The sequence below is a fragment of the Haematobia irritans genome, chromosome 5 (genome assembly GCF_050003625.1).
Source record: "Haematobia irritans isolate KBUSLIRL chromosome 5, ASM5000362v1, whole genome shotgun sequence".
Taxonomy (NCBI): domain Eukaryota; kingdom Metazoa; phylum Arthropoda; class Insecta; order Diptera; family Muscidae; genus Haematobia; species Haematobia irritans.
This window is the reverse complement of record NC_134401.1, coordinates 120,503,423-120,640,746: the sequence shown is the minus strand read 5'-3', so window position 1 is coordinate 120,640,746 and position 137,324 is coordinate 120,503,423. Positions and strand designations below refer to the sequence as shown.

The window sequence follows — 137,324 nt, the reverse complement described above, 5'->3', positions numbered from 1 at the left end:
TTGTTATATGATGTAGGTCGGATGGCAAAAGTGGTCATATCGGACCACTCAGATTTGGCTTACGGAGCCTCTTGGAAGAGCAAAATTCATCCGATCCGGTTGAAATTTGGTACATGGTGTTAGTATATGGTCTCTAACAATCATGCAAAAACTGGTCCACATCAGGTCCACAATTATATATAGCCCCCATATAAACCGATCCCCAGATTTGGCTTGCGGAGCCTCTAAGAGAAGCAAATTTCATCCGATCCAGCTGAAATTTGGTACATGGTGTTAGTATATGGTATCTAACAACCATGCACAAATTGGTCCAAATCGGTCCACAATTATATATATCCCCCATATAACCGATCCCCAGATTTGACCTCCGGAGCTCTTGGAGGGAAAAATTCATCCGATCCGACTGAAATTTGGTACATGGTATAAGTATATGTATATATATCGGTCCATAATTATATGTAGCCCTCATATAAACCGATCCCCAGATTTGACCTCCGGAGCTCTTGGAGGAGAAAATTCATCCGATCCGGTTGAAATTTGGTGCGTGGTGAAATTTGGTATATTGCGCTAGTATATGGCCGCTAACAACCATGCCAAAATTGGTCCAAATCGGTCTATAGTTATATATAGCCGATTTCCAAAAATAATCTACCAAAATTTTATATCTATAGAAAATTTTGTCAAAATTTTATTACTACAGAAAATTTTGTCAAACTTTTATTTCTATAGAAAATTTTGTCACAATTTTATTACTATAGAAAATTTTGTCAAATTTTTTTTCTATAGAAAACTTTGTCAAAATTTTATTTCTATAGAAAATTTTGTCAAAATTTTATTACTATACAAAATTTTTTAAAATTTTTTTCTATAGAAAACTTTGTCAAAATTTTATTTCTATAGAAAACTTTGTCAAAATTTTATTTCTATAGAAAATTTTGTCAAAATTTTATTTCTATAGAAAATTTTATCAAAATTTTATTTCTATAGAAAATTTTGTCAAAATTTTATCTTTATAGAAAATTTTGCCAACATTTTATTTCTACAAAAAATTTTATAAAAACTTTATTTCTATAGAAAACTTTGTCAAAATTTTATTTCTATAGAAAATTTTGTCAAAATTTTATTACTATACAAAATTTTGTCAAAATTTTATTTCTATAGAAAATTTTCTCCAAAGTTTATTTCTATAGAAAATTTTGTCAAAAGTTTATTTCTATAGAAAATTTTGTCAAAAGTTTATTTTTATAGAAAATTTTGGCAAAATTTTATTTCTATAAATAATTTCATCAAAATTTTATTTATAAATTTTATTTATAAATGTTGTCAAAATTTTATTACTATACAAAATTTTGTCAAAATTTTCTTCTATAGAAAACTTTGTCAAAAGTTTATTTCTATAGAAAATGTCGTCAAAATTTTATTGCTATAGAAAATATTGTCAAAATGTTATTGCTATAGAAAATTTTGTCAAAATTTTATTGCTATAGAAAATTTTGTTAAAATTGTATTGCTATAGAAAATTTTGTCAAAGTTTTATTTCTATTAAAAATTTTATCAAAATTTTATTTTTATAGAAAATTTTGTTAAAATTTTATTTCTAATAAAAATTTTGTCAAAATTTTATTGCTATAGAAAATTTTGTCAACATTTTATTGCTATAGAAAATTTTGTCAAAATTTTATTTCTATAGAAAATTTCGTCAAAATTTTATTGCTATAGAAAATTTTGTCAAAATTTTATTGCTATAGAAAATTTTGTCAAAGTTTTATTTCTATTGAAAATTTTATCAAAATTTTATTTTTATAGAAAATTTTGTTAAAATTTTATTTCTAATAAAAATTTTGTCAAAATTTTATTGCTATAGAAAATTTTGTCAACATTTTATTGCTATAGAAAATTTTGTCAACATTTTATTGCTATAGAAAATTTTGTCAAAATTTTATTTCTATAGAAAATTTTGTCAAAATTTTATTTCTATAGAAAATTTTGTCAAAATTTTATCATAATTTTATTTCTATAGAAAATTTTGTCAAAATTTTATTTCCATAGAAATTTTGTCAAAATTTTATTTCTATTAAAAATTTTATCAAAATTTTATTTCTATAGAAAATTTTGTCAACATTTTATTGCTATAGAAAATTTTGTCAACATTTTATTTCTATAGAAAATTTTTTATTCGGCCTTTCTTTGTTTAATTATAACCCGTGTGGACTTACAATTGAGAAGACGATATTAAGAAGTTTTAAGATACCTTGCCATCGGCAAGTGTTACGGCAACCCAAGTAATTCGATTGTGGATGACAGCATTTAGTGCAAGTTTCTATGCAATCCATGGTGGAGTGTACATAAGATTCGGCCTGGCCGAACTTACGGCCGTACATAGTTGTTCATTATATATTTGGTCAAGAGCAAAAATGTCGCAAAAAAAATTTTAAATCGGTTTAGATTTGTTATAATTTCGCAGTAGTCAAACAGCCCACAAAGCCATCACGCGAAAGTGGCTCGACACTTTGCTATTTTTTAGTGCCAACCTTACTCATCAGACACAAAAGTCATGAAGATAAGAATCTCTTTTTTTAGCTATTCTTGGTTGACTCGGGCTCCGTGCGATGGTGTTGAGACTTGTTGTTTCTATGCAATCCATGGTGGAGGGTACATAAGATTCGGCCTGGCCGAACTTACGGCCGTATATAAGTGTTCATTATATTTTTGGTCAAGAGCAAAAATGTCGAAAAAAAAATAAAATTTTAAAATCGGTTTAGATTTGTTGTAATTTCGCACTAATTATGGCCTTCGAATAGCCCACAAAGCCATCACTCGAAAGTCGCTCGACACTTTGCTATTTTTTAGTGCCAACCTTATTCACCAGGCACAAAAGTCCAACGAATTGAGGTCCGCACATTTTGGTGGCCATTGTGCGGTAGACATGAAGCTAGGAATCTCTTTTTTAGCTATTCTTGGTTGATTCGGGCTCCGTGCGATGGTGTTGAGACTTGTTCAAATGTTCATGGTCTGCGCCCGAAATGTTTGTCTGCGAGGGGCTTCAATACTACCTTTAGGACATTTTCCGGATAATATTCAGCATTTATTTTGACCCCACAGTCGATTAATAAGAGAGGAAACGACAATCGGCCGTTACGGCAGCACACACCATTACTGTGGGAGGCGCTTGAGTTCTGATGGAAGATGTAAACTTTCATCTGACCTCTTGGGCAAGTAAATCCGATCATTTTGTGTGTTCACAAATTTCTCAAAGAAAGGTTTCTCATCGAACAAGTCTCTTGGATTGATATCGGTGATTCTGTCCACTTTTTTCAACAAAAAAAAATTAACAGTCAATGGAATAAATTTGCCAGCTGTCAGACGAGCAGTTTAGAAGTGAATTTTCGGATGACCTCTTTGGCAAGTAACACCGATTATATTGTATGTTCACCAGTTGCTCAAAGAAAGGTTTCTCATCGAACAGGTCTCTTGGATTGATATCCTGTTTTCTGTCCACTTTTTTCAACAAAAAAAATTAACAGTCAATGGAATAAATTTGCCAGCTTTGAGACGAGAAGTTTAGAAGTAGCAACCTAAAGTTGGTTACATTACATATTTGCCACCCTGTATATTGTAGTTTTACCACAAATCATCAAGATATGTTATATTTGGGTAAGTAAAGCCTTTTGTTCTTCGCAAAATTAAACCAAATCGACTGAGGTTTTGAAATGAAAATCATTTAGTGCGACAAAAATAAAAATTTTTCAGTAAAAATCATTTTTTTATGATAAAATTCTGAACTTTTTTTGAGAGATATAAAAAAGTATACCAAAAGAACGTTTGCTATACCCGATTTCCAAAAGTTTTATTTTTTCCATGTAGGTGGAATATTCACACCTTGGATGGTTCGCTAAATACATGGCTGGTGGACAATCCTGTTTGGAATTTCATAGCAAAACATCTTCAGAGAGTGGGAACAAACGAGGAGCGCCGCATAGTGGCGGTGGAGGAACTTCAGCTAGAAGCATTTCTCTTTCTACCACTCTCTTAGGGGCTTAGGTTATGTTAGGTATAGTGGTAGCACAATATTTCAGGCTCACTTAGTCTAGTCATTGTGATACCACAGTTGTAAACTTTTCTCCTATCACTGAGTGCTGCCTGATTCTAAGTTGATCTAAATGACAAGGGACCCCGAGTCCGAACGGCATTCCACATTGCAGTGAAGGTTAGGTGATAGCTCTTAGAGAAGCTTTGAAACACACAGAAATGTCACCAGCATCACTGAGAGTCGAAATTGCGATTTAACCTGCGATCCTGTGTAAGCAAGGCGGGTGGGCGGGTGCTATGCAAACCATCGCACCACGGTGGCTCCTCTTAGAAGCTTATTTGCAGGGTTCGGTAAATATTCTAATGAACATCAGTCGTCTTGCGTTTACTTTGAGTAGCTTTAGCATAGATCTAACTCGCGCCAGTTCTAAAGATTAATTTAAGTATCATAATATTCGTTTTCAAGGAGATGACACGATGAACTGACACAGTGTTTGTTTATTATGATGGCTTCTCGGTTTGCATTTGACTAACGTCCACCATGTTCGATCTGCCGAAACCAAAATACCCCATAAGTCTCTACATCTATGAGTTAAAGTGGGATTGGCTAAAGCTTTTAGGGCTTTAAAATCTTCTTCACATATCTACATATCCGCCACAATGTTAACGTACCTGATATCGTGGGTATCACTATAGACTGGAAAAGGGGATGAGCTGCGATCTCCCGTTTCCGGTAATATAAACACCATATTGATCGTATCTATACCGCTTAAATTAGTATTTTCGCTGTGCATCCTCAATGTATGTACTTCAATTAACGATATTAAAAGTCAACGAAAAAACGCGCCGTTTTTATTATACCGCTATAAGAACGTCTTTTTGCGAATTTAATATAACACATCATGACGCGCTGGTTTGAATCAACTGACATCAGTTGGAGTCCAATCAGCGTTGCCAAGTGTTTTAAATAACATCCCCAAATAGTTGTACAAATAAAATTATAGTGTGAACGTCATACAAATTAAACTACCCCAATAAACACAGAACCAAAGACTATTAAAGAGGAAGATGTGAATTGGGCTTTGATAGTGTGTGTCAGAAACCAGAGATTAGCCCCATACTTGTAGGAAAGGCACTTCGCACTTACTGGTTTGATGCAGACAATTTTTATTTTGCTATTTTCTCAAAAGTTCCCTCAAATTTCTTTGTCGACTGCACTAAATTATTAATTTAATTTTTCATGAAGTGTTTTTGTTCTTTTAAAAGTTAAAAAAATTGCTAAAATAAGTGAATTGGGTTTTGTTACGAATGCAAAATGAAAAGAGAAACCGAAAAAAAGTTGCAACTTCTCATCGAACATGTATGGGGCTAATCTCTGGTTCTTGAGAAAAAAGAATAACAACATGCCCAATTCACATCTTCCTCTTTAATAGTCTTTGCACAGAACCCAAAAAACAAACACAAACATTTGAAAAATGGTAAAATTCAAAGGATTATGGTATTATTCAAATTGAGAAAGAGTTGAGAAAATCGCGTTCTCAACAACAAAAAAACAGTCATTAACATCAACAGTTAAATTCAACGCATTAAGGTCAGTACTATGTTCGCTTTTCGCGTAGAAATTACTTTATTAAAACAGTTCAATATATAGTAGATATATTGATGCGCAGTTTCTTGTTCCTCTAGATTTCGACAGGGCTTTACAGGAATATTGTTACGAATTTGATAATTATAGATATAAGTTTATTTAAATTAGTTTCCGTTAATTTAAAATTTCAAATTGTAACGATAAAATTTCGCTATCACTTGTTGGAATCATCTATTCATTTTCTAGTATTTTCCTGAATTTCTTTTATGTTCTTTTGTTTGCTTACCGAAATGTTAGTTCTTACTCTCTCATAGAATAGCAACCCCTTTGCTTTGTTATTCTGCATTCTCATTTCATCTCATTGTCTATTGTCATTATTGTTGTTGTTGTAGTAATGCGAGCATATATCTATGTGAGTGTGTATGTGTTTGGCAGCCACCAGATGAACAACTTAATGGTCGTAGATCCTTCTAGCATTGTCTAAGAATGTTCTGGCGTTGCCACAATATTAGGGCTGTTTTCTTTTTGCACTGGATAGAACTTTTGTATGGCAATCGTTGCACTGGTGTTCTATCCAGTGCAACTATCAGTGCAAGTCGCACCAGAGTCACCATTATATGCGAATTTTGTAGTTGTCAAAATATGAATTGGCAACTAACTAAAATACTGGGGAGGAACACATCTCAAGTGAATGTCACATACTGAAAAGAAGAAGAAACAAAAGCAAATGTAAATAAACAAAACAGAAGTATTTGTTTAAATTTTGTTTCACTGCAACAAAAACAGGAATATGTATCGAATTATGTAGAAATATCTAGTGGCCCAACTTTAAATGTAGCGTCTCTAACAACTTCCAATAAAGGAACTCTCACGGAAGTGACGATTTCATTTGGACATTTCGTCAAAGGCCTTCTCTGTATTTCGTGAGACTCACAATAATTATGGAGTTCGAAAAAATTTAACCGCGCCTTAAATTTTTACAAAAACACCTTAAATGGCATGAGAATCAGTGAAATGTGTTTTATTTTCCTACAAATCAAAGTTTAAATTGCATGGCTCGGGTGGTGGAAGTTTAGTACGAAGGTCCAAAGAAAAGTCTTAATCCAAGAAATAAAAACAGTTCCTTCAACAATGGTGGGGGTAATATTATGGTCTGGGGGTCGTTTTTTGGACATGTTATGGCTCCGATTTATAGAGTATAGAGGGCACTATGCTTTTGGAAATCTTCAAAAACAGTTTGTCCCATGTAATATTACCATAACAATCACGGGAAATACCGTCTACATGGATTATTCAGTGCGATCATGATCTCCAGCACTCGTATAGTGTGCTAAAACAACTTATTTCTAATGAAAAAGTGTGTGTACTTGTACTCTATGTTTCGAATTCAGGCCAATGTCGTTCCTATGTTTAAAAACAAAATAATGTATTATACCCTTCATTGTGGACCAAATTCATTGATACCATCTCAAGTTTGTTGCGAGCTATATAAAGGTTGATATTCCCATATGCATGAATTTGAATCTGCACCGATTTAGACAAAATTGTATACACTTCAACAAAATCTATGTACTTAATATTTGAATCTAACTTTATGGGACGAAACATAATTTTAGTCAAAAATAAAAAAAATAATAATAATAAGAAAATCTGAAGTCTGGCGGGGCAGACTATAATATACACAACTTTGTATTTAGATCCACATTTTGATAAAATCTCAATCCTTCAATTTTGTTGAGTGCTTTTTATAAAGGTTTATGTTGCTATTTACCTCACTCGATTTGGACAATGTATATTGTAATACTTCTATAAAGAGTGCGACGCAGGGTATACATTTTTAGGCAATTTCGCAAAATTGAATTTATAATCGGTCGAAAGATTTATATTAGAGGTTTTTTAAGAATCAGTGACCATCAGCACGAAATAACATTATATGAAAATTTACTATAGAAATACATTTTCAATAAATATGCTAAATTTTGAGAAAATTTTCTATAGAAATAAAATTTTGACAAATTTTTCTATAGAAAAACAAGTAAGGAAAGTCTATAGTCGGACAGGGCCGACTATATTATACCCTGCACCACTTTGTGATCTACATTTTCGACACCATCTGAATTCCTTCAAATTTTTTGAGTGGTATATGTAAAGATTTATGTTCCCATATACATGCATTTAAATCTGAACCGACAATATATTTAAGACCAAAATTCTATTGACTTAAAATTTATGTCGGCTAATGCCCTGGGGTGGAACACAATGTTAGTAAAAAACAAGTAAGTAAAGTCTAAAGTCGGGCTGGGCCGACTATATTATACCCTTCACCACTATGTATACCAACATTTGTGTTACCACCTTAACTACTTCAAATTTGCTGGGAGCTATGCAAAGGTTTGCATTTCCAGATACAAATACTTATAATGAAGAGAATATTTGTACAAAAACACTAGAATTAAAATCGGCTATCACCATGGGATGAAACACAATGTTAGTAAAAAATATGGGAAATATGAAGCGAGAGAAATTTTAATGCAAGTGTACAAAAGGACATTTATGATTTATCAGGCGATACATATGTATACCAAATATAGGAAAATTTTAGTAATATTTGCAATTTTTGCTACTCACCAGTGGCGATTTTAAAAGGATATTGGTAGATCTCGCCAAGATATGTGGTCAAGTGTGGGTTGTAACATATTATTTGGTCAAGTCGAGCGACTTGGAGCCTTATTTAAAAATCAACTGTTCTGTGGAAATTCTGGCACTACAGGATATGACTAAGATATGAGGAAATCATCACAGAGTTTTGTCTAAAGTGTGGGAATTTTGGTCATATTTGTAATAACTGGAAACACGAATATATGGGGGTTTTATCTAAATCTGAACCAAATCAGATCAAACTTAACACACTTAAATATCTAAAATATTAAAGATTTTAACCAAATTCAACACACATAACGACACCTAAATCTGAATCGATTTCAATCAAATTTACCAAGCATTGCTAGAATGTTAATTCTACTCTCTGTGCAAAACTTCACGAAAATCGGTAGTAAACTTTGGCCTCTGTTGTCATATGAGTCTAAATCGGACGAAAGATATATATCGGTGCTATATCTAAATTTGAACCGATTTCAATCAAATTTTGCACTCGTGACTATATGGCCAAGCGTTATGTTTGAGCAAAATTTCAACCAAATCAGGGTAAAACTCAGGCTGAATCCATATAAGTGCATATCGGACGAAAGATATATATGGAAGCTATATCTAAATCTGAACCGATTTCAATAAAATTTGGCACATTTGACTATACTACCAATTGTACTCCTAGTGCAAAATTTCTACCAAATTTGGGTTAAAATCTGGCTTCTAGGGCCGTATAAGTGGACGAAAGATATATATGGGAGCTATATCTAAATCTGAACCGATTTCTTCCAAAATCAATAGGGTTCTATTCTGACCCAAAACACATACTTGTGCCAAATTTGAAGTCGATTGGGCTTAAATTGCGACCTAGACTTTGATTACAAAAATGTGTTCACGGACAGACGGACATGGCTATATCGACTCAGGAGCCCACCCTAAGCATTTTTGCCAAAGACACCATGTGTCTATCTCGTCTCCTTCTGGGTGTTGCAAACATATGCACTAACTTATAATACCCTGTTCAACAGTGTGGCGCAGGGTATAAAAATTTTATAAATTATTGTTCATTAGGCCGTGAAGTACAAAAATATAACAGCAGACATCTACTGCTGTTTTTAGCAGACCTTTTCTATGAGTATACTGGAAGTCGAGTCTGAATTTGGAAAATAAAGTTGTTAACTCGTTTTAAAGGATTTTAATAGCATATAGAGAACAAAAGCTGAAAAAATGAAAACTTAAAATTCGCTTCCTAGAAAGAAGTACACAAAACCGAAATTTAAAAAAAAATGTGTCTTAAAAATATCCTTACTAGTATTCTCCGCTTCTTTGGCTCGGATTTAAAAAAAAAAGGAAAAAAAGGAAAGGGAAAAAGTAAATTTTTAAAGTAAAGACAAAATCTTTGTAACAGGACATGCCTTTTTTTGAGTGTATACTGCATAATTTTCATAAATAAGGAAATTCGGTTCATCTCCCAAACCTATACCAATGATACCCTTGCTTATGTTTACTAATTCGCATGGGGTGGTTTAGGGTATGATATAGTCGGCCCCGCCCAATACCGATATGGACCAATTTTTGTATGGTTGTTAGAAACCACATACTAACACCACGTACCAAATTTCAACCGGATCGGATGAATTTTGCCCCTCCAAGAGTCTCCGAAGGTCAAATCTGGGGATCGGTTTATATGGGGGCTATACGTAAAGTAATGCGATATGGCCCTTTTCCAATAAGATACGACCTATATCAATAACAACTTCTTGTGCCAAGTTTCAAGTCAATAGCTTGTTTCGAACGGAAGTTGGCGTGATTTCAACAGACGGACCGACCATCATCGGGTCGTATTTTTTCCAAAATGAGGCCGGTCAGGCAGTTACTGTGAATGGTGTTCGCTATCGTAAGATGATAACGAACTTTGTATGGCCCGAATTTGCCCCACAGCTAACGAAACAATGGCTCTTTTGCGCAACAAATTTAATGTCCGTGTTATCTCACGTAATGGCAATGTTAATTGACCGCCAAGATCATGTGATTTGACACTTTGTGGTTATTTGAAAGAAAAGGTGTACGTCGATAAGCCAGCAACAATTCAATAGCTAAAGGACGAGATAATTCGGCACATTAACGGCATAGAACCTCAATTATGCACCAGCGTCATCGAAAATTTGGACCATCGGATGGAGGTGTGCCACCGAGGTCGCGGCGTCTATTTGGCCTATAGTTTGTTCCATACATAATTGAGTAATACGAATATATCATAATAAAATAAAATTACAATAATGTCCTAAATAGTTTGTGTTTTATTCAAAATCAACATCGGCCCTTGAAAATTTAACCACCCTATTCTTTATGGGGTTTTAGAGCAATTTTTCGATCTGTTACAAACGGAATGGCAAACTTAAAAAACCACCATCTTATGGTGGAGGGTATAAAAATAGCATTTGGAATAGTATATAATAATAAAATTGCCTTCTTCATCATTATTTAGAAAATATTCACCAAGACAGTATGATTTTGGTTTGGGTTTTGCGGTAAAATTTAAAATTTTCATGAATTTTTTAGATATTTACGCTTCATTTGTGTATAATTTTTCTATTCTTTAGTTAACCCTCTAATGCCCAATCCCGCCTTTAGGCGGGCTTCAATAAATAAGGAAGCTTTTAGTAAAACACACCTTAACACAATAAAAATGGGTAAAATAAAAAGAAAACAGTTGGAACTGTTCAAGAGGCTTTGCAGCATATACTGAATTTTACCTATAAAATTTTCTTGTTTAGTTTTCTTGCTTTTGTGTCGTTAACATTAAATATTTATTCAGATGGCCAAAAAATTGGGGCATTAGAGGGTTAATTATACAAACATAATCCAAAAATGAATAAAGTTAAGTTAATTTGCTTAAGAAATAATAATTCCGATAACTAAAATAAACCTAATTTTTTTAATGGTTACATTTTCTAAATAAATTTTAAAATAATAAAAACTTTTGTCTTACACTTTTCGACATTTTTTATTTTCACGGCGAAAGCTTAGGGAAACCTTGAAAATAAAAAATGTAAAAACAAGTGTAATGAAACTTAGTTTTTATTGATGGAACCATGAACGCCTAAATGTTTTTTAACATATTTAAAAATTTTGAAAGAAAATCTTCACTCCAGCGCCTCTAAAATGGGATTTCGTGATAAAGACTCCTTGTTCCAACAAGCAAACACCTCAAACACACGGCCTGGGATGTGAAAATATGGCTCCTTCACAACACTAAATATCTCAAAACGCAACCACAAAGCCCAGGTAGCAACCCCATTGAAAACTAGGATCTCATTTGGAACCGTGGATCGGACAAAACCAAATTTCATCTTGGACAGCCCTTAAAAGAAGTGTTACAAGAAGAATGGGGCAAAATCTCTCAAGAAACGTGTCGATGCCAAGACGACTGGAAGCCATTTGCGCTAACAAAGGGTACTATTCCAAATACTAAGTGGACCAAAATAATGTCTCATACAATGTGATTACTGATACGACGAATACTTTTGTGAGCTTTTTTTTTGTAGTTTTTTGATTTAATGATTAAAAATAATACAATAAAATTAATTTCACGATTTTTGTTTACGTTTTGCTGATATGTATATCCATGGAAACATTTTAATAAAACTTTTTCATATAAATGTTAAGCGGTTTGCGATTTCAAGATATTAAAATGAATATTTTTGTGAGTCACTGTATATGTTTTGTTTTTGTTTTTTGTATGACTTGCTTTATGGTCTAAAACAGCAAGAAATCCCTTTCTCAACTAAATATACAAATAAACTTGCGATATTTGTTTGTGGCTGGTGGTGGTGATGTTTTTCTCTGCCTACAATTATTGGTATTTCGTTCCAAAGAAAAACTCATGAACCAAGGTGGCTATTAACCCCAAGACAAAAGGCATCAGCCATGACTTCATTACAATTCCTCGTTCTTTTGCTCAGTATTCCATGTGGGTTCGGATTTTTCTGGAACATTTGTACGCTCTTCAGCAACTAGTTAACCGATTTTGTATTGTTGCATCATTTCACGGGCATATGAACTGTGACCAACTTCTTCGAAATTTTCTGTAGCATCTTTACCAGCTTGTTCGATCAAGACTTCTTCACCACCAGGATGCTCATTGAGAAAAGGGGTCACGTCATACACGTTGTTGTGGATTATGAACCAATTCTTTTCTTTTGTAATATTTTTGGCAACTTCGGCGTGGGTAAATTATTTTACATTTTGCGATGACATGGTGTTTAATTAAATAATTTGTGATATTAAGTTGAATTATATTTCCTGTATATTCTCTCCCTCTTGTGATGGCTGGCCGAAGTCTGTAATTCTACGTTAACTAGGCTTTTGTGATTTTGATGCAATTGGCATATCCATTTCTATACCACACATGCTTGTGGTATTAGCCACTTGTAAATCCACCACTTGAGCAAATTCCCATATTTCCACGCGTTTGGTTGATAAACATGACGCACTGAATCTGTTTCCACGCACGTAGCTGTTGCCAGCAGTCATTTGTTTTTGAAAGGCAAGCAACAAATCCTTTAAAATTAATAATCACTCTTTCGTTTTTGGTACACTTATTTCTATAAATTGATTATTAAATATATACCCCCTATTTTTATTTGTAAACAATAACTTTGATTTTGACATTTGACGACCAAGTGTTGCCAATCAAAATCGAAATTTGAACTGAAATTTGTTTTGCGTTTTATTTTAGCACTGGTTATCAGTGCAAAAAGAAAACAGCCCTATTGTAGTGCTACCAGAATGTTCTCGTATTGCCACACCGTCATATATAAAAGCGCTCGCATGCTGCTAACGAGTCAGTCTTAATTAAAGCGTCAAAACGAATAACTTCAGTGTGAACGAATTGTAAAGTGTGAAGACATAGTAAATAAATTGTAGATTGTCGTTATTTAAAAGAACTGTGTTTTAATTGGCGGGTAATTAAAACCGCCTAAATATAAAAACGTAACAATATGTTTGTTTTCATTTATAATTTTGATTATTGAAGGCAAAGTAATCGCGAAAATAAAGTGGCTTTTGACTCAAAAATCGAACATTGTACCGCCTTTTAGTAATAATTTACCAAATCTAATCTTCAGATTGAAATTCCCTTTCAGTCAGAAGTGGGGTTAGCTTTTGTACAAATTTTAGTTAAAAATATTCGCAAGAATGTTCATTTTTAATTTATCTTACATCGAAAACTGTTTGATAAATTATTGAGTGGCGATGAGTTTGAGGATTACATTTGAAAAATTGTTGCCAAAAGTGAGTAATATGTTTGGTTCTTCCACCAAATCACTAAATTAAAAGTAGAATCAGTAAGGAAAGTCTAAAGCCGGGAGGGGCCGACTATATTATACCCTGCACCACTTTGTAGATCTAAATTTTCGATACCATATCACATCCGTCAAATGTGTTGGGGGCTATATATAAAGGTTTGTCCCAAATACATACATTTAAATATCACTCGATCTGGGCAGAATTTGATAGACTTCTACTCAAAACTTATGTCGGCTAATGCATTTGGGTGGAACACGACGTTAGTAAAAAAACACATATGGAAACATTTAAATCTGAAGCAATTTTAAGGAAACTTCGCAAAAGTTTATTTATGATTTATCGCTCGATATATATGTATTAGAAGTTTAGGAAAATTAGAGTCATTTTTACAACATTTCGACTAAGCAGTGGCGATTTTACAAGGAAAATGTTGGTATTTTGACCATTTTTGTCGAAATCAGAAAAACACATATATGGGAGCTATATTTAAATCTGAACCGATTTCAACCAAATTTGGCACGCATAGCTACAATGCCAATTCTACTCCCTGTGCAAAATTTCTATTACATCGCAGTAAAAGATTGGCCACACTTGACTACATTACTAATTGTACTCCTAGTGCAAAATTTCACCCAAATTGGGGTAAAACTCTAGCTTCTGGGATCGTATTAGTCCATATCGGGCGAAAGATATATATGTGAGATATATTTAAATCTGAACCGATTTCAATAAAATTTGGAACACTTGACTATAGTAGTAATTGTTCTTCTTGTGCAAAATTTTAAGCATATTAGGGTAAAACTCTGGCTTCTGGGGCCATAGAAGTCCATATCGGGCGAAATATATATATGGGAGCTAAATCTGAACCGATGTCTTCCAAAATCAATAGGGTTCTATTCTGAGCCAAAACACATACTTGTGCCCAATTTGAAGTCGATTGGACTAAAACTGCGACCTAGACTTTGATTACAAAAATGTTTTCACGGACAGACGAGCATGGCTATATCGACTCAGGAGCCCACCCTGAGCATTTTTGCCAAAGACACCATGTTTCTATCTCGTCTCCTTCTGGGTGTCGCAAACATATGCACTAACTGATAATACCCTGTTCCACAGTGTGGCTTGAAAAGTGAACGTAGTACCTACTTTAATGCGTTGAGTTGAGGGTAATATCTGTGTGTTGTTAAGAACCCGATTTTCTCAACTAATTCTAAATTTCAATATTACCCGAATTTTCTGAAGAAATGTTTGAATAAGCGTTGAATGTTACCATTTTTCAAACGTTTTGGGTTTATTGGTATACGAGCGGCACTTGCTTTGAACCATTGTTTGCGTTGGCACCACTGCTAACAGCTGACGTTTATTGACATGTCAGAACATTGTTGTTGCTCGTTTGTTTACTGTGTGTTATTTTGCATTTCGACTTCGTCATCAATTGATTAGTGTGCAAGCGGACCCACAAGATCTTCAAACAAACAAAACATTCCATAATTTTAACAAATATGTGCTAAAATATTATTAAGAGCCCGATATAAGTTCCCTTGCATTTCTTTAGTTTGTCTATAATTTTATTTTGTCCTCTACGTTACGAGAAATATGGTTTTTTGCTGTGATTGTTTTCGAAGCAATGGTTATCAGCAAATAAACAACAATGGGGCCAATCAAGGTAATATTGAGATAGTTTTTGTATTTATGAATATATATATAAAAGAAAATCTTTGTTTCAATTAAAATAGGACCCCGTTTTGGTGTACGTCATGTGCAGTGCATTTTGGCCTTTTGTGGATTGGCCGTTGCATATTCCATGCGAGTTAATCTTTCCGTAGCAATTGTTGCTATGACTGATCGAAATGCCACTAATCCAAATTTTGAGGTAAGTGTGAGAACGTATGTATATGTTGGAGCTCTCCACGGGACTATCAAATTTTCCATATGCCAGCCATATGGATATTAAGGCAAATATAGATTACTGATTAACATTGAAAACAAAGACAATTGTTATGCAAACGAAATGAAACAGACTATTGGAATAAGAGCGGATATATTTTTTGCTTATCATAGTCTTGCGGTGTTTTTATATATTGGTAGATGGGTATTAGTAATACATATCAATCGCTTATTCATAGTGAAGCGTATAAACTGCAAATCCAGTCCCTACCACATATTCTATATTTGCAATAAAAGTGGAGGTTTATTTGTAATTTTGTCTGTTTGTACAAATTGTTTTGGCTCAATAGTTTTAATATTGTCTCTTAATTCTGCTTATTGTAATGAAACTTAATGATTTGCTACATTATCCTCTGAGGTAGGGGCGTAATTTTGCCCTAATGATTATTTATGTATAAATCATTATACTTTAAAATAATTTTCCGAAAAGTATTGTCTTACAGTACGATTTTGGAAATCTTAAGAAAACTATGGATGAGTCGCGGTCATTAAAAAACCTTAACAGTATAAAAATCCCTACTTCATGACGTCTCGTCAAAACGTTAGGTAAATGTTCAGCACAGGGATAACACAACCAAATTTTATTTGTGAGAACAAATTTTAGTAATCCTGAATAACCAAATCAACTAAAGCCGCAAAAAATCATTATCTTTCCCTCAAATGCCAAAAGCCAATGTCTTGGGAATATTGTATTTTTGTTGCGAAGAACCAAAACAATTTCCACAAATTTACAAAAAAAAAAAACAGACAGGTTGTCGAACAAAACGCCAAGAACTTTAGAAATCTTGGGTGTAAATATCCAGTTTCTGCTTCTCTTCCTTTTTTAGTCCAACATGCAAAATGATCGCTTCGACTTTGAGGCAGAAACTTGCAGATTTTTATACACACAACAAAAATATTTTTTGACTTCAAACACAAAATTTATTGAACCAATTAATTTTTAATTGAAATGTCTTCAATCGCAGAAATGATGGTATCAATCACCAAATTCAATTAAAAAATTAATTGTTCCAATTAAAAAAATTAATTGATACAATTAATTTTTGTGATTGATTTTTGTTTCAATTAAATAATTTGTTGAACCAAGCAAAATTTTTAATTATATATTTTTTAAATTCAATTAAAATTTTAATTGCAAAAATTTTGGTGTCATTTTTTTATGTGTAGGGACGTTGTTCATACTAAAGTAATTCTTTGACTTTAAATTGCACATTTGATCATTTGCAATCGTGAACTAAAGTACGGAAAAGTGGTTGTGCTCCTGTCCGGTTGAAAACATTGCTGATGTTCCGCAATATGGTACATCAAAATACCTTACAGAATCTTTGCTACAGATGAAGAGGAGTAGTTGGCTGTATGTCTAGTGGATTTTGAATTTTTTACTCCCCCCAAAATAAGAAGACGACAACAGCCCTTTAGAGCGATTGTTAGACCCTTTTTCTAATTGAGAAATTTTGGGTTGATAATGGAGGTGTGCATGTGACACGAAATTGTCGTGACTCACGAAAATGTTCGTGCCTCACGCGTGAGTCGTGAGTCATGATCATGGCAACAGCGTGAGTGTGCGTGATTATAACGGAAATATTATCTTCGTGAGTGTGTGTGAGTAAAGATTTACGCTCACGAAAATAATCCCTCTCACCAACATAAAACGCTTAAGAGTTAAATTCATTTACAATTTTAGTGACGATTTTAATAATGCTCATGTTTTCAGACACGTCGCTAAGGTAAATTACTCAACAGAACAATTTGTGAGTCACGACATTTTTCGTGAGTTACGGTATTTTTCGTGAGTCACAACATTTTCGTGCATGAGTGTGCGTGAGTCCTACCAAACAATATCGTGCGTGAGTGTGCGTAAGTAAGATTTTTCCTTCGTGAGTGTGCGTGAGCGTGAGTAAACTATTACTCACGTGCACACCTCCAGTTGATAAGAATTTAGGGTCCTAAAGAATTTGCCTCCGTATCTCGTATAATTTATCACCCAACGGTAGTGCCTATATGGGAAAGTGTTTCCATGGTTCGACGGATAAGAGCGAGTACTGGACTTGTCTCATCGTGGGATTCACTTAGAGAGATCGGTCCGTACGGTATATCCTTGGTCCAAACTTTGCCTGTAATTATGTAGTTTGGACAGGTTCGACGGAGTACTGGACTTGTCACATCGTTTGATTCACTTAAAGAGATCGGTCCGTACGGTATATCCTTGGTCCAAACTTTGCCTGTAATTATGTAGTTTGGACACGTATTATAATCCGATTAGATCGAAACTTGTAGTTGGATTGGAAATCACGAATGACCTCTTTTTGCTGTATTACTATAGAGGTGTACGATTGTTGGTTGGAAAGCTTGTGGCATCTCAGTTATCGTCACGAAGCCAAAGGTTACAATTATCTACCGACAACAAACTACCACAATATGCTCGGGATCACATTCGACAGTATTTTTAGGTCGTCTGCATACACCACTACCTATTGTCATAAGATCTGCGGTATTGGAATACGGTCATCAAATCTCTTGGCGGAAGCACTTGGGGTGCGAATAATGAAACAATGTCATGACACGCGTTAATCACGTGAGTCGTGAACAAAATCTGAAGCAAATATCGTGAATGTGCGTGAATGGGAAACAATATGCCGTGGGTGAGCGTACGTGAGAAATAAAATCGGTTCGTGAATGTGCGTGAAGAAAATTTCTGCAAAATCACGCTCACGAAAAAAAATCAAGATTTAATTCTGACTTATATACATAGAATGAAGCCGACCCATTTTTGTCGGCGGCGGCTGACACTAAATTTTTGCTTCCGGCGGCGGCGGCTTGACGGCTGAACCGATATAAATATGTTTTTTTTCCGGCGGCGGACAATTTTTTAACTTCAAATCAATTTGAAGTTATTAGAATGGTAATGAGATTAGTTGTACAACCAATCTCACAATCAAATTTACATTTCCTTCCAATTTTGTCAGGTACATTTTTTCAAAACACTTTAAAATAGATTGATTGTGGGTGAAAGGCTCAAAATTTTGGCAAACATTACGACAATTATTAATACATTTTTCCGATTTAAACCGACATTTTTGATTAATTGGCGGCTAAATATGAGTCGAGATGATTATGAGATGAGATGACATATTCGGTGGCGGTGTCGACTGGCAAAAAATGGTCGGTGGCGCGACTCGGCAGCTTGATTCTCTGCTCGTATGTAAACTAAAATTTATTTAACTGTCGAACTATACTCTATTCATGAATTTTGTGACCTTTGCTTATTCTCGGTTGGAAAATGTCGTAGTCTCGTGAATTTGTCGTGAATTACGTGAATTGTCGTGAATCGTGCGAGAGAGTGAGTCTTTAAAAGTAGTTTGTGCGTGGGTACTGATTTTCATTTCGTGAATGTGTGTGAGGTCGAGTGGCTACCACACGTATCGTGCGTGCAAAATATTTATGCTTCGTGAATCTGCGTGAGTGTGAGTGAAAATTCATCGGCAATCAAGGGCTATTAGACCACTCTGGACACATGCCATCATAGTCTCAGAGCAAAGTTCCTTGGTCTGGACACAAGCTGATGTATGAATAGCAAAATTCAAAAGTAAATAATAACACAAAAAATTGTTACAACAACAACGAATTTCCATGTTCGTTTTAATTTCCATTTTGTTGGTAACATAGCCTCATGGAGATTTTTCGCATGTGGTTGGCAGATCTCTTAATGCTTTCAATGCCCTCGCAATAGGTATGCTGATGAGAATCCGCGATTGGTGTATTTTCATGGTTAAATTCCAGTTGGATTTAGATCCTTCGTTCAGAGGTGGTGAAATCGGATTTTGAAGGAAGCCATCTTCAAGGAAATAATGGGTTGACAGTCAAACCACGAGAAGTGGTTCAGGGTGCATAAGCTGCAGACTCGCTTAGCAGTGTATCAAGAACAAATGGACGATCGGACCGACGAACATGTAGAACAGTCGAATAAGCGTATACTGATACTAAGATGAATTGCGAGAAGGGTCCAACCCGCCTTGCATACACATGGTCGTGGGTTCAAACTCAGTTTCGACCAAACACAAAGTTTTTCAGCGTTGTATGATATCCTCTCAGTAAAGCTGGTGATATTTCTGAATGTTTCAAAGTTTCTCTTAATGGTGAAACGTCATTGTCATTGTGCTAAACATTGAATCGGGCAGCACTCAGTGATAAGATAGAAGTTCACCACTGTGCTAGCACAATGGACTGAACAGTCTAAGTGAGCCTTAGGACTGCCTCTAGATATAGATTATTAATTTTATAAACTTTCCACAAAATGGTGTTGGCTATACAAATTTATGTCTAAGTTATATATGTAGATTAATTAATATGAGTGGTTGTTATATTTCTTCCTTTGCTTAGGAATTCAATTGGGATGAAGGCGTAAAATCCTACCTCTTAAGTAGTTTCTTTTGGGGCTATGTGGTAACACAAGTTCCTGGCGGTTACTTATCACATAAATATGGTGCTAAATACACATTTTTCTTCGGCATACTGTTCTGCTCAATGTTGGCGCTACTTACTCCATTTGCAGCCAAAATAGGCGACTGGCCATTGCTGTTGGCCTTACGTTCCGTACAAGGACTTTGTCAGGGTATGATATTTCCCTCAACGCATACATTTCTAGCTAAATGGGCACCAGCGGAAGAACGTGGCCGTTTGGTGAGCTATTGTTATTCAGGATCACAGTTTGGCACTGTGGTTATGTTATCAATAAGTGGTTACATAGCATCCTCCTGGATGGGTTGGCCCAGTATATTTTATGTTTCCGGTTTAGCTGGTATGATATGGTGCTTAGTTTGGTATTATTATAGCGCCAGTGCACCAGCAGATCATCCTTCAATAACTGCCCAGGAAAGAAGATACATTGAAACTTCAGGTCATGGAAGAAGACCTTCGGATGCGGGTCGTGTGGAGCCTGGACAATTGAAAACTCCATGGCTACGGATACTATCATCGTTACCATTTTGGACATTGCTGATTGTTCATTGTGCTAATAATTGGGGCTTTTGGACCTTGTTAACGGAAATACCAACATTTTTGAAAAATATTCTAGGCTTGGATATACGTCACAATGGCCCATTGTCGGCTTTACCCTATTTGGCCATGACCCTATTGTCTTATGGATTTATCTTCATTGCTGATATAATGAATCGTACCAGTGTTATGCCTTTGGCTTTCTCAAGGAAACTTTTCAATACCCTTGGCATGTGGATACCAATGACAGCTTTAATAGGATTGGGCTATATAACAACAGGAGAGAGTACAGTGTTGGCCATAGCTTTGTTAACCATTGCTGTGGGATCAAATGCAGCCACATATTTGGGTTTTCAAGTGAATCACATCGATTTATCACCAAATTTTGCAGGAACTTTAATGGGCATAACCAATTGTGCAGCCAATGTCATGAGTATTATAGCCCCCCTAACAGTAGGTTTTATTGTAACCGATGAGGTAAGTTTTTTTAGAGGTATATATGGGCCAATACAAAGTAATGAATATTTTTTTTTTTTATTTTTTTTTTGTTTCAGACAAATCCTTTGCAATGGCGTATTGTATTCTATATAACTGCAGCTTTTTATTTCTTTGGCAATTTACTGTTTCTCATTTTCGGTCGTACTTCTCCAAGAGCCTGGAATTTTGCTCAGCCTGCTTATCGTTCAAATTCTACACCTGCTGATGTAGAGGCTTCTGAAACGGATCCTTTACAACCTAGTTCAACTTAAATACGTTTACTGCTTCGTTTTTGCATTTTTTAAGTTGATAATCAAAATGTGATCTTAATTGTGTGTTACTGTAGACTTACAGATATGTAAATATTATCAATTACATAAATACATACCATATATATGTAACTATTTTGCTCTCTACGTCCCTACTTAAAGCATAATACAATGACCTGTCTGCTTATACATAAATTTATCATATATATCTTGTATTTGAGTTTAAGATATTTATTTATTTATGTATATAAATGTTGAAATCTTTGTGATTTAACCGTCTATCTCGAAAAGTGTGAATTATATTTTTTTTTTGCAGATAACAATAAATCTAGAAAATATTAAGATTTTACAAAAATAAACTTATAGATGTATACGATTTATGCCCGTTTTTTATAATTAAGATTTTTGATATATTTTTAAACTGCCCAACTGACTGTTACGAAGATATTGCTTGAACTGGTGCCGTGTGCCCGGCTTCCAATTCCCTTATCACTGGCATAGCCGATCAGGTTATTATTTAATTGCCAGTCTTTTCAAATACGAAACGTATGGTCTTGGCTCTTTCAGATGGTGCACTCCTGGATGTGACATGGTGTGGATGGTTTTCCCCTCTGCACTTTATCAGGTGATGGTGGGTGAGAGAGCTAAGGGTTACGGTGTTGCCTCATTGAGCGCATTTTGGACTCATGCTGCAGATATTGTTCCGATGTCTTGGAGTGACATCCAGTGGAAATCCGCAGTGCAGTATTCTACATTGTTTGAAGATTTCTCCAATGGGTCTTGTTTATACGGGGGCCACGTAATCGGAAAGGGGACAACAAATCGACTCAAAAGTCTTTTGAATCGTCTCTTTATACTTCCCCCATGTGCTACTAGCCTGCAGGATCTTATTTCTACTGGCAATGTTTTTCTTATGCTGAAGATGCTGTTCCGATATCTTGGAGTGCCATCCATGGGCAATCCGCAGCGCAGTATTCTGCATCGCTTGAAAATTTCTCGCTTCTATTGTGAGTTCAAACTGGGGCTACGTAATAGATAAGATAAGATAACAGGTTGGCTGATAAGTCCCCGGTCTAACAAAGAAAAACAATTTCTTTTTGTCAAAATTCGTTTTTATTCAACATAGTTCCCTTCAAGATACAACGATTATAACAACCTTCCAATTTTTCGATACCATTTTGGTAGTACTCCTTCGGTAGGCTTCAGTTTCGGCGATCACCTCTTCATTGCAGCCAAATTTTTTCCTTCGAGCATCCTTTTGAGGTCTGAGAACAAGAAAAAGTCGCTGGGGGCCAGATCTGGAGAATACGGTGGATGGGGAAGCAATTCGAGGCCCAATTCATGAATTTTTGCCATCGTTCTCAATGACTTGTGGCACGGTGCGTTGCCTTGGTGGAACAACACTTTTTTCTTCTTCATATGGGGCCGTTTTGCCGCGATTTCGACCTTCAAACGCTCCAATAACACCATATAATAGTCACTGTTGATGGTTTTTCTCTTCTCAAGATACTCGATAAAAAATATTCCATGCGCACCCCAAAAAAAAACAGAGGCCATTACTTTGCCAACGGACTTTTGAGTCTTTCCACGCTTCGGAGACGGTTCACCGGTCGCTGTACACTCAGCCGACTGTCGATTGGACTCAGGAGTGTAGTGATGGAGCCATGTTTCATCCATTGTCACATATCGACGGAAAAACTCGGGTGTATTACGAGTTAACAGCTGCAAACACCGCTCAGAATCATCAACACGTTGTTGTTTTTGGTCAAATGTGAGTTCGAGCGGCACCCATTTTGCACAGAGCTTCCGCATATCAAAATATTGATGAATGATATGACCAACACGTTCCTTTGATATCTTTAAGGCCTCTGCTATCTCGATCAACTTCATTTTACGGTCATTCAAAATCATTTTGGGGTTTTTTTTTATGTTTTCGTCGGTAACCACCTCTTTCGGGCGTCTACTGCGTTCACCGTCCTCCGTGCTCATTTCACTACGCTTGAATTTTGCATATCAATCAATTATTGTTGATTTACCTGGGGCAGAGTCCGGAAACTCATTATCAAGCCAAGTTTTTGCTTCCACCGTACTTTTTCCCTTCAGAAAACAGTATTTTATCAAAACCCGAAATTCCTTTTTTCCATTTTTTTCACAATAACAAAAGTTGCTTCACAAAAGACGCTCTATCTCACAAACTAATTGACTTACAGACGTCTAATTTGACACGAATCATTTGAAGGTCATTCAAAATCATTTTGGGGATTTTTTTGATGTTTTCGTCGGTAACCACCTCTTTCGGGCGTCCACTGCGTTCACCGTCCTCCGTGCTCATTTACTACGCTTGAATTTTGCATATCAATCAATTATTGTTGATTTACCTGGGGCAGAGTCCGGAGAGTCATTATCAAGCCAAGTTTTTGCTTCCACCGTATTTTTTCCCTTCAGAAAACAGTATTTTATCAAAACACGAAATTCCTATTTTTCCATTTTTTTCACAATAACAAAAGTTGCTTCACAAAAGACGTTCTATCTCACAAACTAATTGACTTGCAGACGTCAAATTTGACACGAACCATTTGAAGGTTGGTACTATATAAAAATAATATGCATTTAATACTAGCGACGCCATCTATGTGTCAGACCGGGGACTTATCAGCCAAACATTTATATTGAGATATCTCTCAAGGCAGCCTTCCGTCGTCATCGCTGACGACGTTGTGATGGTTTTCCACAACGCTGCACTGGTATGAAGATATTGCCTGAACCAGTGCCATGCGCACGGCCTACAATGCCTCCAAACGGGGGCCACGTAATCGGTAAGAGGCAACAAATCGACTCAAAAGTCTTTTGAATCGTCTCTTTATCTTTCCCTCATGTGCTACTAGCCAATGCCTGCAGGATCTTTTTATACCCTCCACCATAGGATGGGGGTATATTAACTTTGTCATTCCGTTTGCAACACATCGAAATATTGCTCTAAGACCCCATAAAGTATATATATTCTGGGTCGTGGTGAAATTCTGAGTCGATCTAAGCATGTCCGTCCGTCCGTCCGTCTGTCCGTCTGTCCGGCTGTCCGTCCGTCTGTGGAAATCACGCTAACTTCCGAACGAAACTAGCTATCGACTTGAAACTTGGCACAAGTAGTTGTTATTGATGTAGGTCGGATGGTATTGAAAATGGGCCATATCGGCCCACGTTTACGTATAGCCCCCATATAAACCGATCCCCAAATTGCGGAGCCTTCCGGAGCAGCAAAATTCATCCGATCCGGTTGAAATTTGGTACGTGGTCTAAGTATACGGTCTCTAACAACCATGCAAAAATTGGTCCATATCGGTCCATAATTATATATAGCCCCCATATAAACGGATCCCCAGATTTGACCTCCGGAGCCTCTTGGAGGAGCAAAAGTCATCCGATGCGGTTGAAATTTGGTACATTTCGTTAGTATATGGCCTCTAACAGCCATGTAAAAATTGTCAAATTTTATTACTATAGAAAGTTTTGTCAAAATTTCATTTCTATAGAAAGTTTTGTAAAAAGTTTATTTCTATAGCAATGTTTGCCAACATTTTATTTCCATAGAAAATTTTGTCAAAATTTTATTTCTATAGAAAATTTTGTAAAAAATTTATTTCTGTAGAAAATTTTGTCAACATTTTATTTCTATAGAACATTTTGTCAACATTTTATTTCTATAGAAAATTTTGTCAACATTTTATTTCTATAGAAAATTTTGTCAAAATTTTATTGCTATAGAAAATTTTGTCAACATTTTACTTCCATAGAAAATTTTGTCAACATTTTATTTCTATAGAAAATTTTGTCAAGTTTTTATTTCTATAGAAAATTTTGTCAAAATTTTATTTCTATAGAAAATTTTGTCAAACTGAATTATATACGTATTTAATCGGCCTTTTTTTTTGTTATGGACTAACTTACAATTTAGAAGACAGTGTTAAAAAGTTTTACGATACCTTGCCATCGGCAAGTGTTATCGCAACCCAAGTAATTCGATTGTGGATGACAGCCTTTAGTAGAAGTTCCTACGCAATCCATGGTGGAGGGTACATAAGATTCGGCCTGGCCGAACTTACGGCCGTATATACTTGTTTTTACTCGTAATGTTTTACTCATGCTGCCCATCCTAAACGTTTGACTGTTTGGTGCCACTAGCCAATGCCTGTCAGGTGGTCTTCCACAACGCTGCACTGGTATGAAGTTATTACCTGAACCAGTGCATCGACTTGTTAAGGAAATTAGGATCGATCACCTCTATCTAGTGCCCGGGCTCTCACGATACAAGGGAGGGCCTCTAGATTAGACTAGATTACTAGGCAGGTCTAAACAGAATTCATAAACAAAATATAGGCAAATCATTGATAGAGTCCATGGTTGATTCTTGGGTGCAGATCACCGCCAATAGATTCAGAGGAAGCGGATTTTTTCAACCATATCAGGGTACACTCATAGATAAAAGTCTCTAAAATTAGTAATCGTTGCGTGCTATAATTTTTTTGTAATTTGAGGTCTAGAGCACAACAATTCATTAGATTCTGAAATTCTATCCAAAGTATTTAAAGACCAAAAATATTTTATGTACATTTCTACACTCAAAAACAGTTTGTATAACAATTTTGCTTAAACAGCAGCCTTTGTCTGCTGAAAAAGTGAAGCCAGTATATGTTGTTGTTTCAACAGACTTCCTTTGATTGAAATAGCAAACTTTTTTTCTGCTTAAATAGCAAAAAAATTACGCTGAATTAGCAAACGTGTTTAATAATTTTTTTACTACAAATATGGTAAAAATATTGCAGTCTCAGAATCCGGAATTTCATCGAAAAATCATCTTGGCTAAAGAGGCTAATTTCCACATCAGTTCCTGCGTCAATAAACAAAATTGTAGCATCTGACGCGCGGAAAACCCATGAGTTATTATTGAATAGCCTCCCCATCTTAAAGGTGTAACTCTTTGGTGAGGTTTATGATCTCGTGGGGTCACTGTATCTTACCTTTTCAATTATGAGATGAGGTGAGATCAACAGTTCGAAATTTTTGTCTGCTGAAAATTAGCAGTCAGTGTTTGCTATTAATAGCAGTCTCCATGAGTCTAGTAAAGCTGCAATTGTCTGCACAGCATGGCATTTTCTAGAAACTTTTCTACTGAAAATCATTTAAATCAACACAAAAACAAACAAGAAAAAAACATCATATTTTTACTTAATTATTTCTAATTTTTATTTAAAATAATTTTTTTTATTGATATTTATTTGTTTTATCGTACACATTATTAATTACTTTTGTATTTAGTTTTCATTTATATATGTAGGGTATATTTTACAAAACTTAACAATTACATAATACTAAACTTAAAAAAAAAAGAGTTTCAACAATTTCTAATTTGTTCCTTTTCGTCAAATTCGTTGATGTTAAATTCCAATATAGGATTGGGGAAATAATAAAAATAATATTCATAGATGCTAGAAAGGCATATGAAACAAGAAAACAAAAAAATACTAAATTAAATTAAAATAATTAATTTAATAAAAATCGTTCTTTACGTTTTTGTTGTTGTTATAATTTAAAGCTAAATAATTACAAATTATAGAAAAAGTTTTTGTTTTTTGTTTTTGAGGGGAAGGCGGGGATATGGGAGAAATAAATAGATATTTTAATAATGAGTATGTTTATGACTTTCTTTAAAGAAGAATAAGAGAAACAATGACACTTTTCATTATCCAAATTCATATTGAAAATGGTATAGATGGAAGAACAAGAAGAGATAGGGAGATTCTATGGTGAAGGTAATAGAAAGAGATTAGAAAATAGAAGAAATTGTTATGACCAAATTAGATTTTGTGTTTTACATTTTATAAACAATTTTAAAGTTCGATCCCTGACAAATAGAAACCCATATGAATATCTATCGAATTTTGAAGCTCATAAGTGCATGGAGTTTTTCTATGAATCAGCAATTTCAATTGTTCGATTTTTATACTTAGTTGCCGATTAACACCGTGTTTGTAATTTTTTCTAGAGGTTCAAATCCGAGACAATGATTTCTTATAGATATCAATTATTTCAAGTGTGTGATTTTAATACTAAGTTGCCGATAACACCGTGTTTGTAAATTTTTTACTAGAGGTTCAAATCCGGCTTTGGTGAAAATTCACACTGCATGGCAATAACCTATTTTTTCATGTGTTTCTTTATGCGAAAAAATTGGAGTCGATAACATCGTCCTAACGAAAATTTGGATGGCAAAAGTGCCAATGCATTTCTTATGAGGGCTTCGATAGGGCGAATTTTCGTTAAGCAATTGTAATAGACTCTTTGAACTCACACATGTTTTTTTGTTCAACTTATAGAGGATTTTTTATAAATCATCGAAATGTGTGTCCTTTTCATTTCCATAAATAAAGAAAAAAAAACTATTCCAAATGAGTTCCCCAAAAGTTGTACAATAAAATATTTGTGTCAAAATGTGTGACCTTAATTTTTGCTACCCCAAGGAAATGTATGTGCGAAATTGCGAAAATTCCATGAAAATGTACTTATATATTCGATAGCGAAAAATCCATGAGGCGTCTATCTGGATTGTTTACATTTTGGAAACAACAAAGACTGTGTTATCGGCATGTGGACAAATTTTCCGGAAGAGGTATATAGATACTAGGACAACGTTACTCAATTCTTTGTTGGGCGAAGTGTTGTCGATTGTTTTATTTTTTCTCATAAAAAAGTTGGACGTTATTATCGACTAGTTAAATTTTTGCTCCACAAGAAATGCATTGAGATATAGTGTTATTGGCATTCAAAGGAAGTTTCGGTTGGAGGTACGTTAATTTGCGTTGCAAGCCAATAAGACAAGTTTTCATGTTGTTCTTGTGGGGGAAAGCGTTAACAATCGATAACAACGTCCTCATGAAAACTTTGTTGCTAAAAATGAAAAAAATTCATTTGCTGGCGATGCTATCCTTCTGCAAATGAAATCTTCGTTATAAGTCCGGTATGCATGCCTTGGAAAAATTCTTGTTGTATGCCAGAAAGTTAGTTTTGTCAAAAGACTAGATGACGAAACTGTATTATCGGTATGCAGAAGGAATATTCGCAAATTATATATAGAACTGTATACAAATTATATAAACACTCGGTAATGCCTTATATTGAAGCTATATAGAAGGTTTTCTTGCACATTTTTATGGAAGAAAATGCAAATAATCGATAGCATCTTCCTAACTGAAATGTCAGCATCAAAAACGCCAATGAATTCCTTATAGGTATTAGAAATTTCGTAAGAGCTGCATACTGCGCTAATGGGGAAAAGCCAAACAATCGGTAACACCGTACAGTAAAGTCACTATCTAATGCCCTATAAAGACTATCAGTTATTCCGGGCGGAATGTCGATGTTTGTAAAGCATCTTACAGTGTGTCAGATGGATACGATTTGTCGGCGATGACTAAATAATCGGTAAATGTGTTATCGACCCCATAAACATGCAGCAGTATCGATTATACCTTCGGACTTAACTTATATTATGCACAATATATGGGTTATGTTCGACACGAGCACTGTCGTCCGGAATAACTGATAGTCTGTAAAGCGCATAACTTTTCGTTAGAAATCCTAAATTTTAACCACACTACAATATATGTTTGACAACACAATCGATACTACAGTTATTTTTTATATAATGGATATTGAATATATCGATTTTTGAATTTATCGAAAAATTATCTTTAGAATAGGACACTCTCTTCAGACATATTAAACATATAAAATTGTAATATAAACGGTCGATTAAAATTGAGTTATATCGATAAATGACCAATAAAAAACCATAAAGTTATCGATATTGATCACAACAACAAATCGATTATGTTACACAAAATACAAGGATTACAATTACTTATCCAATTATCAAATTTTAGAAGTAAATTTAAAGAAGTTTTGAAAGCTACGTTATAAAATAATAAATTAATAGAAGTCGAAATGTGCAGTTTATAGAAAATTAGAAAGTGACAGATTTCGTTTTTGGTAGAGAAGATAAAAATAATAGTGATAATTGTAGAACTTCCTAGTTATCCTAATAACAAATTAATTTAATTTATGATTGGCTGGTAAATCATCCGATTTTATACAACGCCCCCTATAACAGATTTCTGTTTCGGGTGTTTGCTCTGGCATATCTTTTGCTGGCGCTGATGTTGCATAAACCACATGCTTCATAAGCTCTCGATGGAAAGCTTTTTTATCCTCCACCGACATGGGTTCGGTAAAATCAGGCTGTGGAGCAAATGTCGTCGTCTCAAATTTGGGTCGTTTTATATGTGTATATTCCTGGCGACGTTTACCCACAGCTGCCAATGCAGCTGTTACCGCTGTATCATCGCTTTCCTCAATTGAGAAAAGCTCATGAAGTTGTTTCTTAACTTCAGAGAAAAGGCTAGGTTGAATTTCTAGATCTTCTTCCATGGCGGTGTCACTATCCATTCGCCTGGTGGCATTTTCCTCTTCCGCATTCGTATCCATTAAATTGTGTTCTGTGGTACTTTCAGTCATATCATAGTCATCGGTCACCACCGTGCTCATGGGCGTGGTGGGAGCATATGTTGTGCTGAAGGTGGCCTCTTCAGGTCTGTATGTTGTTATACCATATTCCTCCATGGATCCCAAAGGCATGGGTGTTGTGGATCCTGATGTATACATGGCATTTATTTCAGCCGCTGTTGTCATGGGTGTGGTAGTTTTCCAATCTTTCATTAAATCCACAGTAGTTTGGGCTTTTTCCTTACTATTCAGAGAATTGAATATTTGAGAACCCAGACTTTGGGATTCGGCAGTTTCAAAACTTTCCCCATTGTTTTGACCACTAACAATGCGAGTTTTCTTCCATTTACCACGACGATTTAGACGATTGGCTATGGTGGATTTTTGGGACTCAAAAATAGTGCCATCTGATGAAGCTTCTGTGGTCATGTCTACTGGTTTTTCCTCAGGTGCCTTTCCCATGACTTCTTCCAGAAGTTCTGCAAAGGATTTCTCAGGTCTGCAATGAGAATATATTAGCAAAGACATTGTAAATATTATGGAGCCTTAAGACTTACTTCAAATTAGGTTCCTTCATTTGAGGTTTCGAGGCTGCACTACCAGTTGAGGGTGCTAAATTGGCCGACACTCGCACTTCATAGTTATCCTCTCCCTCACCATTGGGTCCAGCTGTTACAATTTCCGGTTCTTCTTCGAATTTGTGTTTATTAATCAAGGGATTCTTGGGATTAACTGGCTTGAAATTATTGGTGGGTCCAAATTTCACCGCTGGCGACCATTGTGACTCTTGGCCCTCTAATTGGAATTTTTGCTTATAACGACGTCTGGGTGTCTTTTTGACCCAAGCAAAAAAGAAGGAGCCATTTTTAGTCGACGGTTATTTGTCAAACGTATTACTTACCTCATTATCATAGAGATCCTGATTGAAACGATTCAATTTGCGATAGTTTTGTTTGGGCTCTTCTGTGGGCTCATTATCTTCTTCAGGGGCTGCAGTTGAAGAGGCTGGATGATATGGACGACGGGTGCGACTACGAACCTTTATCACTTTGCGGGGTGGTAAACGATTGCGGATCTATGAAGGATAAAGGTCTGTAAAAAAATTCCTTTTTCCCGCATGTCTTTAACTTACCGAAGGTCTATCTTCTGCCGCAGGTGTTGTTGTTGTGGGAGCCTCTGTGGTTGTGGTCCTAATTCTTGGATAATTTCTTCTCGCAAATGGTGACCGCCTTGTGGTAATCACCACTGGGGCTTCTGTGGTTGTTGTCGTACTCGTGGTGGTTGTCGTCGTTGTCGTTGTGGGTTCTGGAGTCGTTGTTGTTGGTGGTGGAGCTGGTGTGGAACTAGGATAGGCTGTGTATACCGGATTTATTTCATTCCTCACTGGTTCTGTGGGATTCAAATCTTCTTGATTGGGGAAGTAACCGGGACCATAGTTATCCTTATATTGATTATATTGTTGAGCTATTTGCATGGGTTCCAATAGGCCAGCTGGGAAAACTTGTTCATTGTCTATATTGTTACTGGGAGTTACCGTGTAAACTTGTTGTGTTTCGGAGGTGGGAGCCTCTGTAGTCGTGAAGTCGTATGAACTAGGTCTAGCTGTGGGACTACTGGCAATACGGGTTCCACCACTAGGTCTGAAGACGGGATAGTTTTGTTTCAATACATCACGTTGATAGTCCAAATCCTCGGTTTGTTCCACTACCTTGGAAGATCCATTGTACTTCTTCTTGGGTTTTAGTCTCAGAGTCTGTCTCTCTTCGGAAGTAGGTTTATAACGAATGCGATTGGGATTACGTATTAAGGGATTGCGAGATGCTGAAGGTCTCTTTGTGGTGCTGGTTGAGACATCTGTGCCCTCGAGATTAGTGGTAATTTGCGAAGCTATGGAGTTGCGAGTACCAAATGGTCGCCTGACTCGAGTGGCTGGTCGTCTGGTAAATGTTTCCCCATCATTGTTATCCGCCGACTCCGTTAAACTGGCTTTAGTGGGTTTTCGTACACGGTTCAAGGGTCTTCGCGAAGGCCTTGTAGAGGATTCTTGTTCATAGATGGGTGTCACAGTGGTTTGTTCTACTTCTGTATTTTGTTGTTCCTTCATATCCTTCAGATTATTTACCAATCCCGGAAGATGAGGAGTCAATGATGGCAATTCCGAAGGCAATTGGTAAGGATTTGGATCATATTCCACTGGACTGTCGGTGATTTCATTTTGAACATAAGAAGGACGATGATTTGCGGGCAAATTGTTATTGTTTACCGATTGCTGTTGTTTAGGAGGCAAAGTATTGGGATACTCTTCTTCGTCTGGTACAGGACCCACAGTAGGAGTATAGAAGGTAATACGCGGCTTTACTGTTGTCGTCTTTGGTGAGACTTCATATTCAAAATTGACCGGAGTATATTGAACTTGATCGTAATTGGAATTGGATTGACTCACAATCTTGGGCCGATTGCGTATGGCATCTTGCTGGCGATAGTATTGTTTCATGCGATATTCTTCCTCCGCTGTGGTAGTGTGCAATGGTGGTCGAGTGGTCAAGCGGGGTTTCTCCTCCTCAGGCTGGGGTTGTGGAGTTTGATTGACATCATGATACAAATGACCACTGGATCCGGGGAATTCCACTTGAGCCTGGGTATTGTAAGCATAATAGGTTTGAGGTGGTGGTGTTGTAGAGGTAGTTGAAGTAGTGGTGCTGGTCGAGGAGCTGGTACTGGTCGATGAAGTGCTGCTAGGTTTGGTGGCTATTTTGTAGTATTCATCAGGAGTTATTTGATTGGGTATGGGATTGAATTGGGCATAAGGATTGCTCAATTGTTGATTACCAAAGAGAGGTTGTTCCACTTTTGAGGTCTGAGGCCGCTTCTTCTTGGGACGATCTTTTTGGGGTGTTATCTGAGGTGAGGACACTTCCTGAATTACATCTTGGTCCAAGTAATAGCTGTACTTATTGCCACGGTTTGAGTTACCCTTAACACGTTGTGATGTGCGTGGACGTTGTGTGGTGGTTTGAACTTCTTGATAATTCGGATGGAAGAGAAGAGGCGCCTGAGTCGAGGTACGAGGACGCTGTGTGGTCAATGGAATATCTTGCAGTTGTGGCTGATAGTAAACATTCGACTGTTGCGTAGACGGTGCACGTTGTTTGGCCAAATTCACAACTATTGAACCCACATGAGGTTCAGGCAGGAGAATTTTATTAAATCCACCAGGAGTACGATAACTCAAAGGAGCCACAAAGTAAGGAATATCACTGATATCCTGTCCACCACTTTGCAATTGCGACAAGTAGGGTAAATCGAATTTCGTATAACCATTGGGCGTTGGCATACCAGCGGGACCCACAAATATGTCAGGGGTATTTTGATTGGGAGCATCTATGACAGCTATGTTCTTTGCCGAGGCCAAGGCATCTACAACATCGGTTTGTGACGGTCTCGCTGAGGCCCGATATAAGAACATGGCCAATGCCGGTTGATGGGCTTTTGGTTTGGGCTTTGGAGCTGCAGTTGTGAATTGAGGACTAGCAAAGTTTTGGAAGATATTGGAGGGTTTCAAAGATGTGGTTTGTGGTTTAATTGTAGTACTGGGATATAGATTTGCTGCCTGCTGGCCTCCTGGAGCAACGGGATCGGGAGTATAGAATTGATTAATTTGATAGGGATTTACGGTGGGTAAGTTTCCATTGAATTTAGGAGGTTGCTCGAATAAATTTTGAGTTTGTGGTTGCTGCTGTTGTTGAGTTTGGGGCGAGGGGAAATTGTAGACATCATTATAGGGAACATAAAGAAACTGGGCATCTTGACCAGGTGCAGCGGCAGATGGGTCCGCAGCCAAATTACTGAAAGGCGTACGCAGTGAGAAAGCCGAGTCGCTTGGAGGATTTGTTGGGAAAACTTGAGGAGTAACAGCCTGTAAAGGAGATGGTGTAGGCGTTGACAGCGGCTTATTATCCTTAAAGAAATTCTTCAGTGATATGGGATCTTCTATGACATTCTGTTGGGTAAATGGTTTCTGTTGCAGGGCCTGAGTGAAAGGTTTTTGTGGTATAGGATGGAATTCTGGAGGGAAAGCGGGTTGTTGATTAAACAATGGTGAACTGAAGAGAGTTGCTTGGCCTCCATTTCCAAAGGCATGAGAAATTTGATAGCCAGTATTCACTCCCGAAGAAGCCAATGGGGCTGGACGGGAATTTTGTTGATTGAAAGGCATTTCAAATTTAAAGAAAGATTGTGAAGTGGGATCTTGATTTCTCAATGGTCCATTGGATTGTCTCAGCGATTGAGTTTGTGGAGCATTACCAAAACTCTGGAATTGAAATGGAAAGTCAAAAGGTGCTGGTTTTGGTGATTGTGGCGAATTAAATCCACTCTTTCCTAAATCAGAAAATTTCGCACTGGGTGGAAATGACTGCGAGTAGGTAAGAACACGACCATTGCCGGAACGATCTTTGGTAGTACTATCTGCAGATTGAGCCAATGGAACCCAATCGAAACTGTCCGATACCCCGGGATCGGTAGGCTCCAATTGCCTTGACCATTTGTCCAGCGATGAGGAATATTGAGCTGAGGCCAGCAGCCATATGCAGGCGGTGGTAGAAACAAATAGCAGGTGTCTCGTCATTGTAAAGCCTGAAAGGAGATGGAATGAAAAAAAAAAAAGAATCTGCGATTAGATCATTAATTCCAGATTATATAAAATATTTTCTTCTACTTGAATGATATGTTCTCGATTCACGTTTCCCAGCTATATGGTATAGAGGATTTGATCAGAGATATATGCATTGGAATTGTTATGATTTGAATTTATTATAGCATACCGGTTTTAAAATGAATGTTAATGGAGTTCATGGTAGACACAAGAAAAAAACACAAATCGTGAAAGTAAATTATTAGTCTTTTGCTAACTATAATTGGTTTCTCTTTATTGCTACATAAGATCAAGTTAATGTAATTGCAATCTTTATAATCAATCCAATCGATTGTCTGGAGTAAGTGTTCGTACAGCTAAAATGCCAATTGGCTTAACTTATATAAAGTCATATTGGAATTTACATATACGATTTATAAATTTTGCTTATAGCTTTTGGCATATAAGCTTTTCTTCATTTTATCCTACCAGTGTCTTTGAAAGATCATGTAATCCAATCAAGTGTCTATGGTTGGAAATTTTCATACGAAGACTAGAGACAAAGTGCACGAAACAGTTCAAGGCTAAATTGGACATGGATGATATTTGTTGTTCCTATAGAAATGAAATTTTTAGAAAATTTCCTATAGAAATAAAATTTTGTGAAAATTTCCTATAGAAATGCAATTTTGTGAAAATTTTCTTTAGAAATGAAAATTGGGTATTTTTATTTCTATATTTTCTATAGAAATAAAATTTGACAAAATTTCCTATAAAAATAAAATTTGGACAAAATTTCCTATTGAAATGAAATTTTGCAAAAATTTCCTACAGAAATAAAATTTTGACAAAACTTCCTATAAACATGAAATTTTGACAAAACTTCCTATAGAAATGCAATTTTTATGAAAATGGAATTTTGACAAAATTTTCTATTAGAAAATGAAATTTTGACAAAATTTCCTTTAGAAATGAAATTTAGATAAAATTTCCTATAGAAATGAAATTTAGACAAAATTTCCTATAGAAATGAAATTTAGACAATATTTCCTATAGAAAAGAAGTTTTGACAAAATTTCCTAAATAAAAGAAATTCTGACAAAATTTTCTATAGCACTGAAATTTTGACAAAATTTCCTTTAGAAATGAAATTTAGATAAAATTTCCTATAGAAATGAAATTTAGACAAAATTTCCTATAGAAATGAAATTTAGACAATATTTCCTATAGAAAAGAAGTTTTGACAAAATTTCCTAAATAAAAGAAATTCTGACAAAATTTTCTATAGCACTGAAATTTTGACAAAATTTCCTTTAGAAATGAAATTTAGATAAAATTTCCTATAGAAATGAAATTTAGACAAAATTTCCTATAGAAATGAAATTTAGACAATATTTCCTATAGAAAAGAAGTTTTGACAAAATTTCCTAAATAAAAGAAATTTTGACAAAATTTTCTAAAGATTTCATTAATTTTGACAAAATTTCCTATAGAAATGAAATTTTGACAAAATTTCCTATGAAATGAAATTTTGTGAAAATTTGCTATAGAAACGAAATTTCGACAAAATTTCCTATAAAAATGAAAGTTTGACAAAATTCGTTATAAGAATGAGATTTTGACAATATTTCCTATAGAAATGAAATTTTGGCAAAATTTCTTATAGAAATGAAATTTTGACAAAATTTACTATAGAAATGAAATTTTGACAATATTTCCTATAGAAATGAAATTTTGGCAAAATTTCTTATAGAAATTAAATTTTGACAAAATTTTCTATAGAAATGAAAATTTGACAAAATTGAATAGGAATGAAATTTTGACAAAACTTCCTATAGAAATGAAATTTTGTGAAAATTTGCTATAAAAATGAAAGTTTGACAAAATTCCCTATAGAAACGAAAGTTTGACAAAATTCCCTATAGAAACGAAATTTTGACAAAATTTCCTACAGAAATGAAATTTTGACAAAATTTTCTAAAGAAATGAAAATTTGTGAAAATTTCCTACAGAAATTAAATTTTGACAAAAATTCCTAAAAAAATTAAAGTTATACAAAATTTCCTACAGAAATGAAATTTTGTGAAAATTTTGATAAAATTCCCTATAGGAATGACATTTACACAATATATCCTATAGAAATGAAATTTTGGCAAAATTTTGACAAAATTTCCTATCGAAATGAAAATTTGACAAAATGGAATAGGAATGAAATTTTGACAAAATTTCCTATAGAAATGAAATTTTGACAAAATTTCCTATAAAATGTAATTTTGTGAAAATTTGCTATAGAAACGAAATTTCGACAAAATTTCCTATAAAAATGAAATTTTGACAAAATTTACTATAGAAATGAAATTTTGACAATATTTCCTATAGAAATGAAATTTTGACAAAATTTCCTATAGAAATGAAATTTTGACAAAATTTCCTATAACATGTAATTTTGTGAAAATTTGCTATAGAAACGAAATTTTGACAAAATTTCCTATAAAAATGAAAGTTTGAAAAAATTCCCTATAGGAATGAAATTTTGACAATGTTTCCTATAGAAATGAAGTTTCGGCAAAATTTCTTATAGAAATGAAATTTTGACAAAATTTCCTATAAAATGTAATTTTGTGAAAATTTGCTATAGAAACGAAATTTTGACAAAATTTCCTATAAAAATGAAAGTTTGACAAAATTCCCTATAGGAATGAAATTTTGACAATATTTCCTATAGAAATGAAGTTTCGGCAAAATTTCCTATAGAAATGAAATTTTGACAAAATTTCCTATAGAAATGAAATTTTGACAAAATTTCCTATAGAAATGAAATTTTGACAAAATTTCCTATAGAAACGAAATTTTGTAAAAATTTCCTACAGAAATGAAATTTTGACAAAATTTACTATAGAAATGAAATTTTGACAATATTTCCTATAGAAATGAAATTTTGACAAAATTTCCTATAGAAATGAAATTTTGACAAAATTTCCTATAAAATGTAATTTTGTGAAAATTTGCTATAGAAACGAAATTTTGACAAAATTTCCTATAAAAATTAAAGTTTGACAAAATTCCCTATAGGAATGAAATTTTGACAATATTTCCTATAGAAATGAAGTTTCGGCAAAATTTCTTATAGAAATGAAATTTTGACAAAATTTCCTATAGAAATGAAATTTTGACAAAATTTCCTATAGAAATGAAATTTTGACAAAATTTCCTATAGAAATGAAATTTTGACAAAATTTCCTATAGAAACGAAATTTTGTAAAAATTTCCTACAGAAATGAAATTTTGACAAAATTTACTATAGAAATGAAATTTTGACAATATTTCCTATAGAAATGAAATTTTGACAAAATTTCCTATAGAAATGAAATTTTGACAAAATTTCCTATAAAATGTAATTTTGTGAAAATTTGCTATAGAAACGAAATTTTGACAAAATTTCCTATAGAAATGACAGTTTGACAAAATTTCTTATAGAAATGAAATTATGACAATATTTCCTATAGAAATGAAATTTTGACAATATTTCCTATAGAAATGAAATTTTGACAAAATTTTCTATAGAAATGAAAATTTGTGAAAATTTCCTACAGAAATGAAATTTTGACAAAAATTACAAAAAAATGAAATTTAGACAAAATTGCCTATAGAAATGAAATTTTGTGAAAATTTCCTATAGAAATGAAATTTGGCAAAATTTCCTATAGAAACGAAATTTTGTAAAAATTTTCTTTAGAAATGAAATTTTGAAGTTTCCATTTTACATAAATAACCTGCGTTGAGCCTTTTTATGAACTCTCCAATTTCTTCGTAGCCAGTTTCATTGTGAAGCAACGAAGTAGGATACCTCCAGTGCTTTTTAGTGATTATTTTTAAACATTTGTTCTGGATAATTTGCAGCTTCTTCAAGTGGGTTTTGGCAGCTTTAAACCAAACCGGGCAAGCATACGTTAAGATAGGTCTAATAATGCTTTTGAATAGCAGATTCTTGTTTCTGTGATCAAGAAGAGATTTTTTACAAAGTAGTGGCCAAAGAGCCTTAAGCGTTTTCAAGGACTTATTTCGAATATTTTCGATGTGTTTTCCATATGTTAGATTTTTGTCAATTGTAACCCCTAGGTACTTGACATCATCCGTAATTTCTATAGTTTCATCTCCCAGTTTGAGTCGACGATGTGGTTTTCTTTTAGGAGATTTGTTGTAGGGAAAAATGATCGCCTGTGTTTTGCTTGGATTCATTTTAATCCTCCATTTTGCAAAATACTTATTACAAATTGTTAAACCTTTCTCCATTTTCTTCATCAGTGCCTTAGTTACTTTGCTAGATGTTATGAGAGCTGTGTCATCTGCATAATATGCTACCTTCATAAATGACGGCGGGCGGAAATCAGATGTATATATTGCATAGAGCAAGGGAGAGAGAACTGATCCTTGAGGTAAGCCAGTGGAAAGGAATTTTTCCCCAGAGATAAAATTATTGACAGCAACAATAAATGATCTTTTATCAAGGAAATCTAATATAGTTTTGCTAAGGTATTTAGGCACATTTCCTTGTATTAATTTGTAAATAAGTCCTTTGTGCCACACTGTATCGAAAGCTTTCTCTACATCAAGTAGTACTAGCCCTGTAGAACGTTTATTGCGCCTGTTTTTGTTGATAATATTTTCGATTCTGTAAATTTGGTGCACACTACTGTGGCCGCTTCTAAAACCAAACTGCTCATTACATATAATTGAGTTTTCTTCGGCAAACGAGGAAAGCCTAAAATGAATCGCTGTTTCATATAGTTAGAAGTTAGAAAAACTTATCAAGATTTTGTTTCTATAGAAAATTTTGTAAACATTTTATTTTTATAGAAAATTTTGTTAAAATTTTATTTCTATGGAAAATTTTGTCAACATTTTATTTCTATGGAAAATTTTGTCAAAATTTTATTTCTATGGAAAATTTTGTCAAAATCGTATTTCTATAGAAAATTTTGTCAAAATTTTATTTCTATAGAAAAATTTTGTCAAAATCTTATTTCTATAGAAAATGTTGTCAAAATCTTATTTCTATAGAAAATGTTGTCAAATTTTTATATCTATAGAAAATATTGTCAACATTTTATTTCTATGCAACATTTTGTCAAAATTTTATTTCTATGGAAAATTTTGTCAAAATTTTATTTCTATAGAAAATTTTGTCCAGATTGTATTTCTATAGAAAAATTTGTCCAGATTTTGTTTCTATAGAAAATTTTGTCAAAATCTTATTTCTATAGAAAATTTTGTCAAAATTTTATTTCTATTGAAAATTTTGTCAAAATTTTATATCTATTGAAAATTTTGTCAAAATTTTATTTCTATAGAAAATTTTGTCAAAATTTTATTTCTATAGAAAATTTTGTCAAAATTTTATTTCTATAAAAAATTTTGTCAAAATTTTATTTCTATTGAAAATTTTATCAAAATTTTATTTCTATAGAAAATTTTGTCAACATTTAATTTCTATGGAACATTTTGTCAAAATTTTATTTCTATGGAAAATTTTGTCAAAATTTTATTTCTATAGAAAATTTTGTCAACATTTTATTTCTATAGAAAAATTTGTCCAGATGGTATTTCTATAGAAAAATTTGTCCAGATTTTGTTTCTATAGAAAATTTTGTCAAAATCTTATTTCTATAGAAAATTTTGTCAAAATTTTATTTCTATAGAAAATTTTGTCAAAATTTTATTGCTATAGAAAATTTTGTCAAAATTTTATTTCTATAGAAATTTTTGTCAAAATTTTATTTCTATAGAAAATTTTGTCAAAATTTTATTTCTATAGAAAAATTTGTCAAAATTTTATTTCTATAGAAAATGTTGTTAACATTTTATTTCTATAGAAAATTTTGTCAAAATTTTATTTCTATAGAAAAATTTGTCAATATTTTATTTCTATAGAAAATTTTGTAAATTTTTTTTTCTATACAAAATTTTGTCAAAAATTTAATTCTGTAGAAAAATTTGTCAAAATCTTATTTCTATAGAACATTTTGTCAAAATCTTATTTCTATAGAAAATTTTGTCAAAATTTTATTTCTATAGAAAATTTTGTCAAAATTTTATTTCTATAGAAAATTTTATCAAAATTTTATTTCTATAGAAAATTTTGTCAACATTTAATTTCTATGGAACATTTTGTCAAAATTTTATTTCTATGGAAAATTTTGTCAAAATTTTATTTCTATAGAAAATTTTGTCAACATTTTATTTCTATAGAAAACTTTGTCGAAATGTTATTTCTATAGAAAATGTTGTCAACATTTTATTTCTATAGAAAACTTTGTCAAAATTTTATTTCTATAGAAAATGTTGTCAACATTTTATTTCTATAGAAAATGTCAAATTTTTATTTCTATAGAAAATTTTGTCAAAATTTTATTTCTATAGAAAACTTTGTAAATATTTTATTTCTATAGAAAATGTTGTCAACATTTTATTTCTATAGACAATTTTGTAAAAAATTTTATTTCTATAGAAAATTTTGTCAATATTTTATTTCTATAGAAAACTTTGTCAAAATTTTATTTCTATAGAAAATTTTATCAAAATTTTATTTCTATAGAAAATTTTGTCAAAATTTTATTTCTATAGAAAATGTTGTCAACATTTTATTTCTATAGAAAATTTTGTCAAAATTTTATTTCTATAGAAAATGTTGTCAACATTTTATTTCTTAGACAATTTTGTCAAAATTTTATTTCTATAGAAAATTTTGTCAATATTTTATTTCTATAGAAAATTTTGTAAATTTTTTTTACAAAATTTTGTCTAAAATTAATTCTGTAGAAAAATGTGTCAAAATCTTATTTCTATAGAAAATTTTGTCAAAATTTTTTTTTATAGAAAATTTTGTCCAGATTGCATTTCTATAGAAAAATTTGTCAAAATTTTATTTCTATAGAAAACTTTGTCGAAATGTTATTTCTATAGAAAATGTTGTCAACATTTTATTTCTATAGAAAACTTTGTCAAAATTTTATTTCTATAGAATATGTTGTCAACATTTTATTTCTATAGAAAATTTTGTCAAAATTTTATTTCCATAGAAAGTTTTGTCAAAATTTTATTTCTTTTTTTTTTTTTTTTTTTTTTTTATTATTGCCTTTATTTGCAATCTATTTACATACAGAAATAATTAGCAAATATAATAAATAATGAGTATCTTAAAAATAGTTAACAGAGAAGTTAAGATCCAGTGAACTTAACAAAGTAAATAAATTTCATTTTGGACTTATTTATTCATGTGATTATTTGATTATTTTATCTTAAGTAGGGAAGGTCTAAAATATGCTTTCGTTTTAATCTCTTAACTTCATTGGTATCGTCTAAAAGAGTAATGGCCAGTACGTTAGAGTGGTGACTTAATCGATTGAGATATTTTGTACTAATCTTAACAATTTCATCCTTTATTTTTGGTATATTGAGATCTTTATGTATACAGTTATTTTTTACAAACCAAGGAGCGTTTGACAACAATCTTAAGGTTTTTGACTGATATCGCTGTAAAATTTCTATGTTTGAGTTACTAGAAGTTCCCCACAGCTCTATCCCATAAGACCAAACAGGTTTTAGAACAGTTTTATATAATAGGACTTTATTATATAAGCTTAATTGTGAGTTTGGTCCAAGTAGCCAAAACATCCTTTTAGTCTTTATGTCAACTTCTTTTCTCTTCTTTAAAATATGTTCTTTCCAATTAAGTTTTTTGTCCATATGAAGACCGAGATATTTTACACTATTCGACTTAGGAATAGGGACTCCATTAAGTGTTATTGGCTTATGCAATTCATGTCTTAAGGTAAATGTTACATTGGTAGATTTTTCTGGATTCACTTTTATGTTCCACTTTGCAAACCAAATCTGCAGATTGTTTAACTGTCGCTGAACTGCTCTAGCTGCTACGAATTCATTAGAACTTGATGACAATACAGCGGTGTCATCCGCATAGGTGGCCAAAGTAATATCCTTATTTACGGGCATATCAGAAGTGAAAATATTATACAGAATAGGAGCCATTACACTACCCTGGGGTACACCTGATCCAATTCTTCCTATCTCTGATTGATCATCATTTACAGATACAAAAAACGATCTATTACTTAAGTATGATTTAATAAGTAAGTAATATGGCGTTGGAACAATATTTTTTACTTTAAATAATAACCCTTCGTGCCAGACCCGATCAAATGCTTGTTTGATATCTAAAAACACAGCTGAACAGAACAGTTTTCTTTCGAGAGAATCACGTATAACATTAACAATTCTGTGACATTGCTCCGGAGTACTATGTTTGTTCCTAAATCCAAACTGATGTTCGGGAATTATATTTCTCTTGTCAAGTATTGGGATCAGTCTCTTTAGAAAAAGCTTCTCGAATATTTTTGAGAGAATGGATAACAAGCTTATAGGTCGGTAAGAACTTAACAGATTTTCAGGTTTCCTTGGCTTTAGAACCATAATAATATTGGCATGCTTCCACTGTGAAGGGAAATATGATAATCTTATTATTGAATTAAACAACGTTGTAAGAAAAATGAGTCCTTTTTTGGGCAAACTTTTTAACGCTGTGGCAGATATGTTGTCATACCCAGGTGATTTTTTGTTATTTAACTTCTTTATTTCTTCTCGAACTTCTTGGACTGAAAACGCTTTAATTGGTAAATCCATTTGACAAGGACTATCAATGAAGTCTAGAATCTTATTCATATCGTCATTGGCACAGGTAGTGAATGGTGTGAAAATATCTTCTAGATAGACTTTGTAGGCCTCAGCCACTGTTTTGTCAGATCTGCACCAAGTTCCATCGGCCTTTTTTATTGGCGTTATACGTTTTCGAGGTCTTTTTAAATATTTGGTTGCTTTGTATAAGCTATGTTCATTGGATTTCGAAGGGCTCAAATTTTGTAAGTATTGTCCAATGCCATCATTTTTGGTTTGTTTCATCCTTTTTCTAAGGTATTGAACCGCTCGGTTAAAGTTGGTTTTATCAATAGGGAGCCGCGTCCTTTGCCATCTTTTTCTTAGCCTTCTTTTCTCCTTTACAAGATTTCTTATCTCTTGTGTTAAATAAAAGTTAGATTTTTGTTTTGTTATTTCTCCCGGAGAAGATTGAAACGTGGCTTCGTGAATAAGTTTCACGAGACATTCAACTGCATCATCGATATCAGCACCCGTTTTAAGGGAAATATTAAGGTTAAGATGAGATTCAATCCAAGTTTGAAAGATTTCGATATTTGTTTTGGAAGAAAACGTATTTCTGTTTGTGGCTTTTAAAGATGAGGTGGTCTTGAAGTTTAAAATAATGGGCGTATGATCGGAGCTAAGGTCATCACAGAACCTGATGTCAAGAAGATTTTGAGGTATGCCAAGGAAAACAAAGAAATCTAACAGATCTGGTATCTTTGCCGGATTAGTAGGCCAGTATGTTGGTCTTCCTGTGGATATTACTTTAAAATCATTTTTACTAATACATTCGAATAATTGTTTGCCTTTAGGATTGTTTAGCCTAGATCCCCACCAGATATTCTTTGCATTGAAATCACCTCCAACAATGAACTTATTTCCAAGCTTCTTGAAAAAGTTTTCGTAGGTTGAACTGCTAATATTGAATCGAGGAGGAAAGTAAGCCGAATATATGGAAACGAAGCCGCCGTACTCACAATATATTTTAACCCCCGCAGCTTGAATATGGATCTCAGAGATTTCTTCTAGTATTTCATATTTTATTCTTGATTTAATAAGTATGGCTGCTCCACCATGGGCTCGATCATCAGGGTGATTGGCAGTTATCAGATCAAATCCTTTGACATGAATATACGATTTGCTTGTGAGATGCGATTCAGAAATGAGTAGTATATCTACATTATATATACTTAAAAATACTTCTATTTCATTGATATGATTAGAAATGCCATTAGCATTCCACTCTACAATTATGATGTCGGAATTCATATTTTACTTATTAACACAGACATCATGTTTATGAGGGTATTCGTCATTTCTATCTGTTTTTCCAGCATGGATTCTATTTTACGCAAAAGAGAATTTTCGTTGATTTCTGTACCTCGAAGTGCTTGAGCGTATGACATAGTATTTTGAGGTTCGGCCCTATTTAGTGGAGCAAAGTTAATCTGTGTATTGTTTGGCCTGGATGTTCGTGTTATTCTCTTATTTAATAAGTTCTGATAGAATCTGCAACCTTTGTAACTTGAAGTGTGACTCTCCAAACAATGAACACATTTCGGAGGAACTTCTGGAGACTTGTTACATTCAGTAGTAGGGTGATCTAGACCACATTTGACACATCGAAAGGGTTTCCTGCAGTAGGATTTAGTATGCCCGAATTCCTGACAACGAAAACATTGGACAATGTCGTCGTATTTTATTGGTGCTTCTACTTGAATGATGGCATTGTCAAGCGATTTTAAATTAAATATTTCCTTATTGTTCGGTTTTGGATCCAAATCTACAAAAAACATTGGAAGTGGGACTTTTGTAACTCGGCTCACGACATTACGAACACTTCGCACATCGTGTCCTAGAGATAATAAAAACGCCTTTATATCTGAAGTGTTCGTTGAGTGGTGGAGACCTTTAATCACCACTCTAAATGCACGTTCTGGTTTTAATTGAAAGGTGTGATAGCTTTTTCCCGATTTTTCCAAAAATTTTACTACTGTACGATAGTTCTCAACCGTTTTAATTGAAACTCTAACATGACCGTCTCTAAGACTCTTATAACTAAATTCAGTGGGAGATATTAGCTTATTTAGTCTAGTTACAAGTTTGGAAATATTTTCTACATTAGGTATAAATATTGGAGGGGGTTTCGGCTGACTTTCTTGTGTTGTAGAGTTGTCATCATCGTTTACATTACTAGCAAGAGTAATGAATCGATTTGATGATCCAGGTTGATCATCATGATGTGCTCTCTTTTGTTGATATAATTTTGGGGAGCCACAGTTCTTTCTCTTACCAGGCACTTGCTGCCACTCATCATCATCGTCTTCATTGCTGCTGCTTGCACTTAAGTCGGGTTCTCTCATTGACATTTTTTTTTTATAGGGTTTTGTTTGTGCTTAGAGTGTGCGATCCACAATGGGCATCAATTGCACAAACAACTGATGCACATAAGTTGTAAATAGTCGCTGTAGACTATGATCGTTTGTTGTTTTGATCGAGTCCGTAACAAAAATACTGGTTTATTAACAATTGTTTTTGTTTAGATTCAGTATGCAAAAATAACTATTTGCTCGTATCACCGCACAACACGTCTTACTCTTTTCGTAGTCAGACAACGACTAATTTTATTTCTATAGAAAATTTTGTCGAAATTTTATTTCTATAGAAAATTTTGTCAGAATCTTATTTCTATAGAAAATTTTGTCCAGATTGTATTTCTATAGAAAAATTTGTCCAGATTTTGTTTCTATAGAAAATTTTGTCAAAATCTTATTTCTATAGAAAATTTTGTCAAAATTTTATTTCTATTGAAAATTTTGTCAAAATGTTACTTCTATAGAAAATTTTGTCAACATTTTATTTTTATAGAAAATTTTGTCAAAATTTTATTTCTATAGAAAATTTTGTCAAAATCTTATTTCTATAGAAAATTTTGTGTAAATTTGATTTCTATAGACAATTTTGTCAAAATCTTATTTCTATAGAAAATTTTGTCAAAAATTTATTTCTTTAGACAATTTTGTCAAAATTTTATTTCTTACGGCGACCATAAGTGTCCACTTTTGAGAGTTTTTTTCTGTACAATGTTGAAAATAACTTGTCATTTTTCCAAAATGGTGTAGGATAAACTTCGGAGGTATAAACGTACCTAGCCTGGGTACAGATTGAAAATCCTGATCTGAGGGTTGTCTCAACTTCATTATAATGAGAGTGGTCTCAAAGATATTACTATCCACAGATTTCTTTAATATTTGCTAGATTACATCATAACTTGCTTGAATAAAGATAATCGAGAATCATGTCGTATTTGCATTCTTTTAGTTTTTTTGACACCAATGTAATTTATGATCACTTTTGCTTTCATTTCCATAAAAAAACTCTCAGTGTATTACCTCAATGAATTCGCAGTTTATGACCATATTGACTGTATGCGACGCAATGCAATAACCAAAGGCACATGCAATTCAGTCATTTGTAATTTTTCATTTTGCTTTCAAGTCCAACATCCGTTTTATAATTCAAAGCCATGCAATTTCTGTCTTATATTCGCATATCTTTCTCTTGGCGCATTTGTTTTTACTTTCTTTCCATATCCCTTTTTGAGCTTTTTTTTGGAAGCTCTTTCATTGTTTTGACGGTAACTGAAATTCCGTCCAGGCCATTGAGAGAAAATGAAAGTGGTTGTGTCGTTTTGTAAGAAGTGGCTAAATCTGGGCGTCTTATTTTGGATAGCTGGCTGGCTTGCTTGCTTGATAGTTGCATGACCATGATATCAGATTATTTGGCTTTTAATTTGGTGCATATGCACTACGGTCAAATAACCTCTATGGTGGGTAGGTTTTGTCCAATTTTATGCACTTTTTTTTAGCAGTCGTTGTTGTACATAAACTTGGTAATGGTCAAAGTTGTTTATTTGCTGAACAGATGCTTGGATGAATGGACGGACAGACTATTGCCGTAATAACTGCAAGACATTTATTTTTTGCATTGACCATTGCAATTGCGCAGTCAAGTGCAGTGTTAACCAAGATTTGACAAAACTGAATATAGAAAATGTCTAAGGAAACTGGAAAATTTTTGGGGAAAACATTACAAATCTTATCCGCCTAAGGTCAAAAGCTTGATCTCTAAAGGGGAGGTATATGACTCAATTAATATATGCTACCTTACTAGGTATTTGAAGGAGTATGACTGCTGACAGGAACTGTTACCAATAAAAACGACTGATTCATATGATTAAATTTTGTGAATGTGATCAAAGATTCAGAATCTATGGCTAAAATCGGATGAAAGTCAAGATCAAGCAGCATATCAGACAGGACGCACAAGATTCACAAATACAACATTATTTCTGTCATTGGAGTCCGTTCACCGCTTTTAGCAGGTTAGGTCCAACTAAGATTAGTCTCAACTTTTACCTCTTCGTGGATGATGTGTGACTCAAATTTGATCAACAAACATAGGAAACATTAGGGATACAAAAATCGAAAATCGCTATTTGGACTTTTTTAATAGATTCTTTTTATGTTGAAAACTCACCAAAATTCATGACGTCAAATTCGGTTCAATAAGATTAAATACCGAATTTCCGAAATTTGGGAAATAATAGTCGACTTTTTAAAAAATGTAAAAAATTCCTAGTAATCTCTAACTGAGGTGTTATCCGCATTTGTAACCATTTCACTGATCCGTTTGTCCTGCAAAATTGCGGTTACAACAATTGAATTTTCGACTTTTGATTTTATTTATAATCGCGTAAAATCAACTACTCAAACATTGATGGTGACTAATCGATTAATAGACTGTATATTGGCCAAAACGATAAATAAATTTTTTAAAATTAAAAAATATCTTTTAAAAATTTGGAAAAAGTTTCAAAATTTTATTTCTATGGAAAATTTTGTCAAAATTTTATATCTATGAAAAATTTTGTCAAAATTTTATTTCTGTAGAAAATTTTGTCAAAATTTTATTTCTATAGAACATTTTGTCAAAATTTTATTTCTATGTAACTAATCAAATGTTGATTGTGATTAATCGATTAATAGACTACTTATAGTGACCAAAATCAGTGAATCGATTTTTAAAAAATTAAAAAAATATTCTTTCAAAAAATTGGAAAAAGTCGATTATTGTAATAATTTTTGCTAGTGATCAAAATCAACAAATCATTTTTTTTTTAAATTTTGAAATTGTGTCCAAATTTTATTTTTATAGAAGATTTTGTCAAAATTTTATTTCTGTAGAAAATTTTTTCAAAATTTTATTTCTATAGAAAATTTTATCAAAATTTTAATCCTATAGCAAAATTTTGTCAACATTTTATTTCTATAGGAAATTTTGTCAAAAATTTATTTCTATAGAAAATTTTGTCAAAAATTTTTTTCTATAGAAAATTTTGTCAAATTTTTTTTATAGAAAATTTTGTCAACATTTTATTGCTATAGAAAATGTTGTCAAAATTCTATTTCTATAAAAAATTGCGTCAAAATTTTATTTCTATGGAAAATTTTTTTCAAAATTGGAACTAATCAACTAATCAAACGTTGATTGTGACTAACCGACTAATAGACTATTTATAGTGACCAAAATCTGTAAATCGAATCAAATAGGCATTTTTTTTAATTTTGAAATTGCGTCAACATTTTATTTCTATCGAAAATTTTGTTAACATTTTATTTCTACAGAAAATTTTGTCAAAATTTTATTTCTATAGAAAATTTTGTAAATTTTTTTTATATAAAATTTTGTCAAAATTATATTTCTATGGAATATTTTGTCAAAATTGTATGTTATATCTATAGAAAATTTTGTCAAAATTTTATTTCTATAGAAATTTTTGTCTATAGAAAATTTTTTTCTATAGAAAATTTTTTTCAAAATTTTATTTCTATGGAAAATTTTGTTAAAATTTTATTTCTGTAGACAATTTTGTCAAATTTTTATTTCTATAGAAAATTTTGTAAAAATTTTAATTAATCAACTAATCAAATTTTAATTATGACTACTCGATAGACTATTTATAGTGACTAAAATTGATAAATCGATTTTTAAACAAGTAAGTAAAGTCTAAAGTCGGGCGGGGCCGACTATATTATACCCTTCACCCCTATGTAGGCCAAAATTTGTGTTACCATCTCAACTACTTCAAATTTGCTGGAAGCTATATAAAGAAGACAATTTTTTTACTTCTACAAAATCTCTAGAATTAAAATTTAAATCGGCTAACGCTATCCAGTTAATTGGAGGAAACTTCCATTGAAAATGGGTCTAAAATGTGTAACAGTCTACCATATTTCCCCAACTCTGGTGTACGTATATATGGGAGCTATATATAATCTGAACCGATTTTGACTAAATTTGACATGTATAGTTAGAATAATAATTCTGCTATCTATGCGAAATTTCACGTAAATGGGAGTATAACTTTGGCCCCCCTGGTCATATGAGTGCAAATCGGACGGGAGATATATATGGGAGCCATTTCTAAATCTGAACCGATTTTAACCAAATTTGGCACTCATAAAATATTTGGATGTACGGTATTTCAAGAAAATCGGTTGGTAAACACGCTAACTATGACCAAATCGGGGATAAATATATATGGCAGCTATATCTAAATCTGACCCGATTTTTTCCAAAATCAATAGCGATTGTCTCTGTCCCAAGAAACGGTCCTATGCCAAATTTGAGGACGATCGGACTTAAATTGCGAGCTGTACTTTGTGCACAAAATTACATATACAGACAGACGGACGGACAGACAGACAGACGGATGTCGCTAAATCGACTCAGAATTTAATTCTAAGCCGATTGGTATACTAAAAGATGGGTCTATGACCAATATTTCTTGGCGTTACATACAAATGCACAAACTTATTATACCCTGTACCACAGTAGTGGTGAAGGGTATACAAATTAAAAAAATATTTTTTCAAAAATTTGGAAAAGGTCGATTATTATCGATTTTTAAAGCTATGCTAAGATACCCATTTTAAGCAAAATTTGCATTCGTACACAGAAAAAAATTTCTCAAAATTTTTTCCAATTAAAGTCTAAATTGAGTTTTAAAAAATATTCAATTAAAAATTTAATTGATTCCACAAATTTATTAATTAAAAAAAAATTAATCACAAAAATTGATAGTATCAATTAATTTTTTAATTGGATCGATTAATTTTTTAATTGACTTTCAATTAATTTTTCATTTCAATTAAAAAAATAATTTGATCAATTAATTTCGTGATTGAATCAGAAAAGTTTTTTTGTGTGTATTCTATGGACACGAATACATTTTTTTTTTGTATTTGTTATTGATGTAGGTCTGATGGTGTTTCAAATGGACCATATATGACCACTTTTACGTATAGCCCCCACATAAGCCGACCCCCAGATTTGGCGTGCAGAGCCTTTAATTAATCGATCCCCAGAGTGTACTTGCGGAGGCTATTGGAGGAGAACATTTCATGCGATCTGGTTGAAATTTGATTGCTGGAACTTTATCGAGGAACAAATTTCATCCGATCCCGGTGGAATTTGGCTCTCTAATTACCGTGCGATAACTGGTTCATTTCGGTTCACAATTATCTATAGACTCCTCTGTACAAACCTATCTCTATATGTATCTCTATATATAGTGGAATCACTAGCACTTTGGATTTATCTTAACAAAGAAGAATAATATGGCCATATTGGAACAGTATGTATAATGCAAGGTGTTTGACCCTATTTCTGCTACACCGAAAAAAACATGCCCGGTTCCAAAGATTTTGTCTTTACTTAAAAAAAATTGGTATTGATTCCGAGCCAAAGAAGCGGAGAATACAAGTAAGAATACTTTTAAAACACAATTCTCTTTTAAATTTGGGTTTTGTGTACTTGCTTCTAGGAAGCAAATTTAAATTTTTCGCTTTCTCAGCTTTTTTTTCTTCATATGTCCTTTAAAACGAGGTAACGACAACTTTATTTTCCAAATTAAGACACGACTTCCAGTAAAAATTAAGCTATGTTTCAAGTCAAAAACGTCTTTAAAATAATGTGTTGAAAATATGTCCTATGTAGGAACGATTTTTTTGCTTTGTAGTCAAGATGCAAAAAGACAACAAATTTAAAGACAATTTCATTAAATTTAAAGATTTTTTCTGAATTATTAAAGTCAAGTTGACCTTAGCCCAAACATTTTTTCTTTAATGTTATGATACCCATTTTTAAGTCAAATCACTTAACTATAAGGACAACACGACTTCATTGAAAATTTTATCGACTTTTGGACAAGGAAAAAAATTATATTAGAGAAATGTGTCTTCTATGCTAAGCAAAATTTTGCATTCGTATTTTAAAGACATGAAATCTTTGACCTCACGACAATATTTTTTTCAGTGTAGGTGCATTTCTGCTAGGTACATTTTCATTACAGTTGTAAAAATTCTTGTCCAGTTTTCCACACGATTTCGTAGTATTACTGCAAACGTGTGGTTAAGAGAATTTTTTATTAACTTCAACTTCAGAAATCGAAACCACACACCTAAACTCAGGGGCACCTAAAGAAGTTGTAACAAATTACCCAACACGTACACCAATATTGACATAAGCAAAAAGGCCGTGGACACCATTCTACGCAAAAAACACAATTCAAGGTTAATAGGATTGATTACCCGAAGTGATTGACACAACAAATGCGTGAGGTTGTTAATCAGATTACTCAAAGGAATGTTTACCACCACGATAGAGTGAGTATGACACCAGAGTTTGAAATCATTTCCACCATTATGCGTAAATATTGAAATATTTCAAATCCCGCCAAAATAGTCAACACTCAATGTATTTAATTTGATACTTGATCGAATGATTGACAAGATTATGTAATACGATTTTATTTTTGGACATGGTTGAAGAATAAAGGTATTTCAATATACGTTTGGCAAAACTCAATAAATTTGGAATAGGTGAGAGATTGTGTTGTGGTACTCCATTGAGAGATTGTGTTGTGGTACTCAAAAACGTGTGATACAATTACAATTGTCTGACATTGAATTAAATAAAAAAATTGTAACTGAATATTAAATTGAACGTCAACTTGAAAAATTACAAAAATGTGAAACAATTAATCCAAACCATAACAATAATTCGTTAATGATGTCGAATTGTGATAACTATGGTGTTGCAAATGATGATGAACTTACCATAAACAAAGGAATACAAGTGGTGTGGAACAAACAAAGAGTTCGTTTTTTCTTCTTCTTTTTCAATAATAATCTGCAAAGAAAAAAGAAATATAAAAGACATTAATTAATTGGATATGTTTTTTTGGTGGAGTATATTAAAACGCATATAAAGCAATACCAGATGTCAAACTGTACACTAAAAAAAAATATTTATGTGTTTTCAAAAAAAGTTTACTTGGCTCCAAAGATTTTGAACTTCGTTTAAAGATTTTAGTATTGCTTCTGAGACAAAGATGCGGTTCCTTTAAAATAAAGACATTTTTAGGAATTTATCTGGTTTTAATTCTGCGCTGGAAGAAATATTGTCAAAACTTTTTTTCTATAGAAAATTTTGTCAAACTTTTATTTCTATAGAAAATTTTGTCAAAATTGTATTTCTATAAACAAATTTGCCAAGCTTTTATTTCTATAGGAAATTTTGTCAAAATTTTATTCCTATAGAAAATTTTGTCAAAATTTGCTTTCTATAGAACATATTGTCAAAATTTTATTCTATAGAAAATTTTGTCACAATTTTATTTCTATATAAAATTTTGTCAACATTTTATTTCTGTAGAACATTTTGTCAAAATTTTATTTCTATTTTATTTCTACAAAAAATTTTGTCAACATTTTATTTCTATATAAAATTTTGTAAATATTTTATTTCTATATAAAATTTTATTTCTATATAAAATTTTGTCAACATTTTATTTCTATATAAAATTTTGTCAAAATTTTATTTCTATATAAAATTTTGTCAAAATTTTATTTCTATATAAAATTTTGTCAAAATTTTGTTTCTATAAAAAATTTTGTCAATATTTTATTTCTATAGAAAATTTTGTCAAAATTTTATTTCTACACAAAATTTTGTCAAAATTTTATTTCTATAGAAAATTTTGTCAAAATTTTATTTTTATAAAAAAATTTGTCAAAATTTTATTTCTATAAAAAATTTTGTCAAAATTGGTTTTCTATAGAAAATTTTGTCAAAATTTTATTTCTATAGAAATTTTGTCAAAAATTTATATACACAAAAATTTTTTTCTGATTTTTTAATTGAAATGTCTTCAATCACAGAAATGATAGTATCAATTAAAAAATTAATTGAAGGTCAATTAAAAAAATAAATGATCCAATTAAAAAATTAATTGATACTATTAATTTTTGTGATTGATTTTTGTTTCAATTAAAAAATTTGTTGATTCAATTAAATCTTTGATTGAATATTTTGGAAAACTCAATTAAAATTTTAATTGGAAATGTTTTTCTGTGTATCTACAGAAAATTTTGTCGAAATTTTATTTGTACACAAAATTTTTCAACATTTTATTTCTATAGAAAATTTTGTCAAAATTTTATTTCTATAGAAAATTATGCCAAAATTTTGTTTTTATAGAAAATTTTGTCAACGTGTTATTTCTATAGAAAATTTTGTCCAAATTTTATTTTTATAGAAAATTTGTCGCAATTTTATTTCTATAGAAATTTTCGTCAAAAGTTTATTTCTATAAAAAAATTTGTCAAAATTTTATTTCTGTAGGAAATTTTTTCATAATTGCATTTCTATAGAACATTTTGTCCAAATTTTATTTCTATAGAAATTTTTGTCAAAAGTTTATTTCTATAGAACATTTAGTCAAAATTTTATTTCTATAGAAAATGTTGTCACAATTTTATTTCTATAAAAAAATGTAAAAATTTTATTTCTGTAGGAAATTTTTTCAAAATTGCATTTCTATAGAACATTTTGTCCAAATTTTATTTTTATAGACAATTTTGTCACAATTTTATTTCTATAGAAATTTTTGTCAAAAGTTTATTTCTATTGAACATTTAGTCAAAATTTTATTTCTATAGAAAATTTTGTCACAATTTTATTTCTATAAAAAAATTTTAAAAAATTTATTTCTGTAGGAAATTTTGTCAAAATTTTATTTCTATAGAAAATTTTGTCAACATTTTATTTCTATACAAAATTTTGTCAAAATTTTATTTCTATATAAAAGTTTGTCAAAATTTTATTTCTATATAAAATGTTGTCAAAATTTTATTTCTATATAAAATTTTGTCAAAATTTTATTTCTATATAAAATTTTGTCAAAATTTTATTTCCATAAAAATTTTGTCAATATTTTATTTCTATAGAAAATTTTGTCAAAATTTTATTTCTACACAAAACTTTGTCAAAATTTTCTTTTTATAAAAAATTTTGTCAAAATTTTCTTTAAAAAAAAAAAATTGTGAAAATTTTATTTCTATAGAAAATTTTGTCAAAATTTTATTTTAATAAAAAGTTTTGTTAAAATTTTTTTTCTATAAAAAATTTTACAAAATGTTATTTCTATAGAAAATTTTGTCAAAATTGGTTTTCTATAGAAAATTTTGTCAAAATTTTATTTCTATAGAAAATTATACCAAAATTTTGTGTTTATAGAAAATTTTGTCAACGTGTTATTTCTATAGAAAATTTTGTCCAAATTTTATTTTTATAGAAAATTTTGTCACAATTTTATATTTATGGAAATTTTTGTCAAAAGTTTATTTCTATAGAAAATTTTGTCAAAATTTTATTTCTATAGAAAATTTTGTCAAAATTTTATTTCTGTAAAAATTTTTGTCAAAATTTTAGTTCTATAGAAAATTTTGTCAAAATTTTCCTTCTGTAGAAAATTTTGTCAATATTTTATTTCTATAGAAAATTTTGTCAAAATTTTAGTTCTATAGAAAATTTTGTCAAAAATTTCCAGTTGAATTTTTAATTGAATTTTCCATAATAAATTTTTAATTAAAACCAAAATTAATAGTTTCGATTAATTTTTATTTTATTAATTTATTTTTATTATTTTATTAATTTAATATATTGATACTATCCTTTCTGTGATTGAAGATAATTGAATTAAAAATTAATTGGATCAATTAATTTCGTGATTGAATCCAAAAATAATTTTTTCTATGTGGCAGCACCACGATATTTTTAAAAAGAAAGCAAATTGTAATAGGGTTAAAATAACTCATAAGTCACAAACCCTATGTCTCACATTTTTTTATGAATCTTAAATAACTCGGTCTACGCCGAAAAGGCGTATGAATTTGCATTCTAGGTTCAATAAATCTTATTATCATTTTATGCTTAATATACTATTCTTTTTAAACACTCATCAGATAGTAGGCAAATCGAATCTTTATAAAATAAGTCATAAGACATTTAATCGGTGCAAAATTTCAAGGCTATAGTTTCCACAGTCCAATAAATTTGGTATTTTCTTGGAGCGTACATATAGGTGATCTGGAATATTGAACACAATTACTTAAACTTTTAATTGGCGTTAAGGGTACAATAAAACGACATACGAGAGTCTCAAGTATTAAAAATCAATCGGTGGATTAATGATTTTGATTTTTTCTGATTTTGATTTTTTTGGTATTAAACTATTAAAATTGCATTGACATGAAATTTGTGTGTCTTCTGGTTGTTTATTATTCAAGCAAAATAGGTCATTTATTATAAGATTTGAATAGTTTTATGCACCAAATAAATTGTGCCATTTAAACATTAAAAAACATATTCATGTAATGAAATATTAAAACAATCTATATACCATGAGACAAAATTTTCATAATATTAAGAAAAATTTTCTATCAACTTAAGAAATTTTAAATTAAAAATATTTTATACTAATTGTTGTAAGAATTGTTTTCTTAAATTTTGGCCACTAACCTTTGAAACTTGCGTCCTTTCGTTAAATTCGTATGTCCTTGAAGTAAGACAAATTTTCCAACAACATTTTTGGTTTAAACAAATAATCTTTAAATTGACTGAGATAATATTCCTCTCCAACTAAAAGGTACTTCAATTTTCTATAAAAAATTTTTTGACAAAATTTTCTATAGAAATTAATTTTGACAATATTTTCTATAGAAATAAAATTTTGACAAAATTTTCTATCGAAATAAAATTTTAACAAAATTTTCTATAGATATATAATTTTGATAAAGTTTTCTATAGAAATACAATTTTGACAAAATTTTCTATAGAAATAAAATTTTGACAACATTTTCTATAGAAATAAAATTTTGACAAAATTTTCTATAGAAAAAATTTTGACAAAATTTTCTATAGAAAAATGTTGACAAAATTTTCTATAGAAATAAAATGTTAAAAAAATTTTCTATAGAAATACAATTTTGACAAAATTTTCTATAGATATACAATTGTGATAAGGTTTTCTATAGAAATAAAATTTTGACAAAATTTTGTATAGGAATAAAATATTGACAAAATTTTCTATGGGAGTAAAATTTTGACAACATTTTCTATAGGAATTAAATTTTGACAAAATTTTCTATAGATATACAATGTTGATTAAGTTTTCTATAGAAATACAATTTAAATAAAATTTTGACAAATTTTTCTATGAAAATAACATTTCGGCAAAATTTTCTTAGAAATAAATTTATGACAAAATTTTGTACAAAAATTAAAATTTAACAAAATTTTCTACAGAAATAAAATTGTGACAAAATTTTCTATAGAAAAAAAAATTTGACCAAATTTTCTCTAGAAATAAAATGTTGACAATATTTTCAATAGAAATAAAATTTTGACAAAATTTTCTGTAGAAATAAAATTTTGACAAAATTTTCTATAGAAATAAAATTTTAACAAAATTTTCTATAGACATATAATTTTGATAAAGTTTTCTATAGAAATACAATTTTAACAAAATTTTCTATAGAAATAAAATTTTGACAAGATTTTCTATAGAAATAAAATTTTGACAAAATTATCTATAAAAAAAAAATTTGACAAAATTTTCTATAGAAAAATGTTGACAAAATTTTCTATAGAAAAATGTTGACAAAATTTTCTATAGAAATAAAATGTTGACAAAATTTTCTATAGAAATAAAATTTTGACAAAATTTTCTCTAGAAATAAAATTTTGACAACATTTTATATTGAAATAAAATTTTCTATAAAAATACAATTTGGACACAATTTTTAATAGAAATAAAATTTTGACAAAATTTTGTATAGAAATAAAATTTTAACCAAATTTTCTATAGAAATAAAATTTTGACAAAATTTTCTATAGAAATAAAATTTTGACAAAATTTGCTATAGATATACAATTTTGATAAAGTTTTCGATAGAAATAAAATTTTGACAAAATTTTGTATAGGAATAAAATTTTGACAAAATTTTCTATGGGAATAAAATTTTGACAAAATTTTCTATAGGAATAAAATTTTGACAAAATTTTCTATAGGAATAAAATTTTGACAAAATTTTCTATAGATATAAAGGGTGATTTGTTAAGAGCTTGATAACTTTTTTTTTAAAAAAAACGCATAAAATTTGCAAAATCTCATCGGTTCTTTATTTGAAACGTTAGATTGGTCCATGACATTTACTTTTTGAAGATAATTTCATTTAAATGTTGACCGCGGCTGCGTCTTAGGTGGTCCATTCGGAAAGTCCAATTTTGGGCAACTTTTTCGAGCATTTCGGCCGGAATAGCCCGAATTTCTTCGGAAATGTTGTCTTCCAAAGCTGGAATAGTTGCTGGCTTATTTCTGTAGACTTTAGACTTGACGTAGCCCCACAAAAAATAGTCTAAAGGCGTCAAATCGCATGATCTTGGTGGCCAACTTACCGGTCCATTTCTTGAGATGAATTGTTCTCCGAAGTTTTACCTCAAAATGGCCATAGAATCGCGAGCTGTGTGGCATGTAGCGCCATCTTGTTGAAACCACATGTCAACCAAGTTCAGTTCTTCCATTTTTGGCAACAAAAAGTTTGTTAGCATCGAACGATAGCGATCGCCATTCACCGTAACGTTGCGTCCAACAGCATCTTTGAAAAAATACGGTCCAATGATTCCACCAGCGTACAAACCACACCAAACAGTGCATTTTTCGGGATGCATGGGCAGTTCTTGAACGGCTTCTGGTTGCTCTTCACTCCAAATGCGGCAATTTTGCTTATTTACGTAGCCATTCAACCAGAAATGAGCCTCATCGCTGAACAAAATTTGTCGATAAAAAAGCGGATTTTCTGCCAACTTTTCTAGGGCCCATTCACTGAAAATTCGACGTTGTGGCTCGTTAGTAAGTCTATTCATGATGAAATGTCAAAGCATACTGAGCATCTTTCTCTTTGACACCATGTCTGAAATCCCACGTGATCTGTCAAATACTAATGCATGAAAATCCTAACCTCAAAAGAATCACCCTTTACAATGTTGATAAAGTTTTCTATAGAAATACAATTTAAATAAAATTTTTACAAAATTTTCGATGGAAATAACATTTCGACAAAATTTTCTTAGAAATAAAATTATGACAAAATTTTGTATAAAAATTAAAATTTAACAAAATTTTCTATAGAAATAAAATTTTGACAAAATTTTCTATAGAAATAAAATTTTGACAAAATGTTCTCTAGAAATAAAATTTTGACAACATTTTCTATTGAAATAAAATTTTGATAAAATTTTCTATAAAAATACAATTTTGACACAATTTTCTTTAGAAATAAAATTTTGACAAAATTTTCAATAGAAATAAAATGTTAACAAAATTTTCTATAGAAATAAAATGTTGACAAAATTTTCTATAGAAATAAAATTTTGACAAAATTTTCTGTAGATATACAATTTTGATAAAGTTTTCTATATAAATAAAATTTTGACAAAATTTTGTATAGGAATAAAATTTTGACAAAATTTTCCATAGGAATAAAATTTTGACAAAATTTTTTATAGATATACAATTTTGATAAAGTTTTCTATAGAAATAAAATTTTGACAAAATTTTTTATAGGAATAAAATTTTGACAAAATTTTCTATGGAAATAAAATTTTGACAAAATTTTCTATAGGAATAAAATTTTGACAAAATTTTCTATAGATATACAATGTTGATAAAGTTTTCTATAGAAATACAATTTAAATAAAATTTTGACAAAATTTTCTCTAGAAATAAAATTTTGACAAAATTTTCTTTAGAAATAAAATGTTGGCAAATTTTTCTACAGAAATAAAATTAAAAAAATCTATAGAAATAAAACTGTGATAAAATTTACTATAGAGATACAATTTTGACATTTTCTATAAATTCGATATCTTCAAAAATGTTAATTTTCATGTTGAGTCGTACTATCAAAGTGCATTGTGAGTAAGTTCTCCCCTATTAAAGAAGTGGTAACTTTCCCTTGTCGTTAAAACATTTAATTTGCAAATAATGAAATAAACTTCTAAAATAAAATTAAATCATTTCTTTAGAAGAAAAACATATTTGTTTCATACTAAGTACAAAAATTTGATCAAAATATTATTTTTTTAATTTGGTACATTTTTCTTAAAATTTTGGTGGCCATTATATTTGTCATGAATGGCAATCGTGGGTACTCCAGTTGGTGAACTTCTCTCTTATGAATGAGTGCTGCCCGATACTGTGCTTAGCTCAATGAGGACGTCCTTTTTATAGCCGAGTTCGGCGATTCACTTTGTGGTGAAGCCACTTAGAGAAGCACCAGCATTACTGAAAGCATACCACGGTGCTTCTCCTTTTTTTAGTGGATGGGATGCGATTTTGCTCAAAGTGGAAACTCAATTAGTCGATTTTCAGCTACATGAAAAGTAAAATAAAGAAAATCTAGTGCGATGAAAAAAAGCTATTTTGAATGTTGGAATTGGCTAGTTACGTTAGGCCCAATATTTCAGGCTCGCTTAGACTATTCGGTCCATTGTGATACCACAGTGGTGAACTTCTCTCTTATCACTGAGTGCTGCCCAATTACTTGTTTAGCTCAATGACAAGGGAACTCCTTTTAATAGCCCGAACGGCATTTCACTCTCAAAAATGGCACCAGCATTACTGAGAGGAGATAATCCACCACTGCAAAACGTTTTAGGTTTTTGGTCGGAACTGGGTTTGAACCCATGAACATTTCTAAGAAAGGCGGGTATGCTCACCATTGTCAGCAGAAGTATGTTAGAGAAAATTTTAGTTTAGATGATACATAAAAAAACATCCTTATTGCATGAAATAAAATTCCAAAATATGTGGTTGTTGGGTTTCATACGCTCGTTTCGGGGTTTTATGCCTCTTTGGGTCTTATTCGATTTGTGGAGCCTCATATTCACAAAATTCGTTTTACTATGCGTGCATAAAAGCTTTTCATTTTTGATTTTCATGAAACCATGAAATTATTTATTAATTGGTGTTATTGTATTCTTTGCATTTTCAAAATTTCATTATCAAAGTGACCAATTGTTAATACTACTGCCCTAAATTAAAGATTCATTTATCATTCCTGTGGCTCATGAATTACTCACTTCCATGGCTATTGAAGATAACGATAGGGGCTTAACGTCTAAAGAAACCATTCATTGGGCGCCAAGCATATCAATGGCATTGCGGAGGGTTGTTGCAACGCTTTGTTGCACATTAATTGCGGCTTGAATTTATATCTTGGTCTGTTGTTGGTGGTGGTATGTTGGTTTGATAAGCGTTTGAAACTGATGTGACTTGGGTGTATTATATTGTTTTTTTTTTTTTTTTGTTTGCTTTGTATTTCGTGTTGATGTTGCGAATATGATTTTCTTTCACGTCTCTTAAATATTTTTTTTTGTAGGCAATATAAGTGAGTAGGTGGTGTTAGTTTTCGAGGACTTGGTTATTATCACCATCAGCATCATCTTCATAATCAACGTCATTAGTGTTATCTCTGGCATCATCGTCGGCATGTGAAGGTGTTGCATATGAATTTTAATATACATTTGTTTTAATTTTATTGCAAATTTATTGTTGGTTGTTGTCGCCATGAAGATTTTATAACAATTTGAAAGCATTGTTGTTGTTGTTGAGTCTAATATAAAATTCCATGTAAATGTCTTATTTGCTAATGCCTACATTTATTTTATGGATATGACTTATTTGTGTCAAGCTTCACAAAGTTATGCGATTGTTCTATTCTTCAATTTTTTTCACATTTAAAAAGAATTAAAAAATACAGCCAAATTCGGAACAGATGGAATTATGTAGAACATTTAAAAAACGCAAACATCACAATGTTACACAGAAAAATATATCCAACCAAAATAGGTCCAATTTATGTTAAATTTTAATTCAAATTTAAAATTTAATTGATTCAACAATTCATTTTAATTAAAACAAAAACTTAATTGTATTATTTTTAAAACCCTGCGTCGCACTGTAGAACAGGGTATTATAAGTTAGTCCATATGTTTGCAACAACCAAAAGGAGACGAGATAGACACAAGTTGTCTTTGGCAACAATGCTCAGAGACGCTGACTGGGTCGATCTAAGCATATACGTCCGTCTGTCTGTGAACACTTTTTTGTGATCAAAGTCTAGGCCGCAGTTTTAGTCCACTGGACATGAAATTTGATATAGGTATGTGTCTTGAATCAGAACAGAACGATTTTTGATTTTAGAAGAAATCGGTTAAGACTTAAATATTACTCCCATATATGTCTTTCGCCCGATTTAAACTCATATGACCCCAGAGGCCAAAGTTTTAATCCGATTGAAATTTTGCACAATAAGTAGAATTAAAATTCTGGCTATGCATGCCAATTTTGGTAAACATCAATTGAGAATGTAAATTTGCAGGGTATAATATAGTCGGCGAACTTTAATTAAATATTAATTGGATCAATTAATTTTAATCAATTAATTTAATTCTGGATATAATGGTTCCATAAACGGGATCGTGGGTTCTATTCTTGGCTAAACAAAGAAGTTTTTGAGGCCTCAATAATATGTATAGAAATCATAAAAGATATCCCTTGGGTTGTTATCACTTAGACTATTCAGTCCATTCCCGCAACCAGGGCTGTGGAGCCGGAGTCTGAATCTGAGGATTTTTACTGAAGTCGGAGTCGTAAAGATTTTGCTCGACTCACACTCCGGCTAAACCAAATTTTCACATTTTTGTAACTAAGCAAGTTTTTACGCAAATTAGTTTTCATTGCGTTATTCATTCGATCAATGTACAGCATGATTGTAAATGAAAATCCTAGAATGTTAGACCAGCAGATGGGCTGGATCGATCCATTTTAATGCCCTATATTGGGCATTTATTTGAAATATTTCGAACAATCGATATTATTTTTATTTTAATTTTATATATACATACATATGTGGAATATTGACAGAAAATTTTTTCAAAGTTGTTTTTTACAGAAAATTTTATCAAAATGTTTTTTCTATAAAATGTTTTGTCAAAATTTTATTTCTATAGAAAATGTTATCAATATTTTAGTTATATAAAAAATTTATTCAAAATTTTATTACTTTAGAAATATTTTTTTCTATAGAAAATTTAGTCAAAATTTTATTTCTATAGAAAATTGAGTCAAAATTTTGTTTCTATAGAATATTTTGCAAAATGTTATTTCTATAGAAAATTTTGCAAAATTTTGTTTGTTACACAATTTTTTTTTTAAATTTTATTTCTATTGATAATTTTATTTCTATAAAAATTTACGTCAAAATTTTATTTCTATAGAAAATTTTGCCAAAATTTTATATTAAAAATTTTTTTTATTAGAAAATTTGGTCAAAATTTTATTTCTATAGAAAATTTTGTCTAAATTTTATTTCTATAGAAAATTTAGTCAAAATTTTGTTTCTGTAGAATATTTTGCAGAATTTTATTTACTACACAAAAATTTTTCTAAAATTGTTTTTTTATTGATAATTTTTTCAAAATTTTATTTCTATAAGAAAAAATTGTCAAATTTTATTTCTATAGCAAATTTTCTCAATTTTTTTTCTTACTGATGCTCACTGATACCTACTGCTATAAAAAATGTATTTTATTACTATAGAAATATTTTTTTCTATATAAAATTTAATCAAAATTTTATTTCTATAGAAAATTTAGTCAAACTTTTGTTTTGTTTAGAATATTTTGCAAAATTGTATTTCTATTGAAAATTTTGCAAAATTTTGTTTGCTACACAATTTTTTTTAATTGTATTTCTATTGATAATTTTTTCAAACTTTTATTTCTATAAAAAATTTTGCCAAATTTTATTTCTATAAAAATTTTGCCAAATTTTATTTCTATAAAATTTTTATTCAAAATTTTATTTCTATATATTTGGTCAAAACTTGATTTCTATAGAAAATTTTGCCAAAATTTTATTTCTATAGAAAATTTAGTCAAAATTTTGTTTCTGTAGAAAATTTTCCAAAATTTTATTTCTATGTAAAATTTTGCAAAATTTTATTTACTAGACAAAATTTTTTCCAAAATTGTATTCAGTGAGCATACAATTTTGGAAAAATTGCTGCTAAGTCGAAAACTTGTAGAAATGACTCAAATTTTCAATTTTTTCAATGAATGAATGATAAATGCATTTTTGCGAAATTGTCTAAATAATTATAAATATTTCCCAAATATTGCCCGAGTTTTGTAGAAGTCTGATTTGAGATTTTATCAAAATGTAGATCTAAATACAAAATTGTGCAGAGTATATTATAATCGGCCCGCCCGACTTTAGACTTTCCTTGCATTTTTATTTTTCGTTAAAATTGTGTTACATCCCATAACGTTAGATTTTAAGTACATAGATTTTGTAGAAGTATATACAAATTTGTCTAAATCGATTCAGATTCAAATTCATGCATATGGAAATATAAACCTTTATATAGCTCGCAACAAATTTAAAGGATTTGAGATAGTATCAATAATTTTGGTCCACAAATACATATACTGTTGGTATCTTCTCATATTATGATGGGTATTTATATCATTATTTTATTTATTAAACATTGCCCTAAATTTGAAATATAGAGTTCAATTGGCATCTAATGTGAAATTAAGACCTTTTTTGCACACAGAAATAAATACGATACTTTATATCGATCCACTTACGGTACCCCCACAATAGAACTACAAATTAGTGGTATTAGGTTAGGTTAGGTTATGTGGCAGCCCGATGTATCAAGCTCACTTAGACTATTCAGTCCATTGTGATACCACAGTGGTGAACTTCTCTCTTATCACTGAGTGCTGCCCGATTCCATGTTAAGCTCAATGACAAGGGACCTCCTTTTTATAGCCGAGTCCGAACGGCGTTCCACATTCCAGTGAAACCACTTAGAGAAGCTTTGAAACCCTCAGAAATGTCACCAGCATTACTGAGGTGGGATAATCCACCGCTGAAAAACTTTTTGGTGTTCGGTCATAGCAGGAATCGAACCCACGACCTTGTGTATGCAAGGCGGGCATGCTAACCATTGCACCACGGTGGCTCCCAATTAGTGGTATTAAAATGAGATTTAGTTATATTACCCGGAGTCGACTCCGGAGTCGGAATCGAGCTGATGAAAAATGCTGGAGTTGGAGTCGGAGTCGAGCAAAATTGGCTCGACATCACAGCCCTGCCCGCAACTATGTTATTTTCTCGAAAATTAGGTATCTGATTTCGGCAACCATGTATATGTTAGCCGAGAAAACAAAATTTTTCTCAGTTCTCGTCAAAATGTATGTAAGTGGCCAGTCACATTAACATGGGCTTGTCTTTGGCGGAGTAAATTTACTTTAGGACACGTTGTGGACTCTTTCGAAAGGACATATCCTGGGAAAATTTAATGGTATTACCCCCCATAGACAATTCATCATGAACTAGCCTGGGAAAAATTGCTAGGTGAGTAGTAAAACCCAAACAATATTTTTCAGTGTGTATACAAAGAGTTCACTGCCAGTTTCGTCCCAACATCAAAAACTGTTCGCAGCGATGACCGCTGGTATACAAGATAGAACTGCAACCAATGCACCACCTTCACTTCAACATTGCAAGGTAACCTTGAATCAAGCTGTGAAGTCAATTCAATTTTTGGTAATTTTTATACTTTTTACGATGTTGATTTTATGACACATTGGTAAATTGATTTAAGGTTAAAAAAAAAAACAAACAAGAAAAATATTAGTGAAAGGAGTTTGCAATTTCCTCAATTTGATGGTTAAAGTAATAAACTAAAATAACTTTACGACATGGCTATTAATATTTTTTTTTTAATTTCTTACTAAACAAAACAACATATCCGTTAGCGTTTAAGGAGTTGCTTTTTATGAGTTTTTGTTTGTTTTTTTTTATAACAAATCTATGCAATCTAGTTTCCACAAAAAATCTACAAAAGTGCTGTAGTATATCTTAAACGGTTGGTCATACCAAAAAAAAAATCAGCATAACATGTCAAGTGATCATGAGAGGACCTTTGGAATTTGTCCGCAGTCTATTGCGTTATGAATGGTTTTTACCTCCTAGAGGATAAATTTTATACAAATATTTTTGTTCAATGCCATTTGTGATGTTTGTGGTAATGATTTGAATAGGCTCTGCTGTTAATGTTTAAATATATTTTGAAGTATTTTATTTTAATTTTTCTTAGCTGTTAGGCATTCCAATGATTTATGGTTGTAATAATAAATCATACAATTGCATACTAATTATCGGTATATTGTCAATTTGATGAGAGAGTTTTTTATTTATGTTTAGAGGGGAAATGTTATGTTGAGGAATTTTTAATGGTTGGGTAGTAAACTTTTCCGATTGGCATTTGTATGAAATGTCATTAGTTATGAAACATCCTAAATAAAAACAATTATTATAATATGCAACACCAAAAAAATTCAATTGGCTTTACAAATTGCTTTACCCATATTTTCTAATATATTTAGAAAATATTGGCCTAATACGAAAGATTATGTATCCTAAATATTAGGACAAGCAATTTACACAATATTTAAGACAAATTTGTTTAAAACAAGTATATACAGCACTAAGTTCGGCCGGGCCGAATCTTAAATACCCACCACCATGAACCAAATATTAGGGTTTCCTTTGAAATTTCAGGAGGGCTTGAGGACTTGAGGACACTTCCCGAAGATAAATTTAAAGATTTCACCTATGAGGACTATATCAGATTCTGGATTTATAAGAACCATTTTTGTTTGAGTTTTAGAGGAATCATTAACATCTCTTGTAAGTGTGCAAGAAAATTATAAAATAACGTCTTGATTTGAAATCTTAAATCTGTAGAAGTAAAATCTGGAAATTTTACATTGAGTTTCAAGCAATTTTCATGATCAGTGCGCCTTCTACACCCTCAAGAAGTGAAGTCGGTCTATATGGAGGCATTACCAAATGGACCGATAAAAACTTAATCCGATACACGTTTTTGTGAGCCTAAAATACCAGAATATTTACAATTTCAGGCAAATCAGATAAAAACTACGGTTTCTAGAAACCCAAGGAGTTAAATCGGGAGATCGTTCTTATGGGGGCTATACTAAAATATGGACCGATACTCACCGTTTTCGGCACACCTCTTTATGACCCGAAAATACATCTAGATTTCCAATTTCAGGCAAATAGGATAAAAACTTCGGATTCTAGAAGCCCAAGAAGTAAAATCGGGAAATCGGTCTATATGGGGGCTATACCAAAACATGGACCGATACTCACCATTTTCGGCACACCTCTTTATGGTCCTAAAATACCTCTAGATTTCCAATTTCAGACAAATTGGATAAAAATTAGGGTTTCTATAAGCCCAAGACCCCAAATCGGGAGGTCGTTTTATATGGAGACCATACCAAAACATGGACCGATACTCACAATTTTTGGCACACGTAGTTGTGGTCATAGAATACCTCTAGATTTCCAATTTCAGACAAATTTGATAAAGACTACGGTTTCTATAAGCCCAAGACCCCAAATCGGGAGGTCGTTTTATATGGGGACCATACCAAAACATGGACCTATACTCACAATTTTTGGCACACGTATTTGTGGTCCTACAATACCTCTAGATTTTCAATTTCAGGTAAATTGAATAAAAACTGCGGTTTCTATAAGCCCAAGAAGTAAAATCGGGAGATCGGTCTATATGGGGACTATACCAAAATATCGACCGATACTCACAATTTTAGGCACACGTATTTGTGGTCCTACAATACTTCTAGATTTCCAATTTCAGGTAAATTGAATAAAAACTGCGGTTTCTATAAGCCCAAGAAATAAAATCGGGAGATCGGTCTATATGGGGGCTATACCAAAATATGGACCGATACTCACAATTTTTGGCACACGTATTTGTGGTCCTACAATACCTCTAGATTTCCAATTTCAAGTACATTGAATAAAAACTGCGGTTTCTATAAGCCCAAGAAATAAAATCGGGAGATCGGTTTATATGGGGGCTATACCAAAACATGGACCGATACTCACCATTTTTGACACACCTTTGTATGGTCATAAAATACCTCTAGATTTCAAATCTAGAGGTATTTTATGACCATACAAAGTTTATATGGGGGCTATACCAAAACATGGACCGATACTCACCATTTTTGACACACCTTTGTATGGTCATAAAATACCTCTAGATTTCAAATTTCAGGCAAATTGGATAAAAACTACGATTTCTATAAACCCAAGACCCCAAATCGGGAGGTCGGTTTATATGGATAATATATCAAAACCTGGACCGATATAGCCCATCTTCGAACTTGACCTGTCTGCAGACAGGCGAGTTGATGCAAAATTTCAGCACGATTGCTTCGTTATTGAAGACTGTAGCGTGATTACATCAGACAGACAGACGGACAGACGGACATCGTTATAAAGAGTGATACGGTCAAAATTTGGTCAAGGGAAAACGCGTGTAAATCGGTGAAATCGTTTATTTAAAAAATCAAATTAAATTTCTTTTTCAAGTTCAATTAGTATAAAATTCAGGAAAAATATTCAGTTAGGCTTTCGCTTTTCCAAATCCGAATTGCCGGGCCTCATGCTTGACACCTGCCATCAGATTTTGTACAGCCACCGTGTCCACCTTCTTCCCCCCAGAAAACCAGTTTGCCTTGAACTGCTGCTCGTCCTTAGCAATTTTTTTTGTCTTCTTTAGGTTCCGCTTGACAATAGCCCAGTATTTCTCAATTGGGCGGAGCTCTGGCGTATAGGGAGGGTTCTTGTCCTTGGGAACCACCTGCACGTTGTTGGCGGCTTACCACTCCATGGCCTTTTTACCGTAATGGCAATCCGGCCAAAACAGTACACAACAACCGTGTTTCTTCAGGAAAGGCAGCAGACGTTTATTCAAACACTCTTTCACGTAAATTTCTTGGTTGATAGTCCCGGAAGCTATGAAAATGCTGCTTTTCAAGCCACAGGTACAGATGGCTTGCCAAACCAGATATTTCTTTGCGAACTTTGACAGTTTTATGTGCTTGAAAATATCTGCTACCTTTTGCCGTATAAAACTCCTGTCCCGAAAGCTGCTTGTAGCCGGCTTTGACGTAGGCTTCGTCGTCCATTACCACGCAGTCAAACTTCGTCAGCATCGTCGTGTTCAGCCTCCGGGATCGCGCTTTGGCCGTCGTATTTTGTTTATCATCGCGATTTGGAGTCACTACCTTCTTGTAAGTCGATAGTCCGGCTCGTTTTTTGGCTCGATGCACGGTTTTAGACGATACACCCAGCTTATTTGCGGCATCTCGGAGAGAGAGGTTAGGGTTTCGCTTGAAACTACCGGTAACTCTCTTTGTCGTCTCAGCGGTTTCCGGTTTTCGATTTCCCCCCGATCTAGACTTCCTGGCTGTCGACAAACGTTCCCCAAACAATTTAATTACATTTGTAACGGTTGATTTGGCAACTTTTAGCGATTTTGCCAGCTTTGCGTGCGAGTAGCTCGGATTTTCGCGATGCGCGAGCAAAATTTTGATACGCTGCTCTTCTTGCTTGGACGGCATTTTGACAACTGAAGAGTGGATTCCAAAATTAAATAGGAGCAACATTCTACACACACGCACCTTCAAAATGAGGGGTGTTCAGGTTTTTTAAATGCAAAATTGAAAGAAATACGTCAAGTTTATATTGACCAAATTTTGACCGTATCACCCTTTACTCCTTCGGTTTTGCCCCAAAATAGGCCTCAGTTTCGGCGATCACCTCTTCATTGCAGAAAAGGTCGCTGGGGGCCAGTGGGTGGGGAAGCAATTCGAAGCCCAATTCATGAAGTTTTGGCATCGTTCTCAATGACTTGTGGCACGGTGCGGTGTCTTGGTGGAACAACACTTTTTTCTTCTTCATATGGGGCCGTTTTGCCGCGATTTCGACCTTCAAACGCTCCAATAACGCCATATAATAGTCACTGTTGATGGTTTTTCCCTTCTCAAGATAATCGATAAAAATTGTTCCATGCGCATCCCAAAAAACAGAGGCCATTACATTGCCAGCGGACTTTTGAGTCTTTCCACGCTTCGGAGACGGTCGCTGTCCACTCAACCGGTCGCTGTCCACTCAACCGACTGTTGGTTGGACTCAGGAGTGTCCTTTGATATCTTTAAGACCTCTGCTATCTCGATCAACTTCATTTTACGGTCATTCAAAACCATTTTGTGGATTTTTTTGATGTTTTCGTCGGTAAGCACCTTTTACGGGCGTCCACTGCGTTCACCGTCCTCCGTGCTCATTTCACCACGCTTGAATTTTGCATACCAATCATTTATTGTTGATTTCCCTGGGGCAGAGTCCGGAAACTCATTATCAACCCAAGTTTTTGCTTCCACTGTATTTTTTCCCTTCAGAAAACAGTATTTTATCAAAACACGAAATTCCTTTTTTCCATTTTTTCACAATAACAAAAGTTGCTTCACAAAAGTCGCTCTATCTTACAAACTAATTGACTTACAGACGTCAAATTTTGACACGAATCATTTGAAGGTTGGTACTATATAAAAATAATATGCATTTAATACTAGCGACGCCATCTATGTGTCAGACCGGGGACTTATCAGCCAACCTGTTATAGTATAATTTTACGCTTTAAATAGCATCTACTTTCAGAAAGGCCAATAAGGTGGTAGTACTTGTTGAAATCGTAAAAGATATGACGAAGAGAGTCATGATTAGCATAGTCCCTCTGAAAGTTTTGAATTGCCAATGATGTAAAGTTGCTGGTTGGTCTTATTGGAACATTGAAATACATACGACTTAAAATGAATTCCGAGTTAATTGTACCCTTTAAAATGTTCATAATAAAGGTTAAATTTAACATTTTTCTTCGACTGCTCAATGTAGGTAGTTTAACGAGAGCAAGCCTATCTTTATAAGAGGGGAGATTGTGATAAGTCCGGAGACAAAAGAGAAGAAACTATTTCTGAACTGATTCTATTTTATTCGAATTCTAGCGTACTTCGAACAAGAGAGATATATAATTTTTTGGTATTAAAATGATTAGAAAATTCCTTAGCCCATCTTTTCATAAAACCAAGAGAACTACACGCAAAGAAAAAAAACGTTTGGAAAACGTGTACCGAAAACGTTTTTCTTTTGTTAGAGTTTTTTGAATTGCTTCGAAAATTTTAAACTTTTATCACCAAAAAAATTCGTTTGCTACAAAATTTTTATTTTTCCAATAAAAAAGTTATTTTTGAAACAACAACACAGTTCATTTCGTTTATATCAAACACTGTTCTTTTCTGACTTTAGGTCTTTAATAAGACACATTTTACAGTTCAAAATTTAATATAGTACAATGTAATGTTGAACATTTTTTCGGAATTTTCCGAATATATCTGGAATATATGTAAAAAAAAAACAAAAGCAAAAAAAAAAAACTTTGGTCGAAGCAGGGATCGAACCCACGACCCCTGGCATGAGAGTCGGACGTAGCTACCACTGCTCCACGGTGCCAAACTAAATGTGTGTTTCTGTTAAATAAACTTTGTTTATTCGGTTCGTGGGCGCCGCAAGCTATGCTATATAAATATAACTTATATGGATATTTATCTATTGATGACCATAACAGGTACAAAGCTCAGTGGTTAGTGTGTTGGTTTACAAAGTGCATGGTCCGCGGTTCGATTCTCCGTCCAGGCGAAAGGTAAAATAAAATTAAAAAATTTATAAAATTGTATAATTTCTTCTACATTGTTGGTATTACAGGAAAAGGTGTTAAGAACTAAAAAACCTCGTGGATGTGAGAAAGATGTGAAGGAAAATGCAAAATAATGTTTTTTTTAGTTTGTCTTTATGAAATTATTTTTACATCCTGGAAAAGAATAAACGTTTATCACAAAAAGTATATACTTTTCTTCCAAATACACTTCCTTACAGTGAAAAGCAAATGAGAAACGAACTTTGTTTGTCTAAAATTTCGTTTGGGAGGAAAGAATTATTTTTTTGCGTGCATCTTTTCATAAAACCAAGAGAACTACACGCCTTGTTTATCATCATCAAAATATGTTGCTTAAAGTTCAATCTTACATCCAGCAGTATACCTAGATCAAGAAATTGGTCAACACGCACAAGTTCCTTTTAATGTATATAATAACTTAGATCCAAACGTTTACGTCTATAGAAAGACATATGTTTGCACTTAAGAATGTTTAATTGCATGAGGTTTACATCACACCATTTACTGAAGACATCCAAGTCAGATTGTAACAGAGTCTGTTCCAAAGGACATTAAAATATGAGAATGAGTAATGATTGATGGCAAATCATTTATAAATAAACTAAAAAGAACTGGACCAAGATGAAACTTTGTATTGGATATGAGTATATATGTTTATACCATTAGTTTTTATTTAAGTAGCTGAGGTTAGGTAGCTGATGCAGAGAAACGTAAAGTGTTGCATATTTATATTTATCTTTTAAGTTGTAGAGTTAGACCTATTGCTCTATATATGTAATGAAAATGAAATGAAATGGACCAAGATGACTTCCTTGGGGTACTCCAGAAGTTACATTAATTCGCATAGATATCGTATCTCCTCACTTAACTTTCTGAACACGACCCCTTAAATAAGACTTTATCCATTTAATTAAAGATGGGCAAAAACCAATTTTAGAAAGTTTCATTCATAGAAGGCTATGGTTGACTTTATCAAACGCTTTACTGAAATCTGTGTAAATCACATCTGTCTGTCTTCCCAGTCTAAAACCATCATTAACGAGAGTTGTTAACTCTAGTAAATTAGTAACAGTTGAACGGGATTTTCGAAAACCATATTGATAACATAATTCGATAAAACTGATGAAACTTGATGTGATACACTGTCTGTCAATATTTTTTCGAGAAGTTTAGAGATTGCGCTGAGCATTGCAATGCCTCTATAATTGGACACCACGTGTCTACTATCAGATTTAAACAATGGCATGATAGACGATTCTTTCCATATATTAGGGACATAACCAAGTAATAAAGACTTAATAAAAAGTTTCGTGAGAGGAACTTTGAGAGAGTTTGCATGTTTATTCTTCTTATGGTGAAGGAGAATAAGTTTTTTCATAATATTGTTACATATTTCTGTTCATCATCATACACACAAAATGACTAAGCTAGACATTGATTTAAAATTCCTACTAACTAGCCACTTGATCATTAAAAGTCAAACTGTCAAAAATATTTACTACGAATCTAAAAACCAATGCAAAATACATATGTATGAGTCTTACCATTCACTAATATTGATTTATTTTGGCACGTTTTATTATTGCAAATTAAAAATAAAGCTTTTTCTCCTGAAAACTCAAGTAAAGCCATTGCTATTAAGCTAACATTTGCATTAACCATTGATAATTGACGAGATCTAATGTCTCCAGATGAGTGGATTATTTAAATGCTTATTTAAACGATGCGATATTTATTATCGATTTAATAGAAATTCGTGATTTGCATTTTACTTTGAAGTTGATTTCGTAGTTTATTTTTCTTGTATGGCAGTTGGGGGTTCATTTCTGTACTATGGTTAAGTTCAGTTATTTGAATAACATAAAAATGATGATTATTTGAGCATATTTGATTGAAATCGAAAGTGTCAAACGAAATATATATAATCATCATATGACAGTCATTGTCATTTGAATGGCGGCAGAGATATGGAGATATGTCTGCATATTTTGAAGTGACGTCAAGGGCTACTACGATTGTGTAATATTTTCAAATGGTATTTGTTTTGGTTTGACCATTGGAATTTTAGATTACTTTCACGATCATCACTACCACTACGAAATGTCATAATCGCAAAAAAGTAACAGTAGACATTTGTGTACAGAATAATAAATTAATTAAATTTATTGCCTTGAATTATATGCGTGGGAGATATTTTTGAGGAGTGCCGGTTATTTAATGGCTTATTATTATAAGTTTTTTTGTTTTTCAATTTTACGCACAAATTTTGTTGTAGTATTTTTTTTTATTAGACACAAATATGTCATATTTTTTGATTAGAAATGCCAATTTGATTTATTTAATTTTATGAAGTAATACTTTGAGAAATTCATAACAATAAGAGGATTAACAATCATACCTGCTAGAGTCACTACTTCAAATCCAATCCAAACGGTTAAAACATAAAGTAGTACCTAAAATAGAAAAGAAAATAATAAAAATAAAATAAAAATTTTGAATTTACTTTTCATGTTAGCTTAATATCAAATCAAGTCATTAACGTCCAAATGCATGGCTTTATTTATAATTAATTTGCTTTATTCGATCTTTATGGATATAGGAGATACGAACTTGGGGAATTGAGTCATTGAAAAGAAATCGCAATATACAAGTCTATACATGCTTGACTACCCAGCAAAAAAATTTGGAAGTTCTTCTAAAGGCACAACTTTAAAAGCGCTTCCAAAAATGTTCTACCAAACATGTTCTTTATTTTAACTGCACAGGAAGTTTATTTGAGTTAGTTTTTTATAACTCGCTTTTTCCATACTTTTAATGGGAAATTTATTATTTTTTGTTTCAAATAGGTTAAAAACAGATTAAGGATTAATAAATTGATACAAATTATTTAAATTTTGCCGAAATAAATGTTAAATCCATTCTAGAAAACTTGCGAGTTTTTGAAAATATTTGATGTCAAACGTTCCAGACAAGCATGAGAATGCATTAACAGGTTGGCTGATAAGTCCCCGGTCTAACAAAGAAAAACACATTTTTTTGTCAAAATTCGTTTTTATTATTCAACATAGTTCCCTTCAAGAGCGATATAACGTTTATAACGACCTTCCAATTTTTTGATACCATTTTGGTAGTACTCATTCGGTTTTGCCTCAAAATAGGCCTCAGTTTCGGCGATCACCTCTTCATTGTAGCCAAATTTTTTCCCTGCGAGCATCCTTTTGAAGTCTGAGAACAAGAAAAAGTCGCTGGGGGCCATATCTGGAGAATACGGTGGGTGACGAAGCAATTCGATGAATTTTTGCCATCGTTCTCAATGACTTGTGGCACGGTGCGTTGTCTTGATGGAACAACACTTTTTATATCCACCACCATAGAATGGTGACGGGGGTATAATAAGTTTGTCATTCCGTTTGTAACACATCGAAATATCGATTTCCGACTATATGAAGTATATATATTCTTGATTAGGGAGAAATTCTAAGACGATATAACGATGTCCGTCTGTCCGTCAGTCTGTCTGTCTGTTGTAATCACGCTACAGTCTTCAATAATGAAGCAATGAAGAAATTTTGCACAAACTCGTCTTTTGTCTGCAGGCAGGTCAAGTTCGAAGATGGGCTATATCGGTCCAGGTTTTGATATATTATCCATATAAACCGACCTCCCGATTTGGGGTCTTGGGTTTATAGAAATCGTAGTTTTTATCCAATTTGCCTGAAATTTGAAATCTAGAGGTATTTTATAACCATACAAAGGTGTGCCAAAAATGGTGAGTATCGGTCCATGTTTTGGTATAGCCCCCGTATAGACCTATCTCCAGATTTTACTTCTTGGGCTTATAGAAACCGCAGTTTTTATTCAATTTACCTGAAATTGGAAATCTAGAGGTATTGTAGGACCACAAATACGTGTGGCAAAAATTTGTGAGTATCGGTCCATGTTTTGGTATGCTCCCCATAAAAAACGACCTCCCGATTTGGGGTCTTGGGCTTTTAGAAACCGTACTTTTTATCAAATTTATCTGAAATTGGAAATCTAGAGGTATTTTAGGACCATAAAGAGCTGTGCTGAAAATGGTGAGTATCGGTCCCTATTTTGGTATAGCCCCCATATAGGCCGATTTTACTTCTTCGGCTTTTAGAATCCGAAGTTTTTATCCTATTTGCCTGAAATTGGAAATCTAAAGGTATTTTCATAAAGAGGTGTGCCGAAAACGGTGAGTATCGGTCCATATTTTAGTATAGCCCCCATAAGAACGGTCTCCCGATTTAACTCCTTGGGTTTCTAGAAACCGTAGTTTTTATCTGATTTGCCTGAAATTGTAAATATTCTGGTATTTTATGCTCACAAAAACGTGTATCGGATTAAGTTTTTATCGGTCCATTTGGTAATGTCTCCATATAGACCGACTTCACTTCTTGAGGGCGTAGAAGGCGCACTGATCATGAAAATTGCTTGAAACTCAATGTAAAATTTCCACATTTTACTTCTACAGATTTAAGATTTCAAATCAAGACGTTATTTTATAATTTTCTTGCACACTTACAAGAGATGTTAATGATTCCTCTAAAACTCAAACAAAAATGGTTCCTATAAATCCAGAATCTGATATAGTCCTCATAGGTGAAATCTTTAAATGTATCTTCGGGGAGTGTCCTCAAGTCCTCAAGCCCTCCTGAAACCCTAATATTTGGTTCATGGTGGTTGGTATTTAAGATTCGGCCCGGCCGAAATTACTGCTGTATATACTTTTTTTTTTGTTTTTGTTTTTTTTTTTTTTAATTTCGTCAATTTCTCCTAGCATCCCTCAAATGTACCCGACATACATTTTTTTCGGATTCAATCACGAAATTAATTTTTTTTAATTGGACATAAAAAAATACATGATTAAAAATTAATTGTTTTTATTAGCAACTTTCAATTAATTTTTTAATTGATTCAATTAAAAATTTAATTTATAATTGATAGCTTGAAATAAATTTTTAATTAAAAATATAAAAATTTTCCATCACTTTTTTAACTTAGTTTTCCTGGTTTGATTAAAAAGTTAATTGTTTCAACTAATCTTTTAATAAAAATTAAAAAAATTCAATCATTGACTTAATTAACTTAATTTTTCTATAGTGATTAAAAACTTTATTGTATCGCTTAATTTTTTAATTGAAAAAAATTTCAATTACATTCAAAAAAAAGTTTACTTGGATCCAAAGATTTTGCCCTTCCCTTAAGGATTTTGGTATTGATTCCGAGCCAAAGATGCTGCTTCTTTAAAATAAAGACATCTTTGACGGACCTCCCTGGCTTTAAATCTAGGATAAATAAAATTAAAATTAGATACAGATCTCATTCATCGAATTTTTATCCTCTTTTTGCAATATATTAATAAAGGTATTTATGTACAAACAAATTCCAATTTAAAACTCAAATTATGACAGGTTAAAACAGTTTTCTTAATGTTAAAAAACAACTTTAAACCAAAGATGCATATCCTTAAAATAAATCTTAGTCTATATTTGAAGCGATTTTATCTTAAATTTAAAAATGCAATATGTCAGTTGTGTTAAAGACGATGTCATTAAATTAAAAATGTTTTTCTTTATATTAAGGAAAATTTGCCTTACTGCAAAGAGACGGAAAATTTCAAAATTTGTGTTCTAAATTTAATTAAACAAATTTTTGAAGCAAGGATTATGAACTTTCATTTAATTAAAATGTCATTATTTTAAAGAATTTTGTCCTTAACTTTGGGTAAATTTCGCTTCCAAAAATTTAAGTTGCATAATCTTCCATATTAGGTTAATATTTTTCTCAGTGTACAATCATTTTTTTATACCCTCCACCATACGATAAGGGGGTATATTAACTTTGTCATTCCGTTTGTAACACATCGACATATTGCTCTAAGACCCCATAAAGTTGGGTCGTGGTGAAATTCTGAGTCGATCTAAGCATGTCCGTCCATCCATCCGTCTGTTGAAATCACGCTAACTTCCGAACGAAACAAGCTATCGACATGAAACTTGGCACAAGTTGTTGTTATTGATTTGGGTCGGATGGTATTGCAAATGGGCCATATCGGTCCACTTTAACGTATAGCCCCCATATAAACAGACCCCCAGATTTGTCTTGCGAAGCCTCTAAGAGAAGCATATTTCATCCGATTTGGCTGAAATTTGGTACGTGGTGTTAGTATATGATCTCTAACAACCACGCAAAAATTGGTCTATATCGGTCCATAATTATATATAGCCCCTATATAAACCGATCCTCACATTTGACCTCCGGAGCCTCTTGGAAGAACAAAATTCATCCGATTCGGTTAAAATTTGGTACGTGGTGTTAGTATATGGTCTCTAACAATCATGTAAAAATTGGTCCATATCGGTCCATAATTATATATATCCCCCATATAAACCTATCGCCAGATTTGGCTTGCGGAGCCTCTAAGAGAAACAAATTTCATCCGATCCGGCTGAAATTTGGTACATGGTGTTAGTAAATGGTCTCTAACAACCATGCAAAAATAGGTCCATATCGGTCCATAATTTTATATAGCCCCCATATAAACCGATCCCCAGATTTGGCTTGCGGAGCCTCTAAGAGAAACAAATTTCATCCTATTCCGGCTGAAATATGGTACTTGATGTTAGTAAATGGTCTCTAACAGCCATGCAAAAATGGGTCCATATCGGTCCATAATTTTATATTGCCCTCTTATAAACGGACCCCCAGATTTGGCTTGCGGAGCTTCTAAGAGAAGCATATTTCATCCGATCCGGCTGAAATTTGGTACATGGTGTTAGTATATGGTCTCTAACAATGATGCAAAAATTGGTCCATATGGGTCCATAATTTTATATAGCCCCCATATAAACCGATCCCCAGATTTGAACTCCGGAGCCTTTTGGAGGAGCAAAATTCATCCGGTCCGGCTGAAATTTGGTACATGGTGTTAGTATATGGTCTCTAACAACCATGCAGGAATTGGTCCATATCGGTCCATAATTATATAACCACCATATAAACCGATCCCTAGATTTGACCTCCGGTGCCTTTTGGAGAGGCAAAATTCATCCGATCTTGTTAAAATTTGGTACATGGTATATAACAACCATGCCAAAATTGGGCCATATCGGTCCAAAATATATAAATATATATAGCTCCCATATAAATCGATCCCCAGATTTGGTTTTGGAGACTCTTGGGGCAGCAAATTTCCATATTTAAATTCTGGCTCTCTAAGTACCACGCAAAAGTCCATATCGGTTCGTAGTTATTTGTATCACGTATGGACTAACTTACAATTTAGAAGACGATGTTAAGAAGTTTTAAGATAAATTACCATCGGTAAGTATTACCACAGCCCAAGTAATTCGATTGTGGATGACAGTCTGTCGTAGAAGTTTCTACGCAATCCATGGTGGGGGGTACATAAGATTCGGCCTGGCCCAACTTACGGCTGTATATACTTGTTAATTGGAAATATGTTGGTGATATGTTTTCATTGTGAATATGGCCCACATCAGTTTATGTTTTTTATTTATTTTGAAAAATTTTTAATTTAATATTATTAGCAATTTGCTTTATTTCTTTTTGCTTCGAGGTTCATTAATATTAATATTTAAAATTTCTGTCAAGCTTATAATACCTTTAATATATTATCTCACCTATTCCTTCATTACTGCCTCTGCTTATTGTCAAAATTATGCGAAAACTCGATAAGATATGGAGAAAAATATTACGAAGGAAATTAAGATAATCATGGAAATCTTGTTTTTTTATATTTTCTTTTAACATAGAAATCATATAAAACACAGAAAGAAACATGCTTTTCATATGTAAGACCCCAACTGATTTTCTGGCATTTCTTTTTCGCTTTGATGCTTTTGCCTTAATGGTTGAAAATTTTTTACATATTTTAGACTAGGCAGAAAAAAAATGCATCAAAGTGTGAAGTTGTTAAGCGATGTTAAATTATATTTTATACGAAATACAAGTCGTTTTTTTCTCAGATGGCTGGAAATCATCTGAAATCCAACGAACTTTCATTCATTTACATTAAACGCAGCTTGGGGTTTTTGATAGTCCCTCCCTCCCCTCGAGAAAAAGCGAAAGCGAAAGTTTCGTTTTTACGGCTCATATGACATTCAAAACCTGTAATGTTTGACAAACCAATGTTGCATTCATGTATGCTATCAACTCTGTAGTTTTATGTTTTATTGTCCGTCTGTCTGTCTAAGACATTAGCTAATAATTGTTGTGATCTAAAAAAGAACATAAATCTATTACCACATACTTGAATGTGGCGTCATATGCTATTAAAATTTGTGTGCAGCTTGTATGGAATACATAAAACGGAAGTTCATGTGGTGCTATACAAACTGCAAAACAAGACATAACACATGTATACAAAAAATTTCTTAAAGTAAAAAGAGCATATAATTTTTGACGGTTCAATGGCAGGGCACCATTTTAACTCCCTACACACAAAAAAAAATAATTTTTGTCTTCAATCACTAAATTATTTGATCATATTAATTTTTAATTGAAGTGTCTTCAATCGCAGAAATTATAGCATAAATTACCAAAGTCAATTAAAAAAAAATTAATCCAATTAAAAAATTAATTGTTACAACTAAATTTTGTGATTGATTTTTGTTTCAATTAAAAACATTGTTGAATCAATTAAATGTTTAATTGAATATATTTTAAAACTCAGTTAAAATTTTAATTGGAAAAATGTTAATAATATTTTTTGTCTGTGTATCCGGCGTTCTTAGTTGACAATCAAGCTGATCAGCTCTACATTTGGTATGGGAGTTTTTGGGTACATACACTTTTTTAGAAACACAACCTTAATTATCCAATTTAATTGACATTATGAGACAAGGTAGTGCCTCCATAAGACGAGTCTTTCGATATTTGAATGGGGAAGGAAGGACTTGTTTTAAGACAAAATCCGCTTTCTTATAAAATATTTTCCTTAATAGCAACTATACCCGAATTTAAAACAAGTGATAAATGTATCTACACTGAAAAACATATTTACGTGATATTAAAGATTACGAAACTTAAATTTTAGGATGTGAAATTTACAAAATATTAAGGACAAATTTCTTTAAAATAATGAAATTTTAATTAAAATAAAGTTTATAATCTTTGCTTCAAATATTGTTTTCATTAAATTTATGAAACAAATTTTGTAAATTTGCGTCCCTCCTTAAAAGTCTCATGTCTTTGAACTAAGGCAAATTTTCCTTAAAATAAAGAAACAAATTTTTGATTTAAACAAATTGTCCTTACATTAGCTGAAATATTGAAACTTTAGATTTAAGATGAAAACGCTTCAAATATAGGCTAAGACTTATTTTGAGGATTTAGCGTCTTTGGTTTAAATTTTTTTGGAATTAAGAAAACATTTTCCACTTTGAAGTATGCGTTATAATTTGGATTTTTGAACTGACATTTGTTTGTAACATAAAATTTTGGTGACAGAACCATAAAATTTTGGTAGACTATTTTTGGCCCGAATGGCAACCATGATTATGAACCGATATGAACCAATTTTTGTGTGGACCAATTTTTATATCCACCACCGTAGAATGGTGACGGGGGTATAATAGTTTGTCATTCCGTTTGTAACACATCGAAATATCGATTTCCGACTATATAAAGTATATATATTCTTGATCAGGGAGAAATTCTAAGACGATATAACGATGTCCGTCTGTCTGTCTGTCTGTCTGTTGTAATCACGCTACAGTCTTCAATAGTGAAGCAATCGTGCTGAAATTTTGCACAAACTCGTCTTTTGTCTGCAGGCAGGTCAAGTTAGAAGATGGGCTATATCGGTCAAGGTTTTGATATAGTCCCCATATAAACCGACCTCTCGATTTGGGGTCTTGGGCTTATAGAAATCGTAGTTTTTATCCAATTTGCCTGAAATTTTAAATCTAGAGGTATTTTATGACCACAAATACGTGTGCCAAAAATGGTGAGTATCGGTTCATATTTTGGTATAGCCCCCATATAGACCGATCTCCCGATTTTACTTCTTGGGCTTATAGAAACCGCAGTTTTTATTCAATTTACCTGAAATTGGAAATCTAGAGATATTGTAGGACCACAAATACGTGTGCCAAAAATTGTGAGTATCGGTCCATATTTTGGTATAGCCCCCATATAGACCGATCTCCCGATTTTACTACTTGGGCTTATAGAATTTACCTGAAATTGGATATCGATAGGTACTTTAGAACCGTAAAGAGGCGTGCCAAAAATGGTGAGCATCGGTCCATGTTTTGGTATGGTCCCCATATAAACCGACCTCCCGATTTGGGGTCTTGGGCTTATAGAAACCGTAGTTTTTATCCAATTTGCCTGAAATTGAAAATCTAGAGGTACATGAAGACCATCAAAAGGTGTGCCGAAAATGGTCCCTATCGTTCCATGGTTTGGTATAGCCTCCGTATAGACCCATCTACCGATTTTACATCTTGGGTTTATAGAATCCGTAGTTTATATACAATTTGCCTGAAATTGGAAATGTATAGGCATTTTAGGGCCATAAAGAGGTTTGCCACAAATGGTGAGTATCGGTCCATATTTTGATATAGCCCTCATATAGACCGATATCCCGATTTTACTTCTTAGGCTTCTAGAATCCGGAGTTTTTATCCAATTTGCCTGAAATTGGAAATCTAGAGGTATTTTCGGGCCATAAAGAGGTATATCGGTCCATATTTTAGTATAGCCCCCATAAGAACGATCTCCCGATTTAACTCATTGGGTTTCTAGAAACCGTAGTTTTTATTCGATTTGCTTGAAATTGCAAATATTCTGGTATTTTAGGCTCACAAAACCGTGTATCGGATTAAGTTTTTATCGGTCCTTTTGGTAATGCCTCCATATAGACCGACTTCACTTCTTGAGGGTATAGAAGGCGCACTGATCATGAAAATTGCTTGAAACTCAATGTAAAATTTCCAGATTTTACTTCTCGGATGAAAATCTACAGATTTAAGATTTCAAATCAAGACGTTATTTTATAATTTTCTTGCACACTTACAAGAGATGTTAATGATTCCTCTAAAACTCAAACAAAAATGGTTCTTATAAATCCAGAATCTGATATAGTCCTCATAGGTGAAATTTTTAAATTTATCTTCGGGAAGTGTCCTCAAGTCCTCAAGCCCTCCTGAAATTTCAAAGGAAACCCTAATATTTGGTTCATGGTGGTGGGTATTTAAGATTCGGCCCGGCCGAACTTACTGCTGTATATACTTGTTTTGTGTATTTTTGGAATGGTTGTTAGCGGCCATATACTAAAACCATGTTCCAAATTTCAACCGGATCGGATGCATTTTGCTCCTCGAAGAGGCTCCGGAGGTCAAATCTTGGGAACGGTTTATATGGGGGCTATATATAATTATGGACCGATATGGACCAATTTTTGTATGGTGGTTAGATACCATATTTTCCTTCTCCAAGAGGTTCCGGAGATCAAATCTGGGGATCGATTTATATGGGGGCTATATATAATTATGGACCGATGTGAACCAATTTTTGCATGGTTGTTAGAGACCATATACCAACACCATGTACCGAATTTCAGCCAGATCGGATGAAATATGCTTCTCTTAGAGGCTCCGCAAGCCAAATCTGGGGGTCCGTTTATATGGGGGCTACGTAAAAGTCAACCGATATGGCCCATGTGCAATTCTATCCGACCTACATCAATAACAACTATTTGTGCCAGGTTTCAAGTCAATAGCTTGTTTCGTTCGGAAGTTAGCGTGACGGACGGACATGCTTAGATCGACTCAGAATTTCACCACGACCCAGAATATATATACTTTATGGGGTCTTAGAGCAATATTTCGATGTGTTACAAACGGAATGACAAAGTTAATATACCCCCTATCCTATGGTGGTGGGTATAAAAAATCGAAAGGCACTTTTCTAAAATGGTTTTTCATTTTGTCTTAGGCTAAGTACGTATCAGACCAACATAATTTCTTAACTTGGTTGATAAAAGTAAATACTTCTATGTGTTAAAAAGTATATGATGAAATTAGTATTCATTTTTCCTATAATTTATATTCTGTGGAAATTACTTATAAAAAGTTGATCTTTTTCCTTCAAATTAAAAATTTCTTAGCAATTTGTATGCTTGTGTAAACAGCGTGAAGCACCTAACACCATAAGGAATACCTACTTGGCATGCGTAACGTCGTGATTAGCTCGATGGTGTGAATGTTATTTAATTCTTTTTTTTGGTATTTGGTACGTGGGGAAAAGTTGTGGTGGCGTTTCGATTTATGTACGTCTTCTATACCAGAGAACACCCAAATGTCTTAAGAGGTTTCATGTAAGAAATATGTAAATTTGATTTGATTATTTTTTGTGTGTGTTTTTATTTGCTACTAGTTAGAGATATATTTTATGGATTTTTATTTTTTTTGTTTGTTTGTTTGAATATTAAATTTCATTTTGCAAATTAGCTACTTGCTAATAAATTGTCAATATTGCATAAGGTTAATCAAATATCTCAACCAAGTCAAAAAGACAAAATCATGCAAAAAATAAAAAAATTGCAAAATTAAGAAAGTTTTATGTATCCGCTATTAAAGTGAAAAATAAAATAAAATTCCTAAGGCATTTAGCCACTCATTGTTGTTGTTCCGTGTTTCATTCCCTATTATATTTATTGTTTCATAATAAATTCATTAGTTTATAATGTTTACCATTGCATAATAATAATAGTTTTTAATAATTCTTTTGCCATTTAATAATTCTTTTGCCATTGCAATACATCATGCAACTTTGTTATTGTATGGTGATCGCAGTCATAGCGAACGCCATGCATTGGGCTAATCCCAAACAAAAGACTTAAGGCACAAACTTTTTTCTTTTTATTTGTACTCCATTAAATGGCCTTCTGACTCAGTCATCAGCGGCCCAAGTAAACCAACCACAATTATAATCTAAGTCATAACAAACCACCTGAAGAGTTGTTTGTTGCATTTTTTTCCATCTCATTGGATGACTATGGTACATGGAATAAATGAATGAGGAATGAATGGAATACTCATGCCTTGAGACAAATAGTTTTATTTGACGATAATTTTTTTTTTCAAAAATTATTTGCTACTTCAATAAAAGGTAATGACAGCTTGGTTAAGAGAGAAAAAAACAATGAAGTCATGCAAAAACAGAACTATTAAATTACTAATAAAATATTTTATATTCTACGTCAGTGTAGGGGGCCTGCAATTAGCGAAACTTTTATGGAAAAATATGCGAATAATTGGGACTAGACATAGATTGTTAATACCGTACATTTGTTTAGCCAATGTGGGTTAATTGTGAGAAATTCTATGAATTATATTAGGCAACTTGAGCTGAAAAATGTATTAAAATATTTTTCATGGTTCAAGTTTTGTTTAGTGGAAAAATATTTTGAGACTTGTCAACTGATTGCATAGAATGTGTCACATTCTAATTGACTTTAAAAACACATTACATTGGCAAGATTCTGTTTTTTAAAGTGTTTTATTATATTGTGGAGGTGTTATAAATTTGCCATCCCAGTTGAAACATTTGTAGTCTTGGGGGATATATGAATCTCTTTATATTTTTGTAGCCTTGAATACTTGAATACTTGTGCTTACAATAGTTGTTATTGTTTACATCTTAAATTTCTTGTCTAAGCCTAGAAGATAATCGGATAAGGACTCCATCTATCAGAGAACTTATTAGATTGTTCATCAATATAATTCATATTAGGCCTAGACTATAAATGAATCGGAGAATAATATCATGGATTTTTATGAAATTTTGCTCCTATAACTGATTGACCTAGAATCATACCCTCAGCCGATTTATACCTAGGCTTTCATGATAATAGTAAAAAGGATGAGAGAAACATTCATCCATGACCGCATTCCCCAGGCAGTTTTCACCGCGAAAAGGTGGTTCTGTAGGCTTAGGACCGCAGAACTGGCAACAGAGAGTACACTGAAAAAATATTGTCGTGAGGTCAAAGATTTCGTGTTTTTAAAATACGAATGCATATTTTGGTTAGCATAGTTTAATATGAAGTTTTTTCCTTGTCCAAAAGTCGATAAACTTTTCCATGAGGTCGTATTGTCCTTATAATTAAGTGATTTCACTTAAAAATGAGTATCATAACATAAAAGAAAAAATGTTTGACTTTAATAATTCAGAAAAATTCTTTAAATTTAACGAATTGTCCTTAAGTTTGTTTTTTTTTGCATCTGGACTACAAAGTAAAAAATCGTTCAAATATAGGGCATGTTTTTCAACACTTTATTTTAAAAAAGCTGAAAAAGCGAAAAATTTAAATTCGCTTCCTAGAAGCAAGTACACAAAACCCAATTTTAAAAGAGAATTGTGTCTTAAAAGTATCCTTACTTGTATTCTCCGCTTCTTTGGCTCGGAATCAATACCAAAATTTTTAATGTAAAGACAAAATCTTTGGAACCGGGAATGCTTTTTGTCAGTGTGGATGGGAGCAAATAGTTTGTAAGTCATATAAAACAACCATAAATAATGAGCTTACCCCGGTATGATCAATTTTGTACAAATAATGCAGAAATTTACCTGAAAATAAAAAAATACAAAATTCGAAGTTAAAATTTGTATTGAACATTCTTATATAAATATGAAATTTGCAATATACCAGTCGATTTTTTTTGAAATATTGGTCTTTATTGTAATAAAATTTCATTGTACCCATGCGACTTTGTTGGTCTTTTTGTGGAAACACGTTACATTGCAAACGAGATAATACACTGACAAAACAGTGAAAGCACAAGGAAGAAAAATTTTGGTTAATTTTAGAAAATTTATTTTTGGATTCTTTTAGATTAATTCTAAATTGGGCTTTTAAGGTCTCTAAATATGCAAATAAAAAGACTTTACTTCATATTTTTATCGTTGGTAATTTCAAACTTCTTCTGGCAACGATAGAAATAACAAAAAAAGGCGATAGAAATAACAAAAGAAAATTTAAATTATTTAAAAAAAATTAACTAAATAGTATTAAAAACGCTGACATCACGCCGATATCGCAAACATAGGTGAATATTTTTCCCAAAATTCAAGAAAACTTATTAGACATAATTAATTTTTTCACTTGTGAAAGAAAATTTTATAGTTTGAAGGAAAAACATTGGAGTTCAAGATTGCAAGAATGTCTTTAGTGCTATACGAAGTTCAAGATGGGTGCATTTGTAGTAAAATTTACAAATATAAGGAAATAATGAACTAGATTGTGAGAAGTACGAATTTAGTATGCTTCATTTGTGTATAATTATTTCCCCGTTTTTTAGTGTACTGAACTAACGTACGCAAAAAATTATTAGAATAAGGGAAACTTTCTCAAAACATAATTCATTAACTAAAATAAAGTTAAATTGGCTTTAGTGAAATGGAGGGTTCACTTTTTTTTTAAGTGTATATTGGGTTATTTACAAAAAGTAATTTTTATCTCAGTGGGACATAGGTCAATGCAATCATGGCTTTTGGAAATATTTTCTGGTTTGCAACCTATCTAGATATTTTAATCTTTAACAGGTTGGCTGATAAGTACCCGGTCTGACACATAGATGGTTAAATGCATATTATTTTTATATAGTACGAACCTTCAAATGATTCGTGTCAAAATTTTACGTCTGTAAGTCAATTAATTTGTGAGATAGAGCGTCTTTTGTGAAGCAACTTTTGTTATTGTGAAAAAAATGGAAAAAAGGAATTTCGTGTTTTGATAAAATACTGTTTTCTGAAGGGAAAAAATACGGTGGAAGCCAAAACTTGGCTTGATAATGAGTTTCCGGACTCTGCCCCAGAGAAATCAACAATAATTGATTGGTATGCAAAATTCAAGCGTGGTGAAATGAGCACGGAGGACGGTGAACGCAGTGGACGCCCGAAAGAGGTGGTTACAGACGAAAACATGAAAAAAATCCACAAAATGATTTTGAATGACCGTAAAATGAAGTTGATCGAGATAGCAGAGGCCTTAAAGCTATCAAAGGAACGTGTTGGTCATATCATTCATCAATATTTGGATATGCGGAAGCTCTGTGCAAAATGGGTACCGCGCGAGCTCACATTTGACCAAAAACAACGTGTTGATGATTCTGAGCGGTGTTTGCAGCTGTTAACTCGTAATACACCCGAGTTTTTCCGTAGATATGTGACAATGGATGAAACATGGATCCATCACTACTCTCATGAGTTCAATCGACAGTCGGCCGAGTGGACAGCGACCGGTGAACCGTCTCCGAAGCGTGGAAAGACTCAAAAGTCCCTTCTGTTTTTTGGGATGCGCATGGAATAATTTTTATCGATTATCTTGAGAAGGGAAAAACCATCAACAGTGACTATTATATGGTGTTATTGGAGCGTTTGCATGTCGAAATCGCGGGAAAATGGCCCTATATGAAGAAGAAAAAGTATTGTTCCACCAAGGCAACGCACCGTGCCACAAGTCATTGAGAACCATGGCAAAAATTCATGAATTGGGCTTCGAATTGCTTCCCCACCCACCGTATTCTCCAGATCTGGCCCCCAGCGACTTTTTCTTGTTCTCAGACCTCAAAAGGATGCTAGCAGGGAAAAAATTTGGCTGCAATGAAGAGGTGATCGCCGAAACTGAGGCCTATTTTGAGGCAAAACCGAAGGAGTACTACCAAAATTGTATCAAAAAATTGGAAGGTCGTTATAATCGTTGTAGCGCTCTTGAAGGGAACTATGTTGAATAATAAAAACGAATTTTTACAAAAAAATGTGTTTTTCTTTGTTATCAGCCAACCTGTTATACCCCCAACCTATGGTGGAGGGTATAAAAAGTGCCACCGTGGACGGTAAGGGTGCGGAAAACAGGATAATAGAAGCAGAAATTGTATGAGCTGAATCAAAAATTTATAATACAGCTGGAAATTGAGAAGGCAACATCCCTTGGATCAGAAACTCTGTTGTTAAAATTAAAAATAATTTCCTTGATGGCAGGAATCGGCTCGGTTAAGGAAATAGATCGAATTAAAGTTTTTACACAAAACATTAAGGGGATTAAATAATTCATAGTTATGTCTGCAAAATTCAGTCTTTAAGAATACAAAGTTCCTAGTTATACGATTTGGAACACTGTAGCAAATTCTCGATGTCAAGTAGTGTGAATCAGTATCTCCATTAATAAGATTAGTTAGAAACACAATACCGTCCATAAACCGTCTACATTGAAGAGATGGAAGATCAATTAACATAAGACGACTAGAATATCGAGGCAAATCGTATAAATTATTCCAGCCAAGCTAGTCAATTGACAAAAAAAGTGATCTTTCACAATAAAAACGTAACAACTCACACCTCCGACCTGGTCATGGTCACATTTCTGGTATGTTTCAGAGGGGAGACCATGTTGAAATATAATTCAACACTTTTCTGAATTAAGTGCTTTTTCATATAATCTGGCATTACGAGACAACGTCTTCAGTAAAATTTCTTGTATGCAATTTTTGGTTGAGGGAATTTAAGATTTTGTCCCGGTTGTAAAATACTATAAGTTTTGTTTGCTTGATTCTAAGAAACAAATTTTAATTTAGTCGTTTTTTTCAGCTGTTTTCTTCATGTGCTATTAAAGCCCTTTACAAACGTGTCAACGACAATTTAAATTTCCAAATGCATACTCCACTAAAAGTATAAATTATTTAAGTAAAAAACATATTTAAAATAAAGTATTGCATAACATATCCTAGTTTTGAAGGATATTTTGCTTTGTACTCAAACAGCCATTTCATTAATTTTGAAGTATTTTTCAGAATTATTAAAACCATGTGGACCTTAGGCAAACAAAATTTTCTTTCATGTGAAGACACCCAAATTTAATATGAAACACTTAACTTTAAAGACGACTTCCTTAAAAACTTAATGACTTTTGGATAAAGGCAAGACTTTAAATCAGAGAAATGCGTCTTCTATGCTCAGCAAAATTCGCATTCGTATTTTAAGGACATGGAATCTTTGGCCCCAGACAATATTTTTTTCAGTGTGTATAAAGAGTGATTTTTTGAAGCCACATAATTTCTGTACCCGTAATACAACTTCGAGAATATTTTAGGTTACTGAACTATCATTTTACATTTTGTGATATTGTTCCACCTAAACAAATCTCCCACTTTACATTCAATATAATACCACAAAAATATGTCTAGGTTTAAAGAGGCCTTAAAATGCAATTACATCCTACAATAAATTTTCTTTTGCTTGCGGTATACATTAAATATATGTATGTATTTAATATTAATTCTAGCCACAAATGACCTTAGATCAATTGTTGTTATGTTTTTCGATATTTTCAATAACAAATAATGCATTCCTTACAACTAAAAACAAAATAATAAAAAAACTAAAATGAAACAAAAAATATGAACACTACGACATGATACCTTAGCAAAAGACTTTAGGAAAATATATACGACTTGGTTCTGTGGTGGTTATTGTGGTACTCGTAGCTGCAGTTTGTGTTTTGCGAATCAATTTATAACAATCATGATCTCACTTTGTTGTTAGAGAAAGAAAAAAAAAAAAACAAAAACAAAACACAAATATCTAGACCACTGGAATCGGCTTCAAGTACTCCGAACACCAACAACGATTGCACCATACAACCCACACAGCAGGTCTATGGTGGCTAGAGATATATATCCATACATCTACCCATCCATTTATTTGTCCGCTAGTCTAACTTAGTGTCTCATGAATTCTTTTTGGTTTAAAGCAAAGTGAGCTAGAAACAACACCTCATGTCTGGAGGTATCGAGAGGTCTTATATTTAGCCATACTACTAGCATTTGCGCATGCAACTAATCTATTTAGCTTTGATTCGGACCTAGTAAATATCATAAATGTTGATTTCAGGTTGTGTTGAATAAATTGTTTGTGTTTGTTTTGCTTCAAGAAAAGAAGAAATCCGACAGCTGCATTTTGGATCTTTAATATTTTTTCTTCTATTACACATGGATGTTGAACATTTTTATGAGTCATTTTTAGTATTGAATAGTTTTGTCGCGTACTGGTTTTGTGTTTATTTCTTTGTATGATTTTTCAAGACTCTTGATTGTTGGTTACAAATAAAATGCTTGAGGTTAATCTTACGAGTTAATAGCAATTTAATATGATCATAGAATTTTCTATGTGGTTTATGAATAATTTTCCCACACTATGTCTTTGGATTACTTAGAGGCAGTGGATGTGGTGATGCCGGCTCCCCTTGGTTACAGAAATGTTGTTTTTGTTTGTATGAAATTCATTGATTTCTTGTTATAGAGTCAATGTTATAATTGTTTATGAATCCATTTACTATTTAGAGTATGACTTGAATATTAGGAATTCGCCGGAAATCCCTTGTTGGTCAATACAGCTGAGAAGGATGTTTTCATGTGGTAAAATCGAAAGACTTAAGTCACGAACTTGTATTTATTTACCAAACAAGTACAGTAAACTATAGCTCACTGATTTTAAGATTGACATAACTTAAAGTGGTTAAATTGCTGAGCATTGGTAGATTGTTGTTGCGACGACAATATTTTGTCATTATCAAAGATGGAATATTTACTTGAAGTTCGACCTACTGGCTACTAACTGGAAATGTGCAATTTCCTTAATTCATTTTACAAGGAAATTTGTTTTCAAATAAATTACACCGAACACCAAAAAGTGGATTATCCCACCTCAGTAATGCTGGTGACATTTCTGATGGTTTCAACGCTTCCCTAAGTGGTTTCACTGCAATGTGGAACGCCGATCGGAATCGGCTATAAAAAGAAGGTCCCTTCTCATTGAGCTTAACATGGAATCGGGCAGCACTCAGTGATAAAAGGGAAGTTCACCAATGTGGTATCACAATGGACTGAATAGTCTAAGTGAGCCTGATACATCGCGCTGCCACCTAACCTAACCTATATGGGTGGGAGCTATATCTAAATCTGAACCGATTTCCGATTGGTACGGACAGTCAGAATGTTAATTCTACTTGCTGTGCAAAATTTCAAGTAAGTCGGAGTAAAAGATTTGCCACTGTGGTCATATGAGTGTAAATGGGACGAAAGATATGTATGGGAGCTAAATCTAAATCTGAACCTATTTCAATCAAATTTGACACAGTAGACTATAGTACTGATTGTTCTTCTTGTGAAAAATTTCAAGCAAATTAGGGTAAAACTGTGGCTTCTGGGGCCATATAAAGGGTGATACGGTCAAAATTTGGTCAATATAAACTTGACGTATTTCTCATTTTGAAGGTGTGTGTGTGTGTAGAATGTTGCTCCTATTTTGATTTTGGAATTCACTCTTCAGTTGTCAAAATGCCGTCCAAGCAAGAAGAGCAGCGTATCAAAATTTTGCTCGCGCAACGCGAAAATCCGAGCTACTCGCACACAAAGCTGGCAAAATCGCTAAAAGTTGCCAAATCAACCGTTACAAATGTATTTAAAGTGTTTGGGGAACGTTTGTCGACAGCCAGGAAGTCTGGATCGGGGGGAAATCGAAAACCGGAAGCCGCTGAGACGACAAAGAGAGTTGCCGGTAGTTTCAAGCGAAACCCTAACCTCTCTCTCCGAGATGCCGCAAATAAGCTGGGTGTATCGTTAGGAGCATATAGCTTCAGATTACTGGCGGATCTGGAAAACGTTAACTTAAGCAGTCTGCTACTGTTTTTGGAACAATCTGGTTGGTTCAACAAAGAAAAATAATCAAGAAGGTTCAGCGGTTAAAACTAGAAGTGCCCATATGTAATAGGTACTTTTAGTTAATGTGGTATCACAATGGACTGAATAGTCTAAGTGAGCCTGAATCTTAATCGGGCTGCCACCTTAACCTAACCATCGTCTACAACCGTGCATCGAGCCGGACTATCGACTTACAAGAAGGCAGTGACTCCAAATCGCGATGATAAACAAAATACGACGGCCAAAGCGCGATCCCGGAGGCTGTACACGACGATGGTGACGAAGTTTGACTGCGTGGTAATGGACGACGAAACCCACGTCAAAGCCGACTACAAGCAGCTTCCGGGACAGGAGTTTTATACGGCAAAAGGAAGGGGAAAGGTAGCAGATATTTTCAAGCACATAAAACTGTCAAAGTTCGCAAAGAAATATCTGGTTTGGCAAGCCATCTGTACCTGTGGCTTGAAAAGTAGCATTTTTATAGCTTCCGGGACTGTCAACCAAGAAATTTACGTGAAGGAGTGTTTGAATAAACGTCTGCTGCCTTTCCTGAAGAAACACGGTTGTTCCGCACTGTTTTGGCCAGATTTGGCATCTTGCCATTACGGTAAAAAGGGCGAGCAGCAGTTCAAGGCAAACTGGCTTTCTGCGGCGAAGAAGGTGGACAAGGTGGCTGTACAAAATCTGATGGCAGGTGTCAAGGGTGAGGCCCGGCAATTCGGATTTGGAAAAGCGAAAGCCTAACTGAATATTTTTCCTGAATATTATACTAATTGAATTTGAAAAAGAAATTTAATTTGATTTTTTAAATAAACGATTTCACCGATTTACACGCGTTTTCCCTTGACCAAATTTTGACCGTATCACCCTTTAAGTGCTAATCGGGCGAAAGATATATATGGGAGCTATATCAAAATCTTAACCGATTTCTTCGAAAATCAGTAGGGTTCTATTCTACACAAAACACATACTTGTGCCAAATTTGAAGGCGATTAGACTAAAACTGCGACCTAGACTTTGATCACAAGAATGTGTTCACAGACAGACGGACATGGCTATATCGACTCAAGGAGCCCACCCTGAGCATTTTTGCCAAAGACACCATGTGTCTATCTCCTCTCCTTCTGGTTGTTGTAAACATGTGCACTAACTTATAATACCCTGTTCCACAGTGTGGCGCAGGGTATAATTATTAGATTAAAGGAAACTCTCTCCAAACATAATAACTCCAAGAACTAAAATAAAGTTAAATAAAATTAATTTTATTGATCCTAGATTCAAAGCCAGTTAGGTCGCTAAAAAAATAATTTATTTTAAAGAAGCTGCATCTTTGGCTCGGAAGCAATACCTAAATCCTTAAGGGAAGGTCAAAATCTTTGTATCCAAGTAAATTTTTTTGAGTGTGGAGTCATATTTAAGCGAAAATAGAACTGTCGGCAATATATTTTTTTTATCACTCCATTGTGGGTTCTTCTTTAAGTTAACTTTCTCGTACAATTTCACCTTTCATTAGAGCTTAAGATTTAAAAAATAAATCAACGCAATGTTAAACCAGATTCAATGCAATAAATTATTTTATGCAAATAAAGTTGAATGAACTTCACATATGTAATAAATTGAGATAGACTAGCGTTGATTACGTTGTCTACGCAAATTCATTTCAAAAAACTTGCATACATGGTAAATGACTTCTGGAAAAGCAAAACATTTTGAAAAGTTTACATATGAAATATTTTGCTGAGTATTTTTCCTTTCATCAACATCATTAAAATAGCTTCGCGGCGTACTAGTTTTTGTTTTCTTTCAAAGCTTTAATGATAGTCTTTGACACCGCATTGAAATGCGGTTATGTTCATCTTTTACTCTGAAACATTAAATATACAATGATTTAATTATATGTGCAATAAATCATAATTTCAAGGTTATGTTTATGTATGTACAAATGGGAGCTTGACTCAGAGTTGGCATCAGACATCCAGGTAATAACCCTTTAGGTTTTGCCATTTCAATAATTCCATAATTATGCGAATATAATAATTAGTAGATACATTTGCTAAAGAAATGTTACAATTTATTACATCAAAATGTTACAATTCGTTTTGGGATTTTTTTTGGAATTAAATGTCGACAAATAATGTTATGTCGTTTGCTAACATTCTCGTAAATAGTCAGTATCGAAATTTTGACTCCAACTTTTGTGGGTAAGCGGGTGTGCGAGATTGGGCAGATTTTTTCTAATATCAAATAAAAAAAACTTTGAAGGATCAAAAATTTGTTTAAAAAATTTCAACATGGTTCGATTTCTGATTCATGTGCCTCAACTCACAGAGTATAAAGTGACAAAAATCCACATTTTTGTATAGAATGGTCAAAAAGAAAAATACTGGTTTTCATATGTTTCGGTGTAAAAAATATTATTTTTAGGTTCAAGCACATAATGTTCATAAACTAATATAACATGTTTGCGAAATATATGTTAATATGTTATGTTTGGGATATAATATAATTTTTTTTTTTTTGAATATAATATGTGTGGATGCAACACACATATCAATTTAGAGTATGCTGCAAGTAAAAAATGGGGTTAACCAATTGGTGCCTTAAATATATATACACACAACAAAAATTTCATTAAAAGTTAAAAGGTGAAACATAATTTGTTTGAACAATACAAACAATATTTTGGTTGAAACAATCCTGAAAATACATATGCTTGAAGCAGAATGTGATTGGAAGTATATGTTATAGAAGCGATTTTTTTTTTGAGGGTGTAGGCAATTTAAGCAATGCAGTCCATCATATCCCGCACCAAATTTTGGGATGGGAAAGCTGTCCGTACAATGGATACCGTTTTTGCTTACCCCAGACAACAATCGTAACAGCATGTGAGTCTTTTTAAGCGAAATCCGCAAGAGTTTCAAAGTGGTTGCACTCACGGTTGGTTCTACCAAAAATGGTAGATTTTTTACTGTTTGGTAGATTCGTAGAATTCTTTATGTTTTGGTAGATTTTGCAAAATATTCCACTCCAACTAAGAGATAATTCTCAAATTTTTATAGAAGTGATTTTTTTATAGAAATAACATTTAGAGAAAATTTTGTATAGAAAAAAAATTGACATAATTTTTTATAGAAATAAAATTTAAAAAATATTTTGTACAGAAATAAAATTTTAAGAAAATTCTCTATAGAAATTAAATTTTGACAAAATTTGCTATAGAAATAAAATGTTGACAAAATTTTCTATAGAAATAAAATTTTGACAAAATTTTCTATAGAAATAAAATTCTGACAAAATTTTCCACGGAAATAAGAAATTACAAAATTTTCTATAGAAAAAAAAATTAGACAATATTTTCCATAGAAATAAAAAAAGTACAAAATTTTTTATAGAAATAAAAAATAGACAAAATTTTCTCTAGAAATAAAAAATAGACAAAATTTTCTCTAGAAATAAAATTTTGACAAAATTTTCTATACAAATAATTTTTTATAGAATTAAAATTTAGACAATATTTTCCATAGAAATAAAATTTTGACAAAATTTTCCATGGAAATAAAACATAATTTTTTATAGAAATAAAATTTAAAAAATATTTTGTACAGAAATAAAATTTTAAGAAAATTCTCTATAGAAATTAAATTTTGACGAATTTTGCTATAGAAATAAAATGTTGACAAAATTTTCTATAGAAATAAAATGTTGACAAAATTTTCTATAGAAATACAACATTGACAAAATTTTCTCTAGAAATAAAATTTTGACAAAATTTTCTATAGAAACAAAATTTTAGTAAAATTTTCTATAGAAAAACATTTTTGACAAAATTCACTTTCAATTTTAAGGAAATTTACTATAGGACTAAAATTTTTACAACATTTTCTATGGAAAATTATTTTTATAGAAAATTTTGTCAAAATTTTATTTCTAGAGAACATTTTGTCTAATTTTTATTTCTATAAAAAATGTTGTAATTTTTTTATTTCTATGGAAAATATTATCTAATTTTTATTTCTATATAAAATTTTATAATTTCTTATTTCCATGGAAAATATGGCCGCTAACAACCATACCAAAATTGGTCCATATCGGTCTATAGGTATATACAGCCGATCCCCAATCACACAAAAATTGGTCCATATCGGTTCATAATCATGGTTGCCACTCGAGCCAAAAATAATCTATCAAAATTTTATTTCTATAGAAAATTTTGTCAAAATTTTATTTCTATAGAAAATTCTGTCCGAATTTTATTTCCATAGAAAATTTTGTCAAAATTTTAGTCCTATAGTAAATTTCCTCAAAATTGAAAGTGAATTTTGTCAAAATTGTTTTTCTATAGAAAATTTTACTAAAATTTTGTTTCTATAGAAAATTTTGTCAAAATTTTATTTCTAGAAAAAATTTTATCAATGTTGTATTTCTGTAGAAAATTTTGTCTAATTTTTTTTGTATAGAAAACTTTTTCATTTTTTATTTCTATGGAAAATATTGTCTAAATTTTATTTCTATAGAAAATTTCCTCAAACGTATATTTCTTTATTTTATTTCTATAGAAAATTTTGTCAATAAAAATGTCCATAGAAAATTTTATTTCTATGGAAAATATTGTCTAAATTTTAATTCTATAGAAAATTATTTCTATAGAAAATGTTGTCGAAATTTTATTTCTAGAGAAAATTTTGTCTAATTTTTATTTCTATAAAAAATTTTGTTATTTTTTATTTCTATGGAAGGTTAGGTTAGGTTAGGTGGCAGCCCGATGTATCAGGCACACTTCGACTATTCAGTCCATTGTTATACCACATTGGTGAACTTCTCTCTTATCACTGAGTGCTGCCCGATTCCATGTTAAGCTCAATGACAAGGGACATCCTTTTTTTATAGCCGAACGGCGTTCCACATTGCAGTGAAACCACTTAGAGAAGCTTTGAAACCCTCAGAAATGTCACCAGCATTACTGAGGTGGGATAATCCACCGGTCAAAAACTTTTTGGTGTTCGGTCGAAGCAGGAATCGAACCCACGACCTTGTGTATGCAAGGCGGGCATGCTAACCATTGCACCACGGTGGCTCTATAGAAATATTTCTATAGAAAATTTTGTAATTTCTTATTTCCATTCAAAATGTTTCGGTAGATTTTGCAAAATATTCCATTCCAACTGAGAGATAACTTTCAAATTTTTATAGAAAAGATTTTTTTATAGAAATAACATTTAGAGGAAATTTTGTATAAAAAAAATTGACATAATTTTTTATAGAAATAAAATTTAAAAAATATTTTGTACAGAAATAAAATTTTAAGAAAATTCTCTATAGAAATTAAATTTTGACAAAATTTGCTATAGAAATAAAAATTTGACAAAATTTATATGGAAATAACATTTTGACAAAATTTTCAATAGAAATAAATTGTTGACAAAATTTTCTATAGAAATAAAATTTAGACAATATTTTCCATAGAAATAAAAAATTATAATATTTTTTATAGAAATAAAAAGTGATAAAATTTTTCTATAGAAATAAAATATTGACAAAATTTTCTCTAGAAATAAAATTTTGACAAAATTTTCTATAGATACAAAATTTCAATAAAATTTTCTATAGAAATATATTTTTGACAAAATCCACTAAAGAAATACAATGTGGATAAAATTTACTATAGAAAAAAAATTTTTTTTGGCAAAATTTACTATAAAAATAACATTTTAACAATATTTTCTATGGAAATAAAGTTTTGGCAAAATTTTCCATAGAAATAAAAAATTTTACAAATTTTTCTATTGAAAAAAAAAAAAATACTAATTTGTCTATAGAAATAAAAATTTTAAAAATTTTTCTATAGAAATGAAATTTTGACAAAATTTTCTGTAGAAATAAAATTTTGACAATATTTTCTATGAAAATAACGTTTTGGCAAAATTTTCCATAGAAAAAAAAATTTTACAAATTTTTCTATTGAAAAAAAATACAAATTTGTCTATAGAAATACAAATTTTACAAATTTTTCTATAGAAGTGAAATTTTGACAAAATTTTCTGTAGAAATAAAATTTTGACAAAATTTTCTATGGAAATAAAATTTTTACAAAACTTTCTTTAGAAATAAAATTTTGACAAAATTTCCTATAGAAATAAAATTTTGACAAAATTTCCTATAGAAATAAAATTTTGACAAAATTTTCATAAAATTTTCTATAGAAATAAAACTTTGACAAAATTTCCGTATAAATAAAATGTGGACAAAATTTTCTATAGAAATAAAATTTTGACAAAATTTCCTATAGAAATAAAATTTTTACAAAAGTTTCATATAGATATAAAATGTTGATAAAATTTTCTATAGAAATAAAATTTTGACAATAATTTCTAGAAAAATAAAAGTTTAAAAAAGTTCCTATAGAAATAAAATTTTTGACAAAAGTTTTTATAGAAATTAAATTTTTACAAATTTTTTCTTTAGAAATAAAATTTTGACAAAATTTCCTGCTCATTCGATATTAAAATCGTAAAAGCGTGTGAGGCTTTTTAAAAGAAATCCAGGGAAGTTTAGAAATAAAATTTTTAGAAATAAAATTTTTCTCTACACTGAAAAAACAGTGAACCCACCAGGAAGAAAACTTTCGGTTAATTTTAGAAAATTTTGAATATTTATAGAAAATTTTAACTAAACAGTATTACAAACGTTTGCATCGCGCCGAGGTCATAAAAATAAGTAAATATTTTTCGACAAATTCAAGAAAATTTATTAGACATAACTAAGATTTTTCACTTGTTAAAGAAAATTTTGTAGTTTGAAGGAAAAACTTGGATTTCAAAATTGCAAGAATGTCTTTAGTTACATACGAAGTTCATGATGGATGCATTTTTGGTAAAATTTACAAATTTAAAGAATTTCTGAACTATTTTGTGGAAGGCACGAATTTAGTTAATCTTTATGCTTCATTTGAGTATATTTTTTTCCTCGGTTTTAGTTAATTTAACTAACGTACACAAAAAATGATTAGAGTAAAGGAAACTTTCTCCAAACATAATAATTGCATGAACTAAAATAAAGTTAAATTGGCTTTAGTGAAATAGAGAGTTCACTTTTTTTTGAGTGTAGAAATAAAATTTTGACATAATTTTCTATAGATACAAAATTTCAATAAAATTTTCTATTGAAATACATTTTTGACAAAATTCACTAAAGAAATTCAATTTTGACAAAATTTACTATAGAAAAAATTTTTTTGACAAAATTTACTATAAAAATAAAATTTTAACGATATTTTCTATGGAAATAAAGTTTTGATAAAATTTTCTATAGAAATAAAAATTTTACAAATTTTTCTATAGAAATAAAAATTTTACAAATTTTTCTATAGAAGTGAAATTTTGACAAAATTTTCTGTAGAAGTAAAATTTTAACAAAATTTTCTATGGAAATAAAATTTTGACAAAATTTTCATACAATTTTCTATAGAAATAAAACTTTGACAAAATTTCCCGTATAAATAAAATGTGGACAAAATTTTCTATAGAAATAAAATTTTGACAAAATTTCCTATAGAAATAAAATTTTGACAAAATTTTCTTAAAATTTTCTATAGAAATAAAACTTTGACAAAATTTCTCATATAAATAAAATTTGGACAAAATTTTCTATGGAAATAAAATATTGACAAAATTTTCTATAGAAATAAAATTTTTACAAAATTTTCATATAGATATAAAATGTTGATAAAATTTTCTATAGAAATAAAATTTTGACAAAAATTTCTATAAAAATAAAAGTTTGACAAAAGTTCCTATAAAAATAAAATTTTTGACAAAAGTTTTTATAGAAATTAAATTTTTACAAATTTTTTCCCTAGAAATAAAATTTTGACAACATTTCCTGCTCATTCAATATTAAAATCGTAAAAGCGTGTGTGGCTTTTTAAAAGAAATCCAGGGAAGTTTAGAAATAAAATTTTTAGAAGTAAAATTTTCCTCTAGAAATAAAATTTTGACAAAATTTTCTATTGAAATACATTTTTGACAAAATTCACTAAAGAAATACAATTTTGACAAAATTTACTATAGAAAGAAAAATTGGCAAAATTTACTATAAAAATAAAATTTTAACGATATTTTCTATGGAAATAAAGTTTTGACAAAATTTTTTATAGAAATAAAAATGTTACAAATTTTTCTATAGAAATAAAAATTTTACAAATTTTTCTATAGAAGTGAAATTGTGACAAAATTTTCTTTAGAAATAAAATTTTGACAAAATTTCCTATAGAAATAGTATTTTGACAAAATTTCCTATAGAAATGAAATTTTGACAAAATTTTCTATAGAAATAAAACTTTGACAAAATTTCCCGTATAAATAAAATGTGGTCAAAATTTTCTATAGAAATAAAATTTTGACAAAATTTCCTATAGAAATAAAATTTTGACAAAATTTTCTTAAAATTTTCTATAGAAATAAAACTTTGACAAAATTTCTCATATAAATAAAATTTGGACAAAATTTTCTATGGAAATAAAATATTGACAAAATTTTCTATAGAAATAAAATTTTTACAAAATTTTCATATAGATATAAAATGTTGATAAAATTTTCTATAGAAATACAATTTTGACTAAAATTTCTATAAAAATAAAAGTTTGACAAAAGTTCCTATAGAAATAAAATTTTTGACAAAAGTTTTTATAGAAATTAAATTTATACAAATTTTTTCTCCAGAAATAAAATTTTAACAAAATTTTCTGCTCATTCGATATTAAAATCGTAAAAGCGTGTGAGACTTTTTAAAAGAAATCCGGGGAAGTTTAGAAATAAAATTTTGACAAAACTTTCATATAAAAAAAAATTAATAAAATTTTCTCTAGAAATAAAATTTTGACAAAATTTTCTTTAGAAATAAAAATTTGACGAATTTTTCTATAGAAATAAAATTTTAACAATATTTTCTATGGAAATAAAATTTTGACAAAATTTTTTATAAAAATAAAAATTTGGCAAAAGTTCCTATAGAAATAAAATTTTTGACAAAGGTTTTTTTTAGAAATTAAATTTTAACAAAATTTTTCTCCTTTTCTCAATTTTGACAAAATTTTCTGCTCATTCCATATGAAAAACGTAACAGTGTGTGAGGCCTTTTAAAAGAAATCCGGGGGAGTTTATGAGTTGTTTCGTGAAAGTCGACGGTGGTTATTTGCGTTAAATTCTAACGTCACACATTAGTGTCAAAATCGAAATGGTATTAGTTGAAGCTTCTTTTGGAATACCTCATCCATCTACAAAATATTTGGTATTGCATAGGCTAGATAATACAACAACACAATTCCTTTTTGCTGGTATTTTCCATCTCTTTTAAAACTTTGGATATTCATTCCTTCAATTCGTTTTCATCACACATCATTATGCATCCCCATAAAATTGGGCAATTTCCACTTATTCGTTTTTTTCCACTTCATTTAGTTTTGAATAATGATTTAGCCTATTTTTGTCTGGCATTCCCGCACCCTCTAACACTCACTTCAGTTTGGAAAATCATTGAACTGCCAAAGCATAATTTACATAGCCTATGTCCATGTACTCACATAGTCGGGTATGTATTTGGTAAAGGGAGTCAAAAAGACCAATTATTGAGGTTTGTGTGAAATGTTCGCTACTGCTGTTTACTTTTTTTCTTCTTAAAAAGTTTTTACATTGAATTGATGAAAATGGTTTTTCTTTTGGAATATTTTCGTAACATGGCTTGCTTAGGGGATTCACATATTTTCAGTAAATGTTTCAACATGTTTTTGTTTATTTGTAAATTATTGCTTGGTAAGTGCAAATTTATATCTGCAGATTATGTTTGTTTTTGTGTGGTAGCTATTAAGTCAATTCCATTAAATTGGGAGCCATGCTTTGACCCGAAATAGCCCTGAAGAAAGATGTGTGAAGTAACCATTTTAATGTGGATTGATAGTTGAATTAATAGTTTATCAAACATACATTCATCAATGCAGGGAGTGTTTGTAATATTTATGATGGAATTAAAAACAAATATATTTTTTGTAATACTTAAATGCTTTCGAAATATATTGTACTTAGCACTCATGCCATTAACCAATATTGAATGATGTGTATTGGGGATTGCAAGCAAAATTTTCTTATATTCTTCTTTTTTAAATTTAGAAAAAGTACATTAATGCTCACATTTGGATTGGAGAGTTTTTCTAAAAAAGGAGGCAAATTTGGATGCATTGAATTTAATTTTTCGTTGCTCATTATAAGCCAATTATTCAACTATGACAAACACCAAATGATGATTTTGGTTCACTTCAAAAACCATCTTAAGCAAATTTTTGCTTGCTCGCCTCGATGGAAGGTGGAGACGCGATCATAGAATCGAATTTTGGATACTTAAAATTTTTTGAAATACTATTGTCAAAATTTCCTATCGAAATGAAATTTGGAGAAAATTTCCTATCGAAATAAAATTTGGAGAAAATTTCCTATTGAAATTAAATTTGGAGAAAATTTCCTATAGAAATGAAATTTGGAGAAAATTTCCTATAGAAATAAAATTTTGTAAACATTTCTATAGAAATGAAATTTTGAGAACATTTCATATAGAAGCGAAATTTTGAACAAATTTCCTATAGAAATGAAATTTTGACATATGTTTTTTAGAAATGAAATTTTGATAAGATTTCCTATAGAAATAAAATTCTACAAAAACGAGATTTTGACAAAATTTCCATAGAAAGGAAGAAGTTTTGAAAATTATCCTGTAGAAATGAAATTTTTAGAAATTCTTATAGAAACGAGATTTTGTGAAAATTTTCTATAGAAACGAGATTTTGAGAACATTTCTATGAAATGAAATTTTGAAAAAATTTTTTATAGAAATGAAATTTTGAGAAAATTTTTTATAGAAATGAAATTTTAAGAAAATTGTCTATATTAAAATAAATTTTGAGTAATTTTCCTACAGAAACGAGATTTTGAGAAAATTTCCTATAGAAATGAAATTTTGAGAAAATATCCTATAGAAATGAAATTGTGACAAAAATTCTTATGGAAATGAAATTTTAAGAAAATATCCCATAGAAATGAAATTTTGACAAAATTTCCTATAAAAATTAAATTTTGACAAAATTTCCTATAGAAAGGAAGAAGTTTTGAAAAATATCCTGTAGATATGAAATTTTGAGAAAATTTTCTGTAGAAACGAGACTTTGAGAAAAATTTCTATGGTATGAAATTTTGAGAAAATTTTTTATAGAAATGAAATTTTGAGAAAATTGCCTATAAAAATTAAATTTTCCTACAGAAACCAGATGTTGAGAAAATTTCCGATAGAAATTTTGAGAAAATTTCCTATAGAAATCAAATTTCTCAAAGTTTCATTGCCTATAGAAATGAAATTTTAAGAAAATTTCCTAGAGAAATGAAATTTTGACAAAATGTTTTTTTAGAAATGAAGTTTTAAGAAAATTTCCTATAGAAATAAAATTCTACAAAAATGGAATTTTTACAAAATTTCCATAGAAAGGAAGAATTTTTGAAAATTATCCTGTAGAAATGAAATTCTTTGAAAATTTCTTATAGAAACGAGATTTTGAGAAAATTTTCTATAGAAACGAGATTTTGAGAAAATTTTCTATGAAATGAAATTTTGAGAAATTTTTTTATAGAAATCAAATTTTGAGAAAATTTTTATAGAAATGAAATTTTGAGAAAATTGTCTATATTAAAATAAACTTTGAGAAATTTTCCTACAGAAACGAGATTTTGAGAAAATTTCCGATAGACATTTTGAGAAAATTTCCTATAGAAATGAAATTTTGAGAAAATTTCATTTTGACAAAAATTCCTATAGAAATGAAATTGTAACAAAATTTCCTATAGAAATGAAATTGTGACAAAAATTCCTATAGAAATGAAATTTTAAGAAAATTTCCTATAGAAATGAAATTTTAAGAAAATATCCGATAGAAATGAAGTTTTGACAAAATTTCCTATAGAAATGAAGTTTTGACAAAATTTCCTATAGAAATGAAATTATGACAAAATTTCCTATAAAAATGAAATTTTGACAACATTTTCTATAAAAATGAAATTTTGACAAAATTTCCTATAAAAATGAAATTTTGACAAAATTTCCTATAGAAAGGAAATTTTGAGAAAATACCCTATAAAAATTAAATTTTGACAAAATTTCCTACAGAAATGAAATGTTGACAAAATTTCCTATAAAAGTGAAATTTAGACAAAATTTTGACAAAATTCGCTTTAGAAATGAAATTTATTTCGCTATTCGGAGAAAAATGTCTTCTGTTTCCAACGTAATTGGCCATATAATTAATAATGAAGAGCTATATCTGGCAATTTACGCTTCAAGGACCTCATCATTTTCACTAAATTTTGTATAATTAAATCTCAAATGTGCAGTGCTATGTATAGTTGAAAAGCGCCGCCAGACTATAAAATGCATTAACCATTCACATGTTGTAGATGGAAAATGCTTCTTTGCAATAAATCTTGGCTCCCAAATGAGACAATTTTGCTTGTCGACATAGACACTGTGGTGGAAATGGACCTTTTTAGTTAAGATGATTTTTCAATATTCAAAATTTGCAACATTTTTATGGAGAATTTTTTATGATTCCAATGTGTATAATTCCTCTTGTATAGGGTGATTCAAAGTACCATCTTTTGTTGGAACCTCATTTATATTGCTAATGTATACACTGAAAAAAATATTCTCGTGAGGTCAAAGATTTCATATCTTTAAGATACGAATGCAAATTTTGCTTAGCATAGAAGACGCATTTCTCTAATATAAAGTTATTTTCCTTGTCCAAAAGTCGATAAACTTTTCAATAAAGTCGTATTGGCCTTTTAATTAAGTGATTTGACTTAAAAATGGGTATCTTAACATGAAAGAAAAAAATTATAGGCTAAGGTCAACTTGACTTTAATAATTCAGAAAAATTCTTTAAATTTAATGAAATTGTCTTTAAATTTGTTGTCTTTTTGCATCTTGACTACAAAGCAAAAAATCGTTCAAATATAGGACATGTTTTTCAAAACTTTATTTTAAAGAAGTTTTTTCTTCAAAAGCTCGGAATCAATGCCAAATTTTTTAAAGTAAAGACAAAATCTTTGGAACCGAGTATGCTTTTTTTTCAGTGTACGCTTGGCTAAGTACTTATTGTACCACCCTCGTATAATTTAGAACCTATGATCAATGTTCCTGGTGTCCTGACCACACTTATGCATTAAGGCTTCATTTATTTCTCATGTAATGCGTTATACTAAACACAAGTTTGTTTCCTAAGTCTTTTGTTTTTAATAACTATATAAACAAAAATGATGTCAATCACTATGATTATCTTCTTACGCATACACAATTTACCAAATAATTGTTTATTATTTAATAGTTTCAATTATAACATTATTTACTTAGTAGATGTTGCAAACTAACTTTGTTTATTTTTTCCTCTTGTAAGGAAATTGATTATTACATTAAAGATTTCAGGGCTTTTTATTTCCCTTTCTACGAATAAGCTTCGAAGCACTTACTTTAAAACCAAATCAAAATTAAAACAAATATTTGATTCAATTCAATTAATAAAATCAATAAAAAATACCACTCGAATAAACCACAATAGACCGCAACTAAATAAAAACTAAATTTAAAAAGTCATTCAAAAAAAGTCATGCATTAGCCCAGAAATATACAACAGCCGAAATTAAAGAAAGAGAAAAAGAAAATAATAACAATAACAATGAAAGCAATAATAAAATTTTTTGTTGACCATGAAAGTCGTTTTTGCATTTCATTACAGGCATAAACATACCCTCCCTTTCTATCCGTGGCCTATGTAAAGCTAGTGCGAGGTTTTCATTATTAGCCTCTTTGTAATAAAAAAGAAATTTCATTTTGGCTAGGCCAAATGAAAACGCAAGCCTTTCGGCCACTTAAGTAGTTGGTAAGAAGCAAAAAAACGCAAATAGCTCTTGACCATGGCACGTACCTGTGAGTTGGTTTTTTCTCGCCTCCTTCTTATGTTTCTTTTGATGAATAGTTTAACGAAACGTTAAGCAGCAAATTGGTAACACTGAAATGAAAACAAAAAGAGAAAAAAGTCCATGAATGGAGGAGCAAGTGAGTGTGCTTATAGTGGGTGCGTGTTGAAAGATAATTTCACTTTCATTTTATTCGCGTTCGATAGCCTGTCTTGGAGGATTACCTTAAATTTGAACTTTTTGTAAAGTTATTATTATGGAAAGGTTTGATAACAGACAGATATTTGGACAACATGTAAACAACTATATTTGATGTTGCTGAGATTAAATGGGGGCGATTTACTGGAATTAAATTCTCCATAATTTGGTATCAAATTATGATTAATTTCTTTAGTTTGCAGAGCCACCGTAGTGCAATGACCAACCTTGGGTCATAGGCTATATCCAGGAATCTGATAAAACTTCAATGAATGCGCTCACGATGTTTATGAATACTTTTGTTGTAGCAAACGTTTGAAATAGTTGTATCGTAGAGTGAAAGACTTTCCTTTTATTTCCCATGGGTGTTGAATTTAAAAATGTTTAATTCCATTATGACAAAATTTCTTATAGAAATGAAATTTTTAAAAAAATTGCTATAGAAATTAAGTTTTGACAAAATTTCCTATAGAAATAAAGTTTTGACAAAATTTCCTGTAGAAATTAAATAGAAATGAAAATTTGGAAAAAATTCCTATAGAAATGAAAATTTGCAAAAAATTCCTATAGAAATGAAATTTTGACAAAATGTTCCTACAGAAATGAGATTTTGAAAAAATTTCCTATAAAAATTAAGTTAAAATTAAATTAAATTTTGTATAAAAATTTCATTATTATAGGAAAATGGAATTTGTAGTATATTTTCTGTAGAACTGAAATTTTAACAAAACTTCCTATATAATGGATATTTTGACAAAATTTCCTAAAGATATGAAATTTTGCAAAAATTTCTTATAGAAATAAAACTTTTACAAAATTTTATCTAGAAATTAAATATTGCGAATATTTCTAATAGAAATAATAATTTCAAAATTTCCCATAGATATGAAAATGAAATGAACATTTTGACAAAATGTCCTATAGAAATGAAATTTTTACAAGATTTCCTATAGAAATGAAGTTTTGCAAAATTTCCTATAGAAATGGAATTTTTTTTTTTAAATTTGAAAAAAATTCCTATGGAAATAAAATGTTGATAAAATTTCCGACAGTAATAAATATTGTGAAAATTTCTTATAGAAATAATATTTTACAAAAATTTCTTCATGAAATGAAATATTGCAAAAAGTTCTAATAGAAATAAAAATTTGCGAAAATTTCCTATAGATATGAAATTTTGACAAAATTTCCTATAGAAATGAAAAATTTGACAATATTTCCTATAGAAATGAAATTTTGACAAAATTCTTATATATATGGAATTTTGAGAAAAGTTCCTCCTAAAATGAAAATTTGACTAAATTTTCGATAGAAATGAAATTTTATATAAGTATTATATAATATAATTATCAATATTTAAATATTGGGTTTCTAAAGAGAGAAATCATTAACTGTTTAGAAGAATATTTTGACAAAACTTCCGCTTAAAATGAAATTTTGTCAAAATTGTCTATAGAAATGAAATTTTATATAAGTACAAATAAAATATCAATATTAAACTATTGTTTTTCTAAAGGGAGAAATCGTTAATTATTTAGAAGAAAATTTTGACAAAATTTCCTATAGAAATGAAAGTTTGACAAAATTTCCCATAAAAATGAAATGTTGACAAAATTTCCTATATCAATGAAAATTTGACAAATTTTCCTATTGAAATGAAATTTTCACAAAAATTTCCTATAGAAATGAAATTTTGACAAAATTTTCCTTTAAATATGAATTTTGGAAAAATTTCCTACAAAAATGAAATTTGACAAAATTTCCTATAGAAATGAAATTTTGACAAAATTTCCTATTGAAATGAAATTTTGACAAAATTTCCTAGAGAAATGAAATTTTGAAAAATTTTCCTTTAAATATGAATTTTGGCAAAATTTCCTATAGAAATGAAATTTTAAATAAAAAAATAATAAAATTATCAATATTAAAATATTGTGTTTCTAAACAGAGAAATCATTAAGAAGAATATGGCTATTCACCATCTCATCAATATACCGATTAAAATATTACGATCTTGAAGTAACTATTTTGTTTTTAAGTTTAATGATCTTAAATGAAAGAGGTATTATTATTACAGTACAAAATGTTATAAATTAGACGAAACATTTTTTTGTATATCTTTGAAATATTTCAAATCGCCAATTAAGACTTTTTTTGGCCAAAAATAGCCAGAATAAAGGGTGATACGATCAAAATTTGGTCAATATAAACTTGACGTATTTCTTTCAATTTTGCATTTAAAAAACCTGAACACCCCTCATTTTGAAGGTGTGCCTGTGTGTAGAATGTTGCTCCTATTTTGATTTTGGAATTCACTCTTCAGTTGTCAAAATGCCGTCCAAGCAAGAAGAGCAGCGTATCAAAATTTTGCTCGCGCATCGCGAAAATCCGAGCTACTCGCACGCAAAGCTGGCAAAATCGCTATACGTTGCCAAATCAACCGTTACAAATGTAATTAAAGTGTTTGGGGAACGTTTGTCGACAGCCAGGAAGTCTGGATCGGGGGGAAATCGAAAACCGGAAGCCGCTGAGACGACAAAGAGAGTTGCCGGTAGTTTCAAGCGAAACCCTAACCTCTCTCTCCGAGATGCCGCAAATAAGCTGGGTGTATCGTCTACAACCGTGCATCGAGCCAACAAACGAGCCGGACTATCGACTTACAAGAAGGTAGTGACTCCAAATCGCGATGATAAACAAAATACGACGGCCAAAGCGCGATCCCGGAGGCTGTACACGACGATGCTGACGAAGTTTGACTACGTGGTAATGGACGACGAAACCTACGTCAAAGCCGACTACAAACAGCTTCCGGGACAGGAGTTTCATACGGCAAAAGGAAGGGGAAAGGTAGCAGATATTTTCAAGCACATAAAACTGTCAAAGTTCGCAAAGAAATATCTGGTTTGGCAAGCCATCTGTACCTGTGGCTTGAAAAGCAGCATATTCATAGCTTCCGGGACTGTCAACCAAGAAATTTACGTGAAAGAGTGTTTGAATAAACGTCTGCTGCCGTTCCTGAAGAAACACGGTTGTTCCGTACTGTTTTGGCCGGATTTGGCATCTTGCCATTACGGTAAAAAGGCCATGGAGTGGTACGCCGCCAACAACGTGCAGGTGGTTCCCAAGGACAAGAACCCTCCCAACACGCTAGAGCTCCGCCCAATTGAGAAATACTGGGCTATTGTCAAGCGGAACCTAAAGAAGACCAAAACAAAAACTTCTAAGGAGGAGCAGCAGTTCAAGGCAAACTGGCTTTCTGCAGCGAAGAAGGTGGACAAGGTGGCTGTACAAAATCTGATGGCAGGTGTCAAGCGTGAGGCCCGGCAATTCGGATTTGGAAAAGCGAAAGCCTAACTGAATATTTTTCCTGAATTTTATACTAATTGAACTTGAAAAAGAAATTTAATTTGATTTTTTAAATAAACGATTTCACCGATTTACACGCGTTTTCCCTTGACCAAAGTTTGACCGTATCACCCTTTACTAAATAATCACGGGACAAGATATTTGAGAACATATTTGATAATCATTATTATCACTACTCGTATAATTATTCAGATGAAAACATTTTTCCTTCTATACACATTTCGCATATTCATCTACTTTTTAAAACCTAACATAGGTGGCCAGTTTTGGGTATAACATTGTTGTGTAGAGAATTTCTTACAATAGGAACAAGTGGTAATTTTTTAAAAATGAAAATTCACGACAGAAATTTTATATAGTTTCATTTGCTCTCAAACTAAAATTATATAAGAATTTTCAACAAAACAACAAAACAAATATCAACAAAAGACAACTGTGCACACATTTATATTTATGCACATAAATATATTAATATAACTTTCATTTTCAATGATAGATTTTTAGTTTGTTGACATTTCCAAGTAATTGTATTGTCATTGTTGTAATAATAATATTCATTGCTGAAATTCAATGAAAGTCATTTATGTTTTGGTCTATGTGTCAATCGAATACTATGTTATAACTTAATGTTATAATTTAAACTGTAATTCAATAAAAGCGAAATTTATTAGTTTCTTTTACAAACGCTTACGTTGAAACTTGACTGATGTGGGCACACACACATATTTATAACATATAGAAACACATGTGTATATATTAACATAATATATAAATTTTTTTTAATTATCAAAAAACGTAGCAAAAATATAAAACCAAAATAAAACTGTATGTGTTAGTATGGACAATAAGCCAACTTTACTATACTTTCTAAATCCAGAGCAATAATAGAATTATAAAAAAAAATCCAAAAACTTTTTAATTGTTTACTAGCAGCTATTAAACCGATATGTGTTTAAATGCTGTAGCATGAAATAGTTAATGATTGTGTTGAATTAAAGCGTGCGAATTATTCTCCATATATGACAAAATCTTTCGGAAGGAAGTTGCAAAATCAAATTATCTTAGAGTATTTTGTTTAATTTATGCCGGTCATGTGTTAGCTGAATTAGTTGTTAAACTTCATCATGATCTAAATAAATGCCGAAAGATTATAATAGTGATATCAAAAGGTCAAACACAGTAGATTTGTATAAGGTAGTTAAACCATCGGTAATGATAAAACAATTTTGAGTATTTTTGTCTTAAAGATAAAAACTTCTCGAAAAGTGATCATGTATGGTATTGTGTTAGCAATCGGATTTTAAACAACAGTTAACACTGTATGGAAAATTAAAATTCCCTCTATGAATTGAGCTAGCCAGTTGATATCATTCACTAGTTGAGTAATCGACTTTTACCACTCCATTGTCACTAGAAACTATTCTAAATAAAAAATTTAGCTTTTCTTCTTGGATTTAGGGTGTTTACAAGTTTTCGAAATATGAAATATGGGACGTAGCTAGCTACCGATAATGCGTAAACTATTAAACAAAATGGAATTTTGTTTATTTTGGTCCATTTTCGTCAAATCGGTAATTTTCCCAAATTTTTACAATTTTCACAACATTTTCTGTAGAAATAAAATTTTGACAAAAATTTCTATAGAAATAAAATTGTAAACAACATTTTCTATAGAAAGTTGCCAAAATTTTGTATAGAAATAAACCTTTAAACAATTTTTATAGATAAAAAACTATGCAAAAAAATTTGTATAGGAAGACAAATTTTGACAAAATTTTCTATAGAAATAAAAATTTTACGAAATTTTCTATTCTATAGAAATAAAATTTGTACAAAATTTTCTATAGTAATAAAAGTTTAACAAAATTTTCTATAGAAATAAAATTTTGACAAAAAAATCTATAAAAATCAAATATTGACGAAATTTTCTTTAGAAATAAAATTTTGACAAAATTTTGACAAAATTTTCTATTTTATATAGAAATGAAATTTTGAAAAAATTTTTGTATAGAAATAAAATTTTGATAAAATTATCTAAAGAAATAAAATTTTGACAAAAAATTCTATACAAATCAAATATTGACGAAATTTTCTTTAGAAATAAAATTTTGACCAAAATTTTTTATAGAAATAAAATTTTAACAAAATTTTCTATAGAAATAAAAATTTGACAAAATTTTCTATTTTATATAGAAATGAAATTTTGACAAAATTTTTGTATAGAAATAAAATTTTGATAAAATTATCTATAGAAATAAAATTTTGATAAAATTTTCTATAGAAATAAAATTTGTACAAAATTTTCTATAGAAATAAAAGTTTGACAAAATTTTCTATAGAAATAAAATTTTAACAAAATTTTCTATAGAAATAAAATTTTGACAAAAAAGTCTATAGAAATCAAATTTTGACGAAATTTTCTTTAGAAATAAAATTTTGACCAAAATTTTTTATAGAAATAAAATTTTGACAAAATTTTCTATAGAAATAAAAATTTGCAAAAATTTTGTATAGAAATAAGATTTTGATAAAATTATATATAGATATAAAATTATGATAAAATTTTCTATAGAAATAAAATTTGGACAAAATTTTCTATAGAAATAACATTTTTTTATAGAAATAACATTTGTACAAAATTTTCTATAGAAATAAAAGTTTGACACAATTTTCTATAGAAACAACATTTTGACAAAAATTTCTATAGAAATCAAATTTTGACGAAATTTTCTTTAAAAATAAAATTTTGACAAAATTTTCTATCGAAATAAAAATTTGACAAAATTTTCTTTTTGATATAGAAATGGAATTTTGACAAAATTCTTTATAGAAATAAAATTTTGATAAAATCTTCTATAGAAATAAAATTGTGATAAAATTTTCCATAAAAATAAAATTTGGACAAAATTTTCTATAGAAATAAATTTTTTTATAGAAATAACATTTGTACAAAATTTTCTTTAGAAATAAAATTTGTACAAAATTTTTTAGAGAAATAAAAGTTTGAAAAATTTTTCTATAGAAATAAAATTTTGACAAAATTTTCTATAGAAATAAAATTTTGACAAAATTTTCTATCGAAATTAAATTTTGACAAAATTTTCTATAGAAAAAAAAGTTTGACAAAATTTTGTACAGAAATAAATAAGTTTGACAAAATTTTCTATAGAAATAACATTTTGACAAAAATTTCTATAGAAATCAAATTTTGACGAAATTTTCTTTAGAAATAAAATTTTGACAAAATTTTCTATAGAAATAAAAATTTGACAAAATTTTCTTTTTGATATAGAAATGGAATTTTGACAAAATTCTTTATAGAAATAAAATTTTGATAAAATCTTCTATAGAAATAAAATTGTGATAAAATTTTCTATAAAAACAAAAATTTTGACACAATTTTCTATAGATATAAAATTTTTTATAGAAATAACATTTGTACAAAATTTTCTAGAGAAATAAAAGTTTGAAAATTTTTTCTATAGAAATAAAATTTTGATAAAATTTTCTATCGCAATTAAAAATTGACAAAATTTTCTATAGAAAAAAAAGTTTGACAAAACTTTGTACAGAAATAAACTTTGAACAAATTTTGTATAGATACATTTATGCAAAAATTTTATATAGAAATAAAATTTTGCGATAACTTTGTATAGAAATAAAAGTTTGACAGAATTCCATATAGAAATGGAATTTTGACAAAATTTTCTATAGAAATAAAATTTTAAAATATATATATAAAATAAATTTTTGACAAGAAATTCTATAGAAATCAAATTTTGACGAAATTTTCTTTAGAAATAAAATTTTGACCAAAATTTTTTATAGAAATAAAATTTTGACAAAATTTTCTATAAAAATAAACATTTGAAAAAATTTTCTATTTTATATAGAAATGGAATTTTGAAAAAATTATCTATAGAAATAAAATGTTGGCAAAATTTTCTATAGAAATAAAATTTGAAAAAAATTTTCTATAGAAATAAAATTTGAACAAAATTTTCTATAGAAATAAAATTTTTAAAAAATTTGCTATAGAAATAAAAGTTTGACAAAATATTTTATATAAATAACATTTTGACAAAAATTTCTATACAAATCAAATTTTGACGAAATTTTCTTTAGAAGTAAATGTTTACCAAAATTTTTTATAGAAATAAAATTTTGACAAAATTTTCTATAGAAATAAAAATTTGACAAAAAAAAAATTATATAGAAATGGAATTTTTTTATAGAAATGAAATTTTGATAAAATTTTCTATAGAAATAAAATTTGGACAACATTTTCTATAGAAATAAAATTTTTTATAGAAGTAACATTTGTACAAAATTTTCTATGGAAATAAAGTTTGTACAAAATTTTCCAGACAAATAAAAGTTTGACAAATTTTTCTATAAAAATAAAATTTTGACAAAAATTTCTATAGAAATCAATATTTGGCGAAATTTTCTTTAGAAATAAAAATTTGACAAAATTTTCTATTGAAGTAAAATTTTGGAAAACTTTTAAATTATATTAAGTTTCTTTGAAAAAAATGGTCAGCTGGTACGAATTTTGCCAGTTCAATTTTATTTCACAATTTTGAATGCAAGACGTCTGAATTTTTTGTCTCAATTCAACCCATAAGTGTTCAAAGTCGGCACTTTAGGAAGGAATTTTCATAGCTTTGGGGCAGTTTTTCTACTCAAAAGAAAAATGATTCAAAGAGTTTGACCTTCCTTTAAGGATTTCGGTATTGATTCCAAGTCAGAAATGTGGTTTCTTTAAAATAAAAAAGTAAGAAAGAAAAACCTAATTTTTATATTTTTTAACATATTGAGAAATTCTAATATTTTTTATTATTGATAATTCACTTTGGACGTAAGCGACTTTATGATGAGCTATGTGTGCTACATGTCTTCAGCTGTGTGAATAAGCCGAACATCGATTAGTCGAAAATTGATTTTCCACTTCTGAATCCTAAGCGATGCCGGTTCATTTTTATTTCACAATTTGGATAGCAAGATGTCTGAATGTTAAAAGTCGGTACTTGTGGTAGGGTTTTTTATAACTTAGGGGCAGTTCTTCTACTTCAAAGGAATAGATGGATTCAAAAGATTGATCTTGCCCTAAGGATTTTGGTATTGATTCCGAATCAGAAATGCTGCTTCTTTAAAAGTAAAAATAAGAAATAATTTCTTAATTCAGTTCTTCTACACAAAAAAAAAATAAATAAATAAATAAAATAAAATAAAATAATAATAAAATAAATAAATAAATAATAAAATAAATAAATCCAAAGAGTTTGGGTTTCCTTAAAGATTTTCATTTTGATTCCGAACCAGAAGTAAAAAATAATTTCCTAATTCAAATAATTTAGCCCATATTTAAGCTTTTGTATCATTCCTCCAGAGATTCTAGTCTATGTTAATTAAATTATATTAAGTAAAGAATTAAAAAAAAAAATATATTACAAAAAAAAATATTTAAAGAAAATTGTCCTAAAATTTAGGTTGTATAATATTTTATATTGGATGAAAATGTTTTCGATCATAGAACCAAATAGTTTTCATCATAAAAACAGTGTACTTAGGATTATTGTTAAACAGGAAATTGTATTCAATAGCTGACATTTCGCTTTGAATACGATAAATTAACGTCTTTGTTGATTATTCCGTCAATAAGGTGTCAATTGCCAACTTCTAATATTTCTTACATCTAAGTCCCTGATCATATTTAAATATTTTCATCAGTAAGTAATATTTGAAAACATACACTGACAGAAGAATTTTATTTTCTGAGGAATGGAAGATTTCGTTTGATGTTAAAACATTTTCTATAAAAAGGGGAATTTCATTCCGGAGAAAAGTATTTTGCCTATTGGGCAGGGCAACATTAATTGTTGAAAGTTTTTATTTTTTTGGTTTGTAAATAAATTAATAATTAATTCTAACTTCGGCACTAATTGTCCATTACAATTAAATTTCCTTCAACATTTTCTAAGTGTCTTTATTCCAAATATAGTCAAAAACTATTGCAGTAAGTTTTGGATCAGATTTCATATAATTTTTTATTATATGTCAATAATAAGGACCTCTTACAGTAACTCGATTGAACACATGAAATTATTCTATACCAAATTTTTACCTCCCAAACCAAATTTTAGACAAACTGTGTTTTTTTTTTGTTTAAACAATTTGTATCTAATTATCTTTAAATCTATGATTCAATTGTGATTTTGTACTTTTTTGAAGTACAGATAACAATGACAATGTTTACACATTTCGATTTTCAAAAAATTAAATTATGGCCCTTAAAGAAAAATCAATTTTGATTTTCCTATTCACTAAACAACTCATATATGTAGATCATTTATAGAAACATTTTAATTTGTTGCATATCATTGTATAACTTTCATTTTCTTCCCAAAACCTATAACACTTTTCTTTATTTCCAATGCATTTATTATCTTCACCGCAAGCATATTTATATGGCTGATTCCGTTGGCTATAAAACGACATAATAACACCTCTTATTTACATTAAAGAAAAGAAACAAAACATGATTATTTGAATTCATATAAAAAACCGGCTTTGATGTTTATAAACTCCAAGTTCGTCCATATGATTATAGGCTGGTTTGTGTCTTTACTTTCGAGACTTCATCATCTGTTTGCCAGGTATTATTTATAATGATAATTGATGTAGTGATTCGGATGACGTGCCCAAGTGTGGCATGAATGTCATTGTCTTTAGAGAGTTAACTTGACAATGAAAAAATTCAAGAAAAAGTTGTCTAGCTTCGATGGTGATGATGGTAATGTTGATAATGATTAGAGTCAGCATTGCATCTTGTTACCGTGTTCATTTCAATGAGTTCAATGGTTTAGTGACATTTTATATTTCTTTTATTTATGCTATATATACTTTGTTACTCTATCTATTTATTTATTTATTTTTTTTTTGATTTGGAACAATAATAAAAATTTTAAAAGCAAGAAAAAAAACTTTCGCTTTTCTTTTTTGGAAATGGGAAGAGAAAATAAAAAACAAATGCATCAATAAAATATACGAAAAGAATAGAAATTTGATATAGATCTACTTATTGGACTATTGTTGATGCCATTAATTGTATGATTGTTATTTTATTACTTTCTCAAAAACGTGTTTATTTACGCATGCTTGGTTTTAGATATTGACGTTCAAAGATGACTGTAAGCTGTGAGTTTCTAAAATTACAGCAACACTCACACATAGAAAAAAAGTAAACTTTTTTTATGAGATAAATTAAATACTTTGCGCGAAAATTGTTTTTGTGTTAATGTGTGTTTAAAGTAACGAAAATTTACTGATGGTAAATCATACCCATATTAACCTCGCCGTAGTTCATTGTTACTATTTTTAAGAACTGTAGGAAAATATTTTTTCAGCTTTTGTTTACATTGAACTTATTTGCACGGTCATTGATTTTTATGCACGTGTTTAATTCATCAAATTTTTTAGACGCACTTGGATTATAACATTTAATAAGGTCTGGGGAAAATGTTTTAAAAAATATAAAAAGTAGCTAACTCAAAAAATTAAATAAAAATAAGATCATTTTGGTATAATTTGAATAATGAATTTGTTCTATATATTGTCTTCCATGTTAGATTTAAATTTTTATCATTAAATATCGTAGGAACGAATTAATCAACTCCAAAGAGGTGATGAACCTTTTGCCAATAGGTTCGAATATATTCAATTTAATATCAATGATATAAACATTAAATTGGGATGCTCTTATTTCTAACGGCCTATATGCACCTCTTGAAAAAAATTTCCTTCCCATAAGAAATGCATTGCTATGCACATCTAATGAACATTTTTGTTTATAACAGGGTTGTCAAAAGCATATTTGGGAGAGATGATGACAACTCATGGCAGCAAACATTTAATTTATTACGATCATTGTGTGTGTAAAAGTTTTAAGAGGTCTGTAAATAATATAATAGGAATATTTGCAACAAATATTAACAATTTTTATAAGCGATTAGCTGGTTTACAATTTTTGTTCATTATGTTTCTCCACACTCTATACACAAACCGTTTTTTTGTTGTAGACTAAATAAATTTTTCTACCGAAAATTTCGCATAAGGTACATACCGGCATTAAAAGAAAAGATCACCACTTGTGATATCCTACTGTACTGAATACTTAAAGTAAGCCTAAAGACTAGATACCCAAAATTTCAATGAATTCTATGATATCTGTCTATTTCTGAGTTCAAAAAGATCCTAAACGATCGAATCAAGTAATCGAGTAGGTAAAGACAGTTTTCAGTATATACATTTATGTGTAATTATGAAAAATTCCGCAGCTACACCAAAAAAAAAAAAAAAACTTTACTCCAGAACGAAATCTATAATAAATAAATAATATAAATTCTCCATTGCTAATAAGTGTTTCCTTTAATAGCAAATAAATTCCAATTTATAGAAGTTTTTGAGCATCAAAAGACAATCTTCCTTTCGGGGGTTAAGAAAACGCAAATTGCAGAAACATTAAACCATTTCAGATTAGTTTTTGAGTTTCTGTGTTTTTTCGTGACCGTTAACGAAACCTGGTTCCAATGGTATGTACCGGACATCAATGGACATTTGAAACACTGCTGACCTAATGTGCACCATTAGCTACATTTCTGGTTTTACTGCATACATCGATATATTCTCGGATTAATAGGGAACTTCAAACCATCGAAAGACTTAATAAACAAACTTCCAAGATTTTCTACAATAGTCGAAAATTTTAAAAACCAAACTGATTTTCTCTGTCATCATAGAACAAAATACTTAAGTCACAAACGTTTAATTTGTTCTATGACTGATGAAAAATAAGCAAAGAACAGTTCGGTGTACGATTTAATAACAACGAACATGTTTATATTTTTCAAAATTGTAAAAGATTATGTTAAAAAATTAGGCGGTAATATGTGCGTAGAATAAATATTGGTCCTTTATTAATAGGGAATTTCAAACCATCGAAAGACTTAAGAAACAAACATCCATGTTTAGTTTTTCTAGAATAGTCGAAAGACTTAAGAACCAAACTGACTTTTGCATCACCATAGAACAAAAGACTTGAGACACAAACAATTACTTCGTTCTATGACTGATGTGAGATTTAATGGCAATGGACTATAAGCATGTCCATTCATATTCTCGGATTAATAGGGAACTTCAAACCATCGAAAGACTTAAGAAACAAACATCCAAGTTTTTCTACAATAGTCGAAAGATTTAACCACTAAACTGAGTTTTTCCGTCATCATAGAACAAAATATTTAAGTCACAAATGTTTAATTCGTTGTATGACTGATGAAAAATAAGCAAAGAACAGTTCGGTGTACGATTTAATAGCAACGAATATGTTTATATTTTTCAAAATTGTAAAAGATTATGTTAAAAAATTAGGAGGTAATATGTGCATAGTATAAATATTCGTCCTTTATTAATAGGGAACTTCAAACCATCGAAAGACTTAAGCAACAAACATGCCTGTTTGTTTTTTCTAGAATAGTCGAAAGACTTAAGAACCAAACTGACTTTGGCATCACCATAGAACAAAAGACTTAAGACACAAACATTTACTTCGTTCTATGACTGATCAACAAATAATTAAAAAAAAAACAGTTGGGTGTGCGATTTAATGGCAATGGACTATGAGCATGTCGATTGCCATTCCAAAAATTGTAATTAATTTCTCCTATAAATTTCCATAAGATTTTGGCGAATTCCTTTTTTACTGATAGATTTTGATTTCCATCTTTTATTTGTTTCACTTGCATTTTTCCATAACCGTTCGATTTTTTTCGTTAGCGTTTTTCTTTTAAACGAATTTTATGATTTTTTTCTTTGCTATTGATCAAATGAAAATGAAATGCATACATATCTGCACCCAGTTTGAGGCCTTTACACAGACATTTGAAAGTAAATCTTTTAGTCTCTATAAAAAGAGCCTTGACTGCCAATGAAATAGGTATGAATTCACATATTTCGCTATATATCGATATATACAAATCGTGAGAAGAGAGGGGGACAAAGAAAGGAGTTCGGATTTGTTGAAGCAAGGCGTAGAAAGAAACTGATGATGATGAGCAGCAAACAAAACTTAATCAAAAAACACCTTGCAACAAATTTCTCGATAATTGGAGCATAAAAAATATACTTTCTTGTTTTATATATTTTTGTTTTTGCTAATCATATATCTGTATATGTAATGATTTTAGCTTTTGCTTTTAACAAATATTTTGATTTTTTTGTTTGAATTTTCTGCATTAGTTTTGATATATGGGTAACGGTTATGGTGATTTGCGATTTTTCTTCACTACTACACTGAAATTAAGCTAGTCCTGAGTTTTGTTTGGCGTATTGGTCTTTAAATTTGTCTGTATGGTATTTAATAAAATCGCATGATGACTTATTTGTGTGTTTTGTTTTATCCATTAGCTGCCAAAGTATTTGCAAAATTTATAACACTTGCCAATTTATTGTGGACGGTGTAATTTGTTAATTAGTAAAAAAATCCAAAAAGTAGCTCTGATATCCATGGAGAGAGCAAAAAAGAAGAACTCTGTTTATTTTTGGCAAAACTTACCTTAAAACAAGCACCAAATTTTTGCACTCTAACGGGTTTGATCTTAAATTTCAATGGAAGATTTCTGTTTTTGTAACGGAATGTTTCACTTTTAGATTCTCCAGTTAATTAAAACAAAATCTGTTGTTAATTTTTAACACTTCTTTCACTAAATAATTAATTTTGTTTTTTTTTTAATAATTTGATTTTTTATAATTTTTTTTGTTTTGATTTTTGTTTGCTTTTTTCTTTCTTGTTCACCTAGAAATCTTTTATTTCCTTCTTTTTCAAAAATGAAAACCACTATTTTTTCTGTTTTGAGATTTTTTTAAATGTAAGTAATCCGTTTGTTTTTTGAAAATTCAATATTTCTTGTTTCTTCCTCTGGGTTCAATTTTCAACAGCTGGTTGTTTTATTTCCCGTTTGAATGCGTCTGCATCGTTTGCGTTTCATCAAGAAACTGAACGTATGGAAACCGCCTCCGTCCTAAGTAACTACGATAGAGTAAGAGTGGTTGCTTTGCCTGGTATGGTATGGTTGGTGGCTTATTGTGGTAGTTGCTGCTGCTACAGGTTAAGCTGTTAATTTAGTGTTGCGGTTGCCACCGAGCCGCAGTTATTTCAGAGCCTTGTAGTCTTTGAAAGTCTTGCCTATTCACACAATTTTACTCAATTTCCCCCCTCTAAGAGAACAGAGCAGTTGCAGAGCTGCTGATGGCTGCATACAATAATAATTCAATTCAATCTCAACACATGCTAGTTCAGCGTTTGCGTCGCAGCTTTTAATGTTAACGTCGTTTTACTACCAAACACTATAGTGTAATGCAGAGCCAACACATACATTGATATTAGTTTGTGGTGTAAAACCGCATTTTAGCACAATACGTTTCCATAATAAGCCATTTTACCACCCTCCTGCCTATAAATCCCCTTACACATATCCCCTTCGCCTATCCACCTATCTATCAATTCATCCCCATTGCTTTGTTGGAGCTTGCTTCATTTTCGAATAAAGATAAAAATGAATTTCATACAGTTTGTTGATCTGTTAAGTTTCATGCCTGCAATCAACCCGGTTTTATTTCAGTGTTTGACGACAATGGCCAATGGTTGTAGTTGGACTTATCTTACCTGCTTTTACGTAGTGTGTGCAATAACAGAAAACTGTAACAGACATCTTTGTGGTATTGGATTTTTGTAGTTTTGTATCGAAAGCTCGGGTCGTACAGGTTGAGTATGAGAGATATTGATTTGTTGCACAGATTCCATTGGATTTGTACAGTGGTTTCAGAGATTAGTCGAAAATATTCATAATAGTTTAAAAAGGTGAAAGTATGTATATACATATCACTAGTTTACACTGAAAATGTACACTTGATGAGAGTCGACTTTATGATCTGTTGAATTTGAAAAAAAACAAAATTAAAAATTTTTTTATGGAACAGTTTTTGAGATATCCCGTTATTTTTAGTTTTTCACTCTTTTTTCACTAATTATATCTCGAGTTAGTAATGGGCGATTTTTGGAACTTAAATGAAAGGTATTGAGAAGGCGAATAATCGTGTATAATTGAATCTGTGATAAGTTAAGTGGTTCAATAAATATCGATGCGAAAAGCCAAATTTTCAAAAAAATCGTATTTTCCCAGCAAAAAAAAAAAAATGGAAGTTCTTCTCCAGGCACAACTTTAAAAGAATGTACAAAAATGCTCTCCCACAAATGTTCTTTATTTTAATTGGAAGTTCATTTGAGTCAATTTGTTTGTAACCCGCTTTTTCATATTTTTAATGGGAAATTTATATTTATTTGTTTCAAATAGCTTAAAAACTTATTAAGAATAATTAAAATGATACAAATTATTTAAATTTAGCCGAAAAAATGTTAAATCCTTTCTAGAAAAATTTCGAATTTTTGAAATTTTCATGACAAATGTTCCAGACAAGCGTTATAATGTATTAAAAATCTTTAAAAAAAAAATTAAAAATTTACTTGCCAAAATATCACAAAAATTTTCAATTCACATCCAAAACACTGAATTCACCTCACACCTTAAGAAGTGATGCAAATTGAGTGCAGCGGCTGTTGAAATGATGGGCATCCGTCCTATGGCAAGCCCATGTTAAATTAATCGCTTCTGCGTCAATTTGACACCACTTCCGGATCCAAAAAGAACATTTTCACTACTTTGTTGGCGACGCTTTTTTTTTGTTTGGTTACAATGGACCTTTTCCGCTATTTTTATACCCTGCACCATAGGATGGGGGGTATATTAACTTTGTCATTCCATTTGTAACACATCGAAATATTGGTCTAAGACCACATAATGTATATATATTCTGGGTCGTGGTGATATTCTGAGTCGACCTAAGCATGTCCGTCCGTCTGGCTGTTGAAATCACGCTAACTTCCGAACGAAACAAGCTATCGACTTGAAACTTGGTCCACATCGGTCCATAATTATATATAGCCCCCATATAAACCGATTCTTTGATTTGGCTTGCGGAGCCTCAAAGAGAAGCAAATTTCATCCGATCCGGCTGAAATTTGGAACATTGTGTTGGTATATAGTCTCTAACAACCATGCAAAAGTATAAACCGATCCCCAGATTTGGCTTGCGGAGCCTCTAAGAGAAGCAAATTTCATCCGATTCGGTTGAAATTTGGTACATGGTGTTAGTATATGGTCTCTAACAACCACGCAAAAATTGGTCCACATCGGTCCATAATTATGTATAGCCCCCATCATAAGCGAAGTAAGGCCTCTGGGGGGAGGGCTTAGCCCCCTCCAGAAAAAAATTAACCCCCCCACTAGAATGTGAAAACCTATATATGATTTTCGATTATATATTGTTACTGTAGTATTGATAGGGGGCTATAGCCCCCTGGTTAAAAATGTCTAGATACGGCAATGGCCCCCATATAAACCGATCCCCAGATTTGGCTTGCGGAGCCTCTAAGAGAAGCAAATTTCGTCCGATCCGACTGAAATGTGTTACATGGTGTTAGTATATGGTCTCTAATAACCATGCAGGAATTGGTCCACGTCGGTCCATAATTATATATAGCCCCCATATAAACCGATCCCCAGATTTGGCTTGCGGAGCCTCAAAGAGAAGCAAATTTCATCCAATCCGGCTGAAATTTGGTACATCCGATTCGGCTGAAATTTGGAACATTGTATTGGTGTATAGTCTCTAACAACCATGCAAAAATATAAACCGATCCCCAGATTTGACCTCCGGAGCCTCTTGGAGGAGCCTAATTCATCCGATCCTGTTGAAATTTGGTACATTTCGCTAGTATATGGCCGATAACAACCATGCCAAAATCGATCCTTATCGATCCACATTATATATAGACCCCAAAAATTTAATTCTATAGAAAATTTTTTCAAAAATTTATTTTTGTAGAAAATTTTGTCAAAATTTTATTTCTATAGAAAATTTTTTCGGTATTTTATTTCTGTAGAAATTTTTGTCAAAATGTTATTTCTATAGAAAATTTATGAAGCATTTCATAGTTGGAGAGGAATATTTTGCAAAATCTTCCAAAACATCAAGAATTCTACCAATCGGCCGAATAAGATTCGGCCTGGCCGAACTTACGGCTGTATATATGTTACTTGTTTTAAATTGGATCTATATTCGCTCCAACATTAAGGCTCATACCCATTAATCCACTATTCATGATCTGTCATAGACGTGACGACCTTGCAATATAAGTTGGCGCGCATATGAATGGTTTCCGGAACAACAACGAAAAATTGAATTAATTTCATCGATGAACGTAATGCATTAAAATTTAATATCTCATAACCTCAAAAATGTCAAGTGTTACGATAGATGCAAATCCAGTAATATAAAAGGCAACTCTCGCTTTTGAAATGTCCAGCAGCTCAAAGTTTTAAAACGTTGAGAAAGTCGATTTTTTTTTTGAATTTTCAAAAAAGTCAAAAAGTAGATATTTTCAAATTAAATAAGAATCTATGGCCGTATTTCGGCCAGGCCTAATGTTATGTTATTTACCCTCCACGATGGATAATTCGAAACTTCTACTAAAAACTGTCAACCACAATCGAATTACTTGGATTGTGGTAATACTTACCTATGGCAAGGTATCTTAAAACTTTTTAAAATCGTCTTCTAAATTGTAAGATAGTCCATACGTGGTATATATTAGAAAAAAAAGAAAACAGATTAAATACATATATAATTCAATTCTTGACAGGCAGTGAAGTCTACAAATAATTACGAACCGATATGAACTTTTGCGTGGTAATTAGAAAGCCAGGATTGAAATAGCGGCCATATACTGGTACAATGTACTGAATTGAATGAATTTTGTTCCTCCAAGAGGCTCCGGAGTTCAAATCTGGGGTTCGGTTTATATGGGGGCTATATATATAACTTTTGCATGCTTGTTAGAGACCATATACTAACACCATTTACCAAATTTCAACCGGATCGGATGAAATTTGCTTCTCCAAGAGGCTACGGAGGTCAAATCTGAGGATCGGTTTATATGGCGGCTACATATAATTATGGACAGATATGGATCAATTTTTGAATGGTTGCTAGATACCATATACTAACACCACGTACAAAATTTCAACTGAATCAGATGAACTTTGCTCCTCCAAGAGGCTCCGGAGATCAAATCTGGGGATCGGTTTATATGGGGGCTATATAATTATGGACCGATATGGACCAATTTTTGCATGGTTGTTAGATATCATATGCTGACACCATGTACCAAATTTCAACCGGATCGGATGAAATTTGCTTCTCTTAAAGGCTCCGCAAGCCAAATCTGGGGATCGGTTTATTGGGGGCTATATAATTATGGACCGATATGGACCAATTTTTGCATGGTTGTTAGAGACCGTACACTTACACCACGTACCAAATTTCAAACGAATCGGAAGAAATTTTCTGGAAAATCTGGAGATCGTATCAAATACCAACAAGATCAGATGAAATGTGCTTTTCTAGGAGGCTCCGCAAGCCAAATCTGGAGGTCGATTTATATGAGGGCTATACGTAAAAGTGAACCGATAGGGTCCATTTACAACACCATCCGACCTACATCAATAACAACTACTTGGGCCAAACTTCAAGTCGATAGCTTATTTCGTTCGGAAGTTCGCGTGATTTCAACAGACGGACGGACGGACTGTCATGGCTAGATCGACTCAGAAGTTTACCACGATATACTTTATGGGGGCTTAGAGCAACAATATACCCCCATCCTATGGAGGAGGCCTACTTTTCAAACGTATTAATTTGAAAGAAGACTGTGTTGAATAATGACACAGTTTTGGCTTTTTAAAATCTCGTATTTTGTCGTAAGCTATATCCAAAACTGTCCACCCAAGAAGTTCTTTATTTTAACTACCCCGGGAATTCTTTTGATTCAATTTTGTAAAACTCGCTTCATTTATATTTTTAAGAAATAACTTTTTTGTTTCATATATAAAATAGTGTAAGAACTAATGAAATGGTACAATTTATTTAAATTTTGTCGAGGTAAATGGTAAATTCCTTCTAGAAAATTTGAGAATTTTTGAAAATATTTGACGTTAAACGTTCCGGACATGCATTAGAATGCATTAAAAATCATAACAAATTTTAATAATAATAATAATCATAACAATTTTTTTTTTGTAAAATGTCACATAATTTTACAATTCACGTCTAAAACACTGCATTCGGATCAAACATTAAGTAATGATGTAAATTCAGTGCAACGGCTGTTAAAATAGTGGATATCCGTCCTATGACAATCCCATGTTAAATTCATCGCCAATTTTGCACCACTTCGGGATCCAAAAAGAACATTATCACTACTTTTTGGCTACGATTTTTTTTGCAGGGGAGAAGAAGTTATACGGCCCTGATTTGACAATTCGTATGGGAGTTTCGACACGGCCTAACGTAACAACTGGCTTACTTGTTTAGACTCACATTAAATCTTCATAGGCTTAAGGCTTGCGTAATTTGTATGGAAATAACTTTGTTTATAACTATAGTAAAGTTTTTTTTTGCATCTCTCAAGAACATTGATTTTGTAATGTAAATGAGTATGGAGTTTTTTTTTGAATGATTTACTTAAAAACCAAATTAATTGTTCCTTCAAGGCGTTACATTGTCTGTTATGGGTTAACTAGAGTAGCATAAAATGTAACTAATTTGGTATTAGAAATTCCCTTCACTACTTTAGCCACTTGTCATTGCTGTTCGTTTTGATGTGGTTTACTTAAATGGTTATTGATTGTAATGCAAAACATTGTCATTTATTTTAATTCTCAAGGCAATTCACACTACGTGACTTTGCCAGATGTTGATGTGGAGAAAAATTGGAGCATTTCAATTGTTTTGAAGTTGTACATTATTCCCATGAAGGAGGAGGGAAATATATGGTTTTTGTACTATAAATAGGATATGACATATTTTTGTAAACTTAGTAATTGGTTCACATATACCTTAACCAAAGTTTAAATAAAATATATTGAAGAAATGGATATTTAGAAAAAATCGACAAAGGCTATATACACAATAAATCTAAATAGGTTTTACATATCTATGTCTACACTGAAAAAAAATAATGCCCGGTTCCAAAGATTTTGTCTTTACTCTAACAATTTTGGTATTGATTCCGAGTCAAAGAAGGGGAGAATACAAGTAAGGACACTTTTAAGACACAATTCTCTTTTAAATTTGGGTTTTGTGCACTTGCTTCTAGGAAGCAAATTTTAATTTTTCGTTTTTTTTTAGTTTTTTTTTGTCATATACTATCAAAATCCTTTAAAAACGAGTTAACGACAACATAATTTTCCAAATTCAGACTCGACTTCCAGTAGAAATTATGCTATGTTTCAAGTAAACAAACGTCTTTAAAATAAAGTGTTGAAAAACATGTCATATGGCCACAGAAGCCAATTTTTAACTCCGATTTAGTTGACATTTTGCACAGGGAGTAGAATAAGCATTGTTGCTATACGTGCCAAATTTGGTTGAAATCGGTTCAGATTTAGATATAGCTCCCATATATATGTTTTTTCGATTTCCACAAAAATGGTCAAAATACCAACATTTTCCTTGTAAAATCGCCACTGCATAGCCGAAAAGTTGTAAAAATGGCTCTAATTTTCCTAAACTTCTAATACATATATATCGAGCGATAAATCATAAATAAACTTTTGCGATGTTTCCTTAAAATTGCTTCAGATTTAAATGTTTCCCATATTTATACCAAGCGACACACTGTGGAACAGGGTATTATAAGTTAGTGCATATGTTTGCAACACCCAGAAGGAGACGAGATAGACACATGGTGTCTTTGTCAAAAATGCTCAGGGTGGGCTCTTGAGTCGATATAGCGATGTCCGTCGGTCCGTCTGTCCGTGAACACATTTTTGTAATCAAAGTCTAGGTTGCAGTTTTAGTCCAATCGACTTCAAATTTGGCTCAGAATAGATCCCTATTGATTTTGGAAGAAATCGGTTCAGATTTAGATATAGCTCCCATATATATATTTCGCCCGATATGGACTTATATGGCCCGAGAAGCCAGAGTTTTACCCCAATTTGGTTGAAATTTTGCACTAGGAGTACAATTAGTAGTGTAGTCAAGTGTGCCAAATTTTATTGAAATCGGTTCAGATTCAGATATAGCACCCACACCCTCAAAAAAAAATCGCTTCTTTAACATATGTTCCAAAGATATTTTGCATGAAGCACATATATTATTGGATACTGCCGAAACATTAATATGTTTGTTTTATGTGAACATATTATATGTTTGGAAGCATTTTGAGCCCAAAAATATTATATGCTTGGAAGAATTTTTCCCAAAGACGATTGTGCTCATTGCCTAACATACTCGTAATTTTCACTTCCTCGAAATATTTTAGTTCTTGGCACCTTTTTCTGTAATACAAATAATGTTGATGAAATTATTCACTTTTATACATTTTTTAAATTTTACCTTTCGCCTGCACGGAGAATCGAACCGAGGACTATACAGTTTGTAAGCCAACAAACTACCCACTGGACTACGTAGCTGTTATAGTCACCAGTAGATAATTATCGTTATAAGTTACACTTATATAGCATAGTTTGCAGCGCCCACGAGCCCATGCAAACATAACATTATTTAACAGAAACATACATTTGTTTGCCACGTGGACTCTCCCGTCAACTCTCCCGGTTTCCATCTCTATTTCTTTCTCTATACTCTCTCTGTCGCTTTGAAAAAAATATCACAACATATGTATGTTTAGTCGAAATTTGTAAATTTATATATGTTTGCATTCACACATATGATTTTTATGAAACATTCATGCCCCAAACATAATATATTCTAACATATTAACATAGATGTACCAAACATTTAGTGTTAGTTTAGGAACATTCTTTGTTTGCACTTAAATATATTGTGTTTTAAAATTGTGCCCGAAACATATGAAAAACATATTTTTCTAAGAGTGCATATATATCGTTTGCCCGATTTACACTCATATGGCCACAGTGGCCAATCTTTTACTCCGATTTAATTGAAATTTTGCACAGGGAGTCGAATTAGCATTGTAGCTATGCGTGCCAAATTTGGTTGAAATCGGTTCAGATTTAGATATATCTCCCATATATAGCTTTCGCCCGATTTAGACTCAGAGGCCAATTTTTAACTCCGATTTAGTTGACATTTTGCACAGGGAGTAGAATTAGCATTGTTGCTATGCGTGCCAAATTTGGTTGAAATCGGTTGAGATTTAGATATAGCTCCCTTATATATGTTTTTTCGATTTCCACAAAAATGGTCAAAATACCAACATTTTCCTTGTAAAATCGCCACTGCTTAGTCGAAAAGTTGTAAAAATGACTCCAATTTTCCTAAGCTTCTAATACATACATATCGAGCGATAAATCATAAATAAACTTTTGCGAAGTTTCCTTAAAATTGCTTCAGATGTAAATGTTTCCCATATATATACCCTGCGCCACACAGGTTGGAACACTAACATTGTGTTCCACCCTGGTGCATTAGCCGACTTAAATTTTAAATCTATAGATTTGAAGAAGTCTATCAAATTCTGTCCAGATCGAGTGATATTTAAATGTATGTATTTGGGACAAACCTTTATATATAGCCCCCAACACATTTGACGGATGTGATATGGTATCGAAAATTTAGATCTACAAAGTGGTGCGGGGTATAATATAGTCAGCCCCGCCCGACGTTAGACTTTCCTTACTTCTTTTTTATTAAATTTAGGACAAAATTTTTGTAAATTTGTGTCCCTTCGTTAAAGTCCCATGTCTTTGAACTAATGCTAATTTTTCTCAAAGTAAAGAAATACATTTTTGATTTAAAGAAATTTTCCTTAAATGAGCTGAAATATTGAAACTTTAGATTTAAGATAAAAACGCTTCAAATATAGGCTAAGACTTATTTTGAGGATTTAGCGCCTTTGGTTCATTTTTTTTATACCCACCACCATAGAATGGTGATGGGGGTATAATAAGTTTGTCATTCCGTTTGTAACACATCGAAATATCGGTTTCCGACTAAATAAAGTATATATTCTTGATCAGGGAGAAATTCTAAGACGATATATGTTAACCATGTGCGTCTGTCTGTTGTAATCACGCTACAGTCTTCAATAATGAAGCAATCGTGCTGAAATTTTGCAGAAACTCGTCTTTTGTCTGCAGACAGGTCAAGTTCGCAGATGGGCTATATCGGTCCAGGTTTTGATATAGTCCCCATATAAACCGACCTCCCGATTTGGGGTCTTGGGCTTATAGAAATCGTAGTTTTTATCCAATTTGCCTGAAATTTGAAATCTAGAGGTATTTTATGACCATAAAGAGGTGTGTCAAAAATGGTGAGTATCGGTCCATGTTTTGGTATAGCCCCCATATAGACCGATCTACCGATTTTTCTTTTTAGGCTTCTAGAATCCGAAGTTTGTATCCATTTTGCTTGAAATTGGAAATCTAGAGGTATTTTAGGACCATTAAGAGATGTTTTGGTATAGCCCTCATATAGACCGATCTCCCGATTTTATTTCTTGGGCTTCTAGAATCCTTAGTTGTTATCCAATTTGCTTGAAATTTGAAATCTAGAGGAATTTTGGGATCATAAAGAGGTGCGCCAAAAATGGTGAGTATCGGTTCATGATTTGGTATGGTCCCCATATAAACCGAACTCCCGATTTTGGGTCTTGGTCTTATAGAATCCTATAGATTTAAAGCCAGATATGTTAGGTTGCTAAACATTTCTTTATTTTAAAGAAGCCGCATCTTTCGCTCGGAATCAATACCAAAATCCTTAAGGGAAGGTCAAAATCTTGGGATCCAAGTAAACTTTTTTTAGTGCATATAATGTATCCATAAGCGTAAAAAGGGATGGTTAGAGGGGTTAACCTTCTAGGAAATATCCTATATAAATGAAATTTTGAAAAAATTTCCCATACATTTCTAGGAAACAAATCGTAATTTATTTGTTTTTTCAGCTCCGTTCTTCATGTGCTATCGGCGTCCTTTAAAATCATGTTAACGGCAACATAAATTTCCAAATTTGGACTCGACTATATTTTTGTTTTTCAAAAATCTCCAATTTTTAAACGCTTTTCTGCTTTGTATTCAAGATGCAAAATGTCAAAAAATTTAAAGATGATTTAATAAATTGTGAAGAATTTTTCAGATTTATTAAAGCCAAGTTGACCTTAGTCAAAAAAAAAATCTTTAATTTTAGGATATCCTCCCAGCAAAAAATGGAGCACTATTTCAGGAGGATTGTAAGGGAGGGAGGCAGTACCAACTGCTTACCGATTTAGAGCAGCTTCTACATAGGGAGCCATCGTGGTGCAATGGTTAGCATGCCCGCCTTGCATACACAAGGTCGTGGGGTCGATGCCTGCTTCGACCGAGCACCAAAAAGTTTTTCAGCGGTGGATTATCCCACCTCAGTAATGCTGGTGACATTTCTGAGGGTTTCAAAGCTTCTCTATGTGGTTTCACTGCAATGTCCGTTCGGACTCGGCTATAAAAAGGAGGTCCCTTGTCATTGAGATTAACATGGAATCGGGTAGCACTCAGTGATAAGAGAGAAGTTCACCAATGTGGTATCACAATGGACTGAATAGTCTAAGTGAGCCTGATACATCGGGCTGCCACGTAACCTAACCGTGAACTAAAATAGAGTAAAAATGGCTAAAGGGTTAATTTTTTTGAGTGAAGAATTTGAAAGAAACAAGAACTACAATGCCTTGATTTGAGAAAAACTGGGAGAGTTTTGAGTAAATACAAGACATATTTTTAAATATATCGTTTTTAATGTCTTTCGTAATCTAGAAATATCAGACAATGTTTGCTTCAACAAAGAGTGACTGTATTTCTCTTGACCTATCCAGCAGACTTTTGGCTGTTTTCACAAGTTATTCTGCTATATCTACTAACAAATTTCTTTCAATGCATACATGGTTGGACCTTTCAACGAAGGTTTTTGCTATTAAATTTTTTTTTTGTTATAAATAAATTTGAAAAACTCCCTAAAGCTAGCTTTACCATATATTTATTTTTTACATAATTTCCTTTCAAGTTCGGCACACAAGTTAAATTTTGCTCCATTTTTAAATTTTATGTGGCCATTGAAAAAATAAAAAATGAGGCGATTTATTTTATACTTTGCAATTTATGATGAATTAATTTATTAAAAGGTTTTTATTTGATAAAATTGATTAATTCAATGTAATTAAAAATAAAAAGGTATAGCTATAAATACGTAAACTCATCACAATTGTGGATTATAAATCATAGCTAGTCCATCCATCATATATTTTTTACATGATTTGTGTTTATTTAAATGGTTTATAAGAAATTTTAGCTTTATTTTTCGTTTTTTAAATTGCATTAAAATTTTGTCACATTTTGAAATTGAGGTTTTATTTAGGACGAAATATTTAATTAAACGTAAAACAAAACAAACTTTGCAAAGTTTTCTTAAGTAATAAATTCCATGACGCATATAGCTTCAGTCTCTACTACTTGCGTTGCTATCAAAAGTGTGTCAATTCGATTTGGTGCACTTCAAATTTGGTCCGAACCAGGAGTTGGGAAATTGTTGGAAAATGACCACAACAAAAGCAATAATGCTGAAAAAAATAACAACAAAAGAAATGCTACAATATATAAATGAATGAAAATTAAAGAAACAAAAACAAAAGACTTAAGAAAGAAACCTCTTTTTACAGATAGACACATAGACATAAAGAGAAAAATAAAGCCAATGAGCCATGTAAGTAAATATAAGGAAAAAATATACTATTTTTTTTCGTTCAATATTACGAAATGAAATTGAAAACCAAAAAGAGTAAAAAAACCGAAGAAATAGGTAGCAGAGATAGAGGCAGCTGTAACAATGCCACAATTGTTACCATAAATCAAAGAAAGCTTTATACATGCATCCATCCAAATGATTTCATAAGAATTACTATATGCAATTCCATGATTAAAGGATATTTCCCGTTTTTGTAATTGTTGTTGGTGCTGAGAGGAATAGAGTACAAACGTTGTAATTGTCCCAGTTTATGAACTTTTAATCTTGGGAATTAGTTATTGATGCAATCGTGGGAAATTGAGACCTAACACGACCTGTGTTAATGTGACACAAATTCAAATACAGAGGTATAATGTGCGCAGCGTATAAGCCAGCCAGTTGTATGTATATGGGGCAAATCAAGTAGCACTGCACAAAAGAAAAACAAAAGACTTAAGGCACAAACATGACAAATCATTGTTTTCACGTCATTCCAGGCTATTAACACTATTTTCGAATGCGGTTGCATATTTGCTATTATAGCATTTTTGTTTTGGTTTGCACAATAAACCGGTGAAAAGTACCAGTAACTGTCAAGATATTGTCATCTTTGAGGTTTGTTTTTGATGTAATTTTGTTGTTGTTTTTTCTTCTTCAAGGAATGTCTATCTATGTACAAATTGATATAATGCATTAATATTGTTAAGTGAAACACTATTGGTAAATTAATTCAAACAACCATATAAATTATAGTAAGCATAAAATAACATAGAGTGGAGGGTGTAACATAATTAAGCTTGAAATTTGTTTTTTTTTTTGGCAATTGTTGGTAACTACATCGGCAGCTATCTTAAACTGACCCAATTATAGTTTATATGTCCATGGCCCTTCTGTATGTCGCTGTATTTTTTTTTTAAAGCTTTATAACAATTGTTTGGAATTTATTATAGCCCAGCGGCCATAACAAAATAGTCATAGAAAAATTGCAATTGCAAAGTGTTTTTTTTGTTTGCCATTGATAGAAGACTATTGCAATCCATAGTATTTTGTTTTTGTATGGTTACTGGGCGTTTTGGTATGGATATGACCAAAAAATATCTAGCAGGGTCAGTTGTTGGCCAATTGAATTAAATCGCTTTGTTTATAGCTTGCTTACCTTTAGAATTTGGAAAACTCCAAATTAATAGTCATTCATTTACATGAAATTTACATATTTTACAGGTTCAGAACTTTGCCAAGTAATTACCTCGGGCATGACTTGGAGTAATACCAAAAAATAATTTCAAAACTTAATTTGTCTAAGTTAAAATAAATTAAAATTCAAACAAGTACATACAGCCAAATGTTTAATCGAGTCGCATCTTACGAACCCTCCACCTTGGACATTTAGTGGACAGTGGGAATTGATTGAATGTATTACAGATTACTCCTGTGTTGAGGATTGAGAAGAAAATACTGCTAAAAATATATTTTGTAACCACTCTAAAAAAAGTTTTCTAGGGGCTGGAGGCCAATAAGAACCGATATTGACCTCATAATTATAACTAACATTTGTCCCCGCTAGCGACTTTTTAAAGTTTGGAAACAAAAGAAGACGGTCAAATAAGATATAAAACGGGAAATACAAAATTTAACCCTGGACCATGGGTAGACGGGAGATATGAGCAACTGCAATTTAGCTTTTCCAAGTGAGCCTGTTATATTTATACCCTGCGCCACACTGTGGAACAGGGTATTATAAGTTAGTGCATATGTTTGTAACACCCAGAAGGAGACGAGATAGACACATGGCGTCTTTGGCAATAATGCTCAGGTTGAAATCGGTGCAGATTCAATATATAGCTTTCGGCCGATTTACACTCATATGACCACAAAGGCCAATTTTTAACTCCGATTTAGTTGAAATTTTGCACAGGGAGTAGAATTAGCATTGTAGCTATGCGTGCCAAATTTGGTTAAAATCGGTTCAGATTTAGATATAGCTCCTATATATATTTTTCGCCCGATATGGACTTATATGGCCCCAGAAGCCAGAGTTTTGGCCCAATTTGGTTGAAATTTTGCACTAGGAGTACAATTAGTAATATAGTCATGTGTGCCAAATTTGATTGAAATCGGTTCAGATTTAGATATAGCTCCCATATATATGTTTTTCTGTTCAGATTTAGATAAAAATGGTCTGATTTCGACAAAAATGGTCAAAATACCATCATTTTCCTTGTAAAATCGCCACTGCTTAGTCGAAAAGTTGTAAAAAAGACTCTTATTTTCCTAAACTTCTAATACATATATATCGAGCGATAAATAATAAATAACCTTTTGCGAAGTTTCCTTAAAATTGTTTTAGATTTAAATGTTTCCCATATTTTTATACCCTGCGCCACACTGTGGAACAGTGTATTATAAGTTAGTGCATATGTTTGTAACACCCAGAAGGAGACGAGATAGACACATGGTGTCTTTGGCAGTAATGCTCAGGGTGGGTCCCTGAGTCGATATAACCATGTCCGTCTGTCCGTCTGTCCGTCCGTCCGTCCGTCTGTCCGTCCGTCTGTCTGTGAACACATTTTTGTGAGTCTAGGTCGCAATTTAAGACCAATCGCCCTCAAATTTGGCACATGTTCCTAATTTGGGTCAGAATAGAACCCTATTGATTTTAGAAGAAATCGGTTCAGATTTAGATATAGCTCCCATATATATCTTTCGCCCGATATGCACTAATATGGACCCAGCAGCCAGAGTTTTATACCGATTTGCTTGAAATTTTGTACAAACATAACACTTGGTCGTATAGTCAAGTGTGCAAAATTTGATTGACATCGATTCAGATTTAGATATAGCTCCCATATATATCTTTCGCCCGATATGGACTTATATGGCCCCAGAAGCCAGACTTTAGGCCGACTTTGGTTGAAATTTTGCACTAGGAGTACAATTAGTAGTATAGTCAAGTGTGCAAAATTTGATTGAAATCGGTTCAGATTTAGATATAGCTCCCATATATATGTTTTTCTGATTTCGACAAAAATTGTCAAAATACCAAAATGTTTCTTGTAAAATCGCCACTGCTTAGTCGAAAGGTGTAAAAATTACTCTAATTTTCCTAAACTTCTAATACATATATATCGAGCGATAAATCATAAATAAACTTTTGCAAAGTTTCCTTAAAATTGCTTCAGATGTAAATGTTTCCCATATTTTTTTACTAAGTTTGTTTTCCACCCTAGTGAATTAGCCGACTTAAATTTGGAGTCGATAGATTTTGTAGGAGTCTATCAAATTCTGTCCAGATCGAGTGATATTTAAATGTATGTATTTGGGACAAACCTTTATATATAGCCCCCAACACATTTGACGGATGTGATATGGTATCGAAAATTTAGATCTACACAGTGGTGCAGGGTATAATATAGTCGGCCCCGCCCGACTTTAGACTTTCCTTACTTGTTTTTACTAAAATTGTGTTCCACCCTAGTGCATTAGCCAACTTAAATTTTGAGTCCATAGATTTTGTAAAAGTCTATCAAATTCTGTCCAAATCGAGTGATATTTAAATGTATGTATTTGGGACAAACCTTTATATATAGCACCCAACACATTTGACGGATGTGATATGGTATCGAAAATTTAGATCTACAAAGTGGTGCAGGGTATAATATAGTTGGCCCCGCCCGACTTTAGACTTTCCTTACTTGTTTTTATTTACTTCAGTGTCAAGGTGACACCACATGAAATAACTCCCCAAAATGAAAAATTGAAATATATTCGCTAAATTTTGAGGGGCTCCATGAAATAAGTCCCCATGAAATAACTCCCCAAAATAACAAAATGAAATATGTTCCCAATTGCCTCTACAAAAAACAAAAACAACTATTTTTGGGGAGCTTTTTCATCTTTAGGGAGTTATTTCAAATGGAATAACACCCAAATTTGTCATAATGAAATAATTCCCCAATAAGGATTTTGGGGGGTTATTTCTTGTTTTTAAATTTTAAAATAATATATTCAATAATATGCATTTTAAATGATGTTAAATGCTAATAAAAAACTGTTCACGTCTAAATAAATGTATGTGTATATTATAAAATTATTTGTATAGGTTTATACTCGACTCCACCTTCATTTTTGTTAGAGTTTTTGAATTCCTTTCAAAATTTCAAACTTTTATACCAAAAACAGTTTTTTGTTACAAAATTGTTATTTTTGCAACAAAAAAATTATATTTTATCTAAAAGCTCAGTCTATTTCGTTTATATCAAGCACTGTAAATCTTTAATAACCCACATGTCGAAGTTTCATTATAAAAATTTAATATGGTGTAATTATAAATGTGTAAATAAAAAAACAACAGAAAATTGGTTCGATTGGAGCAGGATTTAAACCCACGACCCTTTGCATGCAAGGCAGACATGATAACCACTGCTCCACGTGGCTAACAAATGTATGTTTCTGTTAAATAATGTATTGTTTGCATGGGCTCGAAAGCCTCTCTAAATAAATGGTATCGATCGATTGAAACACCTACTTACTCAGTTGTATCGTGCACCTTCGTTCTGCGGTCTACTAATACAAGATCATAATTATTTTGCGGCTTTCTCCGTGGAAGCTGTTTTCGGAACACTTGGATATAGTTCAGGCCGTGTTGTTCCTCGTTAAATCTATTCGGGATGGTAGTCATCGAAGCAGAAAAGTAACGTTTCTCTAATATGGGAAAGTGTTCTTGACTTTAATAAGTTTTTGTATATAAATG

The 137,324-nt window shown here is 31.4% G+C and overlaps 2 protein-coding genes and 1 pseudogene across 4 annotated transcripts; 1 reads left to right on the top strand and 2 right to left on the bottom strand.

The window, feature by feature from the left end:
• Positions 1-11,326: 11,326 nt before the first annotated feature.
• LOC142237425 (cytochrome b5-like) lies at positions 11,327-12,872 on the bottom strand (annotated as a pseudogene).
• A 2,101-nt stretch (positions 12,873-14,973) lies between these two features.
• On the top strand, positions 14,974-21,637 carry MFS15 (Major Facilitator Superfamily Transporter 15). The gene is made up of 4 exons (XM_075308732.1): positions 14,974-15,239; positions 15,310-15,446; positions 19,901-20,992; positions 21,070-21,637. The coding sequence occupies exons 1-4, from the start codon at positions 15,170-15,172 to the stop codon at positions 21,262-21,264; spliced, it is 1,494 nt and encodes a 497-aa protein (XP_075164847.1). The 5' UTR covers positions 14,974-15,169; the 3' UTR covers positions 21,265-21,637.
• Positions 21,638-26,472: 4,835 nt separating this feature from the next.
• LOC142237433 (uncharacterized) lies at positions 26,473-120,719 on the bottom strand. Of its 3 annotated transcripts, XM_075308742.1 has the most exons (8): positions 120,276-120,719; positions 106,105-106,188; positions 73,739-73,793; positions 52,348-52,420; positions 30,950-34,452; positions 30,719-30,892; positions 30,375-30,649; positions 26,473-30,316 (listed from the first exon to the last, which is right to left on the bottom strand). In XM_075308742.1, exons 5-8 carry the CDS (start codon positions 34,442-34,444, stop codon positions 29,365-29,367), a joined length of 4,896 nt encoding a protein of 1,631 aa, XP_075164857.1. In that variant the 5' UTR covers positions 34,445-34,452; positions 52,348-52,420; positions 73,739-73,793; positions 106,105-106,188; positions 120,276-120,719; the 3' UTR covers positions 26,473-29,364. The 3 variants fall into 3 exon arrangements, with proteins under 3 accessions (XP_075164857.1, XP_075164858.1, XP_075164859.1); XM_075308743.1 differs by lacking the exon at positions 73,739-73,793; XM_075308744.1 differs by lacking the exon at positions 106,105-106,188.
• Positions 120,720-137,324: the final 16,605 nt, after the last annotated feature.

Excerpts from the sequence above, each read along its gene's own strand:
- LOC142237433 (XM_075308742.1), bottom strand. The coding sequence starts at position 34,444 with ATGACGAGACACCTGCTATTTGTTTCTACCACCGCCTGCATATGGCTG. Across the intron at positions 30,893-30,949 it reads CGGCAGAAGATAGACCTTCG|ATCCGCAATCGTTTACCACC; the intron begins GTAAGTTAAAGA and ends TATCCTTCATAG. Across the intron at positions 30,650-30,718 it reads AGGATCTCTATGATAATGAG|ACACCCAGACGTCGTTATAA; the intron begins GTAAGTAATACG and ends TGGGTCAAAAAG.
- MFS15 (XM_075308732.1), top strand. The coding sequence starts at position 15,170 with ATGGTTTTTTGCTGTGATTGTTTTCGAAGCAATGGTTATCAGCAAATA. Across the intron at positions 15,240-15,309 it reads CAACAATGGGGCCAATCAAG|GACCCCGTTTTGGTGTACGT; the intron begins GTAATATTGAGA and ends CAATTAAAATAG. Across the intron at positions 15,447-19,900 it reads CCACTAATCCAAATTTTGAG|GAATTCAATTGGGATGAAGG; the intron begins GTAAGTGTGAGA and ends TCCTTTGCTTAG.